The sequence below is a fragment of the Equus przewalskii genome, chromosome 29 (genome assembly GCF_037783145.1).
Source record: "Equus przewalskii isolate Varuska chromosome 29, EquPr2, whole genome shotgun sequence".
Lineage (NCBI taxonomy): Eukaryota > Metazoa > Chordata > Mammalia > Perissodactyla > Equidae > Equus > Equus przewalskii.
The window spans coordinates 4,157,039-4,301,217 of NC_091859.1; the positions used below are offsets into that span (position 1 = coordinate 4,157,039).

Genomic DNA, 144,179 nt, shown 5'->3' on the forward strand with positions numbered 1-144,179 from the left:
TAACTGCACTCCTCATGGCAGGTTCCATCTTTTGTTTTTTTAACTACCTTTTCACTTTAAAGTTTGCTTTTTTTATTGAGGTAACATTGGTTTATAACATTATATAAATTTCAGGTGTACATCATTGTATTTTGATTTCTGTGTAGACTACATCATGTTCACCATCCAAAGACTAATTATCGTCTGTCACCACACACATGTGCCCTTTTACTCCTTTCACCTTCCCCCTCCCCCTTCCCTCTGGTAACCACCAATCTAATCTCTATCTTTGTGCTTGTTTTGTTGTTGTTGTTGTTTTTCTCTTCCACTTATGAGTGGAATCATACAGTATTTGACTTTCTCCATCTGACTTATTTCACTTAGCATAATACCCTCAAGATCCATCCATGATGTCACAAACTGCAAGATTTCATCTTTTTTTATAGCTGAGTAGTATTCCATTGTATCTATATACCACATCTTCTTTACCCATTCATCCATTGGTGGGTACTTATGTTGTTTCCAAGTCTTGGCTATTCTGAATAATGCTGCAATTAACATACGAGTGTGTATATCTTTTCGAATTAGTGTTTTCATGTTCTTAGGATTAATCCCCAGAAGCAAAATAGCTGGATCATATGGTGGTTCTACTCTTAATTTTTTGAGGAATCTCCATACTGTTTTCCCTAGTAGCTGCACCAGTTTACTTTCCCACCAGCAGTGTATGAGGGTTCCCTTTTCTCCACATCCTCTCCAACTCTTATTTCCTTTTTTAATTATAGCCATTCTGACGAATGTGAGGTGATATCTCATTGTAGGTACGGGGTTCTTTTTCTATTCTCTTTTCAAATTATTTTTTTATTGAAGTCATAATAGCTTACAACATTGTAAAATTTCGCTTGCATTATTATTTGTCCATCACCATATAAAACCTCCCCTTCACCCTTTGTGCCCACCCCCCAACTCCCTTCCCCCTGGTAACCACTGAACTGTTCTCTTTGTCCGTGTTTATACTAAGGTGATATCTTAGCATAGTTTTGATTTGCATTTCTCTGATGATTACATATGTTGAACATTTCTTCACGTGCCTGTTGGCTCTCTGTGTATCTTCTTTGGAGAAAAGTCTGTTCATATCCTTTGCCCATTTTTTCATTGCGTTATTTGGTTTTTTTGTTTGTTGTTGAGTTGTATGAATTCTTTATATATTTTGGATATTAACCCCTTATCAGATATATGATTTGCAAATATCTTCTTCCAGTTGTTAGGTTCTCTTTTCTCTTTGTTAATGGTTTTCTTTGACATGCAAGAGCTTTTTAATTTGATATAGTCCCACTTGTTTATTTTTTCTTTTGTTTCCCTTGCTTGAGGACACATGGTATTCAAAAAGATAGTGTTTCAGACCAGTGTTGAAGAGCATACTGCCTTGTATTTTCTTCTAGGAATTTTCTGGTTGCAAGTTTTACTTTAATCCATTTTGAGTTACTTTTTGTGTGTGGTGTAAGATAATGGTCTACTTTCATTCTTTTGCATGTGGCTGTCCAGTTTTCCCAACACTCTTTATTGAAGAGACTTTCCTTTTTCCGTTGTATGTTCTTGGTTCCTTTGTTGGAAATTAGCTGTCATAGATGTGTGGGTTTGTTTCTGGACTGTCAGTTCTGTTCCATTGATCCATATGTTGGTGTTTGTGTCAGTACCATGCTGTTTTGGTTGCTACAGGTTTATAGTATATTTTGAAATCAGGGATTGTAATATGTCCTGCTTTGTTCTTTTTTTTCTCAGGATTACCTTGGCTATTAGGGGTCTTTTGTTGTTCCATATAAAGTTTAGGCTTTTTTGTTCTATTTCCCTGAAGAATGTCATTGGGACTTTGATAGGGATTGCATTGAATCTGTAGATTGCTCAGGAAGTGTGGACATTTTAACTATGTTAATTCTTCCAATCCAAGAGCATGGAATATCTTTCCATTTCTTTGTGTCTTCTTCAGTTTCATTCAACAATGTTTTATGATTTTCAGTATACAGATCTTTCACTTCTTTGCTCAAATTTTTTCCTGGGTGTTTTATTCTTTTTGTTGCAATTGTAAATGAGATTGTATTCTTAATTTCTCTTTCTGCTATTTCATTGTTAGTGTATAGAAACACAACTGATTTTTGTATGTTGATTTTGTACCCCACAACTTTGCTATATTCATTTATTATTTCTAATAGTTTTTTGTGAGTTCTTTAGGGTTTTCTCTATATAAAATCATGTCATCTGCAAATAGCAGTTTTACTTTTTCCTTTACAACTTGGAACCCTTTTGTTTCTTTTTATTGCCGGATTGCTCTGGCTAGGACTTCCAATACTATGTTAAATAAGAACGGCAAGAGTGGGCATCCTTGTCTCATTCCTGTTCTTGGAAGGATAGCTTTCAGTTTCTCACCACTGAGTATGATATAAACTGTGGGTTTGTCATATGTGGCTTTTATTATGTTGAGGTACTTTCCTTCTATACCCATTTTATTCAGAGTTTTATCATAAATGGATGCTATATCTTGTCAAATGCTTTCTCTGCATCTATTGAGACGCTCATGTGATTTTTATTCTTCGTTTTGTTAATGTGCTGCATCATGTTGATTGATTTGTGGACGCTGAACCATCCTTGCATCCCTGGAATAAATTCCATTTGATCATGGTGTATGATCTTTCTAATGTATTGTTGGATTCGATTTGCTGGTATTTTGTTGAGGATTTTTGCATCTATGTTCATCAGTGATATTGACCTATAATTTTCTTTTTTGTGTTGTCCTTGTCTGGTTTTGGTGTAGGTTAATGTTGGCCTCATAGAATGAGTTAGGAAGCTTCCCTTCCTCTTCAGTTTTTTGGAAGAGTTTGAGAAGGATAGGTATTAAGTCTTCTTTGAATGTTTGGTAGAATTCACCAGGAAAGCCATCTGGTCCTGGACTTTTGTTTTTTGGGGGGTGTTTGATTACATTTCGATTTCCTTACTATTGATTGGTCTATTCAGATTCTCTATTTCTTCCTGATTCAGTTTAGGAAGGTTTTATGATTCTAAGAATTTGTCCATTTCTTCTTGATTACCCCAGTTTGTTGGCATATTGGTTTTCATAGTGTTCTCTTATAATCCTTTGTATTTCCGTGATATCCATTGTAATTTCTCCTCTTTCATTTCTGATTTTATTTATTTGAGCCTTCTTTCTTTTTTGCTTTGTGAGTCTAGCTAGAGGTGTGTCAATTTTTAATCTTTTCAAAGAACTAGCTCTTAGTTTCATTGCTTTTTTCTATTTTTTTTGTAGTCTCTATTTCATTTATGTCTGTTCAGATTATTTCCTTCCTTCTACCGATAATTGAGCTTCCTTTGTTCTTTTTTCTACTTCCTTTAGATGTATTGTTAGATTGTTTGAGATTTTTCTTGTTTTTTGAGATAGGCCTGTATTACTATAAACTTCTCTCTTACTACCACTTTTACTGTATCCCATAAAATTTGGTATGTCATATTTTCATTTTCATTTGTCTCCAGGTATTTTCCTATTTCTTCTTTGATTTCTTTGTTGACCCATTAGTTTTTCAGTAGCATTTTGTTTGATCTCCACATATTTGTGGCTTTTAGAGTTTTCTTCTTGTAATTGATTTCTAGTTTCATATGGTCGTGATAAGATAAAATGCTTGGTATTATTTCAGTCTTCTTAAAATTATTGAGACTTGTTTGGTGACCTAATATGTGATCTCTCCTGGAGAATGTTCCACGTGCATTCAGAAAGAATGTCTTTTCTACAGTTTTTGGATGGAGTGTTCTGTATATATTTATTAGGTCCATCTGCTCTAATATGTCACTTAAGGCCAATTTTTTAAATCGATCTTCTGTTTGCATGATCTATCCATTGGTGTAAGTGGAGTGTTGAAGTCCCCTACTACTATTGTTACTATTTCTCCTTTTTTGTCTATTAATAATTGCTTTATGTATTTAGATGCTCCTCTGTTGGGGGCATGGATATTTACAAGTATTATAACCTCTTGTTGGATTATTCCCTTTATCATTATGTAGTGCCCTTCTTTGTCTCCTGCGACAGTTTTTGTTTTAAAGTCTATTTTGTCTGATATTGAGTATTGCAACCCAGTTTTCTTTTCATTTCCATTTGCATGGAGTATCTTTTCCCATCCCTTTACTTTCATTCAGTTTGTGAGTATCTTTAGGTCTGAAGTGTGTCTCTTGTATGCAGCATACATACAGGTTGTTTAGTTTTATTCAGCCACCCTATATCTTTTGATTGGAGCATTTAGTACATTTACATTTAAAGTAGCTGTGATAAGTATGTACTTACTGCCATTTTCTAACGTTTTTTCTGGATGTTTTTGTAGTTCTCCCTTCCTTCCTTCCTTCCTCCCTCCCTCCCTCCCTCCCTTTCTTGAAGATTAGCCCTGAGCTAAGACCTGTTGCCAATCTTCCTCTTTTTGTTTGAGAAAGATTGTCCCTGAGCTAACATCTGTGCCCATCTTCGTCTGTTTTGTGTGTGAGACTCCTGCCACAGCATGGGTTGATGAGCGGTGTGTATGTCTGTACCCAGGATCCGAGCCAAAGTGGAGCTTAACCACTATGCCCCAGGCAGGCCCTTCTGTTCCTTTCTTCTTCTCTTGCTCTCTTCCATTGTGATTTGATGGCTTTCTTTAGTGTTGTGTTTGGGTTCCTTTCTCTTTTGTGTATTTGTTATAGGTTTCTGATTTGTGATTACCGTGAGGTTCTTATATAATAACCTATGTGAGTAGCAATCTATATTAAGTTAATGGTCTCTTAAGTCTGACCTCTTCACTAAAGCCCTACACTTTTACTCCCCCTCCCCACATTTTATGTTTTTGATACCATATTTTACCTCTTTTATTTTTGTATATCCCTTAACCTCTTATCATGGAAATAGATAATTTTAATACTTTTGTCTTTTGACCTTCACACTAGCTTTGTAGGTGGTTGATCCACTACCTTTTCTGTATATTTGCATTTACCAATGATATTTTTTCTTTGATAATTTTCTTATCCTATTTGCTGTCTTTTCCACTTAAACAAGTCCCTTTAATATTTCTTGTAAGGCCAGTTTAGAAGTGATGAACTCCTTTAGTTTTTGCTTGTCTGGGAAACTTTTTTTCTCTCCTTCCATTCTGAATGATAATCTTGTCAGGGAGAGTATTCTTGGTTGTAAGTTTTTTCCTTTCAGCACTTTAAATATATTGTGCCACTCCCTTCTAGGCTACAAAGTTTCTGCTGAAAAGTCAGTTGATAGCCTTTTGGGGTTTTTTTTGTACATAACTTGTTGCTTTTCTCTTTCAGCTTTTAGGATTCTCTCTTTGTCTTTAATTCTTGACATTTTAACCATAATGTGTGTTGGTGTGGGCCTCTTTGGGTTCATCTTGTTAGATAATCTCTATGCTTCCTGCACCTAGATGTCTGTTTCCTTCCCTATGTGTTAGGGAAATTTTCAGGTATTATTTCTTCAAATAAGTTTTCTACCCCCTTGTCTCTCTCCTCTCCTTCTGGAACACCTATAATGTGAATGTTAGTACACTTGATGTTGTCCCAGAGGTCCCTTGGACTGTCCTCATTCTTTTTAATTCTCTTTTCTTTTCTCTGTTTATCTTAGGTGATTTCCTCTACTCTGTCACCCAGATCACTGATCTGTTCTTCTGTGTCATCTACTCTGCTGTTGATTCCCTCTAGTGAATTTTTCATTTCCATTATTTTATTCTTCAGCTCTGATTGGTTCTTTTTTATATTTTCCAATTCTTTGTTGAAGTTCTCACTGTTTTCCTCTATTCTTCTCCCCATTTCAGTGAGCGTCCTTATGACCATTAGTTTGTACTCTTTAGCAGGTAGAGTGTTTATCTCTGTTTTAGTTCTTTTTCTGAGAATGTGTCCTGTTCTTTTATTTGGAACATATTCCTTTGTCTCCTCATTTTGCCTGCTTCCTTGTGCTTATTTCTATGTATAGGTAGATCAGCTGTATCTCCTAATCTTGAAAATGTGGCCTTATGTAGGAGATGTCTTATAGGGTCCAGCAGCATGCCCCCCTCTCATCACCAGTGCCAAATGCTACATGGTGTCCCCTATTTGGGCTATGTGTGCCTTTCTGTTGAGATGAGGCTGCTATTGCTGTTGGTGTATGGGTAGGCTTGGCCAGCCCCTGAGCTGGCTGGTTGTACGACCCAGCCACATATGGCTGCTGTGGGCACATTATTGGGCAAGGCAATCCCTTGGCACAGCTGGCTGCAAGGTCTAATAGCACACAACTATTGCTGTTTTGTAAGTTAGGTCCCCAGTGTGGCTTGTTGCTAGACGCAGGAGCTCACAATTGCTGCAGGTCTCCAGTGCAGCTCCTGCAGAGCATGGCTGTTGTGGGCCCTCTTTTGGGTGGGGCAGGCCTCTGACTAGATCTGGCTATGTTGCCCTGCAGTACACACCTGCCTCTGGAGGGCAGATGGGTGTAGCCAACGCCAGGCGTGGCAGCACATAATCCTTTCAGGTGTTGAAAGGTGGGGTAGATCCCCAGTGTGGCTGTTTACAATAGCCAGCAGCACAAGTCTGCTGCAGACTGACATGCCCCACCCTGCTGCAGAGGTCCCACACAGCCTGCCTACACCAGCCCACAAATTCCCTGAGGGCTTCCTGGTGGGTGGGGCCAGCCCTTTGGACAGGCTGCCTGCCCTAGCTGTGCTCAGTTGCCTTGGGTGCTCTAGTGGGTGGGGCTGACCCCTGCACTAACAGGCTAGAGGAAGGAATCCAACTGGCAGCTGTGAGTTCTGTGTCAGCACAACTGCACTAGGTCACAGTAATGGCTGCTGCCTGTGTCTCAGTTTCTAGAGGGTGGGCCCAGCTGCCTCCTGCCTCTCTGGGATGCCTCTGAGCTTAGTAAGTGAGTCTCTTTTATCAATGGACTATGCACTTTCCTATCTGATGTTTTTGTGTTGCTTTCCAGATTGGGTGTATCTGTGTGTGGGCACTTTAAGAGCAGGCTTTTCCTTCTCTGAAGTTCTTTAGTTTTTCTCAGTGTATTCCCCATTGGTCTTCAAAGCCAGCAAAGCCAGGTATTATGGGATCTCATGTAGGTTGTGCTGAATCTAAAGGTTGAGATGCCCACTGTGGAGTTCAGATCCCCTGCTTCTCCGGTAAAAGCTTTGTCCCTTTGAGATGGCTCCTGGCTGTGAAGTACTGAGGCTAGGGTGTGGTTTTTGTCTTCAGCATAGCTGTATCTCTGCCTCTTCCACCCCCATCAGTGCTGTCCCTTTTGTGGGGGTTCTTTTTATCCAGTTTCCAGATCTTTCTCAGAGGAAATTGTTCCACAGGTAGTCATAGATTTCTTGTGTCCATGGAAGGAGGTGAGTGCAGTTCCTGCTACACCGTCATCTTCCAGACTCCTCTGGCAGGTTCTATCTTGAAGGGAAATCTGAGGGATATGCCTCCATTTTGCCACAGTGAATTTAAGATTCGCTTGCTGTAACAGACGCTTCACATGGGTCAAATCATATATGCAGCAGATCTTACAGCTGTTAAGGTTTCACAGAGAAGATGGGGGGAAAGTAATTGTTAAAAAAAAAAAAGAGAGAGTGGGATTTAAAGAGCCTGAGATTAAACTCTCTTCCATGAGGAAAATAATTCCTGGAGGATGAGATGAAAATTCCCGTCGACAGGCAGGCTGAAGCTGTATGATGGGGTTATGTTATAATGGCCAAAGGATCAGTAGCAAAGATTTCCTGGATCTCTGAGCACTGGGCTCAGTGTACAGTACAACCCAGATCCTAGGGCAAGGATCGTATGTCAATATTGAGGGGAGAGAAAGATGCAGTGGTGAGAGAGTGGAAGGGGTTAAACTAGCAAATTAGGAACAGATTCTGTTATGAGGAACATCAGAGCCCATTGTTGGTGTGGACGCTGTGAGTGAACAGGAAATTCTGCTGTGAGTGGCAGGAGTCTGCTGCCACTGAGAGAGTGAGGAAGGATTCATTAAGTGGGAACCTTGGAGTAATCGAAGCTGAAGACATAGGAAAGTTTTCAAATGCAGACCTGGTAGGGCATGATAGGAAACTGGACTTTGGGCAGAAACACATCTGGGAAGTGCTTCAGGGAACTCTGGGATCTTAGACCTAATAATCCTTGATCTAGCTACTCACCACTTTCCCTTTGAAATGCAGTTATAGGCATTCTACTCGGTATTGGTTGAAACTATACCTACTAATGAGAGACTCCACTAGTTTTAAAATCAGAGATTCCAATAAGAACCTGAGCATTTTCAGAAAAATCAGTTAAATAAAAAACAGGCAGCTTATCAAAGTGACCTGATTAAATGGAAATGGTATATTCAGAAACCTGTCTGTAAACAAGAGGAGACCACCTCCCTGAGGCCAAGACTGTCCCCATGAAATGATTTGCTTCTAACTTTGAAGGCTTGTGGCCCACTATATGAGTTTCTATATTCAGAAAAAGAAAAAAAAATGATGAGGCTTGGTTTGTGGATGGCAGTGCTTGGTTAATGGAGGAGACTTGTTGCTGAAAGAATGCCAGCTAACAGAAAACTTGTAAAGGAAAAAAATATGGGATATGTCAGCAAAATGGACAGAGTTATATACAGTGTGGGTAGCATAACCCCTACTGAGATAAGTAGATGACAGCTAGCTAGCTAGAGATAGATAGATAGATAGATAGATAGATAGATAGATAGATAGATTTATATATACATATAATGACTCAGTCAATGACCAGTGGTCTAACCATTTGTTTTGACATGTGGAACCCAGGGAATAAGACTTAAAAATACCAACATTTGGGGGCTGGCCCAGTGGCTTAGTGATTGAGTTCACATGCTCTGCTTTGGTGGCCTGGGGTTCACAGGTTTCGATCCCAGGCATGGACCTACACACTGCTCATCAAGCCATGCTGTGGTGGCATCCCACATACAAAATAGAAGAAGATTGCCACAGATGTTAGCTCAGGGACAATCTTCCTCAAGGAAAAAGAGGAATATTGGCAACAGGTGTTAGCTCAGGGCCAATCTTCCTCAAACACACACACACAAAATACCATCATTTGGATGCTGGGCTTAAAGGAAAAACCATGAGCTCTTTATGTGAAAATATGGATTTGTCTTGTCCATGCCCTTCAGTCACATTCAGACGAAGAAAGTACTAGTGATTGAGACAAGATCTATTTATTTGTGTGTGCTTTGGCAGTGTTAGGTCCCTGAGATGAGAGTGCATGGGGCTGTAAGCTAAGTTTCAATAGACACATTTCAAAAAATTGCTCGTTTCTTGGGATTGTCCAGCTTGTAACTAGCCAAAGATGTATTTATGTTTTAGTCAGTAAACAGATCCCAAGGTTACATGGCTCATCACCCTTGGGAGCAATAAATGATAACTAGTTTTTCTGTGGTATGGACACTTTTTTTGGTTTTGACTTTGTGACTGAGCCTTGGCAAAGACAAAAAGATAAGACTATCCACAAATACAGACCCAAAGTTATATATCAACAGATCAGGAAATAGCGTCTTCTAGCACAGTAAATACACAATATGAAGGAGCAGGAAATGTAATGTGAAGTAATCCTTTCGATAATTCATAACCACAAAGCAGAGGAATAAATGAAAATGGGCATTTTAAGCAATTATTAGACAAAATAAGGGGGGTGATAGAGTATTAAGAAGTAGTGTTCCAGATTAAAAGAGTGTGTTTCAACTCACATTAAAAGGCAATAAAGGTAGATCACCAGTTGAATTATTTCTAAGAGATGGAGTTGGGGGGTAGAGATGAAAGATGTAACTCAAAGTGTAATTACCTAAGTAATTTTTTAGATAATTTTTATTCCAGTCATTATTTTAAGAGCAGAGATTCAGTTATGTGTCTCCAAGATAGGAACAGTAGAATTCCAGTAATCTGTGACTTGTTATACAAATGTGACTGCTAGAATTTCATTAATAATGTTGATGGGCTGGATCAGCCCTGCTTCTCATGACTGAGGCAGATCTGTTGCTTATAGTGTCCTTCCCCAGGGCGCTGGGCGGGGGGCGGGGAACTCCACAGACACCGTGACTGCAGGTTGGAATGAACAGAGGGAAGAGTTTGGTCGTGCCATATTTGCTGCTCACTATTTGGAGTATTTCTCAAAGCTGTCTCCTCTCATAGGGCAAAGGAAAGATGCAGATGGAGAGAAAGAAAAGAGCTAGCAGCATCAGGCAACCCTATATTGGCATTTAAAGAAGAGTAGAGAACAGGAGAATGTGCTGTTAGCATTCTTACTCTATGTGTCTGTACCCCTTAAGGAAGGATCTTGAGAGGAGACTCCAGCACTGATCTAGTCATCCCGAGTCTATTGCTGTAGACTTGGATAAAGGCTATCCTGTATGGGCAATAATAAATGAACATTGTGGATGTGGCCGATTCCTAATGGGATACTTATAATTTGGGAATAGAAGTGGGAATAATAGGTTATTTAATCGGTGTTGAGTTTTTCTCCTTAGAACCCAGGCAAAAATTTACCTGACCAAACAGCCAGCCAGACTATGAACAGAAATGCAAAACAGATACCATGTTTTGGAATGTATCAAGGTATTGAAATTTATACCAACTTCCTAAATATAATGGAAAAGATCTAAAGTGGCTTACTCTACATAAATGACTATGTGACACTCTACATACGTACTCTGCATAAATGACTACATGACACTCTACATACTTACTCTACATGAATGACTACATGACACTCTACATACGTACTCTGCATAAATGACTACATGACACTCTACATGCGTACTCTACGTGAATGACTACATGACACTCTACATACGTACTCTACGTGAATGACTACATGACACTCTACATACGTACTCTACGTGAATGACTACATGACACTCTACATACGTACTCTACGTGAATGACTACATGACACTCTACATACGTACTCTACGTGAATGACTACATGACACTCTACATACGTACTCTACGTGAATGACTACATGACACTACATACGTACTCTACATAAATGTGCATAAGCAAAATGACATTGCTTTTGTAGATGGCTTCTAAGTCCTATATGAAAAATAGTCTTGATATAACATGGTGCAATGATAATTGGTTTAGGAGCCATGAACCAGAATTTAAAAAAAACTAATTTTTATGAATCAGAGATATAATAAAGAAAAGGCGGTAAAATGGAAGCCCATGAAGAGTTTCTGTTTCTGGATCCTGGCCAAGAGTTACAGGTGCAGAAGCTTTGTGAACATGGACAATGTAAACTTAAAGGGTTTTGAGACAGTGGGTTTATATGCAACTATTCCATACAAATAGCCAGAACTATTATTAATGCTAGGAATTATGGGAGCAAATGTCCATAGTTAGACAATGGCTGGGGATTCTGGGATCACAGTTTAGGGAAGCACAAAACTAGACTCGCTTTGGGACAGCAGTGACAGGCAAGCCATTATTAGACCTTGTGAGCTGAAATATAACCCAGGTGAATGGTTCTCAGGCCCGTTCTATTTTCCCACTGGTGGGAGTAGACTTACGGACTGATAATGCCTCTGTTGGGAACCAAGTCTCATTGGATCATGTGTTATTATATTAATAAAATATGTCTGAATCCCTTTTAATGGCTGCAAAAATTTCTGCTGCGTGAATGCTGTCTGTATGACCTGCCTGCCTCCTTTTATTGATGTTCCTGTTCTTTCAAACACATTACATGAATGGCAGTGGCTCTTGATCGTCCTGCTCAGGAGATTCCCCATGACTTCAGTTCATTTCCAGCCTTGGGGGACATGGGAGGCAGTTCTCCCTTTACACCGTGTCTCCATGTAAGTCCATAAAGTGTGGATAAAAAAGTCTAGGACTGTTTATTTGAAAGTTTTCTACAAGTGACCAGTGGTTAGGAGAAGAGCACAGGCACAGCTGGTCCTGAGTCTCTCCCGCTTTGCTCGCTGGTCTCCTCCGTCCTTTCCTCCATCTCCTTTTGTTGTGAGTTGCCGCTCTGGCTCTCTCCTCAGCCCAGGGCCTCCTTCTAGGGCTGACTTATCCAGGAGGCACCGCAGGCAAGGGCCTAGGGCCACTACACTTTTAGGGACCCACGAAAATGTTTTAATTTTAATTTCTTTTAAAATCAAAAGAAAAATTAATACAATGATAACATATAACGATGCTTCCAGCCTGGATTATATTCTTCTTCATACCAACAGTTATAAAATATAATTTTTAGTATTTTTTATGACAGAAGGGGCCTATGAAGGTAAAGCATAGGGACCAGCCCTGCTTGGACTAAGTTGGTGATTTATTTGAGTCTTTGGTGTGAGTTAGGGGCACAGAATTATCCTCCGAGATACACATGAGAAAAAAAAGGGAGAGTGAATAAGACTAATACTTTGAGATCAAGCCCTGCCACAAACACATGTATCTGAGCACTTGTCCAATTATTTTCTTGGAATAATTGTAAAAACTGGGATGTCACGGTATACAAATGTTGCAGGCATCTGATTTGTTTTACCACAGTCACCTTTCAGAAAATGTTAACAATTCATACTCCTATGACCAGTGGATGAGGGTACCTAGTTCTCCACCTCCTGTTCAATGTGGACTCCTGTTCAATGGGGAATACTATTATTCTTTTTCCTCTTCGTGAATCTGACAGAGTACAAACGCCATCTCCATATTTTAACTTTTTTTTTTGGTGAGGAAGATTGGCCCTGAGCTAACATCTGCTGCCAGTCTTCCTCTGTTTTGTATGTAGGATGGCTTGATGAGTGGTCTGTAGGTCTGCACCCAGGATCCAAACCTGCAAACCCGGGCCCGCCGAAGCGGAGTGCTTTAACTCAACCACGAAACCACTGGGCCCACCCCTTAACTTTCTTTTAATGCTAGTGAAGTAGGACTTCTTTTTCTTGTGCTTATTGGCTGTTTCAGTTCTTTCATTGTTTGCCTGTACATTTTCTTTGCCCATTCCTCAGTTAGAGTTTTCATTGTTTTCTCACTGATAAGTGAGAATGTATATATTTAAGAACGATAACCATGCTACATCATATGGGTTGCAATATCTGTTCCCAGTTTCTCACTTGCTTTTATATTTGTCTGTCGTTTTGTTTAGAACCTCTCTGTGGGAGGAAAGATGGCTGTCAGTAACCCCAGGCCTAGCTCCTTTATCTCACAAACAAGGAGAGACGATCTGCCTTACTAGCTGCAGCCCAAAACACAGGAAGGACTCCACATGGCTTAGCCTGGGTCCTGCTCTCGTTCTTTACCAAGCACCATACCCAGAGAATGCAGAGAAAGCTCAAGCAAGACTCTGATTGGCCCGATCTAGGATGTGTGGCCGTTCCAGTCTGTGGAGATGGAGGAGCAGGCACTGTGCTTGACAGCCAAACCACGGCTGCACAGAGCTGGTGGGTGGGAAATTGTTCCTGATGCAGAAACCAGAAACAGTGTAATTACCACAGTTAATTACAGCAGTGTGCCACAGCAATTGTTCCCAAATTGAGAGCCAGTTGTCTGGAAATCATTTTTTGAATAATCACTTAATCCCCAAATATGTTTGGACAGATACCAGGACAAAAATTCTGACCAAATACCATTTTGAATTTGAAATTTCAGCACTTGAAAATGCTGAATTACAGTTAAACTTATTTCTTTGCTATATACTACAGGAGTTCCCAGAGCCTTTGATAGGCTAAATATGAATTAAGGATCTCTAAACTGTGTATAGAATATGAAGTTTTTCACCCTTATTATCATCAAGCACTTTCTTACATATCTGCTCTGTTTTCAAGAGAATATAGTTTGGTAAAATGCTGCCATATATTAAATTTTTATAAACACAATTATTTTTGGACTTTTTGCTTTATTCCATTGATCTGTTTTGTTAGGTTAGTGGTAAGAAATGGATTATGCTGATGTGATGGTTAATTTTATGTGTCAGTTTCTGGGCTAAAGGATGGTAAAACATTATTTCTGGGTGTGTCCATGAGAATGTGTCCAGAAGATAATTAGCATTTGAATCAGCAGACCGAGTAAGGAAAATCCCCTCCCCAGTGTGAGTAGGCCCCGTTCAATATGTTGAGGGCCCAAATAGAACAAAAAGGTGGAGGAAGGACAAATTCGCTCTCTGTTGAGCTGGGACGCCTTCTTCTCCTGCCCTTGGCCATCAACGCTCCTGGTTCTCCAGCCTTCAGACTCAGACTGGGACACACACTCTTGGCTCTCGTGGTTCTCAGGCCTTCCGACTTGAACTGAAACTACAACACCAGCTCTCCTGGGCCTCCAACTTGCAGATGGCAGATCATGAGATTTCTCAGCCTCTGTACTCACGTGAGCCAATCCCACATAATAGATGGATCTCTTTCTATATATCTATATATGTCCTATTGGTTCTGTTTCTCTGGAGCACCCTGACTAATATAAGTGAGATGCTGTTAACCAAGAGACCTGAGAATATCATCCATCTCACTCCTCTGCCTGCCCTTGACACACACTCCCCAGCTGCATGAGAATTATGCAAGGCAAAGTAATACTTTACTGTTAGCAAGGGCTTTGTCCCCAACCCCCCGCGAGAGAACAATAGTGAGCTTGATTAAGCCATGTCCAACTATGGCCTGTGTGCTCTCCCACCCCAGTACCTAACCCTGGATCTCAGGGTTTACCATAGAGTGGAATTGAAAGCCATACCTGCCGCACCAGAGGAAAGAGAAGCAAAGGAATGTAGCAGATGTACATCCCAGGCCTATCCTATGTGAGTAAAGATAAAAGTGTTACAAACTCCAGGAGGAGCTGCACCCAGACATGGAAGAAAAATAGAGAAGAGATCACAGCCTGGGTCATTATGACTTTTTATTTCCTTTGAATACTCCACTCCAAATAACAGGACCCAGTCAGTTCGATGGAATATGACAAACTGAGTTTAGTATATCTGCTACAGGTGGAAGGAGAGGGCTAGAATGAATACGAGGAGCTTGAACTCCTCATAGAGGCCAGTTACTTCATTCTTACTCCAGTAAGATCCTTTTTATTATTATTATCGTAATCTAGTACATTTTCTCATCTCTCGTAGAGAAATCGCTCCTCATTTTTTCTTTTTTCAATTTTATTTTTTTGCTATTCTCACTTCTCCATGAACTCTGGGATCATTTTGTCAAGTTATTAGAAAATCACGTTAATATTTTTCATTGGGATTATTGTAATTGTGGTTGTGTTCGATTTATCATTTAAATTAGTGAAAATTGACACTTCTCGGAGCAGTTTTCCAATTTAGGAAACTAGCTCCATATTTATTCAATTTATTTGTGTACTGTCATTTATTTCTTAGTTGCTTTCCTCTAAGGACACTTTTTGTGCTCTGCCTCTCAGCTGCTGCTTTTCGTCCACTGTCTTTTTCATTTCTTCCCTAGGCCTTCTGCCCCACGTTCCTTGCTCTTTCTTCTCCTCCCGGTGTGATGATACATTCTTGTATTACAACAAGTTTGTCTAAGTGTATGTATGTATTTGACTCAACAGCTTAACAGTTTTATAATTTATATGTAATAATTAGGACTTAAATAAATTTATCAACTAGTAGGTTATTTAATGTCAAAGAACTTTTGCATAAAATTTCCTTTGTATCTATTTTAATGCTAAATTTGTTATTTATATTCCAATAAAACTATGAACATCAATTGTATTAAACATTTATTAAAAAACAGACTATAATGCAGCTTTAGTATTGATGTATTCTGTTGAACTGTTAACATAACTTAAAAGCAAGACAAATAGTATCTTTGTAAATAGAATGATTAAAAACTTTATCCTATTCTAAAACCTTGATACTTTCGATTAAGTCCTTCTTTACTTTTTCTGCTTCTGATTCCTTTATAGAGGTGTAGTAATGCGTATTTTGTTGCCCTCCCAGGCTGACAGCCTTCCTATAAGCAGGCTCTATTCATTGCTGTCCTCTCAAATTCTGTCAATCAGGATGTTGATTTCAGGAATAACCATCACCAAAATCTGGGTTAGATGCCATATTAGGTTTCCTAGGGCTACAAATACCACAAACTGAGCGAGAGAAACTTATTCTCTCACATTTCTCAAGGCCCGAAGTCCAAAAGCAAGGTGTTGGCTGGGCCATGTTCCCACTGAAGCCTCCAGGACATGATGCTTCCTTGCTCTTGCAGCTTCTAATAGCCCATGGCATTCCTTGGCTTGTGGCAGCCTAACTCCCATCTCCGCCTCAGCTTCACATGGTCTTCTGCTCTCTGTGTCTGTCTGTGTCTTCATATAGCATTCCCCTCTCTGTATCTCTTCTCTACTTATAAGGGCCCTGGTCATATTGGATTAGGGCCTATCCTAACAACCTCATCTTAACTTGATTACATCTGCAAGGACTCCATTTCCAAATGTCATTCTGAGGTACAAGAGGTTAGTACTGAACGTATCTTTTGGAGGGACTCAACCTCATCCGTAATAGGTGCCTTGTCTGGGGATGCTGATATCTCTCCTGTGGTAACTTATTTTTCTGCCTCCTATGCAAAGCAGAAACTAGCTGTCTCCACTGTATCTCCAGTCGGATATAGGCACGATCCCTTTCCTCCTTCTTTCTCATACTTGGAGTGTGGATGCGAAGCCATAGATGGAGCAGCCGTCTTGTGACTGTGAGATAAGAGGCATGAGTGGAAAAGCCACATGCTAAGGATGATGGAGCAGGAAAACAGGAAGAGAAGGAAATATTGACATCTTGTTGCTATGGCACCAGCCCTGAACTCCCCACCTTGGACTTACTATTATTTTAGAAAGATTATACCCCATTGTAGTTGTCACTGTAGATGAGTTTTTGTGCAACGAGTACACCTTCCCTCCCTTCAAAAACAACCTCGAAACAGTGCAACTCAAAATGAAACAGCTATATTAATGGACTGCTTCCTCAGGCCTAACTGCTCATGCAAATCTATGAAGTCAATCATGCTTAGTAGCGATGGAGGATTGGCATATCTGAGCAGCTCAACACAAGCAGATAGCGTCTTTTTTTAAATAACAAATAGTGTATATTTTAGTTCTATTTTTCTTGTTCTTTCTCTTTTAAGTCAGTGTGATCTTCCACATTTTCACACCTACTAGTAAGGTTGTAAAGTCCAGTCTCGTTGGTGACAGATGTCCTCCTTACTAAAGGACTGTCAGCACCAACCCACCTGTGCACGTGTGATGGTGTTTTGCTTCATCTTTGCCAACTTTAATTTCAGATATCAGTGACCTCAGACACTGCCCAGAGCAGAGTTCCCGTTTGGTTTCTGATCTGGCTGGCTACTTCTCAGTCCTTTCTCTGCCTCACTCAGCTTTCCTAATACTGACTTTGGCCTAAGTTCTTAACCCTTCTTTTAACTGGCAGCCCCATGGAATCCTGGCTAAGCCTTCCTATATTGGGTTAATGAAAATGGTAATCCGCTAGCAAGACTGAGCAAGAAGAAAAAGAGAGAAAACAAAAGTTGCCAATAGCAGGAATAAAACAAAGGACACTAATGGAGGCCCTTGAGAAATTAAAAGAATAGTAAATGAATATAACAACTAACTTTTTGTCAAAAGATTCAACAGTTTCAATGGAATATGCAGGTTCTTTAATGAGTCTACTTCCAAAATCAACATGAGAATAAAGAAAAAAATATGAATTGCCTCATGTCAAAAATTGTGAAAGGTCTGAGACTGTATCCTGCTTGCAAGCTAACAAGCCGGTCAGTCGCAGTTTCAAAGATACTGAAAGAAAATACGAGACTTGGGTGAGAGACAAAGGACAGTATTTTCCTTACAGCAATGGTAATGAGTTAAAGCTTTTAAAAATATTTCTATTTCTTAAATTTTATTTATATTAAAGATATACATATGCATAATTTAAGAAATCAAATAATTCTATAAGGCTTGTAATAAAACAGTTGCCCCTGGAACCACAGCTGACAGGACATGCTTTAGAAGATGCTTTAGGGGCCGGCTCCGTGGCTGAGTGGTTAAGATCGCGCGCTCCGCTGCAGTGGCCCAGGGTTCGGATTCTGGGCGCGGACATGGCACTGCTCGTCAGGCCACGTTGACGCGGCGTCCCACATCCCACAACTAGAAGGACATGCAACTAAGATATACAGCTGTGTACAGGGGGGTTTGGGGAGACAAAAGCAGAAAAAAAAAGAAAAAAAGATTGGCAACAGTTGTTAGCCCAGGTGCCAATCTTTGGAAAAAAAAAAAAAAAAGAAAGAAGATGCTTTAGCATAGAAGCCGCAAGCGGAAAACAGGAAAGAAAAAAATTGAGAACTAAAACATTCAAAGGAAACAGCAAAATAGCTGTTGAAACCACCATTTCCTTTGGATTGAGCAAGTTTAAAGTAATTTTCTTCTTAGAAATGAGGGCTTGACTAAACTAAAAATGTGGAACTAGTTGAATAGTGTAAACATTGATTGTGTAAGTCTCAAGGCTATAAAATTATATTGGCTACATTATCTCTTGGACCATTTATGTCTTGTATTCCTACCTGTAAACATTCAGGTTGTGTTCAGATGCCAAACAAATTTAACTCATGAATGACTGAATCTACAACATTATTCAGTATGATGTAAGCACTTCATTAACACAAGCACTAAGCTATTAATATTTGTTCGTTTCTGCCTGTTTATTGCTTTAGAAAGTACATTTATCCTGTTTGAATTTATAATGATTTTTTAAATTAGGCCATCACAATTATCTTAGGATATTTGATGTACTATAAATGAGGACTAAATATTCAAAATAAAATGTGGAAAAAATTATTTAAATGTAATTTTTTTTAGAAAAATCAAAGGGAAAATTTAGAAATTGGGTTCTTTTATTCTCATATTTAACAAATGTTTAACTGAAATTTGCAACAATGGACTAATTCTTTGAAACAGGAAAGAATAAAACGTGTTGCTTGAAGAGATTGGCATAATTTTTTAACAAAGTTAAGAAGTCATACAAAACAGCATATTTCACTTTACATTTGACATTCAAAGTAAAGAAGGTCATTAAAATATATAAATATCAGGGCTCTTCATCAATTTTCCCAAGGTATCTTATATTCCTGTGACATTTAAATCAGTCTCTTTTTTTCCAGTTGTTTTATTGAGGTCTTATTGGTTTATAACATCATATGATTTAGAGTGCACATTATTGTTTATCAATTTCTATATAGACTGCATCATGCTCACCACCAGAAGTCTAATTTTTATCCATCACCATACATATGTGCCCCTTTATCCCTTTGACCCAAATCGTAGTCCCCTTCCCCTCTGGAAACCACTAATCTATTCTCTTTATCCATGTGTTCGTTTATCATCCACATATGAGTGAAATCATGCAGTATTTGTCTTTCTCTGTCTGGCTTATTTCGCTTAACATCTATGTTGTTGGGATGATTTGGGGATGGGATCTCAAAGTGGGGTGATTTTGTCTTTTTCTGTGGCTGAGCAGTATTCCATTGTATGTATTTACCACATCTTCTTTATCCATTCATCCATAAAAGGACACTGGGGTTGCTTCCATGTCTTGGCTATTGTGAATGATGCTGCAGTGCACATAGGGGTGCATAAATCTCTTTGACTTGTTGATTTCAAGTTCTTTAGATAAATACCCAGTAGTGGGATAGCTGGATCATATGGTATTTCTGTTTTTAATATTTTGAGAAACCTCCATACTATCTTCCATAGTGGCTGCACCAGTTTGTGTTCCCACCAGCAGTGCACGAGGATTCCCTTTTCTCCACACCCTCTCCAACATTTGTTGTTTTTTGTCTTGGTAATCATAGCCATTCTGACAGGTGTAAGGTGATATCTCATTGTAGTTTTGATTTCCATTTCCCTAATATTTAGTGATGTTGAACATCTCTTCATGTGTCTGTTGGTCACCTGTGTATCTTCTTTGGAAAAATGTCTGTTCAGATCCTCTGCCCAGTTTTTGACTGGGTTTGTTTTTTTGTTGTTGAGTTGTATGACTTCTTTATATATATTTTGGAAATTAACCCCTTGTCCGATATATGATTTGCAAATATTCTCTCCCATGATTGGTAAGTTGTCTTTTAATTTTGTTATTGCTTTCCTTTGCCTTGCAGAAGCTTTTTAGTCTGATATAGTCCCATTTGTTAATTTTTTCTTTTGTTTCCCTTGCCTGAGTGGACATGGTATTCGAAAAGATGCTGCTAAGACCAATGTCAAAGAGTGTACTGCCTATATTTTCTTGTAGGAGTTTTATGGTTATAGGTTTAACATTCAAGTCTGTAATCCATTTTGAGTTAATTTTTGTAGATGGTGCAAGATAATGGTCTACTTTCATACTTTTTCACATGGCTGTCCAGTCTCCCCAAAACCACTTAATGAAGAGACTTTCCTTTCGCCATTGTATATTCTTGGCTCCTTTGTCAAAGATTAACTGTCCGTAGATGTGTGGTTTTATTTCTGGGCTTTCAATTCTGTATCATTGATCTGCATGTCTGTTTTTCTGCCAGTACCATGCTGTTTTGATTATTGTAGGTTTGTAGTATATTTTGAAATCAGGGATTGTGATGCTTTGTTCTTTTTTCTCAGGATTTCTTTGGCTATTCAAGACCTTTTGTTGTTCCATATAAATTTTAGAATTCTTTGTTCTGTTTCCGTGAAGAATGTCATTGGGCTGATTGGGATTGCATTGAATCTGTAGATTGCTTTAGTAATATTGACATTTTAACTATGTTTGTTCTTTCCATCCATAAACATAGAATATCTTTCCATTTCTTTATATTGCCTTCAATTTCTTTCAATAATGTCTTACAGTTTTCAGTGTACAGGTCTTTCACCTCTTTGGTTAAATTTATTCCTAGATATTTTGTTCTTTTTGTTGTGATTATAAATGGGATTGTATTCTTGACTTCCCTTTCTACTAGTTTGTTATTAGTGTATAGAAATGCAACTGATTTTTTAAATTGATTTTGTACCCTGCAACTTTGCTATAGTTGTTGATTATTTCTAATAGTTTTCTGATGGATTCTTTTGGATTTTCTATATAAAGGATCATATCATCTGCAAACAGTGAGAGTTTCATTTATTCCTTTCCAATTTAGATTCTTTTTATTTTTTTCTTGCCTAATTGCTCTGGCCAAAACCTCCAGTACCATGTCAAATAAGAGCGGCAAAGTGGGCACTTTTGTCTTGTTTCTGTTCTTAGAAGGATGGCTTTTAGTTTTTCACTGTTAAGTATGATGTTGGCTGTGGGTTTGTCATATATGACCTTTATTATGTTGAGGTACTTTCCTTCTATACCCATTTTATTAACAGTTTTTAATCATAAATGGATGTTGGATCTTGTCAGATGCTTTCTCTGCATCTATTGAAATTATCATGTGATTTTTATTCCTCATTTTGTTAATGTGGTGGGTTGCATTCATTGCTTTGTGGATGTTGAACCATCTCTGAATCCCTGGCATAAGTCCCACTTGATCATGGTGTACGATCCTTTTAATGTATTGCTGAATTCGGTTTACCAAGATTTTGTTGAGAATTTTTGCATCTATGTTCATTGGCAATATTGGCCTGTAATTTTCCTTCTTTGTGTTATCCTTGCCTGGTTTTTGTGTCAGGGTAATGTTGGCCTCATCATTTGAGTTAGGAAGCATTCTATCTTCTGCAATTTTTTGGAATAGTTTGAGAAAGATAGGTAATAAATCTTCTTGTGATGCTTAGTAGAGTTCTACAGAGAAGCCATCCAGTCCTGGACTTTTGGTTTTTGGGAGGTTTTTGATCACTGTTTTGATCTCATGTGATTGGTCTATTCAGATTCTCTATTTCTTCTTGATTCAGTTTTGGGAGGTTGTATGAGTCTAAGAATTTATCCATTTCTTCTAGGTTATCCAATTTGTTGGCGTATAGTTTTTCATAGGATTCCCTTATAATCCTTTGTATTTCTGTGGTATCCATTATAATTTCTCCTCTTTAATTTCTAATTTTATTGATTTGAGCCCTCTCTCTTTTTTTCTTAGTGAGTCTGGCTAAGGGTTTGTCAATTTTTTTAATCAGGAACCAGCTCTTAGTTTCATTGATCCTTTTTACTGTTTTTTTTTGGTCTCTATTTCATTTATTTCTGTTCTAATTTTTATTATTTCCCTTCTTTGGGCTTTGTTTCTTCTTTGTCTAGTTCTGTTAGGTGTAGTTTAAGATTACTTATTTGAGATTTTTCTTGTTTGTTGAGGTGGGCCTGTATTGCTATGAATTTCCCCCTTATAAATGCTTTTGCTGCATCCCATAAGAGTTGGTATGTTGCATTTTCATTTTCTTTTGTCTCCAGGTATTTTTTAATTTCTCCTTTGATTTTTTAATTGATTCAGTGGTGTTCAGTAGCATGTTGTTTAGTCTCCACATATTTGGGACTTTCCCAGCTTTTTTCTTGTAGTTGATTTCTAGTTTTATAGCATTGTGGTCAGAAAAGATGCTCTATATGATTTCAATCTTCTAAAATTTATTGAGGCTTGCCTTGTTTCCCAACATATGGTCTATTTTTGAGAATATTCCATGTGCACTAGACAAGAATGTGTATTCTGCTGTTTTTGGATGGAATGCACTATATATGTTAAGTCCATCTGATTAAGTGTTTCATTTAAATCCACTGTTTCCTTGTTGACTTTCCATCTGGATGATCTATCCATTGATGTAGCTAGGGTGTTGAGGTCCACTATTCTTATTGTGTTGCTATTAATTTCTCCCTATAGATCTGTTAATAGTTGCTTTATATACTTTGGTGCTCCTGTGTTAGGTGCATATGTATTCATAAGTATTATGTCCTCTTGGTGGAAAGTCCCTTTTATCATTATATACTGTCCCTCTTTGTCTCTCATTGTCTTTTTTATCTTGAAGTGTGCTTTGTCTGGTAGAAGTGTAGCAACACCTGCTTCTTTTGTTTGCCACTTTCTGGGAGTATCATCTTCCAACCTTTCGCTCTGAGCCTATGCTTGTATTTAGAGCTGAGATGTGTTTCCTGGAGGCAGCATATTGTTGGGTCTTGTTTTTTAATCCATCCAGCTACTTGGTGTCTTTTGATTGGAGAATTCAATCTATTTACATTTAGAGTGATTATTGATATATGAGGGCTTATACTGCCATTTTATCTCTTGTTTTCCAGTTGTTCTATATTTCCATTGTTTTTCTTGTCTTTTATTTCAGACTGCCATTTCAATTTGGCAGTTTTCTGTGGTGGTTTTCTCACTATTTATGAATTGTGGCTTTGCTCTGATTTTTTTTTAAAGATTTTATTTTTCTCCTCAAAGCCCCCAGTACATACTTGTGTATTTTTAGTTATAGGTCCTTCCAGTTGTGGCATGTGGGGTGCCACCTCAGCATGGCTTGATGAGTGGTGCCATGTCTGCGCCCAGGATTCAAACCAGCAAAACCCCGGGCCACTAAAGCAGAGCACGTGAACCTACCCACTTGGCCACGGGGCTGTCCCCTGCTCTGATTTTTTGTTTAGTGGTTACCGTGAGGTTTGTATAAAATATCTCATAGATGAGATAGTCCATTTTCTCAAAGCCTCTTATCTTTATTAGTCTAGTCAGGTTTCATCCCTTTCCTCTTCTTCTTCTGAATTATTGTTGTCACAAATTATTCTGTTTTGTATTGTCAGTTTGTGACTAAGTTGAAGTGTTTATAGTTACTTTTGATGCTTTCCTTTCCTTTATCTTTTAAGTTATAATTGAATATTTGCTACCCTGTCGTGAAAGAGAACTGCAGTTTTCTTATTTTACCTCTCTCTTTATCTCCTTGTTCATAGCTTTGTAGACCTTTGCCTTTTTGTTTCAGGTATGAGGGCATCCTTAATCATTTCTTGTAGGGCAGGTCTCGTGGTGATGAACTCCCTCTGCTTTTGTTTATCTGGGCAAGCTTTTTTTTCTCTATCGTATCTGAAGGATAGTTTCCCTGGATAGAGTATTCTTGACTGAAAGTTTTTGTCTTTCTGTATTTTGAGTATATCATTCCATTCTCTCCTAGCCTGTACAGTTTCTGCCAAGAAATCCTCTGAAAGCCCAATAGGGGTTCTTTTGTAGGTTATTTTCTTCTGCCTAGCTGCCCTTAATATTTTTTCTTTGTTGTAGACTTTTGCCACTTTTACTATTATATGCCTTGGAGAAGGCCTTTTTGCATTGATGTAATTAGGAGTTCTATTGGCTTCATGTAGTTGTAAGTCCAGTTACTTCCCCAGGTTTGGGAAGTTCTCAGCTATTATTTCTTTCAACAAGTTCTCTGCTCCTTTCTTCCTCACTTCTCCCTCTGGAATACCTATAATTCTTATGTTGCTTTTCCTAATTGAGTCAGATATTTCTCAAAGAATGTCTTCATTTTTTAAAACTCTTAGTCCTGGGGCTGGCCCCATGGCTCAGTGGTTAAGTTCGCACACTCCACTTCAGCAGCCCAGGGTTTTGCCGGTTCGAATCTTGGGTGCAGACATGGCACTGCTCATTGAGCAATGCTGAGGCAGCATCCCACATGCCACAACTAGAAGGCCCCACAACTAAAAATATACAACTATGTACCGGGGGACTATGGGGAGAAAAAGGAAAAGTAAAATCTTTAAAAATCTTAGTTCTCTTTCCTCCGCTACCTGAAGCATTGTTATATTTATGTCCTCTAAATCACTAATTCTTTCCTCCATAACGTTAGCTCTATTTTTTAAGGATTCTAGATTATTTTTTATCTCATTAATTGTGTTCTTCATATCCAGAATATCTGCTTGGTTTTTTTTATAGGTTCAATCTCTTTGGTGAACTATTCCTTCTTCTCATTAATTTTATTCCTGAGCTCAGTGAACTCTCTTTCTGAGTTTTCTTGCAACTTATTGAGTTTCTTTATGACAGCTATTTTGAATTCTCTGTCATTTAGATTGTAAACTTCTGTGCCTTCAGGGTTGGTTTCTGGAGACTTGTCATTTTCCTTCTGCTCTGAATTGTTGCTGTAGTTTCTCATGATTTTTGATGAACTAATCCTTTGCTGGTGCATTTGTGGTAGTATCAGTTCACAGATTTCACCTGCTACCACTGGGATGAAGCAGGAGCTGTGTTTTTGGTCCCACCCATCTGCTGGAAGTTGTGTGGGTACAATGGGAATTCCTGCCAGCTGGGAAAGCATTCATGTGTGGGCTCAGGGCTGCTGCCACCTCTTATTACAGCTGGGCTGAGGTGCGTTCCCACTTGTGGGGCCACAGTGGCACTATGGTCACTCCCACTGGCCAGGAAAGCATTCATGCATGCAAACACAGATCTGCTGCCACCTCTTGTTATGGTTGTGCCAGCTGCTGTGCTTGGTGGGCAGGGCTTCTTTGTGAGGTCTGAGCCAGGGCCACTCATTGGGATCGCAGTGGCACAATGGGCACTCCTGCCAGCTGGGAAGGCATTTGTGCACAGGTTCAGATCTGCCACCACCTCTTCTTACAGACAAGCTGAGGCATGTTCCCACTTGCAGGGCCACAGTGGCACTATGGGTGCTTCCACCGGGTGGGAGAGCATTTGTGCACATGCACAGGGCTGCCGAGGAATGATAGGGGAGTGCTCACCCATCTCTACTACTTCCTGGGGGTCCAGTTCATCTACCTTTGGATGTATACCTGCATGGACCTCTCAGGCATCCTGTTGTGCTGTGTGGGCATCCTCCATTGGTCAATGAATGTCCATTTAGTTGTACTTCAAAGGAGGAGAGCCAAAGGGAATAGCTCACTCTGCCATGTTGCTGACATCACTTCCCCAAATCAGTCTCTTTTTAAGGACTAATGGAGTCATTATTTTGTTTATTTGTTCTCCTTCAAATATTAACTGATTGAATGCTGGCCAGCATTTTATTTGTCAGCAGCTTTTGAATAAACTCCTGAAATCCTGAATCTTTTGCAAGAATTGCAGTCTCACATTGCAATTGATTTATTCTATGGCATTTGCCTTGTACTGTAGGGTGTTGACAGCATTGCAGAATTAGCAAGAGAACTACAAACATAATGACACTTCCTCCAAGGATTAGGTATTAGTGACAAGAGAATAGGAATGTTTGAATTAGAAGTAATTATGTATGTTTATTAACGAATGTGTGTGTGTGTGTGTGTGTGTGTGTGTGTGTGTGTGTTATGACTGCATTAGCTGCCCCATGCCACCTTGTAACTGTGGTGCATTGAATGTGAATACTTGGATAATGAGGATGCTTATATTTTAAATTTATACAAGAATATGTTAGGACACAATCTATAGAGTCTTCTGATAATGAGGCAGGGTAGAATCATCACCACTTTCTTTCTAATTCTAATCTCATATTGATAAGAATGAATGTACTATATAATTTGGAGAATTATAAAAAATAGAATATTCTTGTAAGTACAGGCTTATGCACAAAGTTCCTAGTTGAAAATATTCCTAAACTCTATCAATTTATACTTCTGTGTTAGTCACTCTATTCATACTGAATGTTGTGGATCACTTATTTAAAACAGCATGATCTAATAGAAATATAATGCAAGCCACACATATTATTTTAAATTTTCTTAAAATTTAACTACATTAAGAAAGTAAAAAGAAGCAGATGAAATTAATTTTAATAATAGAGCTTATTTAATTCAACATATCCAAAATAATATCATTTCAACATGTAATCAATATTAAAAGTATTAAGGAGATATTTAACATCCTTTGTTTCATACCAAGTCTTTAAAATGTGGTATCTATGTTACATTTGGAGCACACCTCAATTTAGACTAGCCACATTCTGAGGGCTCCACAGCCCCACATGGTTAGTGGCTATGACACTGGACAGCACAGATTTAAAGGCTGAGCTCTTGCAAGTGCCTTGATGCTGGAGCACATCTCATCCAATATCCAAGTAGGCTTCTCTTTACTTAAAGTGATTTTAGGTGGGGATTCTGAAGTAGAGGGTATATTGGCTGAGTGTTTGTGTCCCCTCCAAACTGCTGTGTTGAAACCCTAACCTCCAAGGTGTTGGTGTTAGGAAGTGGGGCCTTTGGGAACTGATTAGGTTTAGATGAGGTCCTGAAGGTAGAGCCGCCATGATGGCATTAGTGTCCTTATACGAAAAGGAAGAGACCAGAGCTCTCTCTTTCTCTCTTCACCATATGAGGACAGACCAAGAAGGTGGGCCTGTGCAAGCCAGGAAGAGGGCCTCTCCAGGAACCAAATCACCCAGCCCCTAGGTGGTGGGATGTTCCAGTCTCAGAGCTGTGAGAGATACAGCTCTGTTTTTTAACCCACCCCATCTGTGATATTTTGTTCTAGCAGCCTGAGAAGTCTAAGGCACAGGGAAAGAATGTAGGAGGTAGTATAATGAAGACAGACTGCTTCTTCCTCATTGTTTAGTGGGAAAGAAAGACATGTATGTAAAGGAAATATAGGGGAACTGAGGAAAAGGGATGCTTAGGGGAGTCAGAAAATGCAACACAGAAAAGGCAAAGTTTGAGTTGGGCCTTACAGGGTGAGTAGGAGTTTGACAGAGAAAGAAGTAAGAAAATGACATGGGTCAAAAGGAACAGAAACACTGAGTTGCAGAAGAACCTGGCATTTAATGCTTGCTGAGAAGCTTACAGGAGACCAGATCTCAGAGTGGGTAGGTAGCTTGAGGATTGCAAAAGGTTTGGATAAACCATTTCTCAAAATGAAGGTAGATCTGATTTGAAATGTTGCTGAGCAATAAGCAATGTGATGGTGCCCATTATCATAGTTTTCCTATTTTCTGTAGCTGTACTTAGTAGAAACTAAAACAACAAACATTCTTTGATTAAAGATTGGCTGAGCTAGCTCACAGGGAGACCCTAAGGATTGAAGGTGCTAATGTGAACACATTTGTGATTTTTGATTATTGGTGCCTAGGCTAGATAGAAGAAATGAAAACAGGTTGAAATGGGGGCGGGGGGGGGGGGGTGATGGCTGAGAGAATAAGAAGATGAGAAGCCTGTGAATCACCATGAATGTGGAGAGCAGATTTAGGAGCAGACACAGTGCCAGTGCTTGAGAGGTGGGAGGGAGGAGATCGTGGCCCAAGAGTAGGAATTCGGAGGTAGAGCCAGTCCGGGTGGAGTTTGGAAGTAGAGCGACTCAGTTGGCAAGGCCCAGATATGTCTATGCGAATGATTTGTTAAATCCGTGAGGTAAGAGTTGGTTAAAGAAGTTTTTGGGCACAGTGTTAGAAAATTCCAATGGAGACAAGGACCACAGACCAAGGCTCAAGTCTTTAGGCCTTGTAGGGGAGGTCTGAGGATGACGATGGTAAGAGTGGAAGTTGGTGTAAATAAATAGTCGTACACCTCAGAGAAGCATACTGAGGACAGGCTGTATAGCAATGGTCTAGAAACAGCAGTTGGAAGCTGGGAGAATTTTGGTCCTAACATCCTAAGACACAGTGAATGAGAGTGAATGAGGGCCTTCAGCCTAAGCACTTTGCTGGGGATAAGACGTCATCAAGGCAAAGAGAAGCAGCATGATATAAAATAGTGGTTCTTAAACTTTGGCCATCCCCCAGAAATACTGGGGAGAGCTGATTAAAAGCACTGGTGGGTTGTTACGGTGTGGACATTCTAATGCCCACGAAGGTGTGTAAGTCATTGTGTGAGAGAGATAACCCTGAGTTTAATTTATTCCTTTCACTTACTGTGTGAACTTGAGCAAATTACTTAATGCTGATCCTCAATTTCCTCATCAAAAATGTAGATATGATACATACTTTCCAGAATCACAATGAATTAAACATTAACTAAGGACATGCCGGGCCATGCTATACCATGCCATGGAAAATAGAAAGCCGGTGGTCATGGATCTCTGTCTTGTGAATGGACGAGAGTGAACTGGCAGCAGATAGCTGCCCTCCAAGTAAGTGGAATAGTCCCACATAGAATGTTAGGCTTCCCCTGTCTTGGGCAGAAGGTGAAGGCTTGTTGCTATGGCAACTGCACACCAGCTCTCAACTGATTTTCTACAGACGCTTTGCGGTTTGTACAAAGATCCTTGCTCAGCTACCGAGAGCCTGTAGCATAACTGCTGAAGCGTATGAATCACTCTGAGGTCGCTCCAGCAGAGAGGTCCTGGAGGAGCTGGAGGGGGTGCACAGTAAGGACTCCTCGCTTGCATTATGCAAATCAGAACAGCATTGCTCCATAGAGGAACAGAAAAGGGAGCACCAGGCGGATCTTTATGCTGAACTCCAGTTAACTCATATTTGGACTTTTGTCAGATGAAAAAATGCAACAAGAAGATTTGAACCTTCAGAAAATTATTTTTTGCTGAAACTTATCCATGCTAAACAAAGTTTTTAGAAATATCTATAGAAAGACAAATGTAGCCGTGTTTAAGAGTTTAGAAATGTATGTTATTCAATTCTCATGTTAACATTATCTTTGAAATTATATTTTTAAAAACAACTAATCTGCTTAAGTATGAACAGAATTTATCCCAGTGCTCATAAATTTGGTTTGGGTGCTGTCTCCCTTGTTATCCCATACAACAAGTCAAAGGCAAAATTGAGAAGTTCCACTGTGGTTTCCTTCCTCTTTGGAAAAACTAAGCCTCAATGTCAGCTAAAGTTAGGAAGTGATAAACTAGAATCTAGCAAGCGAAGGGGGGAGAAAACAGGAAGTACTTGAATATGCATATTTCCGAGACACTCTCCTTGAGCACGCTTCGGTCAGACATCTCCAAGCCGTGTTCTTGACCTAGGCGTCAGTCTTGCCAGATCTGCAGAGCCCAGGTTTAGCAAGAATCCTGCTAAGTCAGATTAGAGAGACTCTCTCCCACCCTTGACGTCTAATCACTCTCAAAATCTACTCAGATTCCTCATCCCCAGCCCGTGACATCTGAGCACACTGGCCTGCTCTCAGCAATTTTCCACCCACCAACACCCTCCCACCCCAACTCTGCTCCTTGGCTGTAAATCCCCAGCTGTCTTTATTGTATTCGGAATTGAGCCTAGTTGTATACTGAGGTCTCTTTTCCCCTATTGCAATAGTTTCTGAATAAAATCTATTTTTACTGCTTTAGCTAGTTAAAGCTCTGGTTCTGTTTGACAATATGCACAACCATCTACATATACACACACAGTTCGAATGTTTAAGATAATATATGGTCTCAGTGCCTATATGGTGATGATGGAAGTATGAATTAGCGTAAGTTCTAAAAGGTTAATTGGACACTCTATATTTGAAATCTTTAAACCACTCATACTTTGTTGCCCAGTAATAAAATGTTTAAAAACTAATTATAAAATATCATTATGCATAACTCAGTCCATCCATTTCTAAAACTAGGAAAATAAATAATTTATTTAGACTATGCAAATGAATATCAAATGCAGTGGCATGAAAAATCACAAGATAAAGAATCTATTAAGAAACAAATCTAATACCAGTCTGAATAATTCACATCAAAATCCATTGTGAATCTACAGCAATAATTTTTATACTGTCAAGATACATTTTTTTCTAACAATTATCTAAATGTAATGCTGTAAAATATGAAAATGTTCTAGGTTAAAGATAGTCTCAGTTGGACCTATAGAAGAGTGTATGCATACCTAGGGTAATAAAAGGGAAGTAATAATAATAGTTCATATATATCGTACTTACTGTGTGTCAGGCACTTTCTAAGCTTTTTTTACAAATAATTTCTTATCAGTGCAATGAAATAGATGCTATTATTATCCCAGTTTTAGAGACAAGGAAGCCAAGGCCCAGAGAAGTCAAGGGCCCAAAGTGACACAGCAGCACACAGGACTGGGTCTGAACCCAGACGGTTCAGAGGACTTGTGCTCTTAACGACTACAAGCAGGATTTGCAATCAGACAGACCCTGTGTTGATATCTTACTAGAGTCATGCTCTTGGTCCAGTTGTTTAACTTATTTTTTTCTCAATATTGTCGTCTGTAAAACAGGGATAATAATGTAGATCTCACACAGTTATTGTGAAAGCCGGAGAGAGGGGAAGTGAAGAAACCTCGCTGGGGCTGGCTGAACCAGTGTGGGCCCAGCGGCCGGGGGCCACTAAATATGCGGAAATACAGGTAGCCTCGCGCAGTTGGAGCTGGGTCAGGCAAAGGCTCCTCTCCCCTCCCCCACAGCCTCATATCTGATGGTATGCTACTGTGACAGCAAGCCTTGGACAAATTCTGCTCAGCGTCTAAACATCCATTGGACAGCAGTTATAAAAGCAGCCCTGCTTTGCCCCTACCTCTCCAACCATGCGCTCGTGTGAGAGGCTCACTCAGCACACATTCCGAAGCCAGGACTGGCCAGGTCCGAAGTCAGGGCCTGTCGCCCGAGGCCTCTGTGAGAGGTCTCTAGAGAGCCGCACTTGGCGGCTGCGCTGCTTCATTCATGCGGTGGCGGGGGGCATGTTCAGTCTTCCTACAAACCATCCACCCTGAACATACTCATTTCATCAGTGGAAATTATTCTTTAACATCCCTACTTTAATTAACAAACTCTCTAGTGTCAATTTCCATAACCAGATCTTACGTGCTGAGACCTGCTTTGGAGTGCGGACTCCTGATCAGAGTACCTCAGCACTGTGTTCCTAGAGTGTAGACTCGAGTTAACGTGTGCACACTGGCATACGTGAAACTGTCTCATACCCAGTTATTGTGATTGGAGGAGCGTTGTCACACACGATGTAACAGTGCTGTGCTGAGGTTTCACTGATAAATATTAGAATCCTTCTCCCTTTCTGGACCCCTAACTGTTGTCCATCCCATCCCGCCCACCCCCATCTTCAATGTAAATGTGGCTAAAGCCTTTTGGAGCCTAAATATTTACAGAATCTAATCAGAGAGGGATATATAGAGATATAGGGAATTCTACATCATTTCTCCCCAAGACATAAGAAAGGTACCTTATTGCTTGTAAAATAATCATGTTTTAGATAATCATGTATCTAAAAGGACATGTCTAGAACAGTAGAGCAAGGCTGAGATTTTGCCATACAACACAGACAGTTATCTGCAGCTGCACAAACTGTTGCTTTTTATGAAGCCCTTCAGTGAAACACACTGTGATAGAGGAACGCACCCCACCATCCATTGATAACTGCAGTTAATCCTGGTGGTGGAATAGATGGAAAGCAACGGAAAGGTTAGTGTACGTGAGGAAGCCGTCTGGGTTAAAACTGAGGCAGCCTGACCTTGTTTCTCCAGAATGGTCTGACGTGGCCTGTCAAGCATGCACTGTACATCTGCTTTAAACAGCTAGGGCATCCCAAAGCAGAGAAGGTTGCGTTTAAAGGTAGGGATGAATGCCACCCTCCAGCATCAGCATTTCTCTAAAGATAAGCATTCCTTCCCAGAAGCCAGAGTGGGACTGACCTGCTGTATGTGGCAAAACATCTTGTGACTGTAGTAAAAAGAAAAAAAGTATTCCTGCCGTATTTGCCGTATGTTCCTTGTTCCAAAACGGTATATAACCATGCTGTACGCCTTGCTTCTCCAAGTGCTTTCTTCCCTGGCGGAGGTCGCTCTCCTGGGCTATAGTCCTCGGAACTGGCTCATGTAATAAACTCACCCCATTTTTAATCTGTAGATTGAGTATTAGTTACTTGCATCAACACTGGTGTACCAATATTCCTTTAGTGTTTTATCTGTGCATGGGTTTATCGGCTGTTTATATGTGGTAATTTGTGCATGGTTATAAAGATCCCATGCTTCTCCAAAGTAAAAATAGTTTTAGCTTATTTTCTGATTATAAAAGATAGTATATGCTCACTGTAAAAAAAATGTAAACAATACAGAAAGAATAAAAAGAAAGTAAAAAAATCTAAAATGCCACCATTCAGAGATAAGAAAGACAGATTTGTTTTCAGTGTTTAACACACACACGTATTTTTGAAGGAGCCCATGGTGAAGACTCAGCCTAAGGATAGGAAAGACTTAGCAAAGTGGTGAGCCTTCTGGAAGCACTGAAGGCTTGCCTGTGCTTCCAGGCAGAAGTCTTGTTGTTCTGAGCAAACTACTTCTGAGGGCTTTTGTGGTGGAAACGAGGTGTGAATTAATAAGTTTGAGGGTGATAGCTCTAAGGAGCTAAATTACTATGAATAATAATGTAAAAATGGTCTCAGTAATGGTAGACTTTTCCTTTTGCTTTTTATTTTCTGGAAATGAGAGGGAAAAAATTGATGCATTCATTTCAATGCTAAGATAATGCTTTTTCTGGAAGTTGTATGTGTACCATGGGGATTGCTCAAGCAACCACAAAATGTCACTGAATTTCCTTGCGTGAGAGGTCTCGTTTTTCTTGTTTTCAAAACCTGGACAGACTAGCTCAAAGAGACCCAGAAGAAAATGGGAAGCAGGCCCCAGGCCTGGTTTCCACCTCAAGCTGGGAGAAGGCCTCACTGTTGATTGCTGCTACCTTGATCCAAAGGTTGCCTCTGAGCCCCAGACAAGGAGATGCTTATCCTGGGTCAATATAATGGAAAGGAATGCTAGTACAAATTAGGCAGCCTGGACAAAATCTGAAATTATATATGAGTATTTTGTGAGGTTATTTTGTGTGTGTGTGACAACAATAATTCCACCTTATGCTTCTGTAATGTTTCTTTACTTTTTAAGAGTTTCCATTAGAAATACTTCCCTCACCCCTTTCCATTCTCTGTATCTCTTGATTTTCTAAAACTCTGGTGTTATCTAAAACTAGATCACATTCCACCTACAGCTAAAAAGCCCCCTATCACTTCCTCAAACCTTTGTGATAAAATCCAAATCACTGGCAGAATCCAGAAGTCTCTCTGGGCCGACTCTTACCTCTCTCCCCAACTGGCATGAGGGCACCATTTGGATTCTAAATTCCATGAAACCAGGTACCGTGTTTCCTACTAGCCATAAGCAATTCTTGAAGACCATCTCTATGGGGAGATGCAGCGTGCCGTGGTACTTTAGTCTTGCCACGACACGGTGTTTCCAGCTTCCCAACTAGATATGTAGTTCCTGTTCCACTAATTCCCTTCATCTCTGCATCCCTTTTCACTTGATCAACACCTCTCTGATTCCAGCTCAGTGCAGACCTCCCTGCCACATGTGGGAAGCCGTCTCTGCCCTTCCCAGAATGGGTTCAGCACTCTCTCCTGTGCGTCTTTAGTCCCCTCCGCTCTCCTCCATCCACATCTTCAGCTCACCCTGTCTTTGTCACTGCCGTCTCACAGCTCTTAACTGCAAGCTCCTTGAGGACAGAGACTAGGTTTTTATCTCCTGTTACTAAACTGAGTAGGCAGAGCAGGAATTTAATTTGTGTTGAATTAGAATATTAGCTAGTTCATTTGCTCCCCTCCCCAACTCTCCCGATTAAGGGGATAGAGAAGGCCTCATGCAGTGAATAGGCAGCTGAGGGCTGGAGAGTTTGGTAACTTGTCCAAGGTCTTACCGCTAGTTAGAAACAGAGCTTGAACTAAAATCTGGAATTGAGACCAATGATCTTTCCACTGTTGTCTCTCTCTTTGCCTCCTCTTGCCCGTGGGTGCACACACCGCATCCACCACTGTGATGAGTTCCAGGTCAAGTTATGATGTTAACCAGATATTCCAACCACTGTGTGCTGATAGGACTCTAGAAAAAATTTTTAAAAAGCATTTTGCAAGACATTTATGGAAGTAAGAGATATGTTTTTATTTAACCACCAGAACCTCTGTAAAAATTGAGATTGTTATTTCTGGAGATTCCAGAATTTCCTTTGGCAATATCCCCCAACCCAAAAGAAAGTCTGACAAAGTCTTTTAAAAATCTGTGCTGCAATAGGTGCCGTTCAACGAGAACCACTGCAAAGACAGGGTTAAGAGCACAAAACAGCTGCAGACCATATATGGAGAAACCCATTTCTTCAAACGGGGAGGAGTTCCCATTCTGCTTTTTGTTTTCTCAAAGCTGAGGTCAGCTGTGATTGGTAAAACGGAGAGACGCGCCCACTCCCAGACCTGCGGTGGCTCTGGATTCCAGCATCCAGGGCTCAGGGCCAGGCAGACTGAGCATGCGAGTCACACTTGCTGTGACAGCCTGGATGGTTTCTTTAGTCTCCAGTTATTCATCTCCAGCAGATACTTTGCCAGATATCAAGAATGAAGATTTCATCAAAGAGTGTGTTCGAATGCACAACAAGTTCCGATCAGAGGTGCAGCCAACGGCCAGTGACATGCTATACATGGTAAGGAAAATATCCGTATTTGTGGCATAAGTCAGTCAAAAACAACTAAGCGGTATTGATTTGGGAGGTAATCCTTGGGAATCCTGAGTGTACAGTAACACAATCTGTGGTCAAGCGCGGCCAGTTTCATTCTGTCTGCTCAACTCTTGTTAACAGCAATCTCGACAAGTGCATTTTACTTCTCTTTTTGAACACTTCCTTTTGCTGTTCACAGGTAGCTTTTACTTCCCTTTTCTCCTCTGTTAATTTTTGTGAGGTTTTCTCTTTGTTTGTTCTCTAAGTTTACTGTTTTCATTGTGGGCAGAGCATGGACTTCTCAGGACGGCAGCATGGCATCTGGGAGAGGAGAGGATTTTGGTTCAGTCAGTCTCGGTTTGAATTTCAGCTCTGTGGCTTTGAGCTGGTCTGACTTTCTGAGCTGCTTAGGATAGGCGCTACCGTGGTTAGCAAATTACATAAAGTATGTGAAACACAGTGTCCAGTATCTTGCACAGAATGGGCCTTCAGTGAAATGTTGGTCTGTGTCCCTAACTTAGATTCTAGATTCCACAGAACGAGATCACCCGGGTCTCCACAGCCTGAGGCCATGTTGAAGAGCACACTCCTGCGGGACCTGCGTCTGTGGTTCCCCCGACCTCTGTCATCGCACCTCATCCCATTTCAATCCCCACTTTGCTTACTCCACTTACGCTGTGGGTATCACTTCCATTCCTGACCCTCCTGTTGTTTAATATTTATTTTCGCAGACTTGGGACCCAGGACTAGCCCAAATTGCAAAATCGTGGGCAAGAAATTGTCAATTTTCACATAATACACGGCTGAAGCCACCCCACAAGCTGCACCCAAATTTCACTTCACTGGGAGAAAACATCTGGACTGGGTCTCTGTCTCTGTTTTCTGTGTCTTCAGCTGTCACAGCCTGGTACAACGAAAGTAAGTTCTATGACTTCAAGACTCGGAAATGCAGCAACGTCTGCGGCCATTACACTCAGGTAAGTATCGGCCCTATGTTCCCTTGAAACCATCTTTCCAAGGGTGAGGAGAACACTGGAATCTGGTGCAAAGAAAATATATAGTAAGCTAGTGCATCTGTCAATATGACAGAGTAGGGGTTTAAAAAATGAACTGTTTTAAAGTAAGTAAAGTAAGTAAACTTTTAAAGTAAGTAAGTAATTTAAACGTCTAAATTTTAAAATTTACTGTAAAAAAATAAATACATGGAATAGACTCCAATACCAGAGGAGATAGTGCTTGAAGAAATCGGTTATGTGGACATAGGTAAAATGTGAGGCCCACCAATATCTGGGTAGACTTTGAACAATGTTGACAACAGCTGTCTTCTCAGGGGACTTTATTCCATTTGTGAGTAATCAAAGGACCTTCTAAGTGAATGGATTTCCAGGTATGAGTTCTCTATGAAATTTGAGGCATTGTTTAGGGACTATAAAATTGGGAGAAATAAGCCTCTCCTTTTTTTTTATGCTTTTTGCTGACGAAGATTGGCTCTGAGCTAAAATCTGTTGCCAATCTTCCTCTTTCTTTTTTTTCTTTCTCCCAAATCCCCAGTACATAGTTGTATCTCTCAGTTGTAAGTCATTCTAGTTCTTCTGTGTAGGATGCCACCACAGTATGACTTGATGACTGATGTGTGGGTCCATGCCTAGTATCTGAACCGGCGAACTCTGGGCCACCAAAGCAGAGCGAGCGAACTTAACCACTCAACCTCGGGGCCAGCCCCAAGCCTCTCATTCTTATTGATGCTTCCATATCCTCTTATTCTTTCAAACATGGACTGAGAACCTATGATGTGCCACCCGAGGAGGAAAAAACAAAAACAAAACAGTCCAAGCCCCAATGGAGAGGCCAACATGTCAACTTGTATAAACCATCCAGTGGCTGTTCTGCCCCCAGAATCTACAGCATTAGTCCCAGTAGCCAACAGGGAGCCTCCCACTGCGATTTTGTCTTTTACTCAAGCTGGTTTTGGCTTCCTCACCCTACTCACGTTTGCAACATGACAGAAACAAATCCCTAAGTAGCGTCATCTATAGTCGTCTTAAAATGCTGCATCTCTATCCTGGCCACACGTTGTTTATTTTTATTTCCTGGCAGTCCTTGTCAAACTAATAACTAAAGGTGCTAAACCTATGTTTGACTGGTTTTTGTTTTGTTTTTTAAGATTGGCCCTGAGCTAAAATATGTCGCCAATCTTCCTCTTTTTTTTTCACTTCCCAAAACCCCAGTGCATAGTTGTGTAGCCTAGTTGTAGGTCATTCTAGTTCCTCCATGTGGGACGCCGCCACAGCGTGGCTTAACGAGCCATGCGTAGGCCACAGGCAGCATCCAAACCGGCGAGAGCATAGCCCGTGAACTTAACCACTATGCCACCGCCGACCCCCTGACTGGTTTCAGTGTACAAAAATTTGTTGAAATGAGGTATGAGGGCAAAAACATTTCTAACAAGGCAGTTAACTTAGAATCTTAGATGTTTTTCAGGAGGAAATGTTGGAAACACTCTCGGTAGAGTTCAGCCTTATAGAACCTCTGCTCTCACAGTGTCGTTACAGGCAGACACATTGGCACAGTTGTAGGAGATGACAATGTTGAGAGGGAAGGACTGATTTCAGTGGCGTTTCCCTCTCGGGAGTCCTGTAAGCAAAGAGTCGCTGTCAAATCAGCAGCAGCATTGGTCCCTTTCTTAGAAATAAAAATAAGGTCTCCCCTCGACTTCTCCCGTAAAGCGTCAATTTTGGTTTATGTTTACAATAAATTTAACCAGAAAGTAAAGTCTGTTGGATTCCCACAAGTCCTAGAGGGCAAGAAAGCTAAATCCAGATTGCCTATGAGTGGTACCTGATACCATTATGCACTGTGGTGTTTAAATCTCCAGCAATGTCAGTTTGAGGGTGCCGACTCGCCTTCAGTCAGATTTAAGCCTCAGTCCTATCCCAGGCACTCTGTAAGCACTGGTCGTGTGTCTTAGTCCAGATGCCTGGAAAACGGAACCTGAGACAATAGCCTCTGTGCCAGCACTCTACTGGTGAGTCCAGTTGCAGAGAAGAGGGGAGGAGGAGTGGGGCGGGGGGAGGGAATGAGGGGCGCAGTGGGAAGGGACCCTGACCCTGGGGAATTGACCTTCTCCTGGGAGAGGTGTGTCAGTGGCTGTGTCAGAGTGCGTGGCTGGTGCAGTTTGGAGAAACTGACGAGGTGCCGTGTGAGCAAAGAGGACAGAGCAACTCATGCGGCCAAAGGGAGGTCTGGAGATGGGCTCACAGCAGGAGATGGGTGAGTTGGTTCTTGAAAACTGAGTGAGTGTTTGTTGAGTGAAAACGAAAGGGAAGAGAGCTCCAGGCAAAACGAACAAGGTGTAGAAGGTGTGCAGTGTGTGCAACTGGGCCTGTCCTTCCGAAGAATGGCAGGCAGCTCAGCACGCAGGTGTACCGAGAGCAGAGACATTAAACTGACAGCGGACTCTGAAACTGTGCGAGAGCCTCCGTGGCCTCATGCCAGCGGGTCAGAACAAGAGGAGGAAACTCGAGCTAATGGCATCTGGGCCCGAGATCTCAGAGACGGCCCTCCCAAAATTAACTGAGCTTGCTGGTAAATTTTCCCCCTATGTCTAGGGAAAAAATGGAGGGCTAAGGTTTTGGACATGAGAAAACTCATTTCCTAAAATCCAGTTCCTTACATCTAGGTATCAGAGCCCAAGCTGAGTGAGCCTAACCAGTGCATTCACATCCTGCTGCCTCTTCAGAAGAGGGGCCCTCCTCGTGGGGAGCGTGCCCAGGGACCCGTGGGTCTGGGGAGACGGGGCAGGAGCAGCCATTTTTTAAGTCACGTGGTGTTTAGCTCTCTTCAGTTCCCACCATAAACCTCTAAGAGAGGTGCTGTTACCCATGGGGAATAAACAGGCTCAGAGAGGTTAAGAAGTCGTTTTCCCAATGTCATGGAGCTAGTGAGAGGAAGAGTCGGGATTCGAATATCAGGGATGCTTTAGGATTAAAGAATAGAATGTATATCAATTATCTAGGAGAGTACTAGTATTTAGTAGGCACTGAACAAAAGTTAGCTCTCTTCCAGGAGCTGGTTTTCCACCAGTTTTTGGGAGAAGACTCTGATAGCTTGGTTAAAGACTTCCGTTTTCATCCTTGCAAGAAATGTTGCTGGGAGATTCAACACTGCTCAGTTCTGTTTGAAATTCATGCTGGAAATTACCTCAAGTGGGTATTACAACCCCCCACTTCTCCTCATCTTCTATTAATAAAAAGCAAGCTATTATCAGGTTTTGGCCGGTGAAGGGTGGTTGTATGGAGCAAAGACAGTAGTTTCAGATCCATTATGACCTCATAACGGTGTGATATTTCTTGACTTGTTAACACACACTTTAGCTCTGTCTTCACTAGAGGCGGATCTGCATTGTGGAAGAATCTTGGTACGTTAATATGAAAGATTATTCAATTAGTAGGGCAGCCGCTTGGGTTTGGTAGTGCTGTAAATGCCCACTAGATGGCACTACTGATCCATTTTTGTTTTTATCCCCACCCTACCCCACCCTCTTGAAATTTTTGTAATTTTTACACTCACAGAACCAATGGAAGTGTGACCTGTTTCAGGTTTCTCTAGCTGGTTTTATATGTGTTGCAGTGTTACCTGCATACGCCTTTTAATCAGCCAGGTGGACTCATACTGAGAATTGAAAGATGACGATGGGAAGGGTTTGTCAGCTAGAAGGAGAGATGACCACACTGACGGCCACACTGGGTGCCCAGATACTGTGTTTGTGTCAGAAAGGTGTGGAGTTGCTCCCGGTTTTGCCAAAAGGGAAGGTGCTCTGAAGGTACCTTGCCTAGGGCGTGGACTGTCCTCCCAGGACTTCATGGTCACGTCTCCTCTCTAGAAACAGGGAATCCCTATTTATTGATGTGCTGCGAGGCCAGACGCGATGTTGCATGGAAAATGCGTAACTGCCTTTGCGCTAAGTAAATTCTCAATAACGAGTAGCTCTTATTTTTTTTTTATAATTATGTTTTTTGTTTACCATTATAAAAGAAATGAAAAGGAAACATACAACAGAAATCAGCCTAATAAAAAACCAAAGATTTCAAAAATTTTAAAGGAAAACAAAATTAGTTGTAAGAGGAAAAACACATGAACATTTGCTGAGTGCTAGATTCTCAGCACTTTCTTCTTAGCCCCTTTAAAATGGTAAAGTAAGCCTGTGGCACCGCTATCATTTATAGACGAGGCAGCTAAGGCCAAGGTCGTAGAGGGAGTGGCTGAGCTGAAATATGAACTGGGTCTTTGTAGCTTCAGAGCCCACTAGTTTAACCCAGAACCCAATGCCCATGAAGCTTTTAAAAAGAGACCAGCTTGAATGGATAAATAAACTGTGGTACATCCATCTGATAAATACTAGTCAGCGATAAAAAGGAGTGGCTGCTTATGATCAACACGTGAATGAACCTCAAATGCTTATGTTCAGTGAAAGAGCCAGATTGAAAAAGCTGCATTTAAAATGATTCCATTTGTATAATATTCTGGAAAAAGCAAAACTACAGGAACAGAAAACAGATTAGTGATTGCCAGGAGCTGGGGTGGGATAGGAGCTAACCACAAAGGGCACAAGGGAACTTTGTGGGGTGATGGAAATTTCTAGATCTTGAATATGGTGATGACTGCACAACTACATGCTTTTATCAAGATTCATAGAACTGCACCCCTAAAAAGGGTAGATTTTACTGTATGTTAATTACAACCCGACTTAAAAAAAGAGACCATCTAAAACACAAAATGAGTAGTAATTAACATTTGCACGCTTGGGAAAAAGAGACCAGAAATCTAGAAGAAAGTACAATAAAAGATATAGCATAAAACATAAAAGTGGCGGGGAACCCAAAGATTGAGAATATTTGAGATACAACACCACCAGAAGAACGTACTCACCGACCAAAAGATAAAAATAGACAGTGATTTATAGTCATGTGTCGCTTAATGACAGGGTTACTCTGAGCAACGCATCGTTAGGCAATTTCATCGTTGTGTGAACATCACAGCGTGCACTTACACAAACCTAGATGGTACAGCCCACTTCACACCTACGCTGTATGGTACTGATCCTGTGGGACCACTGTCATATATGAAGCCCATCGTTGACCAAAATGTCATCAAGCAGTGCCTGACTGTGCTAAGGTGACAGTAAAAGGAACACAGACAACCTTGTACCCAGTTAGCATGCATAAGAATCACGTGAGAAACTTGTAAAACACAGCTTTCATTTTTTATGGCTGAATAATATTCCATTGTATATACATACCACATTTTCTTTAAGAAAAAATCCTGCCTTTTCCGACAACGTGGCTGGGCCTTGAGGGCGTTATGCTAAGTGAAATGTCAGCCAGAGAAAGACAAATACTGTATGATCTCACTTATACGTGGAATCAAAAAAAAAACAAAAAACAAACTCAGATAGAACACATTGGTGCCTGCCAGGGGTGGGGAGTGGGAGGTGGGCAAAATGAGTCAAGGAGTCAAAAGGTACAAACTTCCAGTTATCAAATAAATAAGTCCTGGGATGTGGTGTACAGCACGGTGTCTATAGTCAATACCGTATTGTATATTTGAAAGTTGCTAAGAGAGTAGATCTTAAAAGTTCTTCCTCATCACAAGAAAAAAACATTTGTAACTGTGTGTGGTGACAGATGTTAACTACACTTATTGTGGTGATCATTTTGCAATATATATGTATATCTAATTATTATGTTTTACATCTGAGACTAATATGTCACCTATATCTCAATTTTTAAAAGTACAGATTTCAAGGACAATTCCAGTGACTCTCTTCCAGTAGGACTGAGATGGGCCCAGAAATCTGCATTTTAAATGAAGCACCTCAGGTGAAATCACTTTGAGATGCAGTGGATAGAAATTAAGAATATTTAAAATAAATGCAAAAATGATTGTAAAGTAAAAGTACCGGGTGGAACCTGAGGGACACTAGCCATAAAGCTGGGCCTCTCAGTGGGAGAGGGGCCGAGCACTGGGTGAACTGGAGCTCCCCGAAAGCGATTCCGGGGCACGGGGTGTGAAGGGAAGCGTCCCACTTCCATCGGGGAACAGGGAGGGCGCCACCCAGGCCGAGGCAGAGCTTTGCTCCTCCTCGGGGGACCAGGAGCTGCCTTCCCAGCTCCTCCCCAGTTGCCCAACTAAGGAGGACAGAATGCAAAGCCCAGTGGCCTCCCTGACACTTTGCCCTCCGGCTCCCTCGCCACTGCCCACCTCCTACCCCGCCTTCACGCCTTGGAGAAGCTCAGACTCCATCCTCAGCTCCTCTTCTTTTGCTCTAGACTCTCTCCCCAGGGAGGAACTTCTGCTGATTTTTTTAAAGGAAACGATCTTTTTCGGCAGCCACCCTGGCCTTCTCCGACCGGAGTCTTTCTCGCCTTGGGCCCACACAGGCGTCGCCCTCTGCTGGAGATTCCCCGGGCTCCCGCTCAGCCCCGCTGGCTCAGAGCAGGCCGGCGCTGGAGGCCGCAGCACCCTCCGCCCCCTCACAGTGGCCAAAACCCTGGGCGGCTGCCACGACTACGTCTCTGCACTTTTGCGGAGGCGCCCACTGCTCCCGCTCATCGCCCCTGCATCCCGCAGAGTCGGCACAAGTCCGGTCACAAAACTGCTAAACAACATTTACGAGGAACAGTAATTTAAAGTGCAGTTTGGTATCACTGTAAAAAGGAGTGCATTTAACTGCTGGCTTATCTCCAGAGCGAGCTCTTTAAATATCTTTTTCTTTAGGCTTTGACGACGAGCTATACAATCTGTGGGCTTAGTGCAAAACGAAAATGTGGAGGCCCCTGTTCAGAAATCGGAGGAAAGTGCTCGACTGTGTGACAGCGCTGAATTCAACCAAGTGTGCAGCCCTTCCGGTCAGGGCCCTGTCCCGAAGCGGACTGTGTCCTTCTGTCCCTGCCTTGTCGCTGACACTCCTTTTCACTCTGCTTTGCCGGCTGGTTTTTTCTTTACCCCGCTCGCCTTCACTTTCTTTGGCTATGATCTTTGCCGGGTGATCTACTGGAGGCCCGTGGCTTCCAGATTTGCATCTCTAGCCTGGACCTGCGCTCTGAGCTGCAGGTGTCACACCCGGCAGCCCGGTGGACCTGCACGCGCCCGTCTAACAGGCATCGCGGACGTGACTCGGCCTGAGCAGAGCCCCTGCCCGCGCTCGCCCACTGCCTCCTGCCCCAGCTTCCCGTCGCGGGAAATCTTGCTCAGGGCCAAAACGTTAACTTGATTTTTCTCTGTCCCTCTTACTGCACCCTCAAAGCAAAGGAACTCCTTCAGCTTTCCCTCTAAGCTGACCCGTAAGCCTGATGAAATCTCTGGAACGCCCCCACCATCGTCCACGTGAGTCGTCGTCTTCTCTTTCTGGTACCACTGAAACAGCCTCCCAAACTCCATCTTTCTTGCCTCGCTCTTCTCAGTCCCTTTACTTCATAACCACCAAAGTGATCTTTCTAAGCTGTGGAAAAGAGCATATCGCTCCTGACCCACAAGATTCCCCCCGGCCTGCTCCCCTGTCCTGACCTCACTGCCTCCGACTCCCGCTCACTCGTTGGATCCCAGCTCTGCTCGCCCTCCTCCTGCTCCTCTGCCGTGCCAGCACAGCCCTCCGGGGCCTTTGCCGCTCGCACCCCTCTGCGCAGAGCGCTGTTCCCCAGCGCAGAGGGCCCCTGCACAGTCCTCCTGAGGCGCCTCCTGCAGAGACATCGGCCCCCAGCGCTCCCCTCCTCCCTGCAGTCGCTCTGCGTGTTGTCCTGTTCCATTTCTTCATTGCACCAGCTGTCAACATCCATCCTCAGCTATTGCTTATATATTTCCCTCTCACACTCGCCAGTGATGATAATTACAGGTCTTGTTTTCCCCTGGACTTTGAGTTCCACCTCCTCAGGGCGGATGTCCAGCGGGCGTGAGGCCTCATCGCACTCAGGTGTTCCCCGTTTTATTGTCTCTCATTACAAATCCTTTTTTTTTTTTTTAGGTTGTTTGGGCAGATAGTTACAAAGTTGGCTGTGCAGTACAATTTTGTCTTAAAGTTTCTGGCTTTGAAGGTCTTTCCAATGGAGCACATTTTATATGCAACTACGGACCAGCGTAAGTGCCCAAATCAACTTTTTTCTGAAAATGTTTTTAAAACCTATTTTAGAAGTATTTACCTTCATTATAGAAAATCTGGATAATAAAGAAAGTATAAAAAAGGAAATTACTACTCCTCTGCCCAGAGATCTACTCCATTAAGATTCTGGTACATTTTTCTTGGTTTGTGTGTTTGTGTGTGTGTATGCACACCCTTTGTGAACAACACATAAACACGCGCGCACACACAGTTTTCAGAGTAGCAAAGACTAAAATGTTTTCAGGGACAGAGATTAATTGGATATGGTAATGATGTCACAAAATGGGAGGACTGATGTTACTTTATATTTATTGGTTTATTAAAAACTGGGCAAGTTTTACACAATTTTCAAAACAAAAATAACTCAATTGAATTCCTCAATTTATATAACTTATTTCATTTACTTTTGACAGTTTTGTTTTTGAAATAGATACAATTTTTCTCCTTTTGGAAAACAGGGAAGACACATGACATCCCCCAACTTTCCTAAACTTAGATATGTGTGCTTACACATCAGACACAAACTCAAAAACTGAGGTCATACTAGAAATACACGTTTTCTTTTTTCCTTTTTTTTTTTTTTGAGGAAGATTAGCCCTGAGCTAACATCTGCTGCCAATCCTCCTCTTTTTGCTGAGGTAGACTGGCCCTGAGCTAACATCCGTGCCCATCTTCCTCTACTTTATATGTGGGACGCCTACCACAGCATGGCTTGACAAGAGATGCCATGTCTGCACCCAGGATCCGAACTGGCGAACCCTGGGCTGCTGAGAAGCGGAACGTGTGCACTTAACCACTGCGCCACCGGGCCAGCCCCCAAAATTTTCTATTTTTACTTAAAAGTTATACCACGAGCATTTCACATTCGTTACAATTTCAGACATGATTTCAATGGTTATAAAAACAGGGGGAGATGATGCTTGTGTGATGCTTACCGCGTGCCAAGCACTGTGCTAAGTGCTTCTCATGTAGTGACTGACCTAATCTTCATAGAAAGCCTGGGAGAGAGGTCGTGTTACTGCCTGTTATGCAGATAAGACAACTGAGGCCCCATCGGGGTGAGCAGCTGCCCAGGGCCCGCACTGGTGACGTCAGCTGGACAGCCACCTGGCTGGCCGCTCCCACGTCTGGGCTGATGCTCACACAAGCGCTCATCCTACTACAGAATTTAGATTGTTCCCTGTATTTCCTTTGAATATACGATGAACAACCCTGTATATAAGTCTCTGGTCACATTTATTTCCCTACAATTCCTGGAAATGGCACACTAAGTAAAAGGTGTGATCATTTTTAATCTTTTTCAATACTGATTGCCAAGTTATCCTCCACTGTTACTATATCAATTCATACCTCATCAGTACTATTATAATTTTCAGTATTTTCTAATTTGATAGAAAATGGTGTGTTTTCTTTAGCGTCTCTGACTACTAGTGAGGACACATTTCCACCGCTTACATTCCTGTTGGGAAGCATGCGGCCTGCTCATTTCTCCTAGAGTGACTTTCTCATTGGTTTATGGTAGTTGTTTCTATTTTAACCCTTTGTCATATATGTAACAGTTTTTTCTTCAATTCGTTGTGCTTGAATTTCGTTGGATTTTACCAATCGTCAGAATTCCTGGAGATTTGCCAGAAGCAGCCTCTCTTTCCCTGAAGCGATGTCCAGAGGAGCTTCCGGGGAGTCTGGCTGAGAGTGGGCGGGAGTGAGGGGACTACAATCAGGTGTTGTTCACAAGATAACAGCTTTGACTTAAAACCCCTGAGTCAGAAAGTAAGGGAAACCCAGGAAAAACTGGCCAAAGCCACAAGTCAATCAATGGGAACTTTTCATGACATTTCTATAGCTTAATGGTTAAGATACAGGCTCTTGAGGCCTACTACTTTAGTTCACTTACTGTGTGGCCTTGAGCAAGTTACTTAACCTCTCTGAATCTCAGTTTCCTCTCTAAAAGGTCAGGTTAACAACAGCACTTACTACTTATTGAGTAGCTATGAATATTACATGAGAAAGCTATGTTAAACACCAACTACATGCCATGCCTGGCAATGGTGGTGGTTTAAGAAGTATACATAATTATTATTATTGTAATAACGAAGTGCAAATGTGAATTCTCTTGGTTTAGACTCACTTTAATTGCCTTCAGAGTTATAAATAATATTAAGTTGTAAAACTTTAAAACCAGTTATAATGCATCTACAAAGATTGAGTAACATTCATTTATTCATACAAATAAATGCATCCATACATTCAATTATTTAACAAATATTTGTTCACTGAAATTCAAAGGGGCACAAGCCAGACACAGGTCCTGCCCTTATGGAACTTACAGTTATGGGGCAGATAGACAATAAAAATACAAATGAAATAACTCTGTTATGATGGGAGTGATGAAGGAAATACACATACACTGTAATGACACTATCGATAGGCAGGGCCCTCAGCTGAGGAAGAACAATCAGGGAAGGGCTTTCTGTGATGTATGGAAGCCCAGGCACGAGGGGCGAGGAGGAACCAGACGCGTGAGGAGCTTTGGGCACAGAGGTGGTGGAGGAAACGGCGGCAAAGCTCCTGTGGAGAGGCCTGCAGAAGGGACAGGGGTGCTCAGCCCACTGAACAGATGACACTAGGGGAAGGGAGGCAGCTGGGCTCTTGAGGGCTGTGCAGGCCAGTGCAAATTTCACTATCACATCACAGGAGGGAGCCATCCAAGTTTTAAAGCAAGGGAGTGACTGGACGTGCTTTAACTTTGGAGGTCATTCTGCAAGCAGCGTGGAGAATGGAGTGGAGGGCATGGCGGGGAGCACAGACCAGTTAGGAATGTCCTCGCTCCCTTCTGCCTTCTGAGCTTGTTTTTCTTCTCCGTGCAAAGTCATAGGCCCCGATTCCATATAATTCTAAGAAGTCTGGTATCCGCCCCCGGTATTTCCTAGATTGGGAAGTGGGGGCTTCACTCCCCAGCCGCCTGGCCCTCAAGCCCTCAGCCCGTTTCCACTGCCCAGGAGTTTCAATCCCTCTCCTCCCGGCTGCGTCAGGTCTGTCGATCTGCATGATCCAAAGCACAGACAGTCTCTTCTTCATTCTCGGGGCCACCTAACAAGGCCACCCAGCGGATCTTCAGAGGAGTTGCTGGGAGAGGATACAGCACAGAGGGGAGGTAACGAGCAGGACAAGCACAGAGGACAGTACCCAGTGTACTTGGGCCAGCACTGCCTGGGGGCCCTTACTCATATTTCTCTCTTTCAAGATCTGTCTTTTCTCTTCCCCAGAGTCCCAGGGTCCCAGCCCTTTCTCTCTCAGGCCGCGAGGGGAAACACTCAATCTTCCTGCTGTTTTATGGGGCAGAACCCTGCAGGCCCCTTTGTCTTCCTCACTCCCATCCAGACAGCCCAGGCCTTTCTTGAAGTAGCAGTTTTTCCCTCTTCCTTATAGTTTGGAATGCACGATTAAGCAAAGAATGAAGCAGCATAAATGATGTTATTAAAAACATTCTAGAACTTAACCACTCAATGAGTATAGTGCTTGTTAACAATGAAAGATATTCCAATGATTAATGTCCATTTTGGACACCTTTTATAATTATCAGAATCTCAGCTATTCTCCTTTGACTATTTCCCATGATGTAGAGTAAGCACAAGGGTAAACTTAATTTCTGAAACAAGCTAAATTCATTTGGAGCCAAATGAGATTAGAACCTGTATTTTGGGTTGGAAATGAGGTGTTAACATAAAGTAACGTCTCTAAAGAAGTTCTTAACTTTGGAGGTAAGTGTATAGTATCAGGGAGGGGAGTCCGTGAACTTGGATTTAAAAAGTTACATCTTTATTTCCACTCACTTATATTGAAAGGAACATTTCATTCTGCGCGAAGATAACTCGCCAGTCGTACCAGCACCAGCCATCACTGTAAACATCACAGCTATTTTCATCTCACATTCCAGTTGCTGCCGGTATCTCAAAATATAGGTTTTATTCACAACTGCTTTGAAATTGCTGTAATTATTAGCTCCCTGCTAGGTCTTATTTAATACTTAATAGAGAAGCACATATTACCGTATCATAAATTTTTTAACATTTTGATAACTATTTTGATTTAATCAGCTTCCTTTATAATCCTACGAACTTAATGTATTTAAAAACTATTTTGAAAGGAGTCCACAGGCCCCACCAGGCTGCCAAAGGGTGCCGTGACAAAAAAGTTAAGAACTCCTTTCCAAAAGCACAGTTCTAAGAAAGATCAGTGCGGTGGCAGGTTCACTGAAATAAATCTGCAGCCTCTCATCATTACTCTCTGAAGGTATTCATGGGGGTATGAAATGTTTGGGATTATTTCACTTTCTAGTCTGTGATCTTGGTCAACTACTTACACTCTGTGCCTCAGCCTCTACCTATATAGTGGGGATAAGTATCTTCCTCATAGGATTATCATGATTAGTTCATTCATGCTTAGAACAGTGCCTGGCACATAAGGAGTTCTCAGTAATTATTGTCTATCATTCATATCACATCTTTGATGTGAAAACACTGCACTTTAGAAACTCCCTCATATCTGATTTTCTTTTGAAAGGCAGTTCCCCTACAAATGGCTCCTACCCAATAACACTGTGGACGTCTGCCAGACTGAGAGCAGATGTGGGTCCGACACCTTTTCTAAGATGGACAGTGTCTGGAAGACAGTAATCATATAGGCCAGACAGTAAGTAGAGGGGGCGAGGCCCTGGAGGCAGACCAACCTAGGTTTTGTTCTGACTCTGACACGTACACTGTGGTTTTTGACCAGTTACTTACTCTCTTAGAGCTGTACCTTCCTTATCTGTAAATAAAGATGACTTCTTCCCAGACTTGTCTTAAGAATTAAATGAGATGTAGATTAAGACATAGTTTCATAGGCACAGACACACAGAATGAACTCTGCAAACATTAACAGGCTTCCCTTTCTGCTTCTCTCTCTCCACTTCTCTTACCAACCCTCTGAATCTGTGGGCTTTCGTCCTATGGATTTAATCAAGGATTCATAGTAAATTGTAACTGCAAAAAAAAATCTTTCCTAATGGACAGCCTTCTTCTACTTTATAGAGGAAATTACTTTACTTGGCCATATAAGGAAGGATCCACTTGCAGTGCCTGCCCCAATAATGACGTCTGTTTGGATAATCTCTGTGGTGAGTAAAAGGAACAATCGACTGATAATATAATGTGTTCAAAACTATTTTAACTTTCTACAGAGTTAAGAATGCAAACATTTGTTTTATCCTCATAGCTATTTTTAGGGAGACTGGCATCAGGTAGCAGTCAAACCAATGGTTTACTTACCTACCTAGGAATTAATATGTTTAAGATAAATTTAAAGAAGCAAATGATATCCTTTTTATTTAGCTATTATCAGTACAACAAAAAATGACTATGATGTTGGAAACTGTAGACTCAAGATTTGATAATTTCATCAAGATCAAAAATTTGTATAACAAAGATATCCAAAAGAGCAGAATTCTCAATTTCGTGATACTACCTGTCCAGGGCACTCAAGGCTTGCATTTTCATCTGTAGAATTAAACAAATGAAATAAAGCTGCAATGTGGCATTTTTTATTAGCAAGACAGCATTCAATGAGAACAGTGTAGAAAGCCAATAAAGATAACTTTCCAAGGATGCTTCAGTGAACTTCCTATTAAAATTGTGTAATTTTGCAGTATTAATACATAACTGGCCAAGAGTTTATCTATGGTTCCTGTCCAGACACATTCCCCTTCCATCCCAGTATTTTAATTCATGTTTTCTCATGGGGTAAAGAAGGGAAGCCTCGATTAAGCTATTAGTTGTGCAAATCCTATAAGTACTTTTGTGTTCACATCTGTAACCAAGTGAACTCCTGCGAGCTCCAGGGCTGGGGTAGGTACTTAGACCAGAGCGAGGATAGCGTGGACGGAGTTTCACTGCACATATCTTGTTTGGCAAGTGTTCCATTGCTTACATGTTTTCTAAGGTCCCTTCCAGGTCTAAAATTATAAAATTCTTTTAAACTGTTTGTTCCCTTCCTGATTTGTAAACACTGAATTCTCATCTTTACTCCAGATATGCAACACTTTTGACTAACTTTCCGAGCCAGTCATTTCTCTCCCAGTTCAACCATTCTTTATTTCACTCTTATCAGTTCTGAGAACTCGGTAACATAGCCATAACGCAAGGAATCTCTCCTCAGAGTATCGACATATTAACTCAAGTTCTCCTTTCATGTTGCTACAACACTACAAAGCATAGTATTATTTTTTCCAAGTTAAGCAGTATACAGTAACACAGGAGTTAAAACCAGAGGTTTTAGAAACAATGTGCTCGAGGTCAATTTCTAGTTCCACGCACTGACCTTGGGCAACTATCTGGACCTCTTTCCTCAACAATAAAATGCGGATGACAGCAACAGTACCTTTTCACAGGTGTGGTGAAACAAACCAAGGGAAAAAAAAGAAAGAAATGTTTATATTTAGAACAAGGGCCTGGCACACCATGGCACTGAACAAACATTATCTGTCCCCAAGTGCGTCCTACCTGTAATTCCAAATCTTGAGTTTACTCTTGATGTTTTGGTGTTCTCTTTATGCCCACATTTTTAGGTGGTATGTCTTTATGCCCATGAACAATCTTCACGATGCTTCTTTAAAATCAGTGATGAAAAGTGAGACAATCATTTTAAATTATTTGAAGAGTAATTTAATTGTTGCCACTGGTTAGCTGCCTTTCCCACTGGACTATAAATTACAAACAGGCAGGAATTATGCCTAGTCAATTCTCCTTTGTATCCAAAGTGCCTACTCTGGCTGGCAAATAAGCACTAATTTGAATGCATGTTTCCTAGAAAAATCTTTCCTTCCCTTTAAAAATCTAGATTAAGTAGTAACACCACCACCACCACGACAACAGGGAGAAAAGTGCTGGAGTTTCAGCTTCTGATGTTGGAGATCTAACTTGAGATGGTCTCTAATCCTGTGGGATAAAATTCAGAAAATTAAAGCTGTAGTCCAACAGTGAAAAGCCCCTGGGCTCTTCAGACAGATAAAGGGAAACGCAGGCTGATTCGTGCGTAGGGTAAGGGTTAGAGGATATAGCTTTTGTTTAACAGAGTCCGTCTCCAACAAATCAGGGCAAACATTGGAGTGGACTTCTGGATACTGCTGGTAGTTCAACAAATACCCACAGAGGCCAAATCAGGGCAGTTCTGCAAACTATGCTGGGCATACAGACAGCACACCAGATGATTTTAGCTAGTACAGGGGTCGTGTTTCAATATTCAATAGTTGAAATATTTAACATTTTAAAAATATATACATAGGAAAAAATGTAACTAGCACATCACATCCTTGATTTTATAACTGCCAAGAAAAGCTAAAGCAGCAGCAGCAGCTTCATGCTAATTTACCATCAACAAAGCCCGAGCACACATATGATGATCAGGGATGCTCACAAGTACCCAGAGGGTCAGCTCCTTGATGATTCCACCACAGGAATCCAATAGCAGCTGGTGGAGAACTGATGAGGAAAAGATGTCTGACTCTTTTAATACAGTAGTATCAAGAAGGCTAAGGCAGATGTGCGATTTTCTTCCCAGTGCTCTGCATGTTAAAATCTGAAGAAAGGTCAGTGAAAGGAGAGGCATGATTATGACTCCATAGCCAAATGCCCTACTGACAAGGTACTGACGTACTGACGTACTGAAGATGTAAGGACGTACTGACGATGTAAGGACATACTGATAACGTAAGGACGTACTGACGATGTAAGGACGTACTGACAATGTAAGGACACACTGGGACAGGTGAGGGGGAGGCAGCTTTTTCTGTTACTGACTGATCATAAACAGTATCGTTCTTCTCAGGGAGGAAGTGATTTACAGGAAAATATTTAAATAAATTCCTCACACTATTACTAATTTTAATTATTTTTAAATTATATTTATTATCTGCTGGTTATGGTGTGTAAAATGATTTTCCATCTTTAGTGGTGGTATATAAATAGTTTATATAAAAAGTTGACATAAAAATATCAAGTTAGCACAGTTAGTACAAAAACATCTTGAATAATTAACCTGTGAAAACCACTGCAGTGAAGCCAAAGCCACAGGTAATGGTTATCGTTAGAGACTTGGCTTTTTAAAATAACAACAAAAGCCTCACCAGTGCCTACTCTTTTAATTTTTCTTTCTTCTGATTTTATAGCTAACCCACAGCGAGACAAAGTCACACGTATGTATATAAATCTTAAATTGTTTCATTAAGATCTACTGAATTATGTTACTGCATTCTGAGGAACAGCATTTAAGAGGATATCTTATGTTTACTTCACAGATTACTACTCTACCGTGTATCCAGACTGGCCGCTATATTCACGTAACAGATACCTCTCTCTCTTTCTCATCGTTAGTCCGCCAATTCTATTACTCAGTGTTATAATTACCATTTGGGTCAAGCACAGATACCCTCATATTTAGTTGTTGAACTCATACAATCCAGAAAAAAAAAATAAACATTCATATGGCTCTTTAAAAGATAACTGGGTTCAATTCAAATTTTAAAACATTTCAGAAAAAAAATGTTGTTGCAATAAACCTTTGATCAAAAGAAACTATTCAACTTCCTAAATCTATAGGATAAACTCATCTTTACTTTCTACTCTTCTGTGAAATGACCATTGTTTTCAGGCTGCCACAGGTGACTGTCAGTACGTAACCCAGTCCCTGTGTGCCTCAGCTTCTCAATCTGTAAGATGAGCAAGCTAGCTGCGGGTGATTCCCAATAACCCCCGGGCCCTCATCAGTAAACACAGTTCTGCCTCACTGGGAGCGTGCTGCTTCAACTCTGAATACCTGCTTTTCCCCACTCTCCTGCAATTTGATATGCTTCTGGTTTACCACTTCCTCAGACTCAATAGAAAAGGCATTAAGGATTTGAGCTAAGAGGCCTTGCTTTTTGCTTACCGGTTATTTCATCTTGGAACGAAACATAAAATGAGATTATAAAAAGGAATATGCCTAAATGTTTACTGTTATCATTAGAGAGCACATTGAAAAATCTGCATTTATTTTCCTCAAAACAAATGCTGAGACATGATTTAAAGACTAACGAATGGCATGAGACACTGGATTTGATGGCTAATTACAATAGCCACATTCCAAAAAATATTTATATAAACCACCTAAAGAGTTAATCCTAAAATCATGCTTAGGCAAAACCCACCTGGAACAGATTAGATGCAAAATATACAAAGGCATATATACCACTTTCTACTATAAAATTTTTCAAAAAACACATCAAGAATACAATAATTTATGTTTATAAAGAACAGCTGTTTATATAAACACTTTTCTAAAAAATAAACTCAGAAAAAAAATCATCAGAGTATACTCATCAGATAAGGCAACTAATGCCCTAGTATCTCAAAATCCTTTACAAAAGGAGAAAGCTTATTAAGTTTTAGTTCAGTTTTTTTTCTGTATGTTACTTTTTCTTCTTTTTCTTTTCATCTGCTTCCATTTTAAGCTTAACTTCTTCAGCTGTAAGAGCTCCCAGCTTCTTATTCTTTGCTTTCTTAACTTTTTCCTTGATGGCAGCCACATCAATTTTAGTTTCAGTAGAAGCTAGACAAATTAAGAACACAATGTCTATAATTACTTAGATTTTACCCAATAAAACATAACATATTTTAGGGCAATACTTTCAGAGTACTGTTATAAACTGAAAGGTCATGTTATAAAATATAAAACACCTGCCTGAAGGAAAGTTAGAAATTTCTTCAAACTAAGAGAAATCATAAAGTACTTAAAAAATACATTCGTGAAAGTATACATGAAAACGGCATTATAGTTTAGCTATTTGAACTAATTACTAGATTCAACTATATTAAAACTACATTTTTTCCTTAAATTATACTTGAGATTAGATTTTTACTCTCTTGTATTTTAAAACTTTAGTGCATTCATTAATATGCCAATTTTCCATCTTGCACATTAAAATAATTGAAAATTACATTTCATGAAGAATATTACATATTGTCCTTCTAGCTTCAATAATTTTAACTAATCATGAAGCTATATGCAAAATCTACTTCATCTAAAACCACAAATAAAAATTTAAAAATAAAGTTTTCCAAATATTAGTTCAATGAATGACTAGTAGTATTTTATTTAACAAGATTTTGGTAATAAAAATAATAATGAGAGTATCTGGAGGTCCTCCTCCTAACAGAACCCAACCATCTAATCAATCAAGGCCAAAAGCTTGAACAAAATAGAGAAAGGAGGGGCTGGCCCAGTGGCGCAGCAGTTAAGTGTACATGTTCCATTTTGGCCGCCTGGTGTTTGCTGGTTCAGATCCCGGTGTGGACATGGCACCGCGTGGCAAGCCATGCTGTGGTGGGCATCCCACATATAAAGTAGAGAAAGACTGGCATGGATATTAGCTCAGGGCCAGTCTTCCTCAGCAAAAAGAGGAGGATTGGCAGCAGATGTTAGCTCAGGGCTAATCTTCCTCAAAAAAAACGAAAGGAAGCAGAGAAAAAAAATGCAACTTTCTCTTAGCTTTTAAAGAACAGTATTCAGAGCATAAAAGTATCACAAGATCAAATGTCATCAGACAAACTACCCAGCAAGGTGAGGGGCAGAGATCTGAAGTCTCCACTATAGTGGAACAGCTACATTTTTAATCATTAGAAACTGAGATTATTTTTTATTTTATTGAGGTATAACTGACATAATCTTATATACTAGTTTCAGGTATACAACATAATGATTCGATATTTGTATATATTATGAAATGATCACCACAATAAGTTAACATCCATCACTGTCTTTTTTTCTCATGATGAGGACTTTTAAGATCTACTCTTAGCAACTTTCAAATATGCCATACGGTATTACTAACTAGCCACCATGCTGTACATGCCCTCCCAGGACTCCTTTATTTTATAACTGGAATTTTATACCTTTTCGCTCCCATCACATATTTCTCCCACCCTTCATCCTCCTCCTCCGGCCACCACCACTCTGACCAATCTGTTCTATCTGTAAGCTCGTTTGTTTTTTTAAGATTCCACATATGCAAGTGAAATCATACAGTGTTTGTCTTTCTCTGACTTCCTTCACTTAGCATAATGCCCACGTTGTTGCATCCATGTTGTCGCATATTCAGCCATTAAAAAGAAGGAAATCTTGCTCTTTGTGATACACTGAATTAAACCACCTACTGAATAACCTTCAAAGTACACAAGTGACAGATTGTACAAACTGGAAATTATAATGCTGAAAACATTTTTAACTTTTACATAACCAATGATCTACAAAGTAAAACAGTATTTTTAAAGCTGTTATCACTGATGTAACCTAAGATACTAAAAGAGTAATGTTGCACCCAGCTTTGACCAACAGGTCATGTGCAGTGCTGCAGCACTGACCCCTCCCCTCACTGTGCACTGGCCACTTGGGAGTTACCTTAGGAACAGGACAAGTCTCATTAGTGGGAAAGAGCATGCAAAAGAGGGGCGGATAGATCAAAATGAGGCCAGGGGAGAAGAAAAGGCACAAGTGCCTTTTTAAAAAGCCCCTGAAGAAGACCTTCCTGATATCTTGTTGGTGTCCTTCAGCCCACGGCGATGAGAAATCCATGTTGACCACAGAGGACGCAAACTTGAAGCCACAGATCACACAGGCAAAGAGAAGAAAAGCACCACTTCCGAGCAGGTGTCGGAGAGGAAGGAGAGCAGAGCGCAGGGCCCTCCCTGCTCTACGTTTATTTTCACAGGAGTCACCGCTCTGGCTTCTCTCTTTCACAACAAAGGGTCCTTCACCAGCACAACCGGAGGTCAGGAGAGGACTGTCAATCTAGGATCTCTTAAGCAGGCATTAGCTGCTCCTAATTTATACATGACCTCATTGTCTCTTATCCCTAGGGTTAGTTACTAATGACGTGCTAAGAGAACTGATGGAAGATAAGGTCATTTCTTTACTGAACACTCAAAGAGATTCAGACAAATTCCCTATGAGTTTGCTCTTCAGATAACAGACTTTCACATCATACCAAGTGTTGGAAAACAAGCATTACCTTCCTTCGGTTTCACAACTGGTTTCTCTTTAGGTGGAATAAAAGCTTTCTTTCTTTCCTCTTGCCTCTTACTGAGCGCTTCTGCTTGTTTAGCCTACATTATTAATACAAATACATTAGTAAAACACAATTTATAGGTAAGCAGGAATTCAGTTTCTCTGACGTTTGCTATTAATGTTGTGAGTGACAGTCTTACCTTCACTGCTTCCATTTTCTGTCGCTTCTTCTGACTTGCCTTCAGAAAGTATTCACCACTAGCCAATTCTTTATCGATCTGTTGAAATTGGTATTTACAATTACATCAGAATAATACAGATGAGAAGTCATTTCCTAAGAAAGTTACAATGTCCCTGAGGTAGACAATGGGGTCAAAAATCCATGATTAATTTGTAAAGGAAGCAACATAAAAAAAAAGAAAATGTACTCTAAGCTGAGGGGAATGCAGGCACAAAAACATGGAGGTAGGAAAGTAGGTGATATGTTCACAGAATACACAACAGACAGCCTTGGATGGTGTGGAAGGTCAATGACCCAGAAAAGTGTGAAAGGAAACTGGAAAGATAGTGTTGGGGAAGCTTAAAGAAACTTGCATGCCAGGCAAAGGAGGTGAGATGATTAGAAATGACTTGAAGGGTTCTGAGAGTGAAGAGACCAAAGCAGCATTTTCTAAGGTACAGAAGAATGGAGAAGAAATGAAAGCTTGGGATAAACGTAGCAGCAGACAAAATGAAAAACAAGAATTGTCAGGATTTGGTGACTAATTAAATACTAATGAGAGAAAGCTCCAGCTCAATCATTCAATATATACTCCACATATATAAGTGATCTATCTCACTTACATAGCATTATTATATCTAAGGCAGCATTCTAAACGCTTTACAGTTACTAAGCTCTTTACAATCACTAATCCATTTTATACTCATTAACAATTCTTTGAGATATGTATTATCATTATCCCCAGTTAATGTACAGGGAAACTGAGACATGGATGGGTTAAATAAATTTCCCATAGTCACAGAGCAAATAAGTGGCAGAATAAGTCAACTCAGACATCACCATTTCAAGCAGCTTATAGTCGCAGGGAAGAAAGATAGGACAGTGACTAACTACAGGACAGGGCCCTAAGAAGTGTGGCAGGTGTCGGGGAAGCATGGGTCAGTAACTGGATCACCCCACTTTACTATCAGTTTCTTTCCGGCTTCACTTTCATCCTTTTCCAGTGTAGACTCATGATCCAAAACTTGCGTTGTTTTTTCACCATGATAATCATCATGCCTTTTTTCCCTTTGACCTTTCATCGAACCTTCCCTGAAAAACTCCAAACAAAGGCTGTGGAGAAGACTAGACAGTACACAGAAAGGGATGGATTTATATGCTGAGCCAAAGAACTAGGAAAAAGGGAAGACTTTAAGATACATCCAAGGCAGGGAATAACGATGCAAGATCCCTCAGGAAACAGGTGAAAACAGAATTCAAAGAACAGGTTAAGAAAGGATTAATGCAGATGGAAAAAACAGCTAAAGGTGAGAGAAGAGGAAGTTGAAGGAGTTCCCGCCTGATGGTCTTAACTATTTCAGTAAAATAAACTGCACTGTCATCTGCTAGGAGTGGGAGGGTGCCTAAAGAATTAAGAGGATACACACAACTGCCAGACAGTCCTGAAGACCTATGTGAGTTGAGAAACCTGAATTTAGAGTAGATAGAATCCAAAGATCTGACTTTCTCCAGCTGTCTGGTAGCCACACTACGGGAAGAAGTCGACTTCTAGGACTGATCCACATTGGAGGAACGAGGCTAAAGCACAGTAGAGTACTGTGGGCTAAGTCACTGGATTTTTCATCCATGGAACATTTACAGTGGCTATAGACACAAGTGACACCAACCACCTTGTAGTTTACACTCACAATGTAAAGCCCCCAATCCCCACCCCATGGACTTGGCTCAAAATAAGCCTATTTACACCTACCTTCAGTTTCTTCTCTCTCTACACACCCAAACACATACACAGAAATTCCACCTAAAATACCCTCAATAAAGTTTCTGACAAAATAGATTATAATGGTTTCCCCTCACATAAAGAAATTCAACATTTAATACTGACCTGACTTTCTGGCTGTGGTGGTGGGAATGGTGTATACTCTTTCTTAACAGTTTTTTTCTTCGGTTCCTTGCGTTTATTCACATTTTTGTGCTTGAACTGTGGCAAAAATCTTTCCCAACTTTGTGATCTTAATTCAGAATCTTTTGCCAACTCTCGTTTAATCATTAAGGTCTTTAGTCATGGCAATATATGAACAAAGTAAAAGTTTTTAATTTCAAAATTCATATATTTCTCAAACTAAGACATTATAAATATTGTTCCTATAAATAATAAAATTAAAAGAAGGAACAGTTCTTAGTCTCTTCAGTAGGAGTAAACCAATTCCATAAAGAAAAAATATGTAATCTCAAACATGTATAATTAACCAAGCATCAGAAAACCATCAGAAATTTAGATTAAGAAATGCAGCATTGATAAATAAATTGAGATGAAAATGAGACTAATTCAGCTTTTCAAACATTATTTCCTGAAAATCTTTAAAATTCAACTTAGTAACAGCAGGGAGAGCTCTTAATTAGCAGTGTTCCCTGCAAGCAGGAAGCTTTTGGGAGCACTTGAAATATCACAGGGAAAGAAAAAAGTAAATTTTCTCAAGCTCAGACAAAACCAATATTCTCACATTTCCCCCACACCAGGTGAATTTTACAGACACTGGAACATCAGAGGATGCAAACCAGGCATCAGATACAAGACTAGCTCTCACCTTTAATGTCCCAATGTAACTCAAAATTCTTCTTTTACCCCAATATGAGTGACTTTTTAACTCAACTTCATCAAATTTAAGTGGACTGCTTAACAAATTCCCATCATAAAACAGCTCACGCTACCATGGTTACATTCCCAAGTACCATCAGGAGCTCTGTGCACACAGGGATATAATAGATCTCTCTCTGAGTCTATAATTTGAGTGTTAAATTCCAAAAAAGGTTTTAATGCACTCTGAAATAGTCTATACTTTATCTAATAGAAAAACACAATTCTGAAAGATCACATCTTTAAATACAGTATATGGGCTCATAATTTAAGAAAACTGGATTGATGTCATCGATGACAAATTCTATGAAACATTTTCTTTGCATTAAAACTGTATAATACATTACAGTGTCCCCTTCAATAGTTTTCAAACTGTATTCCACAGAGGCCCAAGGTTCCAAGGATCTAACTACAGGACTAGGGTAGAGTTGAGTGGGCTGAAGTCTAATTTATCCAAATATAGCTCTGCTTTATTTGTTTTGTATATCAGACTTTCATAAAAGATATAATTTCAAGAAATATTTCTGTAGCTAAAAGAAATTTGACCACCACTGTTACAGTAATCCATAATCAACACTCACTTTAATGTTATAGATTGGATGAATATTCTTCATTGTATCTAGGACTACTTTTCGAACCTGAAATTTGCAAAGAAAAATGAATCATTTATAAAGATTTAATAAACTAGATAAAAGGAAATTAATATATTACAACATACGCTGTGAGGCAGGCAATGGTTACCAAATTGAATATAACAGTTCCTTTAACTGCTCTGAGTGACTTCTAGATCTTTCATAATAGTCAACCTCCCTCGAATGCAATGAAGTCTGCCAACTTTACTGCTAAAATGTGGTACACAGAACTAACACAACACTTCGGAGCTGTGCAACTTAGGGGAAAGGGGCTGGATTTAGAGTCAGAAAACGTGGGCTCAAATAATTGGACTGCAGCTTCACATGGCAAAGTCACTTAATTTTCCTGTTTCAGCTTTGTCATTTGTTATATGGAAATAAAACTACCTCAAGGGTCTGTTGTAAGAATTAAATAAGATAACATATTTAGACTTTACAAAACTATAAAGTATTCAATGCATTTAAATTATTACTGTCCCATGAGAAAAGGGAAGATAACTTATGAGAAAGAAGTACAAGAGAATTACTACCAAAGGCCCTGGAAAGGAAGCAAGACCTCACAGCCAGATCCGGACAACAGCAGCGCCAAAGGGAGTTAACAGAGACAGTATCTGCTCCACAGATTTTCTCGTAACACTTAAGTTAAAGAAAATGTTCATAAGTACATTAAACACTGCACTAAAATTCAAACAAAAGAAAATACATCTTAAAGGAAAAGAAGATTTCAGAGTCTGACCTCTACTGGTTCTATACGTTACTGCAAATAACAAGATCTCTCCAACTCTCCGATCGTTTGAGCACACCTAACTACATCATGTGTCTCATATGCGCTGCACACTAAGATCTTACACACCCATTTAAAATGTGTAGTGGAAGGAGTGATGACGGGCAGACCTTCTAATTCAAACCTGGACGCCTCTGTAGTGACCAAAGGTTGCCCATAATAGGGTCCTGGAGTGATGATTCCCTCAAATTACATGAAGTACAAAGTATTTACTAATGGGAAATCAAACCAAGCACATTCCAAATAAACAAAATAATTATAAAACAATACATTATCCAATGAACCATTATATTATAACCAAATTATTTAATTCGTTCTCTGCTAAAAACTAACTGAAGATAGTAAATAGTTCTCACCTCTTTTAAGCCACTAAAAGGTCCAATGGCTGAAACTGTGTTTCCCTGAACCATAATGTAACAGTTTGTCAAGAGTTCCAACGCCTATATCAAAAGGACAATAGGGTGAAATTCAGTACACTGAAAAACTAATGATAGAGAAAGACATTCAAGTAGTCCGCTGATAAAAAGTACCTTCAATGTAGACCCTTTGGGACCGATGAGCCGTTGTCTTCTTTTAACAAATCTTTCTTTATTTCTTACTAAAGAACCTATTTTAATGATGTCACATGCGACATCATCCTGAAGAATTCGTACTGCCTTTTGGGAAAATAAGGAAAATACTAAATCAATATTCTTTACAAATACATTCTTTTCAGAGCCCAGGTTAATGATATCTAAGCAGAAAAATGAAAACTCTATGGAGGGAGAAAAAGAGGGAGGGAGGGGTGCAGTGTTATATGCTCTCTAATGTTTATGCAAATAAAGCAAAGTCTCTGTAATTCTAAATTTACCTGTTCAAATGAAACACTCCTTGCTAATAGTTTTATGAGGTCTCTGGCCCTAATGATGATATATGGATCAAAGGTCTTCTTTGTTGTACAAACAGTCATGCTGCCCTCGATCAGGTCCAGCGTTGCATTAACGTGCTACACACAGGAAAGAGAAAAGAAGCAGCTGTCTAAAAATGGATGCAATGTTAGATAATTACAGAGCCTAACCTATCAAACTATTAATCACTGTGAATTAAGCTCTCTCAAATTCTATCAACTTCCTCCTTGAATAAGCTGGGAAGTTAATATAAATAATGAATACTTGATTACTTTCATACTTCAAAGAATACAGAAAGTCAAGCAATTGAAGCCATTTACACTTACCTGGCTTTAGAATATGTTGTACTTATTGGAATACAGGTTATCTGCAGTTTAAAAACTATAAATAAATCCAAATGAGGCTATACTTAATACCAAAATAAAAATGTAAACCTATATACAGTATAAATAGATACATAATACAGTATCAAAAGGATAAGAGAGAATGATGAAAATGCATTCAGAATAAAGGAAATCCAAAATAAGGATATTTGGTGTCTCTGAAGAGAATATGACAAATGGAATAGGAAAAAAAATTTTAAATTGTAACACTAGGACATTTTACTGAAATAAAGGCAAACTTCAATTTACAGACTGAAAGAACACATCACTTCAGGAAAAGTTGGTACTGACTGCTGAGCACTGAAACACATTCAGCATTAATCGACTTCAAAGACAAAAAAAATTCTACGGGCATCTAGACAAAATCAAGTCATCTATTGGAGGAAGATTCACTCTGGTATTAAGACTTCCTCATACAAAAAAAGAAAAAAGAAAGTAAAGCTACATAGCTTCCCTATCCTGGAGCCAGCTCTCATCCACCATCTGCTCCCTAAGACTGAGAACGGACTTTCCCTTTCAATCCTTTTTCTAGTTTGGTTTGTATTAGCTAAATACAAAGTAAAAACAAATGATCACAGGTTCAGAAAGAAGCAGTAATTGACTGGAAAATTATGCATTAAGTATTAATAGGAAGAACCAGATGGCAACAAAACAAACAAAAACGCCGTTTTCTGTCTTACGAGCATAATCTGAAGACTATTTCAACATAGTGAGTGATGAACAATTCAACATAAGGTTGGGTCTCTATGAGTTAACAACAAAGAGAGTCCAGTCCCAGGTGTAGACAGCTGTAAGACAGAGCCTGCAGTTTGCTGACCCACTCTCATACCCAACGGGCACAAACAACTCCAGACCGGTCCCATAGTTGAGAAAGGCATTTTATGTCACAATCTAGTAGACAGACACACACACAGAAATGAAACAAAAGCTTCATGAAAATGATACTTACCCTTACCACATGTAATAGTCACTTTTATGTAAGGCTCATTATATCCACTAACTTGACTTATTGATCCACTAATAGGTTTCAATCCATAGTTTGAAAAACAAAAACAAATACACTGCTCTAGGAGGATGGCAGCAGCAACAAATATGGGAAAGTTGGCCACATCTACACCTTTCATTTAAAAATTAAATGAAAATTAAGCAATTTGTCAAGAACATGCCTCAAATCAAACTGTCTAGGTACAGTGTAACTACCATAGCAAAGAGCAGACACTCTGAAACTTGGGAGTTCACAGGTGAGTCTCAGACAGTCCCCAAAATTTTAAACGTATGTGAATTTTTCAAAGTAATCTGTTATTCCCAAAATTAAAAACAAATGGATAAGAACAAAGTTTATCTAGGCTGTTTAAAATACAAAAGGAACCAAATTAACCAGTTATGCTAGCAGCTTAAAAAAAAATCCATCAGCACACACTTACTTAAAAGGCAAGGTATAAGAAAGCAAAATCTCAAAGAAATATATAAAATATGCATACATGTTCATTCAAGGCTTTCTGAACCAACGGCCAGCAATCTTTCAAGTAAGCCTCTCTATATTTTGGGAACAAAGTTGCAAAACTGCTCTCCTCTAGGAGTCCTCTGGGATTGTCCTCTCTGGAAAAAGCGGGTTCCTTCCAACCGTCAGGAACAGTGAGGAGTTCGGATTCATCTAGAGAGGGGAGAACATTTACACATCAGATTTCAACCTCCTTTTGGACACTTTCTGAACACATATGCTTATATTTACAAGCTTCCCAATACCCTCCTTACAATTCCTCATCCCACGCTTTTTAGATTATTTAACAAAGGACACACCTCTCATTATCATCAACACACTGTATTAAAATTATCTGTATACACTCCTGTCCCCTCATAAGACAAAGTTCCTTAAGGGCAGGGACTCTCCCTGGATCCACACCAATTAGCATTCGCCTGACAGACAGTGGGTACTCAAATTTCTATTGTACTACACTACCTTAGAGTTGAAAATTCTAATACCATTTTGTTTACAGGCCCATTTTAAATATAAGTAACCTTTCAGACTTTCCTGAAGTGGAGCCTATGTATGTGTGTGTGTATATATTTGTGCATGGGTGTGCACAGGCACACGCATGCACAAAACTTTTAAAAGCCGAAATTCGGGTGTATACTTTCAGTTAATAATCACTGATATTGAGTTTCAGGTTTTCCAAAGAGTTTTCACATGCTTTATTTCTGTATACTTTTCATGATAACCATGAAAAGTGGAAAGAACCAGTATTATTTTTCCCATTTTATAAAAGACATTCCAAGAAGATTAGTGACTTGCCTAAGGGGACACAAAAGTGACTCAGTCCAGGTCTCCTTTCATTAAAACAAAATGCCTCCTAAGGGCTACAAATTACCTCCCACATAATTTATTACAACTTCTGGTCCTGGATTTAAGGAACCTCCAACAGCTAGACTTTAATTCAGTACCACTCAAAGATAGGATCCACTGGCCTGCAGCATCAGCATCAACTGGGAGTTTGTTAGAAATGCAATTCTTCAGCTCCGGCCCAGGCCTACTGAATTGGAATCTCTGGGATGAGGCTGAAGAATCTTGTTTTAACAATCTCATCAGGAGATCCCTATGCACAGTGAAGTCTGAAAAACGGGTCTTTATAGCCCATATTATCTACTCCAGTCAGGTAAAATCGCTTTCCGGTTCTGATACTCATATCCACTTTGCTATCTGTCCTTCAAATCACAGCGGATTAGCCAGTCCTCATATACCATTCACTTCCCAATATCCTAAAAAACTCAAATTCTACAATGGGGGTACTTAAAATGCATATCTGACCAAGTCCCTATCCAATTTAAACACTTCAATGGCTAGGAATTTTTTTAAAAAGCAACAAAGTGGCAAAAGAAATACAGAGGAGTTTCACAATAGGTACAAATAGCCCCATTTTCAAACACGTGAAAAGATATGCAACCTCATTAGTAACAAGGAAAGTCTGAACTAAAACCCCAAAGAGACACCATTTCATACTAACCAAAACGACAGAAATTCAAAATAGGGACAATTCCAAGTCTCAGTGTGGACGTAGAGCAATGAAAACTCTCACCCACTGCTCGTGGGAGCGTAAACGGGCACCAACCCCTTTGGGAAAGCCTGCACACTACCCCCACATACCCTGCCCTTCAAGGATTCCAATGCATGTACATAACCTCCAAAAACTCTTGAACGTGTAAACCAGGACATATCTACAAAGATGTTTATAGCAGCAAACAACGGCAATCACCCAAAAGTCCGGCAGCGTAGAATGAAAATATAAATTAGCGTACATTCACACAAAGGAACATCACACAGAAGTGAAAAGAATAAACTACAGCTGCAAGTATCACCCTGGTTGAATAACAAAAACAAAGACAAACCTAAGAAGCAAGACGTAGAAAAATGCCTACACACCTCTTTCATTCCTATAAAATTCAAAAACAAACAAATCCCAACCATTTTGTGCGTGGGTGGTAAAGATTACGAAGAAAGAGAACACAATAACCGACACGATTCAGAACTGTTCCTTTACGTCCCGGGAAGGACAGAATCCGACCCGAGAGGCGCCCGCAGGGGGCGGGGCGCTCGACCCGGCTGAAGGCTCTCCGCGCGCCGCCCTCCCGCGTGGTTTTCTTCCTTAAGCTGCACCGCTCTGAACGTCACATAATTAACAACAACAACACACCTACAGCTGTGCTGCCCACAGGGTGAGAGCTCAAGGCAAAACACTTGCAGTAAGCCTGGCTGCTCAGACCCCGGGCTATTTCTCCAGCCTCAGTCTACAGAGCAGGAGCTGAGTCGTCCGACATCTGAGCAACCTGACAAACAGGGATCGTGCAAACGTTCCAAATATCTCCCCGAGCTGACAAACACGCCAGGCGCCGCGCCGCCCCCGGCCTGTGTCGCTCCTTCCGCGCCAGAGTTCACTGCCGTCCGCCCCGGCCCCCTCCTCCCGCCCGACGTCAGCCCCGGCCGCCGGCGCCCCCCGCGATCTCCGCATGCCCAGCCTTTCCAGAGGGAGGAGTCCGCAACGCCTCCGCTCGGGGGGCTCCGGCGAGAGCAGCCCGTTAGGAACACGTGGCCGGCCCCATCCCCGGACGGTCCCGCAGGTCCAGCCAACGCCCCCGGCGTCAGCAAGGACCTAACTCAACCTCACATAACGGCCCCCTGCGGCGTGCGCGTCCCCAGCCAGCCAAAGGACAGTCCCATCCACACCCAGACCCAGGCTTCGCTTCTTGCACGCCTCACCTCGGTCCTCCGGCTTCGCATTCTGCCTCCGAGACTCACTTTTCCCAGCCGCCCTGTCCGGCCCGTTCAGTGAGGAGGACGCCATCTTCAAATTGCTTCCCGGGTTACCGGAAATGGAACGGTTCTTAAATACTACCGGATTCTAATCCTAAAAATCCCTCTACTCAAAAGGAGTTCCGCAGAACTCAGACGGGCAGATGTGCGCAGTCTCCGTGGCACGTACGCCAGAGCCCGGGGAGTTGCTCAATACAGCGCTTCTCCTGCGTGGCCAATGGAGAGCCGGAGACTTGTCTTCCCGAAGGCGCTGCAACTGCGGCGTGGGACTGCATGCTGGGAATTGTAGTTCCGCACTGTGGGTAAGTTGGAGGCTGTCCGACTTGGAGTTTTCTCGTGGGCCCAGTGTCTAACCTGGGACGCCTGACTCCAGGGTTTGGCCACAGGATGCAGCCGTCATTGATGTTACCTATTTATTCGTTCGATAAATATTTATATGATCATCAAATAAGTGCTAGGCGTTGGCAGGAGGTGCAAATATGGGAATATATGGTCTTGAACAGCAGGAAATGACGGTAATAGCTACCATTTATTGTGAGACTACTTTGTGCCCGCCACTTTATTTACATTTCTAATCCTTAAAACAAAGTTAAAACAAATCTCTCCAAGGTTGATACTATTTTGGAAGGGAAGTTTTCAAAGTTCTTGTTTTTACGGTAATTTTCTAGGGTCTTGGTATTTCTCTTTCTAAGCCAGAGGGATAGTAATTAAGCTACAGTTCTGAAGTATTTCACCTAGCCTAAGATTTCCCAAAATGACTAACTCCTGTCTACCCCAACACTGCATATGGCTGACTTCAGGGGGTGAAGTTCAGCGCTACTATGAATCTTTACACTTCTGGGAATCCAAATGTTCTTAGATGTGCTAAAGGTAAGACTTCTTTTGATGATTGGTCTTATTGCTTGCCTTTTCTAAAATTTCCTGCAGCACAAATAGGGAAAGTCTTTGACAGGTTGAATTCCGTGTATTAGTGAAAAGAAGAACGTTGATCTGAAATCCATCCTTGGGTATCTTCTATAAAAATTTAGATTTTCATATATGAGGTACATGTATAAAATGGACTGTTTCTTAGGGAAAGAAGATCCCAAGACACATGATTATGTTAAGATTTTTCTTTTATCCTGTCTTATAAATGACAGTGATTCCATTCCTATATTCTTAACAGTTTGCTCAAAAAGCAATGACAAATGCCTTTAATAGGACAAGTAACAACAGGTGAAAGTTAAAAAGTGAGAAGCAGTTCCTTCAATGTTCCCAGAACCCTAGGAAGCAGAGTTTTATTATCCTTATTTTGAGGAACTCAGTCATTAGTAAGTGGTGAGCTAGACTTCAAGTCCAGACAGTCTGACCATTAACACCTCTAGGAAGGCTACTACACTAAGGATTCGTTGTTGCAAATGTGTCCAAGGAGAGCTGGGTTTTCAGCCTCATACTTTTAGACTTCAGCAGCAGCATCAACCCTTCTCTGGGTCTCCAGGCTGCTGGCCCACTGGGTAGATTTTGGACTTGCCAGGCCTCCATATATATAAATGTGTATTTTATTTCTCTGGCAAACTTTGACTGATACAGCAGTTTATAGTAGAGTAAATCCAAATGGTTGATGAACGTATGATAGTCAACTTTACTATCGTCAAAAAAGCATATAGGGGGGCTGGCCCCGTGGCCGAGTGGTTAAGTTCGCGCGCTCCGCTGGAGGTGGCCCAGTGTTTCGTTAGTTCGAATCCTGGGCACAGACATGGCACTGCTCATCAGACCACGCTGAGGCAGCGTCCCACATGCCACAACTAGAAGAACCCACAACGAAGAATACACAACTATGTACCGGGGGGGCTTTGGGGAGAAAAAGGAAAAAATAAAATCTTTAAAAAAAAAAAAAAAGCATATAGACATAACAATGAAATATTACTTCTCACTCACCATATGGGCAAAAAACGAAGTAATAAAAACATATTTTTAAAATGATAATCTACTGGAGGAAAGGGAACTATCATACACTGCTGGTGGAAATGTAAACTGTTACTGCCTTTGTGCAAACAATCTATCAATGTAAAATATACACATATTCTTCCACAGTAATTCCACTCCTGGGAAACTGTCAGCTAGAAATAAAGCACCATTCCGTTACGATGTAAGTACAGCTATGTGGATGACTGCCTGTACAGAACTGGTTCAGTGAAAGGTACTTTGGAGCCACTGCTGGTACTTTGGTTTGCCAGTTACTGGCTATATAGCTTTGCGCAAGTTTCTTACCGACCCCTGTTCAGTTGCCTACAATGGGGAGAATAGCCTTAACTCGGTGACTTTATACATGTAAAATGCTAAAAAAAGATACTTTGCATGTGGTACTCACTCAATAGGTGCTAGCTCTTATTTTTTTATAGTGACAAAAAAGTGAAAGCATCTTGGCTATCAATTTGGGATATAGTTAAATAAATTGATGTTACCTTCATAACTGTGAGATATTATGCAATCATTCATAAGAATTAATTAAATCTATGTGGAAGAGATAACTAAGGCATTGAGTGATAAAAGCCAGATACAGAAAGATGGGATAATTATATATATTATTATTATCCCATCTTTCTGTTTAAATATATATAAATTTATATATCATGTATAATTATAATTAGGTAATAATTATATATTATGTCATTTTTATAAAGCAAACCATTCGTTCAATAATAGTTATTGAGCATCTATAATGTTTCAGGCACTGTTCTAAATACTTGGTTCTGTTTTATGTGCTGGACATAATAATAATTATATGTGTGTATATATGTGTGTCTGTATATATACGAATATTTGTATGTGATTGAACAATGAAAAAAAGTTTGGAAACATACACATCAAGCTTATAAGGCTGGCTACCTTAGGGATGAAGGCAATTAGAAAAGAAAAAGGAAGTAGGCAAAAAGAGTTTAAAAAAGTAGGATTCTATGATAAAACAGCATGCATATGACCCTGTTTATATCAAACTCTGTGTGTGAGTGTGTGTGTGTGCACGTGTGCACAGGGAAGTATATGAAATGATGGTGACCAAAATGTTGACCAAGTTACTTCTCAGTATAGAGGCTGTTCAAAGGATGGCAATTTAAATAATGGTACCATTGTAAATCAATCACAATTTACATCGTTTTATTTTAACATCCTTGGAAATCTGAATATAAATATGTACTGAGATCTGCAAGGTTATTTCCAGAAATTGCACAAATAACGCTAAAAAGGGAAAGAAAATTGCCATCTCTGAACGGTTTCTTGGCACAAATCTGGGCTACGAAAGTCCTGTCTGTGTCGCAGCAACAGCGGCAGACCCGTTTTCATCGTGACTTCTCCCTTCCTTGGCTTCTTAATCTACGCCCACAGGTGGCCATCTTCCTAGAGATGCCGAGTTCCACCAGCTCTGACCCTGCCTATTCACTTTCCCGTGAAAAGCAAGTTGGCCTCACAACTTTCCTTTGGAATTAGAGACCTCAGTTCCCACAAAATTAACCCAGAGGTTAGTGGGCAGAGAAGTTGGGATGTGAGTTAACAATGTTGGGGGAGGAAGGGTCTGTTTATCCCTTATTAAAAAGAGTAGAAAAACTGAACAAATAAGTGTGGTTTATTTTCCATTTAACATTTCTACACTCATTTACGAGGGATAAAAAAAGATTTTTGCACAGTAATCTATTTTTTTCCTAATTTTTAAAAAATAAGTAATCAAGAGGGAGTTTCTCAAATACTTGGGATTGTCGACAAAAATAATCTATAATCATTCTATAAATCAAAATTGGGGTGAATTTATTATGAGCCAGATCTGTGAACTAGCCTGGGGCCTTCCTTCCCCGAGGAAAGAAGGGCACCAAAGAAGAGGAATGTACAGAGTGGTCATATACTATCTTGGAACAAAGAGCATACATCCCATATGATAGGAATGTGCCTTTTACAACAGTCACGAGATTGCCTAGCTGGCACAGCACAACTTTTCACACAGCAGGTAGCAGGTCTGCTGTCTGGATGGACGCAGGAAGTAGGAGGTCTGTTGTCTGGAGCTGGGTGGTCAGAGGGTGGGCACAGCAATCAGTTCCTAGCCTAGGGAGTGGTTCTTATCCTTAAGGAAATGCCAATGTGGGGGAAGTTGCATCTTTATCTTAAGGGCATTTGTTCTTGTCTTTGGGACATAGCAAATACTTAAAGCAGATATACAGTGTGTGCTCAACGGCCACGTCAGGCCCTTTTGGAAAAAAGAGGTCAGGCTGAATTCGTTTTATGCCATATGGCTTCCTCATATACTCTAGTATATCCTATTGCTTGCCATCTATTTATCAGGATTGACACATTTTTATTTTCCAACATACATAAACTGCTTTCTAGTCCACTCAACCTCACAGAAAGGTGTAACATCTTAAATCAGCCTATATCTAGCAACATCAATGACAGTAATAATAACTTGGCTGTAAAAATAAGGCCTCTTCTAACTCCACGAGATTGCATATTAAAAAGGGATCTAGTAGGGGCTGCGCCGTGGCTGAGTGGTTGAGTTCCCACGCTGCGCTTAAGCTGCCCAGGGTCTCACCGGTTCAGATCCTGGGCGCGGACATGGCACTGCTCATCAGGCCATTCTGAGGCAGCGTCCCACATGCCACAACCGGAAGGAGCCACGACTAAAAGTATACAACTATGTATTGGGAGGCTTTGGGGAGAAAAAGGAAAAATAAAATCTTTTTTAAAAAAAAAAAGGGGGGATCTAGTAAATATAGGCAGTACACTCTTTGACATCAGTATTAAAAGGACCTTTTCGGACACTATAAACCCTCAGACAAGGGAAACAATAGAAAGAATAAACAAATGGGACTTCATCAGACTAAAGAGCTTCTTCAAGGCAAGGGAAAACAGGATTGAAACAAAAAAACAACCCACCAATTGGGAAAAAATATTTGCAAGTCATATATCCAACAAAGGGTTAATCTCCATAATACAAAAAGAACTCACACAACTCAACAACGAAAAATCAAACAACCCAATCAAAAAATGGGCAGGGGACATGAACAGACATTTCTCCAAAGAAGATATATGGATGGCCAATAGGCACATGAAAAGATGCTCATCATCACTGATCATCAGGGAAATGCGAATCAAAACAACACTAAGATACCACCTTACACCCATTAGAATGGCAAAAATAACCAAAACAAAAAGTAACAAATGTTGGAGAGGTTGTGGAGAAAAAGGGAGCCTCATACACTGATGATGGGAATGCAAACTGGTGCAGCCACTATGGAAAACAGTATGGAGATTTCTCAAAAAGTTAAAAATAGAAATACCATATGACCCAGCCATCCCACTCCTGGGTATCTATCCAAAGAGCTTGAAATCAGCAATTCCAAAAGTCCCATGCACCCCTATGTTCACTGCAGCATTGTTTACAATAGCCAAGACGTGGAAGCAACCTAAGTGCCCATCAACTGATGATTGGATAAAGAAGGTATGGTATATATACACAATGGAATACTACTCAGCCACAAAAAAGGATAAAATTGTCCCATTCACAACAACATGGATGGACCTAGAGGGTGTTATGTTAAGTGAAATAAGCCAGATAGAGAAAGACAATCTCTGTATGACTCCACTCATATGTGAAAGTTAAACACATCGACAAAGAGAACAGATTAGTGGTTACCAGGGGAAAGAGCGGATCGGGGTGGGCACCAAGGGTGAAGTGGTGCCTCTACAACACGACTGACAAACAATAATGTGCAACTGAAATTTCACAAGGTTGTAAACTATCATAATCTCAATAAAATTTTAAAAAAATAAAATATAAGGGATCTAATGATAACAGTTGACAAGGAAAAGACACAATAAAGCAGCCACCTGTAAATTATTCATGTTATTAACCCATCTTCAGAAAAATAATATCAATAAAAAATGAAGTATTCTGCATGAAAGTCTAGGAAACCTGAGAATCTAGGAGAGAGGCCAAATCTCAGAAACGTATTCAACCAGTCTCGGAATGTTTTCTGCCGTGCAGCAAGGTGTTTCATGTGTCGGGGTGCTGGGTTGAACTATCCTTGGAGGACATCCACCTCTTCCTGCAAGGCTGCGCCTGGCAAACTCTGTGGGTGAGGAGGTGTGGTGGACTGCTTTGGCTGCCAACCGGCTGTTGCATCTTGAGTAGGCACGTGACCAACCTCTGTTTCTTCCATTGTAAAATCAACAAGTTGAGTTAGGTTACTGGTTCTTAAACTTTAGCCAACCTCAGAATCACGTGGAAGGGTGATCTCCCAGTTTACAGTTCAGTAGGACTGGGGTAGGGTCCAAGAATCTTCAGCCTTGACAACAAAGAATTAGCTAACCCAAAAATGTCAGTAGTGCTAAGTTTAAGAAACTCGGTTCTATCGGTGTTCCTAATTCCTGTCATTCTACTTCAAAGGGCCGGTAAGGACTTTACTCCTAACCAGGAATGGAATGAAAGCAAAGTTGTTTTCTACTCTTTTAACCCACCTAGAGCTGAACTTGTCTACTGTCAAAAGCCAAAGTTTCCAGATGGCTGTTGGTGATTATGCTGGGCTCCTTGGTGGGCAATCCTGCTCCATTTTTCTCAACTCTGCTCCTGTCATTCTGGAATTCTGTTGTCTCATTACCCGAACAAACAATGGTACTTGTATGTACAATGGATGCTTTGGGTCCAAAGACACTCATTACTACTTGAATATTAGGCTCTCCAGGCTCCAGGCCCCCAAAACATTAATATTTCTTTGGGAATCTAATCTAGCCTCTCCTACTGTTTCCAGGGCAATCTTCCCTCTTTGTCTTCCTGGTTGTTCTTATTGATAAGCAACAGCTTTGCTTTAATTTTCGGTTATAATATCCTTCTCCCTAAAGGAAAGCTAGAATACATTTCATGATATTAGTTTCCACCATGGCAACAGAAGGCTTTTTATGCATGCATGAATATTCAAGATTTAATCAGTGGCATGTGAAATGTATTGATACTGCTGAGAATTATTATTTTATGCAAATAGAACAAGCAAGCTACAGTCTTTTATTTGTTTACATGATACTGGGGGAATATCTGAACTTTTCCAGGAAGCAGATTTCTAGTCGTTTGTTAAGTCAATATGCCTCTCCCATCCTTCAGAGGGTAGTCACCGCCGAGGGCAGCAATGAAACACATTTTTTAGATGAAGTATTTCAAACATTTAATGTGCTTAATTTAAAACAAGCCATTTCATGATGTTAATCAGATTGTGACATCACTTCATTGTTTCAGATTCTCTGATTGGAAAGTCTAGCCACCTGGGACATGAGAGACATGAAAATTCAGACTTAAAGACTGCACATTTGCCTTTGATCATCTTACAGGGATTGTAACTTCTTTTGGTATGCCAGTTTCTTCACTAAGGTGATGACATCTATGGACCCTTTCCCCAGAGAAGCACATATATTTGGGTACCCGTAACATTTTACCCACAGTTTGATGGGATATTCACACGTGTCACGCTCTTTCATGGAACCCTTAGAGGACAAGGCTATCAGGTTAAGGACCCTTGCCTTAAAGCAACATGAGAGGAGGGTCTCAGAAGCCTGGATCTGATCTTGTGGACGCTCAGGTCCCCGGCTCTTAGAGCTCCCCAGGAGCGGCAGAGGGCATGGAGGGCTCCTCTACCTGAGTAAATAGGCACACGCCTTCTACAACTAGCATTTTGGTATGCTTTGATACTTGCATATGGGTACACTTCTCAAGATTCCCTTGACTGCAAGTCATCGAAACTCAAAATAACAGAAAAGAGGTTTATTGTCCTACATACCTGGGAACTGGATCTAGGACCTCAACAGTGTCATAGAGACATTCATGCTCTTTCTCAACCATCTTCTACAGATCTCTCTCACTCTCCCCCTCTCTCGCCTCTTCCATCTTTCACTTCTGCTTTTTCCGTGTTGTCTTTATTCTGAAACAAAGATGTCTACTAGCAGCTCCAGAATTAAATCCTCAACAGAAGAAGAGTTTCTTTCTTCCTAAGAATTGTGTCTAGTCCTGAGTCACCTGCTGGAGCCAGAGATGGACCACACCATGTGAACCGCGTGAGCTGAGAATAGGAAGGAATGATTCCCAAGGGGAAATCGAGAGCTGTTGCCAAAAGAAGGGGAATGGATGCTGGTGAGAGGGGCATAAGCGCACACTGTGTACTACAGTAAGTAGAATAAGTTATCCAAGGGATTAATAGATTTTTGGGTTTTATCCATCACCATTCCTGATTCCCATGCCACCATTTCATTAAAATAAGCCACACACTTGAAGAATTACTTAGGCCAAGAAAGATAGAGGAATTATTTGCTAAAATTGTATTTGGGGGAGGGGTTGTAATAATTCTCCATATTTGCTGTGAGGTTTCTGAAATGCATTGATTGTTCTAATAAGTTGATTTGTTTCTCCAGGCACTTGTGTTGATACTGAAAAGGTGATCTGCTGTAACCATGGGGACTTGGTGTAACCCCTTTTCATGATGATTATTCTCTCATGCACCATATTTCCTACAACAAATGGCTGTATTTTTTTCTTTTAATTTTGAAAAGAATAAAAAAGGAAAATGCAAAGAACAATGCAACCATCACCCAAGGCCCCTCTACCTAGAATTCGTAAATGTTAACATTTTGCCACTTTTGCCGCAGATTTACATAAATGTTTGTATGAGAAAATCTTACGTATATGCAAAATGAAGTTGCTCTCTCCACAGACCTGTATCTGTATTTTCTTTTCTAGAAGCAATAACTATATGATTTGATTTTTTACGAACTATTTAAGACTTACAAAAAGGCAGATAGACTAACAACACCAATGCTTTAGTAGTCATAATTAAACCTTAGACATAAGATATTGCCAATTAAAGCCCCTGTGTGCGCCTCCCTAATCCCTTTCCTCCCCTTCCACGGGAGGGCGGGGGGAGCGGGGAGCACCCGCTAAGCTCAGTGTTTATCGCTTCCATGCATTTGTTTGTTTGTACAGCTGCTGCACACACACACATAATCTTTAGATAAAGTAGGCTTTAAATATTTTATATATGACATATTTATACATTATACATTAATAAACATAATTAGTTATATAGGTATTTTACATTAGTCATGTACATATAAAGTATATATTATATATACACACACAAAGTTATATACATATGTACGCTGTATCTACTCATGTAACTTGCTTTTTTGGTGGAATAGATTGTTTTGAGATTTACTCATGTTGAATCTATGTAGTTCTAGTTCATTCTTCCATGATATAAAATTTTTGAAATTAGTGTGTAGAAGACATTGCAGCTCCTATCATAGTTTCTCTCTCGTTCTCTCTGGGATGGCTTGCCCTGGGAGAAACCGGCTGCCGTGTCTTGAGCAGCCCCAGCAAGAGATCCACATGGGGAGGACCTGGGGCCTCTGCCATGAGCCTCGTGAGAGAGCTGGGAGCGCAGCGCCCCCCCCCCCCCCATCGGTGGAGCCTGCAGATGACGCAGCTCCTGAGAGCCCCCGAGCCCACAGCGCCCAGCTAAGCTGCTCACAAGTTCCTGACCCTCAGAAACTGTGCAAATGTTTGTTGTTTTAAGATGCTAATTTTGCGGTAATTTTTACATAGACACAGCTAGAACAATATGGAAGCAAGTCTAAGCATTCCTGAAAACATTTATCGGATTTTGATGAAAGTGTAGACATGAAACTTTTTCTCAGGGGGAGTATTTTTCCTTGATTCTTGCCACCAGAGGGCAAAATGGTCACAAATGATGGCGGGGTGGGTGGGGCGGGGAGGAGGGGGGAAGAATTACAAGGCTTTTTCTTTTTCCATAGAACTGCAGGTGTCGGAGATGCAAAATCTTTGAGATCACCTGGTCCCGTTCAGTCAAGTTACAAATGAGGATTCTAATGCCCAGAGGCATTAGTTGACGGGTGGGAGGTCACAGAGACCTACTTCTAATTGTAAAAACTCAGCTGCATATGACAACATGCAGCCTAGATAACTATTAATCAATTCTGTTGTTTTTTAAAAATCTCTAGGTACAGAATAGAGAAAGATTTGTTTAATCCTCTCTATTTCAATTAACATATTAATATTCCCACAGCCAAAAAATTTATAACAACCATTCCCATTTATGGGCTGCCTGTTATGGGCCACTTCCCAGACATTATGTGCTACATGTCTTTTCATTCAATCTGCACAATGAACTTTGAAACTTACACTCATCAACGCATGAGAGTCAGGACATGTTAGCTAGAAAGAAGCAAAACAAACGTGAATCTGATACAGGTTAAATCTCATTACAGTGATTTAGGGAGCACAACTCAGTCTTTGATTATACCAGAAGTTTGTTGTTTCTGGAAATCTTTTAGTATGTTAAGATAACTAAGTGGCATTATGTACAGCATTGGAAGAGAAAAGAAAAACTAATTTTGATGACTCTCCTTTCCTTTTTCCCAGAGACCTTTCTCTCTCCTGCTCTCTCATCCTCACTCACGTACACACACATTGCCTCTTCCCGTCCTTCTACCTGACCAGCTGTGTGATCTTGGTTAACCTTCCCAGAGCTTCTTTGTTGCACGTTCTTCATTTCTAAATACACCTGCCTCCTTCAAACTTTCAACAGGGATGCTGAGCTCTCTTCCAAGAGAGAAGGACCCTGAGAGCTTCAGGGCAGAAGACCAACTACCCTGAAAGCATCTCACTGTAAGGAAGCTCAAGCTAGCCACGTGGAGAGAGAGACAGAGACATGCCTGACCACCTCTCAGATGTTCCAGTCATCACAGCTGATGTTCTGGACATGAGTAAGTGAAGAAGCAATCTTAGACATTTCAGCTCCGGTAGACACCATGTGGAGCAAAAGAACTATCCAGCCCAGATTGCAGGAATGGGAGAATTAATAAATATTTGGTGGTGTTAAGCCATTATGTTCTCATGATGTTTGTTACACAGCAATAGATATTTGAAACACCTATCAACATTTCAAACAGGATCATATATCTCTTGACGCTCTCCCTTTGCTAAATGAAATAGAATATTCCTTCAGAGAAATGAAATGAAAAAAGATAACAGGGTGGTAAAATGGAGGGAATACAGTTTTTACCTTCATAAAAGTCCTGTTAAAATAGAGAATTCCTTTTTTTCCTGCACTCATTCATGCTCAATAATACTTGTTTTGTTTTGTTGGGATTTTTTTGAGGAAGATTAGCCCTGAGCTAACTGCTGCCAATCCTCCTCTTTTTGCTGAGGAAGCCTGGCCCTGAGCTAACATCCGTGCCCATCTTCCTCTACTTTATATGTGGGACACCTACCACAGCATGGCTTTTGCCATGCAGTGCCATGTCCGCACCCGGGATCCGAACTGGCGAACCCCAGGCTGCTTTTCTTTCCTGCATAGCGTGCTTCTCTGTGCTATCTGTGTGTCTCCTGTTGAGGCGCTTCCTTGTTCTTTTAAAATTAGCAGTGACCTCCTTGAAGCAGGGACTCTGAATGACTTTCTATGCTTCTTCATCCTCTCACACAGTGTCCCTCCACAGTACATGTGTAACAAGAATTTGTTGAAAGAGCAGAAGTTGGATAAAGAGACCGCATCTGCGTTTGAAGCCCAGCTCTGTGACCTACTAGTAGTATAACCTTGGTCAATTTACTCAGTTTTTCTACATTTCCATTTTCTCACTTTGTAAAGTAGGAAAAATAATATTTTACATGATTGGTTGTCATAAAACTTAAACTATCCACACAAGTATAACACATACATATATAATGCAATTAACGCAGAGCCTGCATGCAGTTGAATCTAAGTAAATGTAGTTCCTCCTCAAAGAGGTTATTTGCCTTTAGATAAAATCTGGGGAAAGTGAAGATCACTGCAGTGATCTGAATGTTCGTGACCCCCGCCTTCGCATGTTGAATCCTAACCCCCAAGGTGATCTTATTAAGAGGTGAAGCCTTTGGGAGGTGATCAGTCTGACCAGGTGGAAGCGATTGGTGCCCTTCCAAAAGAGGCCAGAGAAAGCTCCCTTGCCCACCTTCTGCCATCGGGGACACAGAGAAAAGACAGGTTTCTGTGAGCCAGACAACTGGCTGTCACCAGACACCGAATCTGCAGATGCCTTGATCTTGGACTCCCCAGCCTCCACACCTGTGAGAAATCAATTATTGTTGTTTCTAAGCCTCCCAGTCTATGGCATATTGTTACAGCAGCCCGAATGGACTGGGACAGTCACTATTGCTAGAATTCAGTTTGAATGTATTTTTATTTAAATGGTGACTTTTCAAATTCTGCTTTCATGTAAGATAAATTTCTTATTTGGCCAGTATTAGCTGGCAATAGCTGAACATCTGTTATAATTTATCGAGAGTCACTATTTTGGAAAGTTGATAATATTACTTTTAAATCAATGACTGTGGTAATCAAAGTTTGCTGGAGCAAAAGAGTCAGAAGGACAGAGAAAAGGAGAAGCAAAATGACTCATTTCACAAACTATAGGTCTAAGGCCAGAGGGACTCGTCTTGAAATGTCTGTCCATGGTCACCTCCTTGTAATCTCCCATGATGCTGATAGGACAAGTGATGTGTCCTTGCCGAAAAGGAACCTAGGTAGAAATTTTGAAAAAAATGTGTCTTTCAATGAAAGACTATTGCCTAGAGAGAAAAAGCAAATGCCACGAATAAATAGTTTTTGTCATTTTCTATGTTTATCACACATTTATAAAATAAGTAGATACAGAATTATTGATATAGAATTTGAAAAAATTCAAATGAGATGATTATTAGTATTTTTTAGAGAATAAGCTGTATTTGGCAAGATAACACCTAATAGCTGAGATTCACCAGTATTTTAAAATGAATGATAATGAGTTAAAATTATGGTTAGGACAATCAGCTTAATGTTAAAAGTCATTTGTTTTAGTCTGTAACTTAGGAAACAAAACAGTAAGATTCAATTTATAGGATAATCTCTTTAAGTAGTAGAAACTATAGCCTTTAAAGAGGATTCAAATCTTTTCTTCTCTAACCGCTAGGGAGAGCCTTATCTGCTCTCAAGAGTTGCTGAAATAACCATTCTAATCTTTCAAAATCTGTATCATGCCTAATTCCCTGGTGTTTCATCCTGCAGAGAATATAAGGGTTTATGAAGAGATTTAGAAGGAGAAACAGCGGCTTCCTCTTCCTATAATTCATTCTTACCTTGGGGACAAATGACTGGGAGATTTCCAACTCACACGCCTGGCTGATGGGCAGTCTGTAGTCTGAACGCGTTCTCCAGGCCCAGCATTCTAGACAGCGTCTCTGATTGGAACAAGATTAGAACAATTATCTCTGTAACCTTAAAAGCACTGAGACTCTCTCCCAACAGTACGCCATTGAAAACCTAAGATAAACGGCAGACCCCAAGGATGTGGCAAAAGTACATGAAGGTGTTTTTATCCCTGGGCTCCAGCTGCATATAGGGTATGAGATGAGAGACTGTGTGAACTGGTTACACATTCCAGACCACCCAGATAGATCAATGGAGAGCCCTTAGGATTTACCGTGACAGGTACTATTATAATCTCTTTAGCTCTGCACTTAAAAATATATGTTTGGCTCAGTTTCCACCCAGAATTTGTGGGTCTATATCATTGTCAGGCTACCAATATCTTCTCAGAGAAGGGAACATTTTACTGAAAATATCTCTATTTCCCTCATTCACAGATTCACAAGCAGGAGGGACTCGAATGCTCCTTAGCTCTGGGAAAGTGGGTGACAGGGTTTGGGAATGGAATAGGTAGGAAATCTTCCCAAGTCCAACACTGTATTGGCCCTTTACCCAATTTCTGCTGATGAGCTGAGTAACGATGGCCTTGAAAATGCAGGTGATTGAGAAAAAAAGATTACAACTTCTATTGGGTGTTGCTTAGCATCTTTCGGACCATCTAGTCTTTCATTTATTCATTCCATAAAAATATATCAAGTGTCTACTCTATCCCCAGAGTTGTACTGGGACCTAGAAATACTGAGACAAAGTCCCTACCTGCTGAGAGCTTACAGTGTAGAGGGGGAGGATACCAGACAAATGTTTGCAGCTAAGTGTCACATATGGGAAGCACGTGGTCCTATGGCAATGCAGGAGTGCTCCTACTTCTTCCAGCTGGTAGAACAGAAAAGGACATCACAGTGATCCTCATCTGGGTACCCCAGCGCAAATAGTTTCCTGGGTTTCAGTTTCCTCAGATGAAAGTAAGAGGGGTCAGATTAAATGAATTCTAAAAGACATTCCAGTGACAAGGTGCCGGAATTCTTTCCAAACCTCTCCAATCCCGATGGCATATTCAAGACCTTTCTCTGAAAGCGCAGTCTGAGGACTGCTTGAGGACTAAGTACAGACAATAGCTCTGCCTTTGATCATCCCTAGAGTGGCAGCGGTGACCGTTCAATTTAGAATCCTGAAATGTTCGATACCCTCAACTGGAAATGTTCCAGGAATAAGGTCCATGTGGTACCCGCATGGTTTTGCTTTCTGTTTCCAAAGGCCCCCTTTTTTGTTTGTGCACCAAGCTGGGTGGGGATGCTACTCTCTTCTGCATCATAGTGAGCTGGCACGTGCCCCAAAGGTGCCACCTCAAAAGGTTGCACTCTGTCATTTTCCCCCCGAAGTAACCAAGTGGATTAGCAAGAACCTCAAATTATTCTTCTTAGGCCTTTCATTACTAAAGCAAAGGATAAGTCCCATACACAGAGACGTGTTCTCCATAGTAGCTGAGGTAGATATGCAAAAGACTTCTGTAGTCCATGCTGTAATGTGGTTCTTTCAACACCTTTTCCAACTCTTCTCTCTTGTTTTCTCTACTGTTGAGGCTAGAAAATGACTATGGTCAACTCTCAGCCTTTCTCTCAGCTATGAGTATGTAACTCAATTCTGGCCTATGAGATGTAGATGGAAGTCCCTGTGGACTGAGGGCTTTTTGTTGCTTTGCTTTTTCCCAATCTTCCTGTTTGAAACACGCCTCTGATGGCTGGAAGTATAGCAGCCATCATGAAACCCCAAGGAGGAAAGTCAGCACTAAGGTTGATGGAGCAGAAAGAGAAGGAGTTTAGTTCGGTAGTGATATTTCAGAGATGCTGTCGGCCTTGGACGGTCTACACTAAACCTGATATTTTAAAGGTTTAGCGGGTTCTTGTTCCTCAGAGATGAACATTATCCTAACTGATGAACTTCTACTAATGATGCTGGTCATATATAGAAGGGCCACATACGGAGACTTCAGGGTGGCCTTGGTGTGCTTAGCAGGAGCCTGACGTTGATCAGAATGTGCTTGTGTCTTTGGGTGGCAGAAAATCATCCTGGTTCTTTCAAAGCGTTTTGTCTTGTAAGCATGAGGTTTCAATCAATGAATTTTGGAATATTTGAGTTGAATGCAAACAAAGCTACCAGCACCAAGCTGTCCCTACAAGAGATGAAAATACTTTCAATTTTGAGAAGCCCAGGTTGTGACCACTCTGAACTCAATGGTGAGATGTTGTGCCCCTTTCAGAGGGATAGAGTCTGAGACTGAAAATATCTTTTTAAAAATGCAAGGCTGCCACAAGCTGTATATATGGGGCCTATTGACTAAAAGCTCCCACTTTGGAGAGGGCATTTCTCACATGTGTGAACATTTCGGGCATACAATAAGTGTTTTGTGTCTTATTAAACCAAAAGTACCTTGAAAAGATCCCCACTGTAGGCACCAGAGTCAGACTGCCTGACTCAGATCCTGGCCTGAACCCTCACTGGGGGTGCAGCAACTACCTCCTAAGACGTACATATGGACTGAATATTTGTGTCCTTCCAAAATTCATATGTTGAAATCTTCCTCCCAAATGTGATGCTATTAGGAAGTGGTCCTTTGGGAGGTAATTAGGTCATGAAGACAGAGACTTCATGTATAGGGTTAGTGCCCTTATAAAAAGGACCTCAGAAAGCTCTCTTGCCCTCTTTCCATCAAGCGAGGATACAACGAGAAGACAGCCATCTGCAACCTGGAAGAGGGTCCTTGCCAGAACACCATCCATGCTGGCACCCTGATCTTGGTCTTCCAGCTTCCAGAACTGCAAAAATTAAGTTCCTGTTGTTTATAAGCCACCCAGTCTGTGATACTTTGTTATAGCAGCGCAAACTGACAAAGACATTTTGTACAGTTAAATTTCTAAGTATTATCTATTGTTATAATTATCATGATAGAAGCTTTACCTTGAAGGTTTGTCTGAATTTCACTTTAAGTTGATATAAATTTTCCTTCTGTGTGTCTTAAGTTCTATCAGTTGTTTGGGGTAAGTGGTCTTAATACTTTTTTTAGTAGATGAAATGTAAGCCCACTAGACTCCTTGAAGTCCCTGGAGGTCCTTGGAGACAGGGAACATTCTTGCCTAGTGTCAAGCATAGTGTTCAGCACATAGTAGGTATATAATAAACATTGGTTAAATCATCAACTGAATGAATGCTGTGAAAGGAGGACAAAGGAATTCCTATGGGCAACTTTCATCACATGACGTTTTTGAAGGGCCAAATACAAGAGCCACAGTTAAAGCATACGGCCCCTGGTGTCTCTGGATACTAATTTCTGAGTTCCCAGACTTGTTTTTGGCTACAGTATTATTAGCATTATGAAAAGACCTCAAATTGCTTGGGTTCTCCTTGTTATTTATTTATTAGTGTTGTTTGGTTTGTTCAAGTGGGATAGCCAGGTGTGAGAATTAAATGTAAGCCATTGAAATATTCATTAAAACCTAACGTTCTCATGCATGGAAAAGCAGAACCATAGAAGAAGAAACAGATTTCATCAACTCCCAATAGTCCTTCTTTGGAACTTTTAGGCTGGAGTTGACTGGCGTGCATCGTCCATGAACACAAAATATAATTACGATGAAAATATAAACTGGTAAGAGAAATGAGCTCAAGAGGTGTCCCTGATTACCCCAGGCAACCTTGGGGTTAGCCAGAAACTCTTGCAAAGAGAGACGATAGAACAGTGACTTTGGATTCTGTCACCACATAGCAGGAATAAAGAAATTCCTGAAGATACTGAAATACAATTTTCTGAACTACAGATTAGATGAAAAGTTGATATCTACCACTTGTTGACATTTGACATATTCTTAGGTACTGTATCTATTATTAATTGCATTAATTTTGTCTGGTTATAAATTTAAAAAGCCAAATAGCCACAGCTTAAACTAAGTAGCTAATTTCTCTTTCATGTAAAGGAGTCCAGAGTTAAGCTGTGCTAGACTGGTGTGGCCTTTCTTAATAAATCTGATCTCCAAGGCTAGGGAGAAACTCAAGCATTTTTGTGTATGGCCGTACCACCCTGAACGTGCCCGATCTCATCTGATCTCAGAAGGTAAGCAGGGTCGGGCCTGGTTAGCACTTGGATGGGAGAAACTCAAGCATTTTAAATAGAATTTTGGCAGATTTGAGAGATCCCATGTGATGGTTTTGCTGTTTTGATTAAAATGAACTCTATATGGCTCTTAGCTAATTCCAAAACTAACATTCACACTTAAATAACAAAACTTTTCCATAATTTAGAATATTTTAAAACAGAACGTAGAATGCTACGTTGATTTAGAGAAGGTGTAACAGAGACATTAACATAAAAACAAAGCAGTTTCAAAATATGTTCACACACACTTGTGTGTGTGTGTGTGTGTGTGTGTTCCAGGATCATTAAATTGGAATAGACAAAGACTTTTTTGCATGTAATCCGATAATTTCTTTTTTGTTTTATCCCTTGGTCTACAATGAGCAAGTCACCCACATATTCTTGAAGATGTAGTTCTGGCCCTACAGGAGCCTCAAATCCATAAACAGAGAACTCCACGTGCTTTGTGTCTTTGGACACAAAGTGGTAAATGGCCAGGGCTGTCGCCAAGCTTGACACGGCGGAGAGTAGGGGAGTCCCGTGGGGCCTGTGGCTTCCTTTGCCAGGTGGCTTGAGAGAGACCTGAGCTGCAGAGGAGGGCATCTGGAAGAGCCTAAGTCCTGCGCCAAGTGGCAGAGAACCATTGCAGCTGTAATCTTCACTCAGCCAGACCACGTCTTTAATCAGCTGTGCCATCAGCGCCTTCGAGGCAGTTCTGCCACCCCCACAGAAAGCAGTTCCTAAATCCAGCTTATGGTGAGTGCATAGGGAAGCCCAACAGTGCTTAGCAGCCAGGCACCTCTTCAGCACACAAGAGGGCTGCCGGCCTCAGGGCCAAACAAGAGGCAGCAGGGTGTGACTGAGAGAGAAAGTCTCTGAAATGTCCCTGTTCTTCACGCCTGCCCCTGAACCCTCATTTAAAGAAGAATGTAAACTGAAATCTCTCTAAACATAAAGTCAACTCCGCCATCCACAACTCTGTGCTGTATGCTGAATTCACTAATACCGATAAGTTATGTCTGTGCCCTTTGACATTTTCAGTAATTCAGTTTATCAGGAGATAGATTTATGTGCCACCAATTTTCACTTTCCTCCTGACCATCTTCCGTAGCCTCATCACCTTCAGAGAGAGCCTCATACGGGATGCAGACGTGCACCAGGGCTGAAAGCACATTCTCTCACTCTTCCGGGATCAACGTCCTTTGTCAGGTGTAGCTATAACACTTGGGTAATATAGTTAATATGTCCAGATTAAGGCATAAGACTCTTTTATAAGAATAATTTTTCTATTGTTTCTAAAAAAAATCCAATATAATGTGGAATAGAGGTATCATACATTGTTTTTAAATATCCTCCAATTAGTCAAATATACACACACATGCACATACATACATGTGTTTAATTTATTTTAAAGTCAGTCTATTTAGATTTTGTTTAATTATGAAATATTTTAGACATACAGAAAAGTACAGAAAAAATAAAATAGCCATCTAGAACCCACTACTTGGAATAACATTTTGTCATATTGGTTTCAGAATCTCTAGCCCTTCACACCCAATAATTATCACCGTCCTAAGGGGGCACATGTCTTTCCCATGTATATCTGTACATTTTAACATATGCATACACCAGTATTGTTTTGTGCAATTTTAATTTATGTGTGTTATACCGAACATATTTTACAACACGCTTTTTTATTCAATGTACATCCTTATCAACATTTGCTATTCAGCCTTCAAATTTTATCAATCTGGTCATCACAAAATACTATTATGTTGTGTTGCAAACAACTTCTCCCAGTATGTAGTTTTTCTTTTCACTTTTTGTGGCATCCTTTGATGAACAGACAGTTTAAATTTTAATGTAATCTAATTTGTAAAATTCTTCTTTTGTGATTTAAATGTTTGTGTTTGGTTTAAAATTTTTCTCTCTTTGGAAAGTATGATCGTAAAATATTTTCATTTTTTTCCCTAAAACTTTCACGGTTTTATTTTTACATTTTTGTTTTAATTCACTTTGAATTGATTTTTGTGTGTGATGTAAAGTGGAAATCAAATTGTATTATTTCCAAATGGAAAAGCCTCTGTCCCAGGACTACTGATTAAACTGTCCTTTCCTGTGGCTTTGCGGTGCCTCCTCTCTCACAGATCTTATTTCCACATACAGGCTCTCGTCTGTTTCACTGGTTTACTTAGCTGTTCCTGTACTAAACATGGTTGGTTTTTTTTTTATAAGTAACAATGTCTAGTAGCGAGATTTTCTATATCTTATCCTTCTTTTAAAAAGTTGCCTGGGTTATTCTTGTCCCTTGGTTCATTAATTAAATGTTTAGAATCAGTTCCCTAGTTACACACACACACACACACAGAGCTGTTGGGATTTTATTGTGATTGCAATGAATTTAAAATTAACTTGGTATTAATATTTTGATATTGAATTTTTCTATCCATAAGCATGGTATAATCTTCCCACTTATTCAGGTCTCTCTGATGTCTTCCCATAACATTTCATACACTTGTGCCTATTTTAAGAGGTATTCCTAGGTATCTAGCAATTGTGTTCTTATTTTAAATGACATCTTTTAAAGTTACTTTCTGTATTGTAGATAATTAGGAATGTAATTAACTGTTATATATTAATATCATATGTAGCAAGCACTCAGGACACTCATTAATTCTGTTAATTTGTAGGTTCTCATAGGATTTTTACATAATCAACAATGCAGTCTCTGTATAATGGTAGTCTTGCTTCTTTCTTTCTTTCTTTTGTTTCTTTACCCTTTGCTTTCTTTTTCTTACCATGCTGGCTTGAATATCCAATATAACGGTCAATAGAAGTATACATTGTTTTAAAACATCCTCCAGTTAATCAAATATAACACACACGTGCGTACATAGATCTTTGTTTATTTTAACATCAATGCCTGCTTAGCTCTAATTACATGTTTACATGTTCCTTCGCTCACTACTGCTGTTCACTCATGGGTTCAATTCCTTTCTCACTGAAATTCGTCTTTGAGTAATTCTTTCAGCGCCAGTGTGTGAGCGCTAACCTCCCTAGCCTTCTTTAGAGAATGTCCTTATTTTACTCTCACTGTTGAAGAAATTGCCCTGAGAATAGAATTCTAGGTTCCCACTTTTCAGTATTTTATGGATATTATTCAGTTTTCTTTCTGCCTTTATTGTTGCTGATGGCGATATGGCTATCAGTCTAATAATTGTTCCTCTGTAGGTCACCTGTGCTTTTCCTCTCTTTGCTTTGAAATTTTCTCTTTATCTTCAGAATTTCATAGTTTCACTATGATATACCCACATGTGGATTTTGTTTTCTTTGTTCTACTTAGGGCCTGTGTGTTTCTGTAAACTCACCGAAATCTTTGTCTATTTTCTCCTTAAATATCGTCTCTTCCCCATGTTTCTTTTCTCTCTTTCTGAATTCCCATTGGAGTTTTGTTGTTCTCATTCTTTACTCCATTTCTCTTAATCGCTCTTTGATATTTGGTATCTCTATAAGTCTCTGCTCTTCATTCTAAGCCATTTCCTCAGATTTTTCTTCCAATTCATTACTTCCCTTTTCAGTCTGTAAGTTTTATTTGGTTCTTTTTCATATTTGTCTTCACTCTTTTAAGTATTCTATATTCTATTCTTTGCTCTCAGTTTCCAGTCCTTCTTTTATCTCTTGAATATGTTAAACATGTTTATTTTTATTGCCTTTTTCAGATTGTTCTGTTAGCTCAAGTTCTTATTGAGTGTTAATCCTCCTAATGATTGCATCTGCTGACTTTCCTTCATAACAAATATTACTTGTATAGTTAGTAATTTTTCCTATTGTGAGCTTGTTTTCAACTGAGGATTTTTTTCTGCTCTGGGAGTCCTGAGCATTCCGTGTTTGAACTATTGGTACAAAGCAGTTCTACTGGTTGCCTCAAGATGTTCATTGGTAGAATCACGTCATTCTTATTTTCAACATGTCATTATTTTCCAGGAGAGTGAATGGTTTTGGTTGAATATCATTTGTAAATAAGAGACAGACAAGATCTTCTCTTGCTGTCACTAATAAAGTACCTATCTCTTTAAAGTAAAAGTAATGGGTGTTTTCTTTTTTTTTTTTAAAGATTTTATTTTTTCCTTTTTCTCCCCAAAGTCCCCCGGTACATAGTTGTATCTTCTTCGTTGTGGGTCCTTCTAGTTGTGGCATGTGGGACGCTGCCCCAGCGTGGTTTGATGAGCAGTGCCATGTCCGCGCCCAGGATTCGAACCAACGAAACACTGGGCCGCCTGCAGCAGAGCGCGCGAACCTAACCACTCGGCCACGGGGCCAGCCCCAGTAATGGGTGTTTTTTAAAATTCTAATTTCCAAAATTGTCTATTTAATGTAAAGACTCCTAAGAATACTGATCTAGTTTTACTCTTTAAAATCCTTGTTGTGAATGTCCACGTTAGGACAGAAAATTTGGTCTTGGGTTTTGAACTGAGATACTGTAACTGAGAGCCTTTACACATGTATGAAACATTGAAAATGCTGCTAGATAACTGATAAGAAAGTTTGTCTTGGCCTAAAGCTAAGTAAAGACTCCTAAGAATACTGATCTAGTTTTACTCTTTAAAATCCTTTTTTTAAATGTCATAGAACATTTGTGTCCATGTGCCAGTCACTGCTGGAGCACAAGAATAAACGACATTGTCCTTAATTGAAGAATAGCCCCATCATAGACACAAACATGTAAACAAATGATTATAACATATTTTGATAGATGTTACATTAGAGGTACACGATCAGAGTCTTGGGATCATATAGGAATAGAGTCATGGAATCTGCGGAAGGCTTCACCAGAATGTCATGTTTAAGCTGCATTTTTGAGGCTGATGAGTGAAGGACTAGAACAATTCAGTACTGTTCAGCCTGGAGTATGAAATGGGGGTGGAAGAAAAGATAGGCTGGGGCCAGGTCATGGAGGACCTTGAAGTCTATGCTAAAACTTCAAATTTTATCCGAGAGATGGTCGAAAGCCATTGAAAAATGTTAGGCAGGGGAGTGAGTGGTAGGATTTAACTTTAGGCAGATGACAAAGTTGAGGAGCCGGATCGGAGAAGAGGGACACCAGTTAGGAGGCTATTCGAACGTTCTAGGCAGAACGTGCCCGGTCCAGATAAAGGGCGACAGCAATGGAGATGAGGGTGTGGACGACGGAACTGAGAAATATTTAAGAAGCAAAATCATCAGAGCTTGGAGACTGATAGGATGTAGGCAAGAATGTAAGGGGAAGAGAGAAGTCTCAAGTGACCCAAGGCTTTTGGCTTCAGTGAAGGAGTAGGTAGTGCTGAGATCAGAAGACAGAGGAGAAGCAGATGTGGGGAAACTAATGAGGGTTAAGTGCTTAGAGGAATCCAGATATACAACCTTGGTGCTCAGGAGAGAAGGCAGGGCTAGAGAATGAGAGGTTTGCACTGTTAATACATAGATCACGGTTAATGCCACAAAGAAGCTGCGTAAATCTGAGGAGAGCATGCAGAGTAGAAGTGACTTGGGAACTAGATTCCAGAAAGTTATCAGCGTTTGAGAGCAAATGGATGATGAGATGAAAGGGAACCATCAAGGGTGGGAGGGGAGTCCTATAAGCCAAAAAAGCAGAATTTCAGTAAGAAAATGTGTGTGTGTCTGTATGTGTATTATATTTCTACTGCAAGTCCCATTTCGGTACTTGTAAGATACATCTATTTACTATCTTATCTTGATGGATGGCAGGGACTCTTCATCTGGAAATGCATGTATTAACAGTTAACAAAGAAAACTTTGAAATTCTTGGGTGCAGATCTAGAAAAGAATGAGAGTTTCATCATGGGCTCATTTTCTTATCAGACCGCAGGATGCCACCATTGTTGTTAATAGTTATCGTTTATAGAAGAGTTAAAAAGCTATTCTTGAGGAGAAAGACATCTCTTTACCCCTAAAGTAACTAACTAAAAATCCCTGCTATTACACAAATTGAAAACCAGGAGGCAAATTTTAATTAAAAATATTTATAGCAAGTGGAATACCAGCTGCTAGATTCTCTCACTACTCACGAATGTGTTTTGCAGCTGGCCGTAATTCTCTCTTATTTCAATCAGCTTAACCAATAATAACAGCTGTTCATTAGGCAAGGACCATTTTATTAGCACCCATGTGGTATGTAGTGACTGGTAAAGAAGTCTTTAATATGAACAGTTTTTAAGAGAACCACACTTTGATTTGATGGATCTTTGTCTAAAGGACTTTCGTTTTTTTAAATACATAAGTAAAAACTTCCTTGACCTCAAAAGTGTCTCCATGTTCTGTAAGGCTCAAACATTTCTACGGATTTCCTAATCTATTCATCTGAAACTATAAGAACATCCTAGACCATATTAAACAAAACTAGGAAAGACATAACAGAAAGGGAGATTGGGAGGAACCGGAGAGTGTACACAGGATGAGTTTGATGCAATATTATGGTGTTTCTTAAGCCCATGATCTTAGAGATAGTAGCAATCTTATTCACGAATGTGGAACACCAGTGAGTCAGAGCCTAATCACAGCTTTTTGTTTGTTTGCTTATTTGTTTTGCTTTGTTTACTAAATTGCTAGTGTTTCTGTGTCTGGGAAGACATTCTGTTCTAGTTAGTGAAAAACAGAAAAGTCAGATAAGAATTCACTGAAAGGAACTGAAGTTGCTTAAGCCAATGACACACATTACAAATAAGGAAGTTAGCTAATTTACAACGTGTGTCAGTGGAAAATGATGACTCCTTTGAAGGGAACCTCGAGTAGAGCCTGATGCTCAGAGCTTGTTGGGCAAAGGCAATATTGCCCTGTTGGCTATACTCATGGGGAATAAACAAATCTGCTTAGCGTGACTTTATAATAGAAGGAAAAAAATGTTTCCTTCAGGAAAAATCTATAAAATAAGTGAAATATATACAAAATAAGGAGTCTAATAGAGTGCATTGTCCTGCTGTCAGAGGAGACAGCAAGGAAAAGCTAAACTGAAACTTCCTTCTCATAAACAGATCAAAGGCACCCATAAATGGGACATGCTCTTGATTTTCAATGTGTTCAGGATTCCCTTGGTGTACTCCTTCCTAAAAATATTCCCAGCTCCCACTTATTAGAAAATATTGTTTATGTAATTCAGCTAGATACCTGAGGTCAACTCAATCCCTCATTGTATTCCCCATTGTCTTATAAATTAAACTTTTTTTTAACTTGAAGCTCTATTAAATTGTAAAAAATGAATGACACCCAAAATGAATTAAAAACATTTTTTTGACTTACATATTCATTTTAGTTAAAGAAGAAAACAATGAAGGATATTTTAAGGTAGCTTTTTTTCCTTCATAGTTAAGTATGCTGCTTCTTATGAACAATCCTTTTTTAAACAAAATAAAATAGACTCTGAAATTGTATGTGAAGATTAAAGAGAGCAAGACAGAGCAGGAGACCGGAAACCGAACAACCTGAGTCTGAAGCCCAGATTTCCGCGGCTGCCCTTTCACCTACACCAAGACCCGGCTCCAGCTGTGAGGGGTCACTTGCAAAAATCTGATTAAACCTGTAGCTAAGGGTCTTTCTCTTTCTTTATTGGAAGGGAGAGGAAAGGGATTTGCTTTATTTTCTGTTTACAAGTAAAATGAAGAGGCTCTATGACTTTAAAGAGCTCTTCCTGTTTGGATTTTCTTCTAAAATGTTGAGCGCCTCCATTTGAGTCGCTGTGCTAAATTTACGCGCCAGGCATAGAAATAGTCAGTGAGTAAGCCAAATTTACTCCTAAATGGGCCAGAAACTTCATTTTAAAATAGATGAGAATTGGCAGGAAATAGAAATGAAGCCAGAGCAATTTATAAAGAAGAGCATCTGATTTTTTGTTTTTAAAGATGAAAGTGGAAAAACAAAATCACGGGGAGTGAGACAGAGGAGAATTGCAACAATGGGATGCTTTCCTTATTTCATTTATATGCTTAGAATAGCCATTTGACTTAATTTTTTTTTAATTTCATTGAGGTCACATTGGTTTATAACGTGTAAATTTCAGGTGCACATCATGTATGTCAGCTTCTGTATAGACTGCATCATCTTCACCACCAATAGTCTAGTTTCAGTCTGACGTCATACATATGCGCCCCTTTAACCATTTTGCCCTCCCTCTACCCCCTTCCCCTCTGGTAACCTCCAATCTGTTCTCCGTATCTATGTGTTTGCTTATTTGTTTATCTTCCACACATGAGTGAGATCATATGGTATTTGTCTTTCTCTGTTTGACTTATTTCACGTAGCATAATACCCTCAAAGTCCATCCAGGTTGTCACCAATGGCAAGATTTCATCCTTTTTATGGCTAAGTAGTATTCCATTATATATAGATATAACACATCTTCTTAATCCATTCATTTGCTGATGGACACTTACGTTGTTTCCAAGTCTTGACTATTGTGAATAATGCTGCAATGAACATAGGGGTACATAGATCTTTTTGAATTATTGATTTCATGTTCTTTGGATAAATACTCAGCAGTGGAATAGCTAGATCATATGGTATTTCTATTTTTAATTCTTTTGGGAAACCCCCGTACTGTTTTCCATAGTGGCTGCACCAGTTTGCATTCCCACCAGCAACGTATGAGGATTCCCTTTTCTCCACATCCTCTCCAACACTTGTCTTGTTAATAATAGCCATTCTGGGGCTGGCCCTGTGGCCAAGTGGCTACGTTCGCACGCTCCGCTGCAGGCAGCCCAGTGTTTCGTTGGTTCGAATCCTGGGCGCGGACACGGCACTGCTTATCAAACTCCACTGAGGTGGTGTCCCACATGCCACAACTAGAAGGACCCACAATGAAGAATATACAACTAGGTACTGGGGGGCTTTGGGGAGAAAAAGGAAAAAATAAAATCTTTTAAAAAAATTAAATTAAAAAAATAAATTGAAAAAATAATAGCCATTCTGATGGGTGTGAGGTGATATCTCACTGTAGTTTTGACTTGCATTTCTCTAATAATTGATGATGTTAAACATCACAATATCTTCTTTGGAAAAAAGTCTGTTCAGATCCTTTGCCCATTTTTTTTTTTTTAAAGATTTTATTTTTTCCTTTTTCTCCCCAAAGCCCCCGGTACATAGTTGTATATTATTCGTTGTGGGTTCTTCTAGTTGTGGTATGTGGGACGCTGCCTCAGCGTGGTTTGATGAGCAGTGCCGTGTCCGCGCCCAGGATTCGAACCAACGAAACACTGGGCCGCCTGCAGCGGAGCGCGCGAACTTAACCACTCGGCCACAGGGCCAGCCCCATCCTTGCCCATTTTTAATTGGGTTGTTCAAGTTTTTTCGTTGTTGACTTGTATGAGTTCTTTATATATTTTGGAAATTAACCCCTTGTTGGATATATGACTTGCAAATATTTTCTCCCAGTCGGTGGGTTGTCTTTTTGTTTTGTTTATGGTTTCCATTGCCTTGCAGAAGCTTTTTAGTCTGATTTAGTCCCATTTCTTTATTTTTTATATTGTTTCCCTTGCCTGAGTGGCCATGATATTGAAAACGATGCTGCTAAGACCAATGTCAAAGAGTGTACTGCCTATGTTTTCTTCTAGGAGTTTTATGGTTTCAGGTTTTACATTCAAGTCTTTAATATATTTTGAGTTAATTTTTGTGGATAGTATAAGATAATGGGCTACTTACTTTCTTTTGCATGTGGCAGTCCAGTTTTCCCAACACCATTTATTGAAGAAACTTTCCTTTTTCCATTGTGTGTTCTTGGCTCCTTTGTTGAAAATTAGCTGTCCATGGATGTGTCGGTTTATTTCTGGGCTCTCAATTCTATTCCGTTGATCTGTGTGACTATTTTGGTACCAGTACTATGTTGTTTTGATTACTACAGCTTTGTCATATATTTTGAAATCAGGGATTGTGATGCCTCCAGCTTTGTTCTTTTTTCTCAGGATTCTTTTGTCTATTTGGGGTCTTCTGTTGATTCATATAAATTTTAGGACGACAATTTGTTTTTAGTGCAAATCCAAAAATACAAACGTGGAGCTTTGAGATGGCAAGTCAACAAGCAGAAATTATAACAGAATTCTTCGTCCTTTCTATTACATTTCCCTGGACATCCCCATTGAGACTACTTACTGGCTGCTGCGTAATCCTCAGGTTTATCAGAAGACATGCTTGTGATTTTCTGATCAGATCAGGACAGAATAATTAAAGTCTGCAAAGTACAAGTGGTTATCTGTGCTCTAATTCCATGAACACCAGGGGGATTATCAGTTCAAGATGCCCTCTCAGTCTGCTCTGAAAAAATTTACATGTGGGAAGCCCGTTGAATTTTGATTATACCAAATTCCGTTTCCTACACTCTCTTCTACAAGCTGTTTTTCAATCTTGGATAAGTTTTTATGAATGTGGCATGCATCTTGATTCATGAGGTTGTGTGCAAATCATAGTACATGGGTCAGAGAGGGACGGGGTTGAGTCATAAGGCTGGACATCTCCTGTTGTCACATTAGTGCTGTATGGCATTGAAGAGCTGTTTTTTCCTGTCTCTTGACATGTTTACTTTCTTTTAAACCAACTTAGATCTGCATGACTTTGTGTCTACTTTAGTTCTTTTGCATTTATCCTTAAACTGAATTGTTTCAGAAAATACAGCCCATGCTTTAAAAAGGGTACTCACAGCACTTCTGTAAGGATTATTTTAATGGTTTAGCAGAGAGTAAGAGGAGGGAAAAAAGAAAAAAAGAGGTCAGTTAGAAAGAAAGTTGCAAATCAGTCCTCTGTTTTCCTTTCTTCTAACTTTTCTTTCTGGTTCCCTCTGTATTGGGGGCGGGAGAGTTGGCTGTAAGGGGAAAGAATCTCAAGCAGCCCAAATTGAACAGAACCTGTGGGGCCTGAAAAATAAGTCAAGTAGAAAGGAAGAGAATACACGTAATCAAAGGCAAGTTGATGAATATTAATTAGTTCTCACAATTCCATCCCAGTACTCTATAATTTATTATGAGGAATTGAGTAGAAAAGAATCTGAAATTTAAATTTTCCTCTGTTTACCAGAGATATATTCCTTTATTGATTCTAATGAAAATTGAAACCTCAATTTCAAAAAGTTTCTGAGTAAATTAATGTCCAATTGTTTATAAAGACAGTCAATTGAATAGATATAAAATTAAAAATTGACGTCAATCTTGGTCTTAGATTTGTTCTTTATATAACGCATTCTTTGTGAACATTTGTATAAGTAAAAAGTATCTTTTACTCACTAGTAGGAAAAATATCTCGCTTCATGTACTTTCATGAAGTGTTTAGTGCCTTATGTTATTTTAATCTAGCGAGCAGCCGGAGGTTTATTGTTTTATATTAAATGAAAACCAGATATTTCTGGGCTATTGGACTCCTAGGCTGCAATTTTCCTCTCAAATCTGTATAAAGGTAAAACAAGGAAAAAATAGTCTGGGAGGAAAAAACCAAATTGGATGCTGGACACATACAGATTCCAACTTTTACTAAGAGTACATTGTTAGTCTAGCACAGTGCCAGGCGCTGGGGATAAGGAGGGAGTTACAGAAAGTGGAAGCTATCAAGGAGTTCACCCTCTAGGTGATGAGATAAATATGCCCATATGGATGAGCTGAGAGACCAGTGCACCAACGAGAGGGGTTGCTGCTAAGAACTATGGGCATTCAACAGTTGAGGACATCAAGGGTGGACACTGATGGTATAAGATCAGCAAGATGTCTTGAAAAAAGGAAGAATGGTTGTGACTAAAAAGATTATCATTGTTTTCCTATGCGGAAAAGTGGAGAAGATGACAATTTGAGTAAAGAGAAGAGAAAATCAAGAGCATTGGCTGAATCAAAGAATAATAAGGACCAGGCTTGGCTGAAGTGGAGCGTTTGGGCTGGATGAAGAGAAGGTAAGAAAAAGCAGAGCGAAGAGGGATTGAGGGGGACTCTGGAGGTGAGGAAGAGGAGTCCAGGGGAATAAAGTCTAAAACTTGTTTCTGTAGGTCGTGGCCAGTTGCCGAGGAGAAAAAGGGCGCTGAGAGACATCAGATTATCGGGTCGGGGACACATGTTTTTATTCAGACAAAATTAGGACATGAATTGCTCCCCAAAAAGTGTGGTCTTCTGAATTTCTTCCCTTGCATATACTGAGGCTTTTAAGTAATCAGTTGATCTCGATTTATTTAATCCATAAATATTAACGACATCACAGTAGATTAGCATGTATGGGAAAATCTACTGTATGCCAAACTCCCTCATATATGCCAAACATACCGAATGCCAAACACCCCATGGATGTTAACATACCCATGACACACTAACGTTACCGATAGTTAACTGACTGCTGCCTGGAGGTCACAGCACACAAACGATGAGCAGGACTTGAACCCAAATCTTCCAGATGTAAATCTCATGCTCTTTCCTCTATTTCACTTCATTTCCAATCTGTGCCAGTCACCGGGTTGAATGACTTTTTATTTTAAAAACAAAGCAGCATTGATGCACAGTTACATATTAATATTTTTATTTAAAACTATATCTCTACATACTTGGAGACAAATAATAATTTTATGATTTTCAGCAATTTCCCCAAATCAAGAATAGGTAAACTTTCAGATACTTCAAAAATAGCCAGTTAAAATCAAAATGTTTGATGAATGCACATTCATTTAGAAGTTTATTAAGTGGCATGTTTTACAGAAATTTCATTTTCACTAAAAATGGAAATTTTGTTGTTTGCACTTTTTTAATTCATGAAGGAATTACACTAGAATATGTAGTTTATTTGACTCATTTAGAGTTGGCTCCTGCACAGCATAAAAAGCTTATCAGAATAAATTTTTGTACATTCTCACATAAAATTAATCCGATTTTTCCATGTGTAGAATTAATAAACACGAAATTATGATAAGTGTTTAATAATTGGCTCTTTGGGAAAAGTCTTGAATTTAGTATTCGCGTATTTCTGTGGAGCAATGGTCTACAGAAGCCACTTAGAGGGATGTCTGTTTTCAAGCCACTTGGCTCTTTTCAAGCCACAAGAGGGATGTCACTGAACACAAGTTTGGAAGCGAGGCACATGTTTTCACCACACAGATAAAAATAGACATAACCTCAAGAGTATAGATAATAGTAAAATCCAGTGAACTAATTAGGAAGTGATGAGTTTTGAGTATTTATCAACTTTGTTTTAAATATAATTATTTAATTATATGTTTCTTTTCATCTATTTTTAAATATTGGCAGTATTTAACAACCAGAGCTCAAAATTCCTAAAAATTTAATAATCGGCTCTTGCGAGCCAGTAAAAGTTGCCGTTAGCATGCCACTTGGAGACCAGGACAAAGAAAAGCTTGCATAAAAGCCACGAGAATGTTTAGGCAAAGACAAAAACTCCTAGCCTATGTGAGTTGTAGTGGATCAATTAGATATTTATCAACATTTATTGAGAACTTAGTAAATGTCAGCTTGCTCTTTATGTCAAATTTCTTATTTATTCTTCACAACAGCCTCACTAAGTTGTATTACCATTATCACTTTTTAACAAATGGGGAAACAGGCATAGAGAAAGAACACAACTTTTCTAATAGGAAAGCAGGGATTAACTCCAGTTTTGTTTTGCTCAAATGCCCCTGCTCTTCAAAAAGTATACAGGACCCGACCCCTGACCCCTCAGTGGGAGACCTCCCAACCCTCAAAGCCACTCACAGCTCAGCTGAAGAGCTGAAGGAAGGTCTCAGTTAGCAAGCATGGCGCAGAGCGAGTCAATCACACAGACGGAAACAAAGGGCATGTTGACCCTCTTCCATCTAAAGTCCAAGGAAAGTGCACACACGCCTCCGATCACTGCATTGTTTACTTTCCACACACTTTTCTTCATCTGGCCTTTCCAGTTCCTGAAGAAATAAACACAATTTGGTAAGACTAAATGCTTTTTTCCCATTTCCTAGATTTCCAGCGCTTGTTCTGGTAAGAGTGGACTCAGTTCTTGTCTGCCTGTCAGAGTGATTAATTAGTTTAATTTCATGCTGTCTTCCCTGCCATCCTGTCCCTTCCCCCAATGACTAATAACTCTTCTACAAAGTCCAAACAAATGGCCACGGTATCTCATTTTTATTTTTGGAAGTTTTCCCCAGCCAAAATGCATAGAACCTCTTCACAGACAGCAGTTTAGAAATTCCTGGCCAGGATTCCTGCCTTTAACAGCCGCACTTGATATGGCTAGATGGCCCGCTGACTGATATCCTGGGTGGCATCATGCCAGCTTGAAAGTTGTCGGGCTATTTGAATCAAGAATCAGCAGTGAGCAGGGATAAATATAGATGGGCAGCATATAACAACCTCTGCGAGGGGCCATATCTTCTTCAGGAAGTACCTTTGTGCCAGCACTAAAGCATTAACACCACACGCCTTTTTCTACACTTGACATCTGTGGACACTTAGAGTGTGTGACAAAAGGAGGAAGAGAATGAGAGTGTAAAGGAAGACAAGAGAGTTTATAGGGGAAGCCAGTAAATCAGAGAAGGATAAATTGCAGGTGGGGCCCAGGAGTGCATTAGGAACCCTGCCACACTGGCTTTTTTAGCGTGCAGGGTGGGCACTAATGATAGACATCTTATTTCAAGGCCAGAGCTTAGCGCAACTGAAGGGAGAGGTCAGGAATGGGAAGTCAAACCTCTGTTTCTGGCCATGCCATAGACCTCCCAAGGTCCATTAGTCAATATGCCACATGGCCACCAGGTGAAACCTTAGGATAGGAAACAGCCCCTTCCCAATGAGTTAAAACTTGTCACGAACCCAGATCACAGGCATCTCGAGGGGGCGAGAAAATGCGGCTGTTCAGACAATTCCAGACATCCAGACAAGCTTGACATAGCTTTAACAGATTCATCAGTGAAATGAAGATGTCTGGTGGTCTAAATATGTGTGTGAGCGTGGGAGGACTTCACATTCGGGATTTGTGGGACTGAAACTCTGCCCTGTGGCTAATTTAAGGCTCAAGAGGGTTAACAACTGGCCTAGTGTCATTTTACAGATAATCCTCAATTTCCTCATCTGTAAACTGAGAATAAAATTAAAATATATCTCACAGTGTTGTTATTAGGCTCAAATGAGATGATTTACACAAAGAACTTTTTAAATGGTAGAGTCCATATAAATGTATCATTGGGCTTTTTGGGAGCAGCTCACTCTTTGTAAAAATGAGTTACAACACTCATCTTCGTTATTGGTCATTTTTAGAAACCATATATAGAACACACTTTATAAATCATGACTCTAGTAAAGGTACTACAATTGTTCTTAAACTGGTAATGTTTCAAAAGAAGTCATCTTGGGATACTAGATCTTCAGACAACAAAGGAACCCATTGTGCTTTCTAAAAAGTCGTCTCATTGAGTTACCTTCAGAACCTATGTACAAACTGAAGAAAAGTCAGTCTCAAAAATCACTGCTCATTTATGACCCAATAATGGTATCCACTTTATTTACCTCACTCTGAATGACTTTTGGCTCAGATATAAAGTCAAGTTGATCCCGAAAGAGAGAGATTAGTATTATGCTTCATGGTAACAATTTCACAGAACCTTAGCATTTGAGCCTCCTGGTGGTTCTTTCGGCCAGGCGGGGTCCATACTCATGGATCTAGTTTATAAAGAAGTGAGGGCCAGAGAGATCAAGCTCTGATGTAAACTCTGCTTTCCTATTTCCAAAGGGATTTCTTGTCCTAGGGAGAAATTCCCTCTACTCCTCAGGCTGTTCCCACAGAAGTCCTCAAATCATTAAGTCAGTTCCAAAGTAGAGTTGCCAAAAATAGTGGGAACAATGGTAACACCATTGGAATATAAGTAGCATCCCTCAGAATAGCCACATTGAAACTTCTAACATTTTCACAGGTGTCAGTCCCGATACATCCATTTCAAAATCAGTCTGTTGGATTTTTTTATCTCAAAGCCACCTTATACGTTATCTATTTCTAAATCTTTCATTTTTAGAAGAAACTGAGACTCAGAAGGTTCAAGGGACTCAAAATATTCACTGACGCTTGAGTGAATTGACAAGGTCACATGACAATTCAGTATCAAATCATGAAGAAACACAATGAACCCAGAATTGCTTTTTAGAAAACGAAAACAACATGGTGGTAAAAAATGATGCCCATATGCATATGGCATTATCAGTGTGAGATTGTTTTCAAATTTTGAACTATTTTTTCAGTCTTGAAAATTCACTCTACATTGATTCTATTTCCTCTTAACATGCCAAAAATAATTCCTACCAACTCAATGTAACTTCCCCAAAGCCCTTATTTTCTCCTCCGTCTGGTATAAATGGCTTCTTTCTGTGTGTTCCACTAGCATTTGTGGCTTATGACTGTTTTGACACTGGCACAGCAGCCTAATCTCCACTTTGCACATTGTGAACTTCTTGAGGGCAAGGACTCTTACTGGCTCCTCTTTCCTAGGAACCTAGCATGCTGCCGCCTGGTACATGATAAAGTATGTTCATTAAATTTTTGAGGGATTAATGGATGGAGAAAATCTAAACTATAAGATAGTGTAAATAAACAAAAAAAAGTTTATACCATGTTAACACACATCCAGTCTGATCAAATGCTTATCTATTTACTATCGTCTTGATCTCTCGGAAAAGCATGCGGCATTTTAATTGTGAGGATTCTGAAGGGTATGCAGTCATAGCCACCACAGAAGGACCAGGGTCGAGGACACTGCATGAGGATTATTGTTGTTCCTAGAATTATTTTTAGTACTTCTATTCAGTTGCATGCATTCCTTTGCGGGGAATTTAAAGTGCTTCATTCACATGTCTGCTTAATTATCACAGTGCTGTGAGCTGTGTAGGGACAGGATTATCACCTTATTTCATGAATGAGGAAGCTGGAGGAGCTTGACTCATTCAAGGCCATTCAGGTAGCTTTTAGGAGGGAGAAGATTAGAAACATTTCTTTTATTCTTGGTGTTTCTATTGTGTGGAATTGCCACTAACTTTAGCAGTAATCACAGCTTGACTGCTACTGAGAGACTCAGCCTTCACTTGGGTGCTGAGCCCAGGTACCCACAGTTCAAGCTGCCACCGTCAAGAATACACTGTGCCAGGTTTGCTTCACCCGCACAAAGAGGGCCCGAGGTATTACTGTTAATCTCTTCCTCAGGACCAGCTACATAATTTGCAGGGCCCAGCACAAAGTAAAAATGTTGTCTCCTTCTTCAAAAATTATTAAGAATTTCAAGAAGGATTCTGCAGAGCATTAAGCCCTTCTGAGGTTGCACACTCACGAAAGTCACTTTATCCTTGCTGTTCTCCTGTTATCTTCCAAATCCTCACAAAGTTTGACATAACGATCTCTCCTAGCTTCTCCTCTCTTCTCTACCTGCTTTCAGTAACATCCCATTCAGCATATCCTCTATGCTGACATTGGGGTGAAATTTCTAAAATAAAATCTGTTGAGGTCATTAGCTTGTTTAAAATCTTTCAATAATTCCTTATTATCTCCTGGGATAAAGTTAAGATTTCTTAGGCTTCTCTTTCAATTGTCTGTTGCTGCATAATAAACCACCCCAGAACTCAGTGGCTTAAAACAGCAACCACATATTTGCTCACAGTTCTGGGTCTGATCACTTGGCCCTGCTCCCTGTGGTGTTCGCTGGGCTCACTCATGTGTTTTGTGGTGCACTGGCAGATCAGCCAGGGACTGGCAGGCCCCAGACGACAGTAGCCTGGGGCTCTCTGCTGGGGTGCCTCAGTTCTCCTCCATGAGGACTCGCCAGCAGGCTGGCTGGGTTCTTCTCATGGGGCAACTAGATTCCAAGAGAGTAAAAGTGAAAGCTGGGCATGCTTCTTGAGGCCTCAGCTCATGCACAATGTCACCTCTCCCACATTCTGTTGGTCAAAATAAGTCACAAGCCCAGCCCAGATTTCAGAGGTTGGGGAAATAGATCTCACGTCCTGATGGAAGACCAGCAGCATTATATTGCAAAGAGGTGCGACTGGAGCGGCATAAGGAATCTGCGGCCGTATTCCGCAATCTACCACACCTTGCCCTGTGTCCTTCCTGACCGACACTTGCCGACCTCTCCTTCCCTGTCTCCCATTTCTCTCACAAGGCAATATTCTAGCCTCGATAATGTGACGCTAATGATAACAACAGACAGAGTCACAGAATACCTTCTTTGTCTAGAACACTGTAGCTGATGTTGTGCATATATTATTGCACTTCATCTTCCAAATTCCCTATCATGAAAGTGTTTTTATTTCCATTTTAGACATGAGGAAACCGAGACATTCAGGAGCTTAAGAGTTCTCACAACAAGGAAGAACCTGAACTGAGATTCAAACTCAGGTATGCTTGATTCCAACATCCATTAACTTTTCACTATGCCACACAGCCACACCAGAATATCTGCCTCACTCAACACGTACTCACACACCTTTGTGGCTTTCACGTGCTGTTCCCTTTGCCGGAAAAAGCCTCCATCTGTCTCTTCTCTCTTCTTCTTTCTTTTCATCCTCCTTTCCACACACCAGGGAAAGGACATATACAGCTCAATATGAAAACTTCTGATTTCCCCAGGCAGAGTTAGGTCACCCACTGTAGTCTCCTACGCAACCTTTTGCTTATCTTTTGCTCCTTCTTGGCCATTTGCTCCTTCGGCATAGGAGTCTTATCTTATTTTTGTTTGCGTCTTCCAGGTCTAGAACAGTGCTTGGCTTATAGCCATTTCTTGATAAATAATTGTTGAATGGAATTTTTAAAAGCATGCTAACTTTTATAAGTAAGATTATATTCAGGCATATTAATAATTTTCACTGAAATAAGCAATTGAAAGAGTCAAATGGTCGAAACAATTGTCCATGTAGAGTTTCAGAAAATCTTCTGCATGTGCCAGTTGTTTCAGGCCGCTCATTCATTCACTATTCAGGCTTCTATGTACAGAACATCGTGTACTTCCACGAGGCACTCATGCATTTAGTCACTCATTAAGAAAATTAGCAGATACAAAAATCAACCAGTTTTATGCTCAATAGCACTGAATTCTCTGTTTTTTTGTTTTGTTTTATTTTTGTAATCAATATTGTGATTGATGCTATAGGTTAGCTAACTTGACACCCATTCCCAGCCCCATTCTTTCTTGGTTACCTTCACTATGAAGGCTATAAACACTATACACTCAATTTCTCAGCATTCCTTGCAGATATGGGTAGTCATATGACACAGTGTTGGTCCATGACACATAATTTGAAGCATGCCAGCACAGTTTTGTAAGAATTTCATTCTCCTCTTTCAATAAAGCACAGACATAGCTGGCCTCACACCTGCCTTCCTTTCTCCTTGCTGTGAGCACAGACATAATGCCAGGAGCGACAGCAACCATCCTGAAACTATGAGAAACCAGCGACGCGCTCAGCATGGCAGAGTGTTAGGACAGAGAGAGCCTAAGCCCCTAGGATGTGGTGGAGCTGCTGCAGAAGCCCCCAGGCAGCCCACGTCCAGACTTCCTCCCAAGGACAAAAGAGAGCCCTGTTTGTTTAAACCACTATTGATCAACTTTTCTCTCCCTGCAGCCAAATGCATTCCTATATGATGCAAATACAGTTTGACACTACAGGGTGCAAATGACCTAAAAGGGGGAGGGGTCCCTATTATAGTTAAACAAAAATAACAACAATACTGTAACACACAGCCTAGAGGGCAGGGGTATGGGTTTGTTTTTGTTTTATTCACTGCAGTATCTCCAGAACTTAGAACAGTGACTGGCACATAGTAGGCATTCAATCAGTATTCACTGGCTGAATAATGTTACTGTGTTGGGAGCTGCCCCCTAAATTGTGTGTCCTTGACTCACTTCTGCAAGATGCCTTTTCAGCTGTACACCTTCATGGCTCTCTGAAACCTCACTCAGCTGCTAGAAGTGTCCGGAAGCAAAGGTCCATGCAGCCTCAGAAGAAGTCAAAGAGATGAATCGCAGGAGCCCTCTACATTTGGTAAAATCCTATGCTCTCTTTATTATAACATCACCAAGGCCAGTGTGAGAGGACATTGGAGAAGCGACCTGGACTCAGCACTAAATGAAGAGCCATGTCGCAGAGCTCACTCGGGCTCGCCTGCCTCCTGACTCTGTGCTGCGTCCCTCTGTCTCTCTGTCTCTCTGTCTCTCTGTCTCTCTGTCTCTCTCTCTCTTGGGAAGGATGTGATCTAAGAAGGGCCCCAAGCACAAAACGTGGCCATAAGATTTCTGGATTCTTGCCTCTCTCTGCATTTTTATCATCAGGGAGATGACAGAGGTTCGTGAAGCAGAGAAGGGTTAGTTGCTGAGCTTTGGGTTTCCTGCACATGCTTACCGGGATTTTGCTGTCTTTCACATCCAGTATCTCCCAATAGACCAGAAGCATCAAGTGCCCTTTGGGTGAATTCCATACTTAAATAATTAAACACGACTCATCATTCCTCCATCTATGTTCAAGAGATCTTTTAAAGGAGAGTTCTTCCTTCCATTGATCCACTCCAACAGAAACATCTTGCTTTATTTTCAGCACTCAATATACCTGAGAAAACACGAGTTGCACGTACAGTTAATTACAAGCTGTTGGTGTGAGGAAAACAATGGCGATGTGATAAATTGATGTAAAAATAACTAGGAATGAAGTTCACTATCTTATAAACAATTAGCATGTCACCCTCTGGAGAACTATTATCAGAATTCCTACTATTATTATTCTTTCTTTTCAGAGATTTCTAGTGAAGGATTCATTTTGATTGTTTAAAACTAGTTCCTTGTTAATCTTCATACCTGCTTTTACTCTACAGAAAACAATACTAAATACTTCCCTTAAAGTGGATTTGTTTGTGCTATAATTGTGCTGCCTGTAATGTCCAAGGAGAAAAATTACTCTCCAGAGAACGGTATAAACTAGTCTAACAATTTTCTTAAGGAAACGCTGAAGTAATAGACTATTTTCACTTTATTTAAAAAAATAGAAACACACTCGGCAGTATGAGTTCAGCATCCATCAACATGCCACATCCCAGCCGGAAAAGTTTTTTCACAAGAATTAGCTAAATATTGGAAAGGCCTTTTGAGTCTCCATTTTCCTACTCTCTTTGGAGCTCATGAGCTCTAATAGGCACAGTAGTACGCTTTGACATTTCTGTAAATTGTGCCAAGACATTGGTTATGAGGAACAGATTCAGAAGTCATTTGCCTCCTTGTGGCCTTCCTTTTGTTTTCCATTTGGGATCTTCCCTGCCTTGTGCACAAGTCAGTATACCTGTCTGCGGAGAATTTGTACTGGGTTTGCTTCTGCAAAAAAGTAATTGGATTTCTCCGTTGAGTTTTGACCCCTGTTCTAACCTCAACCGTCACCCTTTCTCCAGACCAAGGGAGATCTGAGCTTTGTTTATGATGGCAAGAGTAGAGAAGAGTCAACTGACAGGTCAGGGTCAGGCGGTAATGAAACAGTGGGATCAGGTGGTGGCAGCTTCAGCATCTTTCACAGGACGCTGAGCAAGAATGAAGACTCAAGGGCACCTTTCAGAGAAAAGCAGAGGTGGAGATAATATAAGGTCTTGGCTGTGCTGAAGCCTCCACTGGCCATTGTCGTCTTGCAGAAACATTCCTAGCTGTGCAACTGGCCTGCTTTATGGAAGGATGAAGTTGTTTATGGTAGAGATGTGCTGCAAAGTATTTTAGAACCTTGACAGGTGTTAGACATAATCTACGAAGCAATGAAAAGTGTGAGTATTTCACAGATCATCTCCCAGCTTAGCTCCCTGGGAGGACCCCTTTTATAAGTCTGTGGTTGTGCTCCTTTGGGTATGGAGCTCGCATCACTATTTTGGGAACCAACAGTGGGAACGAACAGTCAGCTTGACTGTGTTCCTGTTCTTCAGTGTATATAAGCAGTCACAAAATTTGGCTTCTTGATGTGAAATGACACCTGATATGGAACTGTCCCCTAAGGAGGTGTCAAACATAAAAATTCAACAGAGAGGAAGAAGTGTGAGTCCAGCTGCGCATGCGCTGAGCAAACACTGGAACCGGTAAAAGTGAACTCTGGGATGATTTTTAAATAGTCTCCCACACGCTCTGTGGGGAGGTTGGTTTGGAGATTGGTTGGGGGATAAAGAGCTCTCTAGAGACCATGTCAAAAAAACTACAAAAGATATTTAAAAGACTACCTGGCATTTATTTAGTGCTTGTGAAGAGCCAGATACTGTGTTAAGTACTTGTCAAGCATTGTCTCATGGGTTCATGATTAAAGTTTTTGAGGAAGGCATTATTATGATCACCTTTTTACAGTTGAGGAAACTGAGGTTTAGAAAGGCTGACTAACCAATGAATGGTTAACCCAGGTCTGTCTGTGTCTAGTGCTCCAAAACCTTAACTGGTAAACATGTTGACTATTCACTCATAATTTCAAAGTCAGGCGTTTCACTAAATAAAATGAAGAAATAGTAATCTGGAAAATGTGAATAGTCATTGGACCCCAAAGTGAAGTTTATAATGACAAATCCTGAACTATCCCATTAGACAGCCAGCCAGACTTGAGTTGCACATGGATTCAAAGCAATTTACATGTTTGCTCCACATAGGAATTAATTTCAGAATAGCAAGTTTGTTAATATGCCAGTCCTTCCTTTAATGTACTGATTTTTAAAATACAGGCACTGTGCCCTTTTTATTGTTTTGCATTTTACCAAGATGCTCACGGGACCAAGATGCTCACGGGACCAAGATGCTCACGGGACCAAGATACTCACAGGACCAAGATGCTCACGGGACCTGTGCTGCAATACAAGCCTTCTTCGCCCATCTATTTACCTAAGGGCACAGGTGCTGTCAGAACTTTCTTGTTAAGAGTTACTTTAACTCACGTTGTTCAAAGGGTCAATTTCTCCCAGGCGGAGCACTAGGGGTCTGGCGGAAGGAACTTTCCAAGTGCTGGCACTGAAACAGCAATGCTTGTTCTGAGAGCGCTGATATTTATTTTCCCCACTAGAGGACAGTGCTTGAAAGAATAACAGCCCTTACCTCTGAGGTTAGGCAGCACCAAGGACTGGAACAATCCCCTCATTGTGACTTCCCTAACCCACGTGCAGAGCACAGAAAGATTTTATTTCTTTGGAGGAAAAAGGAGAAATAAATATGTTTGCTCTAACATGATGCAGAAAGCAATGATGACACTGTCTTAACTGGCTTAGCACGAGAAAAGAGAAATGCCAGTAAATTTAGCATTCAGAATCACTAAGGAGCCAATGAAAGAAGACATCCTTGTAAACGGACGTGAAATCCCTTTAAAGAAAGTCTTAATGAGAGGCTATTTGTTGAAGCCATGACCAAGTGCTCAGAAAAATAATCTCTGTTGCTCTGATTTGATCATCATTAGAATTTACTTTGGTGAACAATTTATTTCAATAAACGTGCTTTTTTCTTCATCAGTATAGTTGTCACACGTGGTACATAGTACAAAACACAAGCTCAAAAAATAGATGATGGTATGTAATGCTTAAGCTTTGCCCCTTGAAGAAGGGGATGAGTGTCGCGGGGAGTGGTTAACAGTATTTGAAGGTAGAATTTAAAGTCTGTAGAACCTTGCCAAGGACCCCCTTTTCGTTACCTGCTCGAGTCTTCCAGTAAGAGCATTGCTAATTAGATAGACTGCCAAAGTGGAGGCATTGTTTCCTTAAACCATAATTAAAGCTCACAGTCCCTGAGTCTTGACCTCTGCTTTAACAAGGACCATGGGGACCCTGAGGGATTAATCGAGGATTCATACTTTTCAAAAGGGGCTTGGGGGTGGAGGGAGGGGGGGAATACAATGAGAGACTAAGTAGGAGTTTATCAAAGGGTACCAAATTCTAGCTTCTCATTTTCCCTGGCATTAGCCCAGGTGATTCAACAATCAGCAAGTAGGTGTTGAGTGCCTGCAGAGTCACAGAAATGGAAACTACTGGAGATGCTGGCATAGTGCTGGGTATTATAGGAGGTTACAAAAATTGTAAGTCTTTTTCCTGGCCTGAGGGATAAATGAATATACTCAACAATACAACTGGAAGAAGGATACGGTGAATGTGGAAAGAGGTCAGATGTGAGGGTGGGGAATGGAGGGTACTACTCCTATCTCAGTTCAATGAAACAAGGCATCTTCCCTCTAAGAGCTTATGGTCTGGTGGAGATGATGTCATGACAGCCAAGTAACCATCCCTAGTTGGAGAGCAACCCTATCTGACTGTTCACTCCCATTCATTTTCCGCCCTTGACTTGAAGGGAATAGTCCTGGGGACCATGAAAGCAAGGTTTTTAACAAAAATCATCATAATCTGGAAGATCAGGAGTTTTGTTCAACCCGCCCTAGCTGTGGGACTCTGTATGGCCCTGCCCAGGACATCTAACCACTCTGTGCAACACCAACACAGTCTTCCTCTTTGTAGAATGGAATTACAGATACACCCATGTCATAGGGCTCCGTGTGTGATGGACAGCAGATAAGGTGGAAACTCCTCCGAGCCCCTCACAGAGCTCTTCTGTTAGGGACCCATCGCGATCTCATAGACTCACCAATTTCAAAGGAATAGGCTTTAATCAGTCTTCCTTTTTGGATGTAGCCCCAGATGAATGGAGACCCAATTATTCACATCTCAAAGAATCTTTAACTTTAAAACCTTTAAGGTAGGATTTTTTTTTAAATAGGCATTTTTTTCCACAAAGGAATTAGCCACAATTGTATAATGCTGGATCTGGAAGAGATTCTAGAGATGTTTAAGGCACGCAAACACTACTCGCTGATTGCTAGATAAGGAAACAACAATCGTTGTTTTTCCCTGAGTCAAGAGCAAATTTTTGGAAGAGTTGGACCCATGTCTTCTGATTCCCAGCCCTGTAGGTCGGTCGGCTGAGAACTACGAACACAAGATCAGAACCAAAAATAAAGGTAAAGTGACTTTAAAATCATCATGTTATTCAGTGAGATTTGCTTCATTATATAACTATTCAGAAATATAGCTATAAGAAATATTGAAGTACCAATATCAAGAGTAACAGAAAATGTGTGCACAGATGCTGTTTATTATATACTGTAGGGGAGGAAGACATTTCCTCTACCCACTGTGAGTTCTTCTGGCCAGAGAAGGAATTAAATTCACATGAGACAGAATAACAGGAGGAAATTAAACAAAGCTTTATAACATGTATACATGGGAGAGGCTCAGGCAAGCCGAGCAACTCGCCAAAATGGCTGAAGCCACCACCTTAAATATCATCTTCAGCTAAAGACAAAGGAGGATGTTGGGGGTGGGGGGAGTCAGTTACAGGAGGTTACCAGACAAGCACAGTAAACAGGAATAAGATTATTATGCAGATTTAAGTCCTTGCCTTCTGCATTGATAAGAGTTTCTGGAGATAAGGTCATCCCTTCTTCCTGGTACAGAGAGGGAGACACATTTGCAGATGGAGATTTCCTTTACAATGTAAACGTCTCTTAAAAAAGCGTAAGTAAACCCTGCTTCTCAGAGTTCCTTTCCTGTCTGCAGTTTCTTAAAAGTAACCAGCCCCAAATAATCCTCATGCCAAAGAGACATATCTTGGGGTGGCCAATTCCAGTCCCCCACAATACAATCACTGGCCCACCAGTTATTTCTAGTTTTATCAGAATCAACATGGCAATGAAATGTGTCCTTGACCTTCCAACCTCCTTATTAAAATGCATTAAATTTATTTTTATCATACATAGAAAGATAAGGTTATCAATTACAGGAACTGCTTATCAGCAAAATGTAAAATAGCAGAAAAGTCATTTGATAGTTTAGTTAAGAAGAAAAAGGAACAGAGGAAGGAAAAATGTCAGAATAAAGGAAAGCTTAGGGAATAAATATGAAATCTGTGTTCATAAAGAACTCAATATTTGTAACTTGAACTATTTCCTGGAAAATATTCTCTTATTTTAAAAGAAAGGAGATACCGCAGAGTAAGTATACAAGTGTGTTTATATGTAAACTGCCATTGAAAATTAAATAAATAAACTGTTGTATAGCCTTTGCTGGAAGTATTACAAGTGAAAAGATCACCTCGCCTCCAGGGTGGTGGGCAGGATTGTGGGTGGCTGGGGGCAAGCAGGGGCAGGAGGCAGAGATGGCTCAGAGGCCACCCTAGAGGCCTGACCTTGACTCCTGTGTAACCCTGTCGGTAAGTGGAGTTTGAGGGCGTCTTACGTGGTAAGAAGTTCCCTTCACAGTGATTTAGAATACACATGCTTCAATAGAAAGCAGAAGATTATTTTCTCTCCCGAAAATAGAGAAATGGAGAGCTCAGTTCTGCCCACTTCGGCCCATGTTTAGAGCACTGCTGTTAAATGAGCAGCCAGCCCTCTGCTTTCAGGTTTTCCTGCCAGTCAGTCAAAATGCTGGGGAAGTGGGTTCTCAGTGTTGCGTGTTAGTCAATGCCCTCAGTCTGAAAAAGACCACATTAGGGGCTGGCCCTGTGGCCAAGTGTTAAGTTCGTGCGCTCTGCTTTGGTGGCCCAGGGTTCACGGGTTTGGATCCTGGGCCTGGACCTACAACCACTCATCAAGCCATGCTGAGGTGGCGTCCTACATAGAAGGACTAGAATGACTTACAACTGGGATATACAACTATGTACTGGGGCTTTGGGGAGAAAGAAAAGAAAGAGGAAGATTGGCAACACATATTAGCTCAGGGCCAATCCTCCTCACACACACGCACACACACACAAGACCATGTTGAGGCTGGATTCACTGGCATTTAATTTCTATGAATTTACATGTCAGTCACAGGTTTTAGCTTCCTCCACAAAATAAACTAGTGAAAGTCACCTGTACTGATACAAAGATTCTCAGCCTAATTCATCTGAAATATTCGTATACATTTAATAACAACTCCTAATTTACAGGAACAGATAGACACTAGGTATTTGGGGGCCATTATTCTTTTATTATTCTCTTTTTTTAGTAGGAAGGAATATTTTGAGTCTATTTGGGTGTTGGTGAAAGAGAAGGAGTTTAAATTCATAGTCTCAAGGCTGAAAGCAGCAAATTGTTTTTTCTTTTTTGAGGAAGATTGGCCCTCAGCTAACATCTGCTGCCAATCCTCCTCTTTTAGCTGAGGAAGACTGGCCCTGAGCTAACATCTGTACCCATCTTCCTCTACTTTATATGTGGGACACCTGCCACAGCATGGCTTGCTGAGCAGTGCCATGTCCACACCCGGGATCCGAACCAGAGAACCCCAGGCTGCCGAAGCAGAACGTGTGCGCTTAACCACTTCACCACCAGGCTGGCCCCTGAAAGCAGCGATTTTTATATAGAACTATAATGTTCTATGTATACTGTCTGTCTATTTAACTATTTACCTATACTTCTATTGACGGAGTAGTTTTCCAAAACTTTTTCAGCTGTGGAATCTTTAAAAAAACATTATCTAAAAATGTAACATAAAAAGGAAGGTGCACCGGTTGTGTCTGGGGAGAAGCCCACACAGACGGGCTCTGCGAGTGGCCACCGTGTGTTTGGAAAAGGGCTAGTGATGGCTGAAGGAACATCTGTGACCCCACGGCGGCTGCTTCAGCCCATCTCAAGAGGAAATACTGCAAACCAGCCTGTGTAATGAAGAGTCACCAGGTAGGCTGCTTCAAGCCATTGCCAAACCAGAGGTAAATTATTCATTATCGTTAATTAACTAACAAAATCTGCAATCCTCCTTCTTAATCTGTGCTGACTGGAAACACCATAGCGAATCAGCAACCACTCAAAATAATACATCCCACCTGTTAAACATCCTCCAAATCACAGCTCACCCAGAAAACAGGACCCCTTCTGCTAGTGACGGGACAGCAGTTCAGGAAGAGTCCACTGCTAGCTATTTCTAAAGAAGGTGTCTCCGTTTGCCTTCCATACTTCAGTGGGGGAGAGTGGATTTCTGTCACTTTACTTACTTGCATTTCTATTTCAGTCCATACAGAGACTTATTTTGGTTGTTGAGTGTATAGTCGACGAGCGATGTTTATCACGTATTTGAGCCAGCGTTGTCCGGGCCTGCGCCCTCTCAGAGGGCGGGACTCGGGACTGGCCGCTGCTTGACTTGAGCTCTGGGCCACCTGCTGTGCAGGTCAGGTGCGAGGCATGGCCCTGGCGCCGATGGCTTTCTGGGACGTCCTGTCCATCCTCGTTCTCCCTCCGGCCCCCATTCAGACTTCGCTCTGTAGAAAGATTGTATCCGCTGAGCATCTCCCGGGACTGAAAAAGTGAAATGCAGATGGTATCTGGCTTTAGCCCAAATAATTCTGAGTCTTAAAGGCACAGGGACCTCACTGGTATACTTCACTGGCAAAGTGTTGCTTTTTTTAAAAACATTGAACCCTAGAGTTAGCTCATCAGATCATTCAAATAAAGCCCAGCTGATCAGACTTTATAATCCCCGTGACAACTTTTTATAGTAAATATTAGAAACAGATGAGATAGGTGGGTAGCCCAGTTATGATTCTCTGTGACAACGGAACAGCCAGGCCAGGTGTCCTCTTAAACATGGGTTCGGCTTCCCTCTGAAGCCTTCCAGATTGCATCTGATTCCAAGGGGCCTTCTGGATCAGGAAAAACGACGTCATCAAAAAGCTTTCTTCAGTTGCTGCTTGAAGTTAGGCAGTCTTTGTGCTTTCAAAACTCCCTTCAGGTTCCCAAGGGAGAGGACAGATCTTTGAAATTTACATGTGCCTTACTAAATTTGGATCAGTGCACTGGTCCTGGGCAATACAGAGTTTTCAGTCCTCAGGAAATCAAATCAACCCTAAATGGACTTACCTACTCACATGTCTGTCTTGGGAAGGAAGGGGTAAAAGATGAGAGGGGAGGCTGCTGAAATCGAATATCACATATTCTCAGATATAAGGGTCCTTGCAGCTTTAAATGAGCATTTGCTTAGAACAATTGGTAATCCATTCACTCATTCACCAGTTCATTCTGTAAATGCTTACTGGGTGCCTGAGATATATCAGACACTGTGCCACATCTCCTTTCCTTAAAGGTTTATAGCTTAGTGCTATACACACAAAAATAAACAATTATGACTGATAATGTATAGGCAGAAGGTGTACAAGGCCCTGAAGGGGAGCAGAGAAGAGCCTAACCTAGCCTTGGACGTGAGGGTGGCATTAAGATCAGCTGGGCTAAGGGAGGTGCATATGAGAGAACGGCAAGAGATGAGGAGGGAGAGATAATCAGGTGCCAGATTTTGAAGGGCCTTGTGCACCAAGTTAATTTACCTGACCTTGATCTGCCTTTGTTTCTCAAGACTTTAATATCCTGGTGTGGCCCATATCCCAAAACCACAGGATAAACAAGGAGTGTCTTCCTGAACCATTGGTTCTGCTTAGTGGTGAGTAATTTAAAATATTTGTTATTAAAGGAGTAGAATGCAAAATCTGCAGACATTTATAAGATAAATCATGAGAGTCCTGAAACATGCGTGGTTGCGATGGGTAACTTCAAGGCCTGCTCTCTCCTCTGCCCTTGTAGACAGTTTTGCAAAGTGCATTATGACCAGAGCTACTTAATGATTTTAAGCAGACCAGTGAGAGGAGCCCACTTGCAGTTTAGCAAGACCCCAGGCTACGAGGTGGAGAAGGATTTAGAGAAGGGTGAGGGTGAGATGAGGAGGCAGCTAGGATGCTCTTGTGGCCACCAAGATGAGACGTGATGCTGATACCAGCTGGAGTCACCAAGACAGAGGGATAAAAATGTGATTTGCAAGATATTACGAAGACAGACTCAATGGGATAATTATTGATCGATTCATTTATTTAAAACCATTTATTGAGTAGCTACCATGTTCCAGGCATTGTTCCAGTTTATAGCAGAGAATAACACAGACAAGACTCCTGCCTTCTTGGGCTGATATTTGAGTGGAAAGAAGCAGACAAAAAATAAATAAACAAGAAATTAACTTAATCAGATAAATGGTAAATGCTCTGAAGGAAATGAACTGGGCAATGTGATATCGCCTTGGGGAGCAGATAAGGTGGTCAGGAAAGGGATTTGAAGAGTGAATGGGAAAGGAAGGCAAGCATGATGGTGGGTGACAATGTCCTACACTGAGACCTGGACACAAGAAGATTTGAGAGGAAGTCACGTTGAGTTGTTTGGGAGATCCATGAGAACACATGCAGAAGAGAAATATGAAGAGATACATACACACACACACACACACACACACACACACATACCCCCAGACATACATTCTCATGAGCGTACATGCACACCACACACACACACACGGAATCACTCCATACAGTAACAGGGAAATACTGAAACTAAAGATCAAGATAGCAGCAGTATGAAGTGAAGGTGCGGTGCTAGAGGCCTCTTGAGCAGGAGTGAGGGTTTGAATGAAAGATCACTTACTCTCTATTGGCCGAGAGTCATCAGCGTGTGTGCCATGAACGGCATGTCCCCTCATGTTCGGTAGATACAGTCAATGGTTTCACGGTTTATCTGGTAAATGTGCTACTCTGCTCTATTAGTGGAAATAATGGTAAGTGTGCGCATAGGGAGCTCAGGGGAGCAGCCCACGCCCACCTTGGGCACACTCTAGACGTCACTTCCTCACTGTCCACCTGAACTTCAAAAAGACCCTGTACAGGGCCCAGAGGGACTCCAAGCTCTGAGGAGGTCCGTGCCCGGCAGCTCGGGGAAGCCATTAAGATAATGAAGGAGCCTGGTGTTCTTCCTTGCAGGTTCCCTACAGCCCCAATTATGAAACTTAAAACCCTGAATTCCAAGGATTTATTGATATAGAAAAGGCCCCATTTTTTTTTTCCCAACAAAGTGAGACAATAAAACCCCAATTGAAAAAGAAGGAAGCCCAAGAAACTTCTGGAAGAAGTGGAGGAACGGTACGTAGACAACATTGTTTCCCCTCCCACAGCCTTCCACTGCAGCTGAATGTTTTACTTCAACTGCCGTTGCTTAATAATGTGAGCGTTTACAGTGACCTTTAAATTGCTCATTTGGTTAGAGACAGTTTCAGTGAGGCAGATTTACCTAGAAAAGTGCCCACTGATTTATGCTGAAATCCTTCATAATTATTAAAGCCACTGACCTCACTCACGGAGTCTTCCAACATCACCATCAAAGAACACCCCACCTTCAAGAAAAAACTGTGCCTACATGAAAGGACCTTTTGAGCAAATGAAAGTTTCTCTCCTGACATGCAGCTTTAAATAGATCTTTTCATGCGTTATCCTATTCCAGTCGATGGAAATGAGTGATTCTTTCCCTGTCATGGGGTTATATGTTAAGAGCGGGCTTAAAAACCATAGTGTGCTGGCCAAGCCTGAATACAGACACCTTAGGAGGATGTCGATCATGTCGATCTGGTAACTGGCTACTCAGGGAATAGAACTAGACAGGCTAGATGTTCAAAGAAGGAACCAGGATGTGAAATAGATGGCGTATGATTATCCCACAGCATATTCTGGAATTAAATGTGGGCGTGTGATTGTCCTTGTTTTTCTGTATTTTTTCCCACATGCTCCAAGTCTCAGAGATTCCTGGCGCAGGCCCATGCTCTGAGGTTGTTTCTCTGCTCATCTAGGCTGTAGTGCCATAGATACGAAAAAGCCCCTACTTTTCTAAATTTAGACATGAGGGGCTATCCAGTAACCAAATATATGTGCCCACTGGTAGCCTTTTTCCAGGAAAAAAAATCAGCTGGTCTCCATGAATGCAGTTCTATAATCATATCTTTCCAAACCAAAGGACTGGATGTCATTGTCAACTTTTTTTAAGAATAAGCTGAAACCCAGTCAGATGAATTATTCAGGGCTACTATATGTCAGTGCCACATTAGCTGGGCACTTGAAAAACAGTTTTAATTTAATATTCAAAAGAAACCAAAACATAGCTTTTCCAGTTTAAATATATGAGGAAATTGAAATTAAGAAAAATTGCCATTTGCTTAACGTCACTTAACACTGACAGGAAGAATATTCCAACTTGGAATCCTGTAACTCTGAAGACTTTTTTCCACTTAGGTCTCTCCATCTTCTTAGAAAAACCTAAGAGGGAAGAAGATATAGGTTTAAAGAGGACTAACAGCAAGAGAGAGGGGTTCTGTGTTGGGAGAGCGAGCTGGCTACTGTCATGAGCAGCAAGGTGTCCCTGAGCTGGCTTCTGCCTTGTGAATTCACTGCTGCTGAGGGCCTGGCTCTCAATCTTGGAAGCTCAAAACTGTAATCTGGTCTATATTCCACGGTTATTCCAGATAGAATATATCATTCTCACTCTCTCAAACAGCACAAAAATGTGTATAAAATCAAAACAATCTTTAAATTTATAAGATGAGAAATGTAACACCAAGGTAGAATGGACAATCACATTAACCTGACCAACACAATCTCTTCCCATAAACAAGATTTATGAGATGCTAACTTATGATCAGAATAAGCAAGAGTTTGTATATTATTCAAAAATATACCATATCGGACTCTCATAGCCATCCACACAATTGGGAATTAATTACTTGGGCCAAGTAATCAATTGGTCTTGATTACCAGACCAAGATGTCAGTCAGTCTTGAATATTTAGATCTAAATTGCTGATATTTACCTCTGGTGCTCTCCTTTTCCCAATGCTTCTAAGGCTAAATAATTCTTCTTTAATTCGCTACATTAACACAATTAATTAGACCGTTGGCAAGCCTTGAGGCCAGGGACTCATTTTGACATTTTTTGGCTTCCTTGAAATACATTTGTGTTTAGCCGTGTATGTTCACAGCTCAACCTTCAGAAGGCGGATGTTAACTTTATTCAGATCTAGCCTTCTACCCTCACTAAGGGCAGAAAAGAACCATTTGATAGTTTTAGTTGTATCTGGGACAACAAAAAGTCCAGTTTTCATTGTGTCGACATAATAAATCAGATAACAAACAAAAAGTAAAACAATAGTGACTCTACATGCAAATGATATGGATTATTTGGCACAATTGTCTCTTAATCTGATGCCTCATTGAGAAAAACTTCAGCTCATTTCTAGCATAAAACTACCATTCTGGAGGAAATTTTTCTCATAAGTAATTATATAAAAATTAAATAAAAATGCTGCCATCAAGTAAATTTGTTAAATTGTACTTTTACTGTATCAGGGCCTCAATTTAATTGTCATCTGTCTGTAAATACTAGGGAAGAATTTGCCATCACTTTAAGAAGACAATGACTGGCACTTTTCCAGCTGTAATTACTCAGAGACAGGACAGCGTTGTGTAGGCTGCCAACACTTGCCCAAAGAATAGTGTTTCTGTATGAGGTAAAGGAAGGGCATGAACGAGGAAATACTGCTTTTAAGCCCATTCCAAATATCAGGGAAAGATTGGGGAGAGACAGTGCCGTTGAGTTAATGAAGGTTACGTTCCAACCCATAATTACGATCCCATTTACAGAGAAAAGCATCCTTCAGTTGCAGACGTCACAGAAACCCATCAAATTCCAATTAGGCTTCTGTTGTAGAGGAACTCAGATTGGAAAGGAAAGATGGATGAGAGATAATTACTTATAGCAGATCACTGCTTTGCTAGTGATGAGATAGGGACGGTAATGGAATGAAATACGCCTGTGTTTTAGATGAAATGGAAGCAGGACGAACTTAGAGTGAGTGGAATGGTGGCTCAGACAGCTGGACTTACAGGTGGAGGAGGCACTGGGTGTTGCAATTAAAGGAGCCGGAAGGAGTCCCTCCCCCAGAAAAACTCTGCCCCTTGCTCTCTGCCAGGGAAATTCCTCTGTGGAATTCTCCATGACAGCGCTATTCTCTTCAGATTCAAAATGCCATTGGGCACGAAAGAACATTAAGCAATTGCCAATTATTCCCTTTTTAGTGGGAAATAATTTCACAACATTTATTTCACAAAAGTTTATTTATACACCAGACCCTGTGATAGGCACTAGAGATCCGGTATGGAACTAACACAGATATGATCCCTTGTCCCGTGGATCTTAGGTTCTAGTTCAGGGACAGCCGTTAGTGAAATAGCCCCTCAGTGAGTGTTTAATTACAGACGGAGGTAAGAGCTGTGCAGAAGAGAAAGCTGAGCCTGAAAATGCATGTGACCTCGTCTAGGATGGAGCCTTGGGGAAATTCTCTGAGGAAGTGATCACTGAGCTGACTGCTGAAGGCTGCACAGGAGACAACCAGGGGAAGAGAAAGATGAAAATCATTCTGGCCAAAATAACAGTATGTTCAATATTCATAAAACGGAATACTGTTCCACCATAAAAAAGGAATAAAGTACAGATTTATGCTATAACATGGATGAAACTTGAAAACATTATGTTGACTGAAAGAAGTCAGACACAAAAGGCCACATATTGTATGATTCCATCCATATGAAATATCCCTAACAGGCAAATACATGGAGACAGAAATCAGATTAGTGATTGCCAGAGTTTGGGGGTAGGGGAGAATGAGGAGTGGCTGTTAAATAGGTATGGGGTTTTCTTTTGGGATGATGAAAATATTCTGGAACTCAATAGTAGTGATGGTTGCACAAGATTGTCAATACACTAAAACACCACTGAGTACTTACTCTTATTTTATTTGAGGAAGATTGGCCCTGAGCTAACATCTGCCACCAATCCTCCTCTTTTTTGCTGAGGAAGACTGGCCCTAAGCTAACATCCGTGCCCATCTTCCTCTACTTTATACGTGGGACGCCTGCCACAGCATGGCTTGCCAAGTGGTGCCATGTCCGCACCTGGGATCCAAACTGGTGAACCCCGGGCCGCCGAAGTGGAATGTGTGAACTTAACCGCTGCACCACTGGGCTGGCTCCTGAGTATTTACTTTAAAGTGGTTGAAATGGTGAATTGTGGGTTATGTGTATTTTACCACAGTAAAAAAAAAAAAGAGCAGTATATTCAAAGTTCAAAGGTCCTCCCGCTGGCAGGAGTGAGCATGACCCCTTCCAGGAACTGGATGGAGGGCAGAGGATGGAGGGCAGTGTGGATGGATGGCAGAGGATGGAAGGCAGTGTGGATGGATGGGACTGCATGGAAGGCAGTGAGGATGGATGGCAGAGGACGGAAAGCAGTGTGGATGGATGGCAGAGCATGGAAGGCAGTGAGGATGGATGGCAGAGGACGGAAAGCAGTGTGGATGGATGGCAGAGCATGGAAGGCAGTGTGGACGGATGACAGAGCATGGAGGGCAGTGCGGACGGATGACAGAGGACAGAAAGCAGTGTGGACGGATGGCAGAGCATGGAAGGCAGTGTGGATGGATGGGGTAGGATGGAAGGCAGTGTGGATGGATGGGGTAGGATGGAAGGCAGTGTGGATGGATGGCAGAGCATGGAAGCAGTGTGGATGGATGGGGTAGGATGGAAGGCAGTATGGATGGATGGCAGAGCATGGAAGGCAGTGTGGATGGATGGCAGAGCACAGATGGCAGTGCGGATGGATGGCAGAGGCAACACGGAGACCCCGGAGAGGCACTGGGCTGGAGCACCGGGCTGGGACAAGAGCATGCTGAGGCACAGAGATCCTGTTAGACTTTGGCCTTTATCTTAAGAGGAATAGTAGCCCCTAAAAGTTGGAGAGGGCATTATCAGATATATATTTTTAAAAGATAATCACATATCTAGTTAAGAATAAGTTTTTGTAGCTTGAAAGTAAGATGTGGTAGTAGATGAGATGGAGGAAGAGTTATGTGAACAAGGCAAATGTCGCCTCCTTCCCAATTTTGGTGGAGCTAATTTTGGCTGTATCTGCTACATAGACCTGTATAGAAGTGTTAGATTATCGTAACTCTTGGGAATATTTCAGAGTGAGCTCAAGTAGAAACTGATGCCAAGAGTAATTACCGGGCTTGAGTGTGTGGTAAATTCTCTTACGGTGGGAAAGCAGAAGAGTGGATTAGTTGAAATTTCATGGGTTTTTAAGAGGAGGGGCCTAGTAGCTGCTCAGCATAGAGGTCTGTCGTTCTTCGGGGCGAGTCAGTGAAGAGCAGGCGCAGGTGGGGTTGGAATCATCAGCAATGGCATAATATGATTTCAGTTTTGCACAGTTGGTGAAGTCTCTTGAGGATGGACTAGAACGCTTGTGGAAAGCTACAGACTGGCCACAGGGACTGTTTGCCTGCATCGCTCAGCATGAACACTGTGTGCTGCGTTGGAGTAGAAATGAGGCCACGTCTAAGTTTAGAGAAGGTGCTTCAGGAGGCGATGTGCTAACTGATGTTAGAAATCAGAGGGCTGCTAAAAGACAAATGGAGCACCGCGATGTAAGCTGCCATTCATTCGTTCTTTCCTGTCTCACTCAGCAAAGGTTTACGGAGTATTGCCTATGCTGGGCACTATCCTATGCATAAGTTCACAAGAATAATACTCAAAATTAGGTCATCTTACGAAAACTAAGAAATTCCAAATATAGTTTCACAGGTAAGATTCACAAAAGAAACTTTCTGTATAGATATTAAGGCCAGAACCTAAGCACTCTTGTTTGCTTTCTAACCACATATCTGTTATAAGATTTATTTTCTCATTGGGCATAGTCTTTGAATGAATAAATTAAACAAAAACTAACTTTTTTGCCTGATGTCATATTTCCATCAATTGCTATTTTTTGCCCCATGGTAATGTTTTTTATAATACCAGAAAGTATGGAAATCTCAGGTAAAAATTTGAAAATGGGTAAAAAGATAAAGACTTCTTTTTGTTTGTATTTATTTACAGATAAACTTGTGTTGTTATAGTCCACTGTAAGATGTAAGATTTTTCAGAACCATCTGACAACGGAAAAGTAAATGTCCGGTGAAATCCCAGGAAGCAATTTCTTTGTGGACACAGTTCTCAGAAAGTAGAGTTGTCCAAGTTCCCATCGCAATAAAGCAGCACCGCGGAAATCCCCAATGTCTTGGCTGTTATTAGCTAGCCTTGTAATGGAAGGGCTGTCCACGGCCCAGTGAGCAGACGGGCAGGGCTGCCTCCCTGCTATGGAGTTGAAGATTGGTCAAAAGATCAAGAGACAGTCTAATTAAAATGCTTCCTATTGACTCAAAACCAAGAAGCTAGAGTCGGAATGAAGGGATACCCAGTGTTCAAGAAATTTAAAACTCCAAAGTGAATGGCAATATCTTCAACACGATTCTATGCCTTAAAAATATCTGAAACATTAGATGTCAAAGAAAACAATAATCCTTTATTTTATGTAATTAATTGTGACTGAAGTCAGCAGCACATATAATAAATCTCTAAATAATACGTGCATGTGCTTAAAAAACTGGAAAACAAAACTTACACCAAAAAAGCCATCATCAGGAAAGTGACTCCTTAGTACGTAGAAAGACTGACAAGCTTCTCAAAACGCTGGCTCTGGGGTAGAGAGAAAATGAGAAAGGCAACAGACAGCGTACAGACTTTTCCAGCTGTTGAAGCTCATTGACGGTGATAAGTCTAAATTGGGAAGGCAGCATTTTCTTGATCCGCTTGAGTCCTTGATACCATTCCTATTATCAAGTACAACTCTGAGAGAGATTTGTAATAACCCAGGCTTCACAACCCCCAGGCTATCCACCAACGGGCTTTCAGGGGTCTGTGAACCCCCTACTGCACCAAATCTTATAATAAATAGAGTGTGATGGATTTGTATTGTATCAACCAGGCTACATTGGAACTATGTTTTCCAAAATTCCCTTCTCTGCAGATACCTAGGATACGGTGGGCCTCAGGAGGCATTCTGTAAAGATTGAGAAAGTGGAAGTAGAGTAGTAGCCATCTTGTTTCTTCATGCTCAAAAGATGCGTGCAGGACACCAAGCACTGGGGGAGCTCAGGCGTGTTGTTACTTATCTGCAGCTCACCTTGTTGGCTTGGGGCAGCAGCTGGGCCCCTGCCAGATCCTCCTGCTGGATCAGCTTCCCTGAGTCCTGGACCAGATGCGTATTCAGCTCCGTGATGGAAGGCACCAGCTTCTCCTTCATCCAGCTTGTCTTTGCTTGCTCTCCTTCACATCCATCTTCTTTTCCCAACTGCCTGTGGACTTCAGGTGCCAGCAGGAGACACAGAAACAGCTTCACATTCTTACTTAGACCACTTAACCAGCTCCCACAGTGCGATAAGGTCAAATCCCTGTGATAAACTATATCTTAATAACTATATATTAATATAATATAGACATATATAATAAATATACACATGGTTTTGCTTAAGCACTAACTGATACATTATGCCAAAGCATAATTTTAAAAAGCCAGAAATGTAACTCTCACGCAAGTACATAGTGAGCATGAAAAATTTACTTACCTTATTAATGAGGGAACCGGCAAGGTGGCAAAAGCAGTTCAAAGAAAGATATAAGAGACTCATGTCAGTAAAAGAAAGAATGCTGGAATATGATTGGTAAATTAGATTCAAAGCTGGTGAGTGTACTGCACGCCAATCAGAGCATAACCTTTCAGATTATCTTCTCTTTTGGAGAGAAATCATTTGCATCTCAACTGGACAAAAATCACTTCCATTTTATCAATTTTCTGCAAGTTAAGATGTAACTTTATAGCTTTTAGGCCCTAATCAATAGTAAATAGTAAGTCAGACAAAGCTGTATCCCCAAAGTCAGGCTTGTTAGATGCTGTTCTAGAAAACTTTGAAATGGCCCACTTGTCCTTTTGCTTTATTTCCAAATTTTGGATGCATTCTTTTTAAAGATTTTATTTTTTCCCTTTTTCTCCCCAAAGCCCCCCGCTACATAGTTGCATATTCTTCATTGTGGGTCCTTCTAGTTGTGGCATGTGGGACGCTGCCTCAGCGTGGCTTGCCGAGCAGTGCCATGTCCGCGCCCAGGATTTGAACCAACAAAACACTGGGCCGCCTGCAGCGGAGCGCGCGAACTTAACCACTCAGCCCCGGGGCCAGCCCCTGGATGCATTCTTTAGCATGTTTATATGCATTTTTTTTTTTTTTTGCAGAGAACAGCCATTGTTTACATTAAGGGGATTTCTAACTTTTTTAAAGAGGGAATAAGAACCACTGAACTAAAAGACCAAACTATAGTTGATCTTATTCAAATTGCATAATAATTGCAAAAACGAGAAAAACTTGTTTAATCTTGGAAGATCTTATTTAGCTGAAGTTTATCCTCCCATTGCAAATAATCCCCTATAAAAATGCTCAAATTTCCCATATTTTTAAATAACAGCCATAAAATCTGTTCATTTGTTATTATTTTAAGCTACCACGTTATCTCTTTATTTTACCGAAACAACAGCCAACACTTACTGAGAGCTGACTATGGAGCCCGCCCCTTTACACACAGTTTCTCACTGAAGCCTCAGAACAACCCTGCAGTGTAGGATGTGGACATCATGGCCTCAGGCTCCGAAAGAGTCAAAGAGCTAAGTAAGTTGCCTAAAGCCACACTATGGGTATTCAAACTCAGGTCTCTCTTACTTTAGAGACCACACCTTTAACCACCACTATGCTGTGTTGCCTCTTCTGGAAAACTTCTTGAAAGACAAATGTTTATTCCTTATTCAATGCTTACCTCCTTTGCAGTCAACATATAATGTATGCAAACTGCCTTGCCATCTTGGGGCCAGAGCCCTCAATACAAGTTGGTTGTCTCAGTCCCCTTTACCCACCGCCAGTCCCTTACAGAAGGCCTTTTCTAGGCTCTGTTTACCTCTTTTCTCTAGGCAATGGCACTGTGTTAAATATTATAGTTACAGAAATGACTCCAAAATCTACTTCTTCAAACCCAAATTCACCTCCAAGTTTTAGACCCACATTTCCAACGACTTGGGTTTCTCCATGGGATGTCTCTCTAGTATTTAAAACTATGTTCCACGTAAAACACACCTCCTCTGTCCTCTCCTTTTCCCCCAAAAAAGATTCTCTCGTTTCTGCCTTCCCTGGTATTGGTGTTGTCACCATGATGTGTGTAAGTCCAGGCTGCAGGAATCCTGAGGAGAGTTAGGACACACTTTCTTGGAACATTAATTTTACTCAGTGAGAAGTAAAGCACATTATTCCTCCCCCTAGACATTGTCAGGGCTCACTCCTGACCTTTGACAATTTTTGATAAAATGTTACCTTTCCAATGGTGCTGGCCATCATTTAACATACACTCTTGGCTTTCCCAATCTGTCTTATCTTGATCTATTCTTTCTCTCTAGTACTTAACATCTACTAACACTGTATGTAATTTACTTATTTACCATGTTTATTGTTATTGTCAGTCTCACAGTTGCCAGACATGGACCCTAACCTGCTTCTCTTGCCCTGCTTAAAAATCTAACTTCTGGGGCGGGCCCCATGGCCAAGGGATTAAGTTCGCGAGTTCTACTTTGGCGGCCCAGGGTTTTGTCTGTTGGGATCCTGGGTGAGGACATGGCACCGCTCATCAAGCCATGCTGGGGGGGCCTCCCACAGGCCACAACTAGAAGGCCCTACAACTAGAATATACAACTATGTACTGGGGGGCTTTGGGGAGAAGAAGGAAAAAAAAAATCCAGCTTTTATGTTTGACCTAATTCTTCTGTCTTCTTGCAAGGTGAAAGTGTTCCTTTATCTAATACCTTGGGGGCTTGCGCTTATGCGGTTTTCAGCTGTGTTCCGGGAAGAAGCTCTAAGTGACAACCGCCATGAAACCAGCTGCACTGAACCGGCCCAGGATGGCCTGGACCACAACCACAAGACTGGCACCTGCACGGATGGGCTCAGAGTTGTACCAAAGTAACCTGCCCTTATTAACCTCGTAAATTCCCCTCCTGTGGGAGGGGCGGAGCAGCCATTTTTAGATCATGCGATATATGTAAAAGCACGATTTCAAACTATGCATGTGTAAGCTTATGCCCACCTCTACATGTGATGATGAAACTTCCCCTCTGAATATTCATTCCTACCCTAAATAAAGGTACCCACCTCCCATGCTTGCGGAGCTATAGCTTTGTGAATTATTCCCTGTGGTCTCCATTTTCTTTGCTGCATGCTGCAAATAAAATTTCTGCTTTGTGAGACAACTGCCTCAGTCCAGTTTGATTTAACCCTCAAGAAGGGGCCCACATTTGGTCTGGTAACATCACCTCTCAAGAATGTCAGTTCTACAAGGGCAAAGATTTTTGTTTGTTTTGTTTACCAAATTATCACCACTGGACTAGAGTAGGCCATGCAGTTGTCACTCTACAAATACTTGTTCAATGAATGAAGGAGTCCAGGAATGGATTTTACAGTAAAGCAAGCATAGCTGCATTATGGTGTGAACTGCAAAACTTGTATGAATTGAAATGTAACACATAATGGAAATACTCAAGTTTTTTCTACAACTTGGTACACATTTTTCATTTAAAAATTTTAAAGGTAAACTTCTAACACTACAAAAAATGCAAATCAGTATCACATGCTTTAAATAGGACACTCTATGAAGATTATGTAATTATTAACATAAATATTACATATATATCACTTAAAATTTGCATTCCACTGGTAGCAAATATGTCCCATACTTTGGGAAATATCAGTTTAACACATTTAAGAAGATTCTTGATTAGAGACTACTAACTCTGCAACCTAAAAGGAATTGTGGAACCGAGCTCATTTTAGAAATGAAGAAATGGAAGTTGTGAGAGGTTTGTGACTTGTTCCCAGCCACAAAGTGATGGTTGGGGGACTTTACCACCTTATTAGCTAGCTCCCCATGACACATATCTGCCTGTCTATACCCGTATTGTGCCGTTTGGAAGTAAGCAAATCCTCGCCGGCATGTGCCTGCCTCTGAGCTTCCCTTTCTCTGGAGCACTTCCTCTTGCTTTTCCAGCCCCTTCACCCCTGTGGACTAGACTCATCTTGAGTGCCACCACTCCACAAGTGCTTTATCTGTATTTCTCTGTTAGCATTTACTTGCCCTCTTTTGTGTTACATTGCTCTCTTTTTGTACTTGTTTTACATTTCCTACATTTCTTGAGCTTTAGTAGAAAGTGTGAGAACAGAAACAGACTTATTTTTACACTTTCCCTTTATGATACCCAGCATTATACCTTTGTGAGAGTTTGTGCTTATTAAGATTTTTCCAATGAACTATAGTGAATCTTATTACTATGTGGGGACAAAGCAGTGGAAAATGTGATGCTGGTGGTCTTCCCACAATACGGGGCCCATCTGTCTGCTATTACCTGTTCCCACCTGCTGTCACTTCTAGCATGACACTCCATCTGCTACTTCCTCTTCCCTCCCAAGCCTGACTTGGCACTAAATCTGAGACTCTACCTCAGATTTGCCTAGTCAGCATTACTTTTTATTAATGATTTTTGCTAATTACTAAAGGTCTGTTTTATTTTATTTGCTTCTTGAGAGTATCTAAGATGTGAGCAAGGTAACCAATACTGAATTCAGGACAATCTGTGAAAACTATTTGAAAAAAGTACTAAGAAAGCATTCGCGTTTGGAATTGAAGTGGGGTTTACAGATGGGAGAGTGTGACCTTGGGAAATCAATTAACCTTCTGGTTCTCAGTGCTCTCTCCTTTAGGATGAGAGAATCAGGTACAATGTATCGAAGGTCCCTTCTGAATGTAATATCTCTGAGAGCAAATAGTCACCCTTTAGGCCGCCTTAATTCCATCCCAGTTCCATTTCCTTTATGAATCTTTCCTGCCCTCTATCCCGATAAAAATGAATCCCTTCTTTCAACTCCTACAGTGCCTAATTCTCAACTATTTTATGGTAATACTTTATCCTGCACTGCAGTCAGTTGTCCGTGTTACTCAAGTGAGCCTTACTCGGATACAACGACCCTGCTTCAAGTTCCCTTAGGTGCTTGAAGGCACTAACAGAGTCTTTGTAACTCCCCTAAACGCCCAGCAAAAGGGGTTTACAGATAGTACTAGCATTTGCCGAATGATTGTTTACTGAGTAAATGAAAGGTTGAACTGAAAAAAAATATAACATCACGATTATTCTGTGCTGAAAGAAAGAAAAACCAAAAATGCTACCGAACCGATTGGATAATTAAAGAAACTTAAGCTAAGGTGATCTATTTTGGTCGCCGTGGAAAACAACTCCAGAAAATAAATGTTTAAACATAATGGCAACATACAGTATGTTTAACACGGAAACACAGCACAGAAGGAGACGGCGCAGAGCGCCGGGCTCCAGGCAGGCCCGGCTTCCATCACTTGGTGCGCGGGGAAGCGCGGAGCCCCCGGTCGCGTCTCCCGGGACGCGCGGGTGTCTGCCTCCCGGAGTCGCTGGGAGAGTTCAGTGAAAGCTGGCGTGCGGGAGGCGCTCGGTAAAGGGTCGCTGTTATGTTATAATCCGTACCGACGTATTGCAATATGTCTATCCTTTAGTACACAAGATGGGAGGAATAATGAACTTTTTCTGGGCGCATTGTGAGAATTTTTAAGCTCTGTGACCATGGACTATGTTCTACTTACATCACTACATCAGAACAAAATATCTTAACTTAAAAATAGCTAAAAAACCACTGAGATATTTCAAAAGTGACCTGGATTCTTACTCATCCCAAGCCAGTTTATTTTTTCCAGTTTGGGAATCCTGTAATAGCTGACTGCTAAAAAACTGGCACAACATAAACTTCACATTGTGCTTATCTTTTTAATGTCTGCACATTGGGCAGAAAATCAATGAGCATAAATACTTTCCCTTAATGCTTCAGAAAGAAAATTGTAGAATATTCTTACTTCAAAAACATCTTTCTCTTGGAGACAATCAAAAGATTTCCCAAAATGTGTCATTTAATGTGAGTTGAAGTCAGAGATTAGGGCCCACATTCTGGGTTTGCATTCTGGCTCCAGCACTTTCTAGCCACATAGAACATATTGCTACTTTCTAAACCTCAGCTTCTCCATCTGTGATATGAGAATAACTCCTTTACTCAAAATATTATTATAAGTATTAATTAAGGTCACATAGAGGGCACTGGGCACAGTATGTAGTAGAGAATGAATGATTAATACATGGTATCGCTATTATGATTTCTGATGAAATTCACTTGCAATTGTATCAATAAATGGTAAGTTTTAAGCCCTTTTAGCCATACTGCACTTCATAAGGAGGTTCCAGGTTTCTAAAATACCAAATGATTGAACAATCAGAGGAATTTTTTTTATGACAAGGAAAATTTTCCTTAAGCCGTGAATAGTTTTATAAACAAGGTTTTACATAGCCTGGGATAATCATATCATCACACAAGTCTCACTCTTGTTTCTTATTGCTGAAAGACTGAGGGCCACAGAATTGTTGCCTTAAATATAGGCAGTTAGACTTCCTGGGTAACAAGGAGAGGAACGAGATACTAGAGCAAGGAGGTGGGAGTGTTCCTGAAGCACGAGGACTCCGACCCGCCGCCCAGCGGAGGGGTCTGAGCCCTGATAGCAACTCGGTCCAGCTGCATCTGCGTCCAGCTGCGTCTAGAGCTGAGGCGGCGCCTTCAAGGTCGGCATGTGCATTTACATCTGCTTTCCTGCCCTCTTTTTTCTGATTTCTCGCTTCACTCACCACTGCAGGATGGAGTCCGGGAAAACAAATGAAAAAATTTAACGGAACAGAATTCCGTGATACAACAAGCTGACTTTTCTGGCAACATAAAGGAACGTCTCTTGAAAATAGGGAGTTAATAACCTAAGCAGTTTGAGACAAAATATTTTTATAAGATTTTTTTTTTGTGGATAAATTCATCATTTAAGATTTTAAAGTGTTGAGGTAAAGACAACCTCAGATTTAATAATGAGGAGAGAAATAGTCTCTAATTTTTTTTTAAAGATTTTCTTTTTCCTTCTTCTTCCCCAAGTCCCCTGGTACCTAGTTGTATATTTTTAGCTGTGGGTCCTTCTAGTTGTGGCAGGTGAGACGCCTCCTCAGCATGGCTTGATGAGCAACGCTAGATCCACACCCGGGATCTGAACCTGCGAAACCCTGGGCCACCGAATCAGAGCGCACAAGCTTAAGCACTCAGCCACAGGGCCGGCCCCAATGGCCTCTAATTTTTGTGACCCCCTTGAGCTCTGCTTTAATTCACAACATTCCCATTGACAACTCACTCAGCTGTGCGCGTCTGTCTTCTCGTTCCCACGCGGAAGTCATGCTCAGAAGCCCACGAGCTGTTTTAAAAGGCTGTGCTTCTAGCTGCTGTTCACCTAAAACACAGCAGCTCTGTAATTGATTCATATATTTTCATAAATGGCTCCAACGCATGAGCAAGACTTTATGAGGCCAAGGTTATCATCAGCTTCTATTATGAAACAATCATTACCTATTAAAAGCCCCTGTCACCCAGTCTGTGCATAGAGAAGGAGAGTACAGAGAAATGTCATTAAAGAAAAATGAAATTGTTCAAAAAGATGGAGCAAGAGACATTTGCCTAACTCTATAAATGAAAGGTACTGGAGTACAACTGTATCTCATTCATTAAGTCGGGGAAAACTGGACAGCACAAACAACCGTAGTAATTAAAATACCATAACCATTTCATTCTCTCTCTCGGTCCCTCTCCCCACCTCGATCCCTCCTTCTCTGTCAGTCTTCCTCTAGCCCTCCTGTGAAAATTCTCTGTTATTCACAGGACAAAAGCAAACGTGTTTGAGGAAAAATAAGAGAACTTCTCTTTTCTTCCAATCCATTATTCTTCTACAGTTATGAAAGCCATTGTACGATCCTTGTACCACAGAGTACCACTGAGTAGTGTTAGCACTCTAATAGATAGTTCATGAAGTAGTTGCTTCCATTACAAAAATCATCTAGACTGGATATTAGCTTGTCTTTACTGAGAAGCTCTTTCTAACCATCATTGTATGGGAAGGTATGAAAATGGATAGATTTGAAACTGTGTTTATAAACTGAGTTTATTGCAGGATTCTAGATATGTAGAGTTCTGAGGGACAGCCCAACAGAATTCTTTTATCAAAGGACGGAGGAGTCTTGGAGGAAGAGCTTATTCTAAGAAGAGAGGCTGGGTTTAGAAGGTGACTTCTAGGAAGATGGGCCAGAGCATCAGGGGAAAATGATTGTGGGACCAGCTGGTGCTGGAGGTCCAGGTTATGCTTCTCCAGCACCCACTGACTCACCATCTGAGGGCAGCCTCCTTGAGTCCGCAGCATCGACTGTGCTCCCTCTGCTGTTCTCCTGCACAGCACCTGTAGTCTCCTTCCTAGGAAAATTATGCATTCGTAGGGGTGTGTGCAACCGAAGGCCTGTTTCCTCTACTTGACAGAGGCTCCGTGAGCCCAGGGGTCATGTCTGTATTGCTTTCTACCATCTCTGTATTTCTGGGACCATGTACTTGTTGAATGAACAGATGAACGCACGAGCACTAGGGCAAGGGGAGCTTTGACAAAAAATAGAGTAAAGAACAAAATACCAGGCTCATTGAGAACAAAACTCAACATCTCCATTAGTTTCAATTATGTTCATAAAGGCAGGGCATGGCACACTCGGTGCAAACACCTGTATCTCAGGCATCAAGCATCACGTGCTTTCTCCCACACGTTAGATGCCACAAGCAGCGGCAAAGATGCTGCCACGGGGAAGGGGGAGGGGAGGACATGGTCACACTTCTGTTCTTGATCTCAATAAGAGAAGCAGTAAAGTAGAAAAGAGCTTGGTACTTTGGGGAGAGAAATATGGCCAAGAAGATTATTTTTAGAAACTCTCACAACTACTTGGGAAATTTTTGAGAACTCAAAATTAACATTTATAAATTTGTTTTGCTATTTTACAATCACACTTAAAAACATTAGCCGATAGATTGCTAAGAGACAAAAGCAGTTTGGAGATGAGCTTGTATAGTTTAATGCTTCTCCGTATACGTACATGTTGGAAAGAACAAGAAATTTATTTACAATGTATTCATAGTGGTTATTTTAAAAGTGAGGTTACATGTGATTCTATTTCTTTTTCTCTATCTATATTTCTTTTTTTAAAACAAAGCTTTGTTTTTTCTTTTATTTTTCTAGGTGGAAAATCATTGTGAAATCATAATGAATCTTCAGCACATTTACCTCATGCTTATTGCAGCTCACAGGGAAAGCGTGCTTCCTGTCCAGCATGGCACAGTGATTGCACACCACACAGGCTCACCAATCGCTAAGTTCAGCAGTGTTACAGAATTAGTGTCTATCTGTGTTCTTATTTCCCTCCATTGAACAAGGAAGCCTTATGCTTATAAATATTTTAAGAGTTTGAAAGGTGTGCTATTTTTTGAAAACTGATAAGAAACGAAAAACAAATTATGCTTATTCCAGTGTGCTAACGTGAGGAATGAGAGAAAAAGGTAACAGATTACAGGGTCACTTATAAAAGCAAGAACAGGTTGAACAGGCAAGATCACTAGGTAGCATGGTTCCTATTTCCTGAATTCTGTCGTGAAAGTGAGCGCTTCCACTCTCAGCCCATTTGTGATTCCTCTTTAAGCAGAAAGTAAAGGTTTCCTGGGGGGAAAAAAGAGTGAATACGAAAATGGACAATGGAGTTGGATAATGAATAATAGTATGTAGCTTTCTATCTCGATTGGGTAGGAGCGGTCCCGTTCGAAACAGCATCTTCTGCTGGGCTGATGGGACCCGGCCCGCAGGCCCCTCCCTGGCTCCGCTGACAGCAGCTCTTCTGCCTGGAACGTGCTCCCTGCAGTTTTCCTGCCTGCTCCTTCTCACCTATCCAAACAGGAAGCGACACCTGCCAGCTTTGCATTATGCCCTGAGCAATCTTTTGCCATCAAAAGGGGTAAAAATTTGAAGGGTTGAGAAGGAAAGAGGACTATTCAACAGCTGTCCTCAAGAAAAGCCAAAGGTGGATTGCTTTTCCACACCCCGCCTCCAGTTTTGCTTTCCATCAAGTTGTCGCAGCTTCAGTGGCACGTGAAACAGCAGCAACAACAGGGTTTGCCAATCCAAAGAAGTAAAGAGAACACCTTTTTGAGTGCCCATTCTTTCCTGTGCTAGACCCTGGACTACAGATGAATAATTCAGAATCTTTGATGGCAAAGCCTCAGGCATTTTTAAAATGCAAACTGGTGAGTCACAGAAAGAAATGAAGTTGGCTTTACCCCTAGTTTCCACATCTGATGCTCTCAGTTTCTCCCCATGCTCTATGGCCTTGTTCAGAGTATTTCCTCTGCCCACAGCGTGGCTCGACATCCCTATGCATGAGAGGGTGTCATCTGTTGATAATTTGCTTCACAATATCTCCCCCTAATAATAGCTGAAGCCCTAAAAAAACAGCTACCAGTCACTGTGGAGAAGATGAGGAAAATTAAAATGTATGCAGAAATGGTGGGGAGCATCCAGCCACATCTAATTAGCATGCAGAGGGACTCTGAGGTGACTTTGTAACCACGACCAAATCCCTTTCATCCAACCCATCCTTTAAAGCCCAAGAACTTCCCCAGACAACTTCCCCAGCCCACTGCACCTCCCTAGGCAGACAGAATCCTCTTAGTTTTGGAACTCCTACAACACTTGGGTTTTGCACCAAAAACACAACTGTGAAACTTAAAGCTCAGTCTTGGAGTAAGAGGTGCTCTTGCTATGACTCCAGGTACCCTGCAAGCTCCTCCACTAGGGACTATGTCCAGTCATCTCGGTGTTCATAGCTCCTACCTTAGTTTCCGGTACTCAGGAAGCTTTAGTAAACAATTGTGAATGGTAATAATCCAAAGGGAGCTGAAGTACCTTTTAGTGTCACCTGGCTGACTAATGTTAGAACTAAGACTAAGAACCCACGTCCCCGAATCTTTCACACACCCTTCCTAGATACCTTTCGTCTCCCTGAAGTGTAACTCTGATCATACCATTCTCCTGCTCGAAAAACCAGATGAACAAAACTTAAATGGCCCTCATCACCTGGAGACGATCCCCTTGAAGTCTGCTCACCCCCGGCGTTCTCCATCTCCACCTCACTGCGGAAACTGGAGCTCCGAGTCATTCTTGATTCCTCTCTTTCCCTCCTATTTTTCATAATCAGGTCCTAGCAGATCTGCCTTCAAAATATACCAAAATCTGTCTACTTCACTCTACTTCCTCTGTTACCTTCCTAGTCCACGGTGCCAGGGCCCCTCAATCAACTATCAAAATAGGCTTCTTGTTAAGTATTGAAACTGGTCTCCCTGTTTCTGGGTTTGCCCATCTCGAATCCATTTTTCACGTAAAAAAGCAATAAAATGGACTTTTAAAAAACTGCCCACCATATCTCAACGTGTGTCTAATTAAAACATTCCATTACCTTCCCTTGCACTTAGAAAAACGCACAAATCACTTACCATGACCTGGAGGGGCCTGTACGAACTGCCCTCTGCCCACCTCACTTGACCCCATCATCCCTGCTCCCCTTCAGTCACTGTTCCCACCTCAGAGCCTGTTCCACCTCCCTGGACAGTTTCCTAAGACCTTCTCAGGGATGCTTCCTTCTTGGCATCCCAGTCTCAGCCCGAGTGCTACCTCTTTGGAGAGGTCTTCTTTGGCCGCCTAGTAGCAGCCCCATCCACGCAGCCATCTCTATCACAGTCCTTGGTGTATTTTTCATAGCACTCAACACCTGATATTTTCTTGTTTGTCTTCTTGTTGATTTTTTCTCCCCACCCACCCTCTGTAAAACAGAAGTATAGGCCCTTCTCCATCTTGTTTACCACTGAATTCCCATTGCCTGCAACAGCTCCTGACACACGGTAGATTTATTGACATATTCATTGAGTGAATAAATGAATGAGGTCTAAGTAACTTGACAGGCCATTCAGAGCCCTTCTGTTAAGATACCAGACTATTTTTCCAGCCGCTGCTCCCCTTTCATGACCCTGTGTTTCCAAGCAAACTCAACAGTTTGTTCGCTCTACATACTCAGTATTTCCCTGAGCAGCTCAATGCTGGGAGGGTTTTCAGAATGAATTCAGGGCCAACCCCAGCTAAATGTGTGAGGTCAGCCACGTTTGTCTGTTGGTTTTTCCATCCTTCTGCTTAAATTTCTCTTCTTCCTCCCCACCCACCAGGGAGTGTCACCACCTTCTTTGGAGCCCTGTAAACTCATTCTTCCCTCTACATGTCGGGGTACAGACAACCAGGCGAGTTGGTACACAATTTTATCTACATTTCACTGAAGTTTGCTAAGAGCCTCGGAATGATCTGAATAGTTGATACAGAGGTTCCTCTCTGTAAAACAAACTTTTTTTTAAATGAAAATTTATTTTCCTAATTAAACAAATTGTATTGTTTGCACTCCCTGCCAGGCCTCGGAAACAGACGTTCTCCCTGGGGAAGGCTTTGCGCTCACTCTCTGGCCTGTGCCACATATTCCTGGGCCAACTTACTGTTTGGATGTCAGTCTCATTGCATCTCAGGACAGGTGACTCTGCACAGAGCAGCCTGGGGAGACGTGGCTCCCAGCTCACGTTAGTGTGGCCCACCAGCCAGTGGGTGGAACTGCACAGTGGGGCTGGATGTCTCTGTTATCAACCTTTGATTCAGGACAGTGTTGGCTCAGCTTTCTTGATTCTCATCAAATATGAGGTAGCTTTATCAAGAAACCTTAAATATAAAATCTTTAGTTTTAAATTCTCATTCAGTTTGTTTTCCCTTTGCCTCATCTTTCTGATATATATATAGTTCCATATCCAGCATGTAGAAGAGTGTCTGGCACGCTATAGACACTTAAAGATTTGTTGAATAAATTTCCTTTCAAAATATTTTGAGAAAAGAAATTGACAGTAAGGTTGTTGCTACAAAAATAATTTCTGCTTCACGGAGGGACTACTTAGTTCAAAAACCTAAAACGTTTACCTCTGAAACATGCAACGTACACACAAAGGGCTTCAAATACCCAGAGAACTTTCCTACTGAAAATTCACTTGTAACGTCTGATTTGGGCTTATTCTGAGAAATCTGATGACTCACTCCTCTTGGCAAGACACAGGGAGTACAACAACACTTCCACAGTTTCCAGTTCAGTGAGAAGCATCTTGGTACTTTTGTGTGTGAATAAGCCCTCCGCGAGGACCCCACATCCGAATCTGGGGGTTGTGTCCTTTGTTGGATATTTGTCTCCTTGGGTGAGATGTTCACACTCCCTGAGGCAGGAGCACGTATTGATAATGCATCATAAGTTTCCCCACCCCCACCCCCAGCGAAGATACCACCTCTCCAAATTTGGTAAAATCAATGACATGTTCTGTTTCAACTTCAGGGCAACCGCTGACATGGGGAGCGCGAACTGCGGCCTGAGGAGCCCGTCCCTCTAGGAACGCAGCAGAGTTAGCTTTGAGTTGGTAAGAACGGAAATCTGGTGAATTTTAAAAATTTACCTGCTTGGGAAAAAAAGAAAAATTTTAAGTTGATAAATGTTATATAATCTATTGCACACTGTAAAATATGGTGCAGATTATTGTCAAGATTCCAGTATCATACATACGTTTTTCTACACATTTTAATTACATGTCCAGGGCTTTCACTGAGACCATCTGGCAACACTCATTTCCTCCCCTTAATGAACTAATTTAAGGTCTCAGGGCTGACCGTGGTGCTGCTCCTGGATTGCATCTGTGTTTCAACAGCTGCCGTCGGCGCTGCAGCCTCACAGGCGAACTTGGAGAGGATCACCAGCTCCAAAAATGATTTCGCTTGGCCAGGCGTTTCCTGGAGCCTCTCAAATCCACCAAGATAGATGAGTGGAGCTAGAAGAGGTTTTGTTTTCTGAAAAGACAAACTGTATGTATGTGAAAAAGCCTTGAGAGAAAAGTAGAATTCTATGGAGAACGGACGCCTTCCCAAATGGTGACACTGTCACGGAAATGTAATAGAATAAGGGAGGGGATACAAACGAAGCTTTTCTGAGTTGCTGAAAGTAATTTCAAGAAAAAAAATTCCCTCGTATATGTCTTTCAACACACACACATACGCATATGCACGCATGCGCACACACACATCTACACACACACACTCTTTAGCACAGATCGCCTGGAAAGATCTCGGAGGCTGATGGCAGCAGATGGCAGTGAGATGTGGCATTTTCAACACAGCCGTCAGGAAAGCAGTCAAGAGCTGAAGTCAGGTTGGCCTTCTGGTTAACAGATGTACAGTTCTAATGACAGTGATGCTGTTGAAAAAAAGAAAAGATAAAAAGATGGGGCAGCTCCTATGATCTAGAATCTCTAAGTATAAATAGTGCTGATAATTTAGCGTTTTGAATATGCGTTACTGGAACAGCTTCTTAATGAGAAGGCCCAACGCACTTGGGGAACTGCCAGAAACAATAAACTCACTGGTGACGCCAACAGATTGGGTTCTTGCGAATCCTTTGAAGTCATGAGATAGTGATGAGACAAGAAGAAGTGAAGTTTAAAATTGAAATAGAAAACGGCTAAATGAACTGAGCTTCGTGGCACATGGTAGGGTCAGTCTCTCACGCTCACCACATCCGAACACTGTTAAGGACTCAGCTTTGACAAGTTCTCATCCATTTTCCAGAATATTTCTATAGGTTTTCTTGATATTTCTCAATGAACTAACAAATCATTTACATTCCAAATTCGTACTGATACAGGAAATTGGTTTATTAATCCAGTGACATGTTTTGGGCACAATAGGAAATACACAGGTAAAGCCAATGAGAATTATGTCCTTGAGTTGCTTAAGGACTAGTGGGAAAGATGTGGTGTGTTCATAAATACATATGTGTAGGTAGAGCTGTCGCATGTGGTTGGGTAAGTTGTGCGGTGCGCAACCTGCTTGGTCATCTGGGCAGCCTGTAAATAAAGTAATGGACAATAGGAGTTCAAAGGAGAGAGAAGTTTCTTCCTTCTGGAAGATCAGGATAGGCTTCCCGGAAAAGGTGATGTGTAGGCTGTGCATTGGTAGAAAGGAATTAGATCCACAAATGTTGGGACGATGGGGAGAGGAATTCAGTTGGAAGAAGCAGGCTGCCCAGTGGCCCAGAGCCCGTTAGCTGATCTCCGTGCTGTGTGATGTGGTCAGTGTGTGCTGCTCTGGCCTGACCTCTGCATGGGACTCCTTCACTGGCTCCTTTTCATACCTGCTGATTTCTTTGCCTCACACTCCCTCTGCCCCTGCCCTGCTTTGCTCAGCTAACTCACCCGCAGATCTCAGCTAGGCTGTACTGCCCATCACCCACCCTCCACCCCAGCCCGGGGTGAGCCCTACACCACATGTTCCTGTGGAACTCTGGACAGATCTGTCATCACACTATCACACACGTTTTGAACAGTTTCTTATCTGGTTCCCCTGCAAAACTGTGGCTCCCTTAGGGTGGCGCAAACTGCACTTACCTTGTCCACAGCTACTTCTCCAGTATGTAGTACCTGCTGTGTGCTCAGGAAGCAATTTCTGATTGCTTGCATAACGATATTTTGCTACATCAACTTAAAACATGTTTATGAGAAAGAGGGATCTGTATCACATACTAGGTTTTCTGCACACTTCAACTTCTTTCAAAAGTGCCTTGATGTTAATAAAGAGAAATTATAGATAGTAAGATTGTATATCTCTTTAAGTTTTAAAACTCTGCTTTTAGAGCATTTGGGGTTATTATCCAACTAAATAAATAAATCATACCCTCCTCCCCCCATTAACCTCCATGACAGAAATACAAAACACACGAGTTTCCGTTATTTTGAAAGTACAGAGAGTATATGATGGCTCAGGATCTTGGGCTCCATCCTTCGATCCGTCCATCCCAAAAATATGCACCTCATGCAGGACTGTTCCAGGCGTGGAGGATACAGCTGAAAACAAGATGGAAAAGACCTCACAGGGGTGTGGGGTGGGAGGAGATAAACATGTACACAAACAAATAATCCAGGGGATTCGGAGATGGTAAGTGCCATTGCGAAAATAAAATGCGTCTGTGGTCAGAGCTGGGAACGCGAGAGAAGCTGCTTTTGGTGCTCAGAGAAGGCGTCTCTGGGGAAGGTGCGGTTAGCCTGAGACCCGGATGACAACAAGGAAGGAGGCGTGAGAAGAATCTGGTGAAGGATGTACTGGGGCCAGTCACAGAGCTTTAAAAGACAGAGTTCAAATGTTTCACTTCAAGGAAATGTCAGTCCTTGAATGCCAGAGATAAGTATCATCCAGGCTTCTGCAGAGCCCGTCTCCCCGCCTCCTCCCCTTGCCCAGGACTACTGCTTGTCTAGCTTGAAGGTGACACCTTGTGGTCTGAGGAACAAGTCCTTGAAATAGGGGAGGTGAGATAGAGTTCTTTATTTTTTATTTCAAATGTCACTCCCCATTTCCACTTAAATGAGTCTAAAGAGCTCTCCTATCTTCCCCTTCCAGCTCCGAACCAGTCAGATTTCTTGCTTGCAACCCACTGAAATGACCCTGGCTAACTTAAGATGAAAGTAGATTTTTGGAAGGACGTGATGATTTTATTCACTCAAAGAAAATGCTGGAGAATCAGCTTTAAAAGTTGACAGGAGGGCCACCCTCTTGGCGCAGCAAAGTTCGCATGTTCTGCTTTGGCGGCCCAGGGTTTGTTGGTTCGGATCCCAGTTGTGGACATGGCACTGCTTGTCAAGCCATGCTGTGGTAGGCATCCCACATATTAAAGTAGAGGAAGATGGGCACGGATGTTAGCTCAGGGCCAGTCTTCCTCAGCAAAAAGAGGAGGATTGGCAGTGGATGTTAGCTCAGGGCTAATCTTCCTCAAAAAAAAAAAAATAAATAATTAATTAAAATAAAATAAAACAAAATACATAAAATTTTTTTAAAAATTGGCAGGAAACAAGGGGGCCTAGCCAGCAAGAACGTAGACAAGGCCCTGAGAGGAGCATCTGCTTAGGATGCAGAGTCAGGCATTGCTGCTACTTGATCCACACTGCTGGCACTACTGTTGGTGGCTGCTGGCCACCAGGCCACTGGATTCCTCACTCACTCTACCACCATCACTTCCAGGAATAATCTCGCAATATCCTTTTGTCTTCGCATCCATCCCGCCAGATTCAGATTCCTTGGTCGAAACCACAAAGTCCAGTCGGCCAACTCTAACTCATATGCCTACACCTTGGCTTGCTCATCTTGAAAATAGGCACGTTGGTATCCATCTCACAGTGCTCTTGTCAGTATTGAGTTAGATAATATAAAACATGACAATAGCTGTTGTATATGTTATTGTTTTCCTTCCTATTTTGAGCCCTTAGGACACTAAGTAGCTACTTAAGCCTTTATTCTGATTCTAATCGTTGCTGTTCCCGTCATGGGTTTCCATTCTCTCTCATCTTGCCATTTCATCACTCTTTTTCCCCTTTATTTTCTCCTCTGTCTCCTGCCTCATTTTCTTTAATGTTCATTAATTCATCGATTTTTTTGTTCTTGTTTTCTTTTCTATTTCTAAGTCCAGAATCAGCCTGAAAAACTGGAGGCTGCAGGGGGTTATTCTCTAGATCGGGGTTTTTCAATCTTTGCACTATTGACATCGCGGGCCGGGAGTTCCTCATTGTGGGGTCTGCCTTGCACACTGAAAGATGTTTGGCAGCATTTCTGGCTGCCAGTAGCTTTCCTCTTCCCCACCCCAGTGTGACAACCAAAAATGTCTCCTGCAGGTAAAAGAATCCTGGTTGAGAGCATCTGCTAGGAGGGGACTTACATCCATGTGCCTCTGTCTTCACCATGAAGCTTTGTGCTAAACAGTATTTTACTATTTTGCCCCAACTGAGGTGACTTTGACTGCTTCCTGGAACAAATGAACTGTTTTCCAGTCTTCGCCACAGGCTGCATCTTGGACCTCATGCTCTTGCTGACAAGATTTACCTAGCTTAGAGTCTATATACAGATCATTCCCATATCGTTCTAGTCAAGAACATTCACAAAGCAACTCAAAGGCATCCTTTTTATATATGACTTGGAAGCTCACTGTTAAAATATCATAGTTCTTTCATTGTAAAATGCCATTGATTATAAGATTTACCATAATTGCTTTCTTTTTACTTAAAAAACATTATACCAAATGTTCACAGGTATTCTTTTTAGCTTAATTAACCATAAGTTTACAATGGTATATTTTCATTCCACTTTATTTCTCAGGTTTACACTCAAACTGTGTCGAAGGATAGGCTTCAGATGTTAAGTTATATCAGAATCATCTTGGGAGCTTGTTAAAATGCATATTCCCAGTCCTACCTCCATATTATGACTTTGAGGATGAGCAGTAGACCCCAGAGATGCAATGAGTTCTAGACAAGCATCTCAGTGAATCCTCATGCAAGTAGCCCACCAACCTACAGTGAGAAAGATTGGTCTAAGCCTTCTTCACATTTAGAATACAAAGATTTTTCTAAATCATTCCTGGCCCTCGGCAATCATATATATTATCACAGTGACATGATGCTTCTCAAAGGCTTGATCATAATCTTAAGACATTCTAAATAGTACCAGGGATTCATTTGAACTTTCTGTTTAGCCAAATTTGTAGTTTTGCGTCAACTGATTAAATGATGTACCACTGGGAGTTGAATAGCTTGTCTTATAAGCCATCTGGGACCCTTCAGCAGACGGATATTGGATGCTGTGGTGCTAGGCCTTCATGATGCTTATACTGGCTACAACAATATTTGCTGTCTTAGAAAATTCTCTGTCTATTCATCAAAATATGGCACTTTCTACGACCTTTCAATATATCACCTGGGGCATAACAGATGATCTTCTGGACATAAAATAATTTTTATTTCAAGACTGCATGAAAAATTTTAAATGACTGTTAGGGATGTGATTTTAATTCAAAATTCACCAGAATGTGATGTTACTAACTCAGAGCTCTTAACTGAAGTGACAATGAATGGTCAATGGCTTGTGCACTTGTTAAATTTGTCTGTGTCTAGACACTGACAACAACTTATTAACTTCCCTTCGCCCTGGTGGCTGGAAAATTTCATTTGACATTGATTGTAAGATACATGCAGATTTTAAAAGCAATCAAACATGATAAAAGGTATCTTACAATTAAAAAAAGCAATTCTTATAATTAAGATTTACATCTAAGCTTTACATTGCTAATCAGTATACTTTTCAAGAATATTAAAATGATTACACAGATTCACCTGAACAGAATTGTCTTATATAGAATTTTTTAAAACAATACATTTTATTATTGCATAAAAGAAATGGTAAATTTTCTGAATTAATAGAGTCTCTATTTATATCACACATACTAGTATACACAAATAATTAGCACGTTCCTAGTAAATTGCTTTTTTTCCTAACTAACAAAAGCATAACCTAATTCAATAATTAAGGCTTAACCGCCTTTTCCCAGACAAACCACAGCATTAGTCAGAAGATACAGAAACAGGTTTATCAGACAGGAAGCCACAGGATTAAGTCTGTAAACCAAGTTAATACCAGAAATTGTTTGGCTCTATTTGATTTCAGAAGGGTGGGTTCCACGGTGATAACCTTAGAATATATTCCAAAATTGACTGTTTCCATCCATAATATGTGCCAGTTCCCATTTTACCTGGTAGGTTAAGAACCATCTGACGAGTTCTTCTTACTCTATATGAAGAGTACAAAGTAGCGAGGCAGAAGGAAGTGCAGAAGTTTCCTTACTCCGGACTGCTCATCTTGTAAACCATCGTGAGCTATCCACCAAAGCTTTCTGATTAGCATTAATAGAAAATACACATAGACAGGAAAACTAAAAGTAACACTCCGGACTAAAAAGATACTAACGGGACATCTCTGAAGACTATCAAGTAGCTTGTGTCTTAGTTGCATTAAGATCTCCTCCTCTACATTGAAAAACATTTATTCTCATTTATGGCCAGGTTGCAAAAATGCAGCAGACCCTCTGCCTTGCAGAATACCAGAAACACCAAGATATCCTCTCTGCCATTTTCCCATTGAGTCTGGCCTCTGAGGTGTTAGATAAAGTAAGCGTGGGGTTTTGTCAAGTTCAAAGGCTCCTGGGATTTCTTTCTCGCGCTTGGAAAGGCTTGGTGCATCCTCAGCAGCTGAGCCATGGAGCTGAGGGTGCGGTGACCTAGGCGGAGTCTCAGCCTCCGTTTGCTCCGCCCATCGCTGGTCTACCTGTGGGCTAACCAGGGCCAGCACTGTGTGCAAAAACTGGACTAGAAGGAAGGACTAGATGGGGACAAAATTGCTAAGAAAGACTTTAGCCAGAAGTTGCCAATTTTCAAAATGGGAAGGGAAAGAGAAGGCAAAATAAAAGACTACTTGCTTTTTAAAACCTGGGAGACTGAAATAGCAGTGCCGTTAACAGCACGAGCAAAGTCAGGAGGATGAACGTCTGGCTTCAAAGATGGGTGAGGTTGGCGCTTTGTCAAATCTGAAGGGCCAGTCCAGTTGGAAGTGTCCAGTTAGCTTGTGGAGGAATAGAAATAAAGCTCAGGAGCGGTCTTGGAATTTGCACAAAGATGTCAGTGGAAACTGAGGGAGTACATGTGGTTCGAGGGAGAAAGCACAGAGGTTAAGGAAGAGGCGGCCTAGCATGAAAGTTCCACATTTAGCAGATGGGGGTGGGGGGGTGGTGGAAACAGGCTTCTGAGGAGACAGACAAAATTCTGAAAATGTGTCCAGAAAGTTCCATGTCAGAGAAGTACATTTCAAGGAAAGGGCTGGTGAGCTGTGTCAGTGATGGGTAGTCTGAGGAAGATGACATGATGGAGAACACAGCAGAAAGGAAATAAAGCCGCTTGTGATAAGTTGAAGGCAAATTTGAAGGAAGATCATTTGGTGACAATCCTCCAGGAGTTGTGCCAATGACATCTTATATTTCACCTCCAGCTCAGCCTGAACAGATGGCACAAATGAGACTCTCCTCACATGAGAGTTTCATCTGGATTTATAGCCTAGTCAGTCCCATTTCCCCGTTTGCCTCCAGAAGGGCTGGAAGCAGAACTCCATCTGCATTCCCAGAGGATCGGAATGAGGCTCGTTAACAAGATGTGTGAGCAGCCTGTGCTTTCCGCTTTCTGAATTAGCAGTGTAACGTGTCCTACAGCAAGCTCCCTCACCGCTGCCGACCACGTTCCAGCACTTCACATTATAGCTATATTTTAAATGAAATAAAGCTGGTTTCTGAACTGTCAGATTTCAGCACCTTAAAATTAGCTATTAAAAGTAAGATCAATAAAGTTATTTCTATCTCAAATATTAAGAGATGGTTTCCTGTGAGAAATGGAAATATGCTCTTTCTTAACTTCTAAATTTAGCAAATCCCAAATCAAACCTTTTTGCAAAAATAAATCTGTTTTACACTGAAGTCCTCTCTAGTCCATCCCCGAGATTTGAAATAAAGTTTGAAATTAACACATATCACTTCTGTAAAATGCTTCAAGCTTCCTTTTTGATGTATGGCACTCCTCCAGATTTCATACATATGTCCTGAATTTTATAATTTCTGTTTCAAATACTTTATCATATTTTTGCTATACTGTATGATGTTGTAGCAATTAGTGAAGAAATAAGACTATAGTTTGATTAATTATAGTCCAGAGATAGTAATTCTGCCTTTGAGTTAATCAAGGTAATTTCTTCTGTTATAACATAAGTAGTCTTTTTAAAGACATAATTATTTATGGATCGGTAATAATCCTACATTTTATAGAGTCATGTCTGGTTGTAAATAATAGAACACTACATTGAACTAACCTCAGTAGTCTCATAATAATTAAAGGCCAGTAACCAAACCAAGCGCAGGAATGTGGCTCCAAGAACGATCTAGAACCAGGGCTTTGTCTGTGCTCCTTTCTGCTCTTCTACTTCATAGTTCTCTGAAGACTAGCTTCCTCTGTTCCCCGGTCAACATGTGAAACATGGAGATCAGCAGCTTCCTGATTTATGTGTTATGCTTCAGCCACCCAGGGAGAGACTGATCCTCTCTCTCTCTAAGTTCCAACTTTAAAATTTTGAGGCAAAAGACTTGCTAGTTTTCATCAGCTGTCCATTCTTAGGTGAATCAACTCTGACCGAGGAGTGGGGTCCAGAGAGGAGACTGGAATTTTTGACTCAATTTATCAACTGTGGACAGGGGCCATGGATATGTTGGACAAAATGGCTGCCCCTGGTCTACAGCTGTTATCACAAGGAAGAGGCAGTGCCTAGAAAAGTGGCGTGTGCTACAAGAGGCTGTACTTACAAAGTGATGAGGTTGATTCAGTCACTTAAATTTCTAAAAAATCAGCTAATTTGCTTAGAAGATAACTACAACCATAACTATTATTTGGGCCTGTTTAAATGATTTTATTATAAAATATTTGTTATTTGGTGGCATGTGTAAACACACTGTGGTTAATTTTAGTTGACTATTAAATGACTCGTGGACAATTGGGTGAACAGGGGGACACATTTTAAAAAACACGAGACAGCCGGTCTTACCCAATCACTCATTGATGAGGGTGGGGAAGGATGTAAGTGGAAGTCTCTTAGTGCTGCCCTTTCTCTTTTTCCTCTTTCCACTGGAAACCTGGTAAGATACCTGAGTTGCCTCAGTACCCCCTGAGGATGGCAGAGCAGGAAAAGAGGAGAAAATGAGAAACCATGAACTGTCTATGCTCGGATTTGCTGTAGTATGAGACAGAAAAACTCCCTAACTTAAGTCACTCTGAAGGATTTTTCTGGAACTC

General features: G+C 40.8%; 2 protein-coding genes and 1 long non-coding RNA gene across 12 annotated transcripts; 2 read left to right on the forward strand and 1 right to left on the reverse strand.

Moving 5' to 3' along the window:
* Positions 1-6,681: 6,681 nt before the first annotated feature.
* On the forward strand, positions 6,682-52,894 carry GLIPR1 (GLI pathogenesis related 1). 8 transcript variants are annotated; one of them, XR_011534668.1, is made up of 9 exons: positions 6,725-6,873; positions 34,714-35,116; positions 35,863-36,108; positions 43,437-43,516; positions 44,151-44,263; positions 48,853-48,977; positions 49,358-49,443; positions 52,489-52,515; positions 52,618-52,796. XR_011534668.1 is itself a non-coding variant. In XM_008521723.2 (8 exons), exons 2-8 carry the CDS (start codon positions 34,943-34,945, stop codon positions 52,720-52,722), a joined length of 831 nt encoding a protein of 276 aa, XP_008519945.1. In that variant the 5' UTR covers positions 6,707-6,873; positions 34,714-34,942; the 3' UTR covers positions 52,723-52,796. The 8 variants fall into 8 exon arrangements, 5 of the variants coding, with proteins under 5 accessions (XP_008519946.1, XP_008519945.1, XP_070456080.1 ...); XM_008521723.2 differs by lacking the exon at positions 48,853-48,977 and having other exon boundaries at positions 6,707-6,873; XR_011534666.1 differs by lacking the exon at positions 43,437-43,516.
* Positions 49,845-66,437, reverse strand: KRR1 (KRR1 small subunit processome component homolog). Its single transcript, XM_008521729.2, has 10 exons — positions 66,157-66,437; positions 63,386-63,558; positions 61,485-61,619; positions 61,165-61,290; positions 60,991-61,074; positions 59,800-59,856; positions 58,466-58,636; positions 56,561-56,638; positions 56,365-56,458; positions 49,845-53,906 (listed from the first exon to the last, which is right to left on the reverse strand). The coding sequence occupies exons 1-10, from the start codon at positions 66,239-66,241 to the stop codon at positions 53,767-53,769; spliced, it is 1,143 nt and encodes a 380-aa protein (XP_008519951.1). The 5' UTR covers positions 66,242-66,437; the 3' UTR covers positions 49,845-53,766.
* LOC103551985 (uncharacterized) lies at positions 66,363-106,436 on the forward strand. Of its 3 annotated transcripts, none has more exons than XR_011534669.1 (5): positions 66,363-66,512; positions 69,574-69,706; positions 73,463-73,572; positions 74,153-74,384; positions 74,629-74,926. It is a non-coding gene; the product is annotated as an uncharacterized lncRNA (long non-coding RNA). The 3 variants fall into 3 exon arrangements; XR_545131.2 differs by lacking the exons at positions 69,574-69,706; positions 73,463-73,572; positions 74,153-74,384; positions 74,629-74,926 and adding exons at positions 95,376-95,491; positions 101,864-101,940; positions 103,466-103,583; positions 106,301-106,436 and having other exon boundaries at positions 66,375-66,512; XR_011534670.1 differs by lacking the exon at positions 69,574-69,706 and having other exon boundaries at positions 66,373-66,512.
* Positions 106,437-144,179: the final 37,743 nt, after the last annotated feature.

Bases quoted from the DNA above. Each gene is read 5' to 3' on its own strand.
- GLIPR1 (XM_008521723.2), top strand. From the start codon at position 34,943: ATGCGAGTCACACTTGCTGTGACAGCCTGGATGGTTTCTTTAGTCTCC. The intron at 36,109-43,436 runs GTAAGTATCGGC...GCACCCTCAAAG, and splicing joins TCTGCGGCCATTACACTCAG to CAAAGGAACTCCTTCAGCTT. The intron at 52,516-52,617 runs GTATGTATATAA...TTTACTTCACAG, and splicing joins ACAGCGAGACAAAGTCACAC to ATTACTACTCTACCGTGTAT.
- KRR1 (XM_008521729.2), bottom strand. From the start codon at position 66,241: ATGGCGTCCTCCTCACTGAACGGGCCGGACAGGGCGGCTGGGAAAAGT. The intron at 59,857-60,990 runs GTGAGAACTATT...TGCAAATTTCAG, and splicing joins CTTTTAGTGGCTTAAAAGAG to GTTCGAAAAGTAGTCCTAGA. The intron at 56,459-56,560 runs GTAAGACTGTCA...TTAATAATGTAG, and splicing joins AGAAAATGGAAGCAGTGAAG to GCTAAACAAGCAGAAGCGCT.